Source organism: Gopherus flavomarginatus, chromosome 10, assembly GCF_025201925.1.
Source record: "Gopherus flavomarginatus isolate rGopFla2 chromosome 10, rGopFla2.mat.asm, whole genome shotgun sequence".
In the NCBI taxonomy this organism is placed as follows: domain Eukaryota; kingdom Metazoa; phylum Chordata; order Testudines; family Testudinidae; genus Gopherus; species Gopherus flavomarginatus.
Window position 1 is genome coordinate 8,070,252 of NC_066626.1, and position 142,153 is coordinate 8,212,404.

A 142,153-nucleotide genomic window follows, 5' to 3' on the forward strand; every position below is an offset into this window, starting at 1 on the left:
TCTTTTAATTGTCTTTCCTGTAAAGGCATTACAAGTCTGGCAATAGGCTAGCGGCTGGGGTTTGATGTGCCAAGGCCAAATTCCTCTCTGGTGTAACTGCACCGGCTTCCACAGAGTTACACCAGGGTTGCATTTGGCCCCCTATTTCCTGTCTATTCCCCTTACACTTTACTGCAATCTCCGAAGAGTCGCTCCTCCTGAGAAACTGACTTACGGGGGGGGGGGGGGTTGGTGGTGGTGGAGAGAGTCTTGTGCCCCCCCAAGCTCAGCGCGTCTCTGCAGCGGCAGCTCCAGCTGGTTTGCTTGGCCCATGTGATCGCTGCGCACCGATTAGGGGGTTGGTGCTGCCCAGCCCCAGGGCAGGGGACGGGAACCTAGCACTGGGAGCATGTGACAAACGCATATTTTAACCCCACCCCCTGGGACTGGATTGCCACCGAGCCGGGCAGGGAGATCAAAGCAACATCGGCTGCAGCCCTTCGCAAGGTAAAGTGCAACTGCGCCTTCTCGTGATCAGTTCGCAGGAGTTTCAGCAGGGGATCTGATCGGAAAGGGGGGAGGGCTCCTATTGCTAATCAATTCTTAAACTGAGAGTTTCCCCGCCTTGTAGCAGTCACCAGCGCTGCCCTGCTGCTGCAGCTGATATGGCAAGTGAAGGATGGTGACAGCAGCCCAGGTAAGCCTGGGGACTGGAGAAAGGAGGGGAGAGAAATCCCCCTTTTAGTTTGGGAGGGGTGGTGCTCAAAGCAGGTAGATTTCCAGAAAGAAGGAGAGCTACATTCTGGATTAACCTGTAACGAAGAGAGGCTAAAACTGTGTCCAGAAGCACAGCCCAGTTCTCCCAGCTCTGCCTTGAATGGCCCTCAAAGTCCCACGCTAGTTTAATCAGCAGGAAAGACCAGTAGAAACTGGTATATGCTCCCCTGCCATTGAACGCCCTTCGAGCCGGCCTCAGAAATTAGGTCGCTTTTCAATATGGTGGTGGATACCCAGCCTGAGGCTGCAAAATGCCAGTGTAAAGTGTGTTCATTACATTTCACATGCACTCCGTGTCATACGCATGGCTGGCGGCGCCCTGCTTTAGCTGAACTTTCCGAAGAGCCTGCTGTGGAGAACAGGGTAGATTCCTCTGTCTGCATCTCCATGCTCCCATGGGTTTAAGACCCAGGCCTGCTTACCTAGAAATCGAGGAATTGTCCACCTGCTGGCTGGCCTAGCGATTTCAGCTGAAGCTGTGTGGGTAAATCTAGTGCAATCCCTGAAAATGTAAGGATCATTACTTTGTGTGTGGTAATTTCATTTGCAATGCAGTATTAATTATGAATAGATCTTCAAGGAAGCTTATACACCATTTCTAGAATCTAGAATAAATCTAGAAGCCATTCAAGATATAATCCTGCCTACTTTTACCTGCACACTCCTGTTGACTTTAATAGAGCCACAAGGTGTACATGGGGTAGGGGATCATGCCCCAACAGGTTAATTTTTAGCATCATGTAAGCAGAATAAATGGGGCAACTCCCATTATTGTTAACAGAGTGACTATCTAATCTGCCCCATGTAGGGCTGACTCCTATAAAACCACTGTGGCAGTGGGAAGTAACTTTGCTTGAAGACTCTCAGTATCTTAGGTTTTATCATTTCAAACGAACCTTATTTATGGCCCTTGTCTAGAGGGGAGGTTAGTTTCATTTTTGGAGATCAAAAATTGTTGAATGTACAGGTGCTCTGAGCACGGGATGCCAGTTAATGGATCCTGGCATGTGCGGGGTGCCCGCAAATCCTGCTGTCTACATTGGCAACTGAGGGCACATAGAAGGCACCTCGCACCATGCCAGACTGGGCCCTTCCTTTACCTTCAATCTGTCTTTTGCTCCTGAGTCTTTAAATGGAGAACCATTCCCAACCATCCAGCTAGGGAACAAGGATGGTGCTTCCAAGCACGGATATTTTTATTGATCTTGTGGCTCTTAAATATAGCACGCCGCAGAGTGCTAATGCTTTGCAAATATTAACACATCCTAAAGAGGAGGGCGTGGATGTGAGGGAGGAGGGTGTGTGAGAGAGTAGATATTATTAAAAATAGTTCTGAGTACGTATTGTTGACATCTGCTTGACACCCTGCCAGAGTCTTGTGATCTCCAGAGAGCAATTATTCTACCTCAAAGGTCTTTAAAAGAACAATGAAGGTCTGAAGCCACTTTGCCTGTGCCATGTCTTCCTCCTTCACTTTCTATCACCCCATCAGTTATTCCCCCCTCCCACCACTGTTTATAATTTGATAAATACATGTAAGGTTAAGAAGAACTAAAATTATGTTCTGTGAGCTTTGTTCCTTATATACTTTTTAAAACAACTCTTTACATGATTCTCTCAAAATTATAAAAGGCCCCGCTCCTCGGCAAGGCTTATGAAAACAAAACAATTGTGGGGTTTTCGGGCCTTCCTATTTTAAAGCTGTGCTGAGCCAAAAAGGTACAATTACTGCTCAGATTTCAAACCACCAGATTCTGGAATAAAATGTGCAAATATGGAGTTATTCCAGAATAGCTTTTGAACTTTAAATGTACACTTGACTTTATTCTGGGTTAATTGTCATGTATGAACAAGCCCATGTGTTTGAGTTTTAAACCCATTGTAGCTGATTTTATCATGTAAATGCTAACAGACACACTACAGTATATGTTCAGCTATTACCATATAACACAACTATGATATTCTGAAGTTTTAATGATTCAAAACATTGCAGTTTTACAGTAATGCTGCTTACTTTTCTTTTTTTTTTTTAATTTAATCATTAGGTCCAATAAACATTAGTTTCTTCTCTTGTTTCACTCAAATCAACTTTAAGTCAATGATATCAGGCTTTCCTTGATTGCACCTGCTTCTTCTGGAAACTGTTGGGCACTGTCCCAAAGAGGTTTCATTTCCAGAATTGCTGACTTCCCACACTGAAGTTAATGGGAGCGCAGCACTTCTGAGAATCGGGCACCTATTATCTTATCGCTGTGCGAGTCTAATCTTAATGCATGTATTCCGGAAGACTTGAGTACGTAACTGAATTAGTTACTGTACCTTAGATCAAAGACTAGCACGTGAATGGCAAACAGACAGCTGATGAGTTGAAGTATTTATCATATCACCTGTGTGTTGATTTTCCTTAATATAATCGGAGGTTAGAAATGAAGCTATTATCGCTGCATCTTCCAAAGCCCGAATGTGTGTCAAAGACAAAAATGAAGGAAGTAAAAAAATTGCCATGTGGGACATTTAACAAATCTGAGGGATTCCTCCCTTTAGTGTAGCCAACTCTTTCTGCAGGCTCAGCTTCATAGGTCTTTATTTCTGATACAAATAATTTTCAGTAATTTGAGCAAGAGAACACCAAAATTGTGTGAAACAGAAGTAAGTTGGGGCCTAACAGTGATGCCTCCTGAAATACATTTGAGAGGTGCACTAACCATGAGAATTTCTAGCCAAAATATCTCATGGTCTAAGATCCAGTGCTCATTTCTTTAAAGGGACATTGTCAGGTTAAAAAAAAAGTTAATTGCACCCGTGCTGCTAATAATACTTTAGGATGTAAATTCAGGATCGAATTTAAGCACATGCACATGCTTATGTGCTGTCCTGGAGAGAAATGCTTTCTTGAATTAGGACCTCGATTATTAAAGGGAATGATTTTTTTTAAATCAAATTCACTGCACTACTTTAAAATATTAGAATTTACTTGTTTCATTTCTCTCAACTGAAACAATAGGGGGAGAGCTGCTACGCAATTTCACCCATCCTAGCCCCGGTTGTCGGTTTCCTAGCAGTTTCCTTTTGTTGTGGGGCTTGGGTTGCCAGTGCTGCAGGGAACCAATTGAACGTAAACACAAACTGTTTTCATGGAAATGTTTTAAAAACTGATACATTAAAAATCAGGATAAATGGAAAAGTTTTTCTTTTTAAAAAGAAGCTTAATTCATTTGTACCCCTTTGATCAGGGCTACTGTTTTCTATAGCTGAAGATTTTCTTCTCTGGCTATAAATAGCTTTTCAGTAAATATAGTCACTATTGGCCTCAACTCGAGCAGACCTGTGTCTAGTCAAGATATTTGTATGGCTCCCCATTATTGTAGCATCTGAGTGCCTTGCCGTCTTTAATATATTCACCCTCACGACACCCCTGTGAGGTAGGAGAATGTTGTTCCTACTTTACAGATGAGGAATTAGAGCACAGAGGGTGTGTTTACACAGCCCGCAGCAGTGGGCCTCCCAGCTGGGTTAGCAGACTTGGGCTCACAGGGCTGGCGCTACTGCACTAAAACTACCTGTGTAGAGAGCACTTTGAAGTTGTGCTTTGCGCTCTGAAGGCCACTTCCCTCCCCAGGCTTCAGAGACCCCTGAGCTCCAGTCCGAGCTGCAACATCTATTTTTAGTGCCTCGGCATGAGTCTGAGTGTGTTGACCCGGGCTCAGAAGCTCACTGCCTCTGAGAGGGGGAGGTTGACACAACATTCGCACCCCCATATTGTCTGTGCTTGAAGGTAAATTCACATGTTCAAGCAGGTTAGCTTAATGTTATTTCACATGCCTCCTTTGGGGCAGATCTGAGGCTCGTGTAAATCCTAGCTCTTAACCATTTGCACCAGCTAAGGATTTGCCCTACAATCTACCATTCAGCCGAGAGGGTGCATTTTCAGTTCAGTGTGTCCCACATGCTCTGATTCTGCAGAGCACTTAAGCATGAGCTGAACTTCTAAGCACTTGAGCAATCCTATTATAGGGCCATGAGATGGTCGAGTTCAGGATAGCGACAAAAGGAAGAAAGGAGAACAGCAGAATATGGACCCTGGATTCAGAAAAGCAGACTTTGACTCCCTCAGGGAACTGATGGGCTGGATCCCCTGGGAGGCTAATGGGGGAAAGCAGTCCAGGAGAGCTGGCTGTATTTTAAAGAAGCCTTATTGAGGGCGCAGGAACAAACCATCCTGATGTGCAGAAAGAATAGCAAATATGGCAGGCGACCAGCTTGGCTTAACAGAGAAATCTTCAACGAGCTTAGACACAAAAAGGAAGCTTACAAGAAGTGGAAACTTGGACAGATGACCTGAGAGGAATATAAAATAATGTTACAGCATGCAGGGGTGTAATCAGGAAGGCCAAAGCACAATTGGGGTTTCAGCTAGCAAGGGATCTGAAGGGTAACAAGAAGGGTTTCTACAGGTATGTTAGCAACAACAAGAAGGTCAGGGATAAGTGTGGGACACTTACTGAATGAGGGAGGCAACCTAGTGACAGAGGATGGGGAGAAAAGTTCAATGCTTTTTTTGCCTCGATCTTCACAGACAAGGTCAGCTCCCAGACTGCTGCACTGGACAGCACAGGGTACGTCTACACTACAGGATTATTCCGATTTTACATAAACTGGTTTTCTAAAACATTATATAAAGTCGAGTGCATGCGGCCACACTAAGCACATTAGTTTGGCGCTGTGTGTCCATGTACCGAGGCTAGCGTTGATTTCTGGAGCGTTGCACTGTGGGTAGCTATCCCATAGCTATCCCATAGTTCCCACAGTCTCCCCGTCCATTGGAATTCTGGATTGAGATCCCAATGCAAAAACAGTGTCGCGGGTGATTCTGGGTAAATGTCACTCAATCCTTCTTCCGTGAAAGCAACGGCAGGCAATCATTTCGTACCCTTTTTCCCTGAATTGCCCTGGCACACGCCATAGAATGGCAACCATGGAGCCCGTTTTTGCCTTTTGTCACTGTCATCGTATGTGTACTGGATGTTGCTGACAGATGCGGTACTGCAGTACTACACAGCAGCATTCATTTGCCTTTGCAAGGTAGCAGAGACGGTTACCATCTCTATTGCACCATCTGCCATGCCATTGTAAATTGGCGATGAGATGACGGTTATCAGTCGTTCTGTACCGTCTGCTGCTGTCATGGGTGCTCCTGGCTGGCCTCAGTGAGGTCGGCTAGGGGAGCATGGACAAAAATGGGAATAACTCCCCGGGTCATTCCCTTCTTTATGCTTTGTCTAAAAATAGAGTCAGTCCTGCCTAGAATATGGGGCAAGTGTACTAGAGAACCAGAGGGCACAGCCGCTCCGTGTCAGAGCCCCAGAGATCCCGCAGAAATGATGAGCTGCATGCCATTCTAGCGGGTGCCCCTGCAACAACCCCACTCGTTGCTTCCCTCCTCCCCCAACCCTCCTGGGCTACCGTGGCAGTGTCCTCCCATTTGTGTGAAGTAATAAAGAATGCAGGAATAAGAAACACTGACTTTTTAGTGAGATAAAATGAGGGGGAGGAAGCCTCCAGCTGCTATGATAGTCCAGGCAGGACATTAAAGGGTGGCGGTGGAGAGGAGCCCAGCCTCCCTCTGCTATGATAGTCCAGGCAGTACAGAATCTTTTCTTTAGACATGAAAGGGGGGGGCTGATGGAGCTCAGCCTCCAGTTGCTACGATGAAGATGGTTACCAGCCATTCTGTACCATCTGCCGGGAATGACCAGGAGTCATTCCCGTTTTTACCCAGGCGCCCCCAGCCGACCTCACCAAGGCCAGCCAGGAGCACTCATGGGCTGATGATGATGATGGATAGCAGTCATATTGTACTGTCTGCCACCGGGAAGGGGATGCTGGTGTTCAGTGCTGCAGCACTGCGTCTACCAGCAGCATGCAGTAGACATAGGGTGACATTGAAAAAAGGCAAAAAATGTTTTTTTTCTCTTTTCTTTCGGGGGGGAGGGTGTAAATTGACGACATATATCCTGAAACACCCGGGAAAATGTTTTTGACCCTTCAGGCATTGGGAGCTCAGCCAAGAATGCAAATGCTTTTCGGAGACTGCGGGGACTGTGGGATAGCTGGAGTCCTCAGTCCCCACTCCCTCCCTCCATGAGCGTCCATTTGATTCTTTGGCTTTCCGTTAGGCTTGTCACACAGCACTGTGCTGTGGCCTCTGTCTTTCATAGCCTATAGATTTTTTCAAATGCTTTGTCTTTTCGTCTTCTGTAACGGAGCTCTGATAGAACAGATTTGTCTCCCCATACAGCGATCAGATCTAGTATCTCCCGTACGGCCCATGCTGGAGCTCTTTTTGGATTTGGGACTGCATCGCCACCCATGCTGATCAGAGCTCCACGCTGGGCAAACAAGAAATGAAATTCAAAAGTTCTTCGGGCTTTTCCTGTCTACCTGGCCAGTGCATCTGAGTTCAGATCGCTTTCCAGAGTGGTCACAATGGTGCACTGTGGGATACCGCCTGGAGGCCAATACCGTTGATTTGTGGCGACGCTAACCCTAATCTGACATGGCAATACCGATTTCAGCGCTACTCCTCTCGTCGGGGAGGAGTACAGAAAATGGTTTAAAGAGCCCTTTATATTGATATAAAGGGCTTCGTTGTGTGGAAGGGTGCAGGGTTAAATCGGTTTAACACTGCTAAATTTGCTGTAAATGCGCAGTGTAGACCAGGCCCCACAGTATGGGGAGGAGGTGAGCAGCCCTCAGGGGTGAAAGAGCAGGTTCAGGACTATTTAGAAAAGCTGGTCATGCACAATTCCATGGGGCCGGATCTAATGCATTCAAGGGTGCTGAGGGAGTTGGCTGATGTGATTGCTGAGCTATTGGCCGTTATCTCTGAAAACTTGTGGCGATCGAGGGAGGTCCCAGATAATTGGAAAAGACAAATATAGTGCCTGTCTTTAAGAAAGGGAAGAAGGGGAATCTGGGGAACTACAGCCTCACCTCAGTCCTTGGAAAAATCATAGATCAGGTCCTCCAGGAATCCATTTTCAAGCACTTGGAGGAGAGGAAGGTGATCAGGAACAGTCAACATGGATTCACCAAGGGCAAGTCATGCCTGACCAATCTGATTGCCTTCTATGATGAGATAACTGACTGTATGGATATGGGGAAAGTGGTGGACATGATATATCTTGACTTTAGCAAAGCTTTTGATACGGTCTCCCACAGTATTCTTGCCAGCAAGTTAAAAAAGTATGGATTGGATGAATGGACTGTAAAATGGATAGAGAGCTGGCTAGATTGTCGGGCACAACTGTTAGTGATCAACGGCTCGATGTCTAGTTGGCAGCCAATATCAAGAAGATTGCTCCATGGGTCAGTCCTGGGGCCGGTTTTGTTCAACATCTTCATTAATGATGTGGCTGAGGGTGCAATCCATCCCATCATCAAGTTTGCAGGTGACACTAAGCTGGGAGGAGAGGTAGATATGCTGGAGGGTAGGGATAGGGTCCAGAATGACCTGGACAAATGGAGGATTGAGCTAAAAGAAATCTGATGAGGTTCAACAAGGACAGGTACAGAGTCCTGCACTTAGGATGGAAGAATCACATGCACCGCTACAGGCTGGAGACTGACTGGCTAAGCAGCAGTTCTGCAGAAAAGGACCTGGGAATTAGTGGATGAGAAGCTGGATATGAGTCAACAGTGTGTCCTTATTGCCAAGAAGACTAACAGCATATTAGGCTGCACTAGTAGGAGCATTACCAGCAAATGGAGGGAAATGATTATTCCCCTCTATTTGGCACTGGTGAGGCCACACCTGTAGTACTGTGTCCAGTTTTGGGCCCCTCACCACAGCACGGATGTGGACAAATTGGAGAGAATCCAGCAGAGGGCAATGAAAATGATTAGTTGGCTGGGGAATATGACTTACAAGGAGAGGCTGAGGGAACTGGGATTGTTTAGTCTGCAGAAGAGAAGAATGAGGGGGGATTTGATAGCAGCCTTCAACTACCTGAAGAGGGTTCCAAAGAGGATGGAGCTCGGCTGTTCTCAGTGGTGGCAGATGACAGAACAAGGAGCAATGGTCTCAAGCTGCAGTGAGGGAGGTCTAGGTTGGATATTAGGAAAAACTATTTCACTAGGAGGGTGATGAAGCACTGAATGGATTACCTAGGGAGGTGGTGGAATCTCCATCGTTAGAGGTTTTAAAGGCCTGGCTTGACAAAGCGCTGGCCGAGATGATTTAGTTGGGGTTGGTCCTGCTTTGAGCAGGGAGTTGGACTAGAACTTCCCGCGGTCTCTTCCAACTGTAATCTTTTATGATTCTAAGGTATTAAAAATCCCAAGGGCTTCCTCCTTAGCTCCTGAAACACCTAGCTTTCCCCCATGACAATTTCTACAGTGCAGTTATTAGAAAAACCTGCAGTAGTTGAAATCCTGAAAATGTGGGCCCAGCACAAATGGAATTGATAGCAAAAGAATAACATTGGGACTACCATAATGGACATATTATTTATTGCCATGGCTCATTTAAATGCAAGCGAGTTGAATTAAGCTGCCACAGAGTTTCGAGTTTATGGTATCAGAGAGCCACTGAGGTTGTACCATAGACCATTTGAATAGAAGTAGAATCGATGGGGTGAAATGAAGACATTATGGCTGAATATCTGGGAAAATCTTCCACCAATGAGATATCTGAGGCTGTGGAATAGTCTCCGAAGGCCAAATAACTCCTTGGCCCAATGGCTGCTTGGGTTTCTGGTGCAATCGATTTGTAAAGCTTTGGGAGTGTGCGGTAGGAAGCGCTCCTGCGCCGGCAGTAGGGAAGAGGCCTGGGTAATTTACTATTAGGTCCCATCTCTGACTTCTGTGAGTCTATGAAATGCTTTTACTCCAGACCCCACACAACGGCATTTCATGCCCAAAACTTGTTGGACTAAATTCATCCCGGATGTAACTCCACTAAGTCAGTATCGTTAAAATCAGTGATGAATTTGCCTGTTGATTCTCAGCCACGTCTCCTGGAATGTGGTTGGCATTCATGCATTGTTCCCACTGGCCAATTTATGCCAAGCCATTCAATGCTTTATGTTCCTATCCATTGCTGCTTAGCTGTAATAGGAATATTTAAGTCATTAAACACCTGTGCATGCTGTATGCTTGAACTCATGTCAGATAGGAAAGGAATTAACTTGTGTTGGTTTAGCTTCTGTTTACTTTGCATGTTACCATTAATTTTTGTTGATTTACAGTGCCGCTGGCTTCGCAAGGTATTAAACGTCTGCACAGAGGCAGGTACAATAGCGTCTTGTTTCTGTATATTTTGATTTAACCCATTCAAACAGTACCAAATAATAAAAGTATATCTCTTTACTAATGTAATTCCCAAGACAGTATATCAGATTTACGCTGTTTATAACAGATCAAAATTTAACTCCCCTTAGGTATGGTCAAGCTATGTTTCTCAAGGCAAAAGTCCTGTCTTCCTGACATAGGGCTAGATTCTACTATCCTTTCTCACACTTTTACTCCAGGGTTGCTCCCACTGATTGCAGTGGGACTGCTACCTCTGGAGTAAGCCACTACTCTACATGAGTAGTGATTCTCCTTGATTCTCAAACCGAAAAACATTTTAACTGTATTCCTGAAGGTCAGATTGTCCTCCCATGGAATAGCATCTGACTCCAGCTGAAGTCAGTGGAACTTTGTGCGAGTAGAATCTGGTCCTAGTTAAAGACACACCAAAAGCAGAGTAAGAACGTCTGAATCTTGCTCATAACAGTTTAAAAAGTGGTATGTGAATAATAAATACATGGCATGGCATCACTGCATCAATCAACAGCAATGCTCCTATGATTTTAGGGGGATTCCTAAAACCGGCTGCCTTGTATTTTGGCATCAGTCAGTTGTTTTTATGTCAAGCAGATCAGAAAATCACTGAGAGCCCACCCATAGAAGTACGGGGCTGTACCTTGGTCTACCCTCATTCAGTGGCGGATTAACAAATTTGCCACCCCTAGGCCCTCAAAAAATCCCCCCCCCCCCATGCCAGCTCACCTTCGCTCCCCTGTGGCAAGCCTGGGAGGGACGGGGGAGAAGGAGAGTTGTGGCACACTTCGGGGATGGCGGAGGTGGAGTGGAGGTGAGCTGGGGGAGGGAGCAGTTCCCTTTCTCTCCCCCACCCCCCAAGAGTTACTCCCCACACCTGCTGGCCCCAGCTCACCTCTGCCATCCCCTGAGCACGCCACTACTCGCTTCTCCTCCCTCCCTCCCAGCACTTCTGCGTGGCAAGCCTGGGAGGGAGGGGGGAGAAGGGGAGTTGAGGCGCTCTCAAGGGATGGCAGCAGTTGAGCAGAGGTGAGCTGGGGCGGGGAGCAGTTCCCGGGGCACACGCCCCCACGGGTTACTCACCGCACCCGCTGGCCCCAGCTCACCTCTGATCCGCTCTGCCTCCTCAGAGCACACCACTACTCGCTTCTCCCTCCCTCCCAGCGCTTTCGCGTGGCAAGCCTGGGAGGAAGGTGGTAGGAAGGAAACACGGCGCGCCTGGGGGAGGAGGCGGGCCGCGGATTTGGGGAAGGAGCAGAGTTGGGTAGGGGGCACAAGCAAATTTGCTGCCTCTGCAAATTTGCCGCCCTAGGCCTAGGGCTTGTTGGCCTAGGCGATAATATGCCTCTTCCCTCATTGCATGTTGTAGTATGGGCGGGAGACAACAGCCAGGCAGAGCTTTGAGTCCATTCGCCTCATCCCTGATGCGCTAGCCAGCACAGCCATGCCTACATGGAGAGGGAAGGAAGCTGCCCTAGGCATCGGGCTGTCGTGCATGGTTTACTTCTCCCATGAAGCAAGGGAGAACCATGACTGAGCCACAGTTTGGGTCCTGTTCCCTACCTGGTGCCGTGCAACAATGCACAACTTTTCCTTCCAAGCTAGCGGTAAAGCGACAGTGTAGCCCCTTAAAGAGACTAACAAGATTTTATAAAGATTGGGATTTAAAGGAGGAGGAAGACTAAAAATAATCTCACTAGTTTCCAATATAGGTTGTGTCTAGTATACCCATTATCCATCTGAATGTTTGCTGTCAATCATACACACTGCTGTCAAATCCGGAAAACACGCCTTTAGAAATTACAGCCTACGCTGCGAGTGTTAGCGGATTGTCAGTCCCCAAAGCTTCCCTTTCTAATTCCCAGCATCCGTCAATTTCTAACCCTCGTTAATGTCGTGACGATGTTTGCTCCAGCAATTGCTCAAAGACTAACGAGAGCCCTTTTTCCTTAGCATAAAGTTATAACTGTGATACGGTTTGCCTTAAACACTATCCAAAATGAGATTGGACCATTAAATAAAAGTTGCAGTAGTAATATGTAAAACTAGAATGCCTGGTGTAGATCCAATTTGAAGTTAAAGTTGTTTGAACTTGTTTTCTCCCCGCGTGCTGTGTACTGGATGTGTCGTTGCAATGTTCTGAAGGGATGCAAAATGCAAACGATAGACGCGCTGTAGAAAACTACAAACAGGTGAAGGGGAAAAATGGGATTATAGACCTGAGACATCTTATGACTCTGTGATCGTTCCAGAGAGCGAACAACAGCCAGTGAACTTGTCTTTGACATGAGTGGAGGCTTCCTTGGGGTTGGCAGGGAGGGCTTTCTGCCTGCTGTGTTTGGATACAGTGTAATCTCTCCACTCTGCAGTCAATTGGATCCTTTGTGTTAGTTTTTCTTGCCTTCTTTCAGCTCAGAGAAGGGCATGAGCTGCAAAACTCAGATCTCAATTTCAGCAGCACCGAGGACCTCTTGCTTCTCCCTGGCCACTTGCAGGGATTTGCCACGGTTCTGAGTGCACAAGCCATTAGGGAGTCTTGCACTCTGATGGCCTGGTGAGGAAACACAGACTTTCAGCACCAGGTTCACAGCTGGTATAAATCAGCATAGCTCTGTCTAAATTCCTGGAGTTGCACTGATGCACACCAGCTGAAGATCTGGCCCATAATATCGAGAAGACTTGATGGATACATCGAGTGACAGCAGATTTTTGAATTAACATTGGGGACCTGATTTTCAGAAAGTCGAGTCTGGGAAAATGTGCACGATAGAGTTGAGCAAATAATTGATTTTTCAGTTCAGGGGCCAAACCAAAACATCTTTTTTTTTTTAATTGTTCAGTTTGAACCAAAAGTTAATTATTTTGGTTTTTCTCACTTGGGGGGGAAACTGGGGAGAAAATTGTTTGTTTGTAGTTGAACAAAATGTTTTGTTTGACCCTGTGGCAGGGTGTACCAGGGCCTTTCAGGCTCCCTGCTGGAGGGCCTGTGGTCCTACCACACCCCGCTCCAGAAAAGGAGCAGTGAAGGTGAGTCCTCCAGGCCTGCCTAGAAAGGCTGCAGGGAAGCAGCCAATCAGAGTCCAGCTGGCTCTATTAAAAGACCCTGCAGGGACTGAGCAGGTCAGATGCTGGCTGGGACCAGAAGGGGGAAGCAGGACTGGAAGGCTGTGAAATTCCACAGGTAAAGAGGCCTGGGAGAGACCCTGAGGTAAGGGTGAAGAGCAAGGGGCTCTGTGGGAAGTGGCCCAGGGAATAGCAGCAGCAACTATTAAAGAGAGCAGTATGTGGTTGCTATTTGTGGGTTGGAACCCAGAGTAGTGGGGGGGGGCAGTCCCCCCCACTGGAAAAGTGGCCAAAGCCCCAAGAAGGGGACAAGTTTAATTTTGAAGCCCAAGCACAGGGCTAGAATTTAAAGGCAAAGAAAGCCCTGGAGTCACTGCTCTGTACCTGGGTAGGGACAGACTTAAAGCTAGCCCAGAAAGGGCTGACAAATGAGCCCAGAGACAGGGTTGCAGACATTAGCAAGGGTACAGGGAGTTCATGCACATTGACTGGGTGTGACTTGGCCAGAGGGCTGAGCCACTGAAGACCCACCTGATGAGGGCAACAGCTGACAGGGGACACAGCCAAGAGAGAGCAGGTTTGAATGTACCCCAAAGGGGGCACTCATGAGAGGTGAGTGGCCCCTGTCTCACACCCACAAGTGTGGTTCTGGTTTTTTTGTTTTTATGGTGGTGTGGTTTTTTTTCCTGCTAAATTCACTGTTTCAAAAGGAAAAGTTGAAACATTCCATTTGGAACTGGCCAAACTGAATCCTTGCAACTTCTTGCATTTTTTCCAGTTTATTTATTTAGCCGAAACTGTTCACTGAATTTGACCTGAATTTGCCACTTGTGTTCTGAAAAACTTCACCCAGCTGTAGTGCAAAATACATGTATACTAGGCAGGGGTTAAAGGGTGTATGTGTATATGGGGGTGGTGGTGGAATACAGCTGAACGCAGAGAGGGGCTCCCCCTTTTCTGCCTGGCTTGAGTTAGCAGCACTGTCACATACCACCTCATCCTTCATTGCTGTCACAATGAGAGCTCTCATTCCTATTTCATTCCTGTTGAACTATCTCTAAGGCTGCTTAAGTTACTACGCTGAGGACATGGAGAACTGAAAGCTCCATTGCAATGCATTAGTTTTACTGGGAGTATGAAGGCGAAACTGCTTAAATGAAGCTGCCATCAGAGGGGTAGCCATGTTAGTCTGGATCTGTAAAAGCAGCAAAGAGTCCTGTGGCACCTTATAGACTAGCAGACGTTTTGGAGCATGAGCTTTCGTGGGTGAATACCCACTTCGTCAGATGCATGTAGTGGAAATTTCCAGGGGCAGGTATATATATGCAGGCAAGCTAGAGATAATGAGATAGTTCAACCAGGGAGGATGAGGCCCTGTTCTAGCAGTTGAGGTGTGAAAACCAAGGGAGGAGAAACTGGTTTTGTAATTGGCAAGCCATTCACAGGCTTCGTTTAATCCTGAGCTGATGGTGTCAGATTTGCAGATGAACTGAAGCTCAGCAGTTTCTCTTTGAAGTCTGGTCCTGAAGTTTTTTTGCTGCAGGATGGCCACCTTAAGGTCTGCTATAGTGTGGCCAGGGAGGTTGAAGTGTTCTCCTACAGGTTTTTGTATATTGCCATTCCTAATATCGGATTTGTGTCCGTTTATCCTTTTCCGTAGCGACTGTCCAGTTTGGCCAATGTACATAGCAGAGGGGCATTGCTGGCATATGATGGCGTATATTACATTGGTGGACGTGCAAGTGAATGAACCGGTGATGGTGTGGCTGATCTGGTTAGGTCCTGTGATGGTGTTGCTGGTGTAGATATGTGGGCAGAGTTGGCATTGAGGTTTGTTGCATGGATTGGTTCCTGAGCTAGAGTTACTATGGTGCGGTGTGCAGTTACTGGTGAGAACATTTCAGGTTGGCAAGTTGCCTGTGGGCGAGGACTGGCCTGCCACCCAAGGCCTGTGAAAGTGTGGGATCATTTAAGCAGGCTTATTGGTATCTGCTGCTTTTTCCATATGTAAGTTCTGCAGCGGCGCTTGCAAGTCAGATAGTTGCACTGATACCCAGCCAGTGATGGCCTGACTTGCATGCACAAGTGTCTGATTTCTGTGTACCGTTGTGGGAACCCTTTGTGCAAAATAGGCATGCAGTTGCGCTCCTTTTGTGTGCAGCGTTGGGCTCCCGTTCTTCTGAAAATCAAGCTGTCAGTTTAGTTTGAGAAGCCTGGTGGTTCTTGGGCTTGGTCTACATGGAAAACTTGCACCGCCAGTGCAGACGTGAAGAAATCCAACCCCCTGGCCAACATAGCTATTACCTGAGATGGCTCATAAGGGAGGAGGGATGGCTCAGTGGTTTGAGCATTGGCCTGCTAAACCCAGGGTTGTGAGTTGAGTCCTTGAGGGGGCAGCTTAGGCAGCTGGGACAAAATCAGTGCTTGGTTCTGCTAGTGAAGGCAGGGGGCTGGACGTGATGACCTTTTTGAGGTCCCTTCCAGTTCTAGGAGATTGGTATATCTCCAATTATTATAATTATATTTTAAAAAAGCCTTATATAAACTGATCTTACAAGAGTGCTCTCATTCTGAAGCCTTTGGGGCCAGATCCTCAGCTGGTGTAAACCGGCTCCTCCTTCCATGGCTCTACATCGGTTTACATGAGATGGAGATCAATTCCATTTGACTCATCTACGGTCACCAGATACATAAAACATCTGCTGACTCAAGTTAATGAGTTTTGCGCATTTTATTCATACATTTGTAAGAGAGGGACGGGGATGGGGGAATCAGCTGATGGTCATGTTGATTTCATTTTCTTTCTTAAAATAGGAGGTTATGTTTGTGGCGTTCATGCTGGTGAGTGCTCTTGTGTAAAGCTGCAAAAGTCAATGAACAAACATTAAAAAAATCAACTTCAATTAGTACATGCTATTAACTAGCAGGCAATAGCTTTCCCATTTGATTTCCAAGAAAGGTTCATATTTAAAAGCGGCGGCAGCTTGTTTACCAGAACTGTATCAAGGGAAGATTTTTTTTTTTTTGCTCCTGAATTCTCGTTCAAATGTCATTTTCATGTGATGCTGCCATGTCTGACCTCTGTGTGGACACATTGCTGACAAAAATAACCCAAACACTGCAATATTGAGGCCTCACTAATAAGAACTGTAAAACCATTGCTGACTGTTAGACCAACTCTGCAGCTGTCTCAGTTCAGCAGACCACTTGAGCATATAGGTTGTTCCATTGACAAGATGTCAACATCGATTTCAGTGAGGCTACTCCAGTTCTTAAAGTTAAGCCTTGTGCTTATGTTCTTGGCTGAACTGGGGTCCCTTTGAAGTCAGTGAGAATTGTGCTGATTTCAGTGGAATGAGAATCGGGCAAATGCTGAATGCTTAGTGTTTGGCTCTTGGGCTTAATGGTACCTTCCTTCATAAGCGATCCGATTGATTTCCTTAGTGGGAGGCACCACTTGGTAAGTGGGGGTGGCAGACTCTGACCCTATGCCATTGAGACATGTTCACAGTCCTTTTCAGACGAGGCTCCACCTTGTAAAATAAGGAGTGATCCTCTTCCTCCTGAAGTTAGGAGGGAGCATTGCTGTTTATTTGAACAGCAACAAAAGTAAGACCCAGATGTCAAACTTTTCATCATTGTAGTGCAAGCAATTGGTCATAGATGCCAATTTTAAGCAAATCATTACATTTTGCTTCAAGTTAGAGTTTCTATGTAGCAAGAATTAACACTCACCATTTGGTCTCTTGCCCAGTGGGACTAAAAGTTGTGACTGTCTTGTCAACAAAATATTTCCTTCCTTGCCTGAGCAGCAGCATGTGTGCTATTGTGTTTGTGAAGGGACTAGAAACAGGCATGTCAATGCTTAGAACAGTATGAATAATTAGAATGTATTTTTTTCTTTTTCTCATTAATGAATTCAGAACAGGAGCAAAGCCATGCTTGAGAGGTCCTGGGATAACTGCAGCAAAAGCCCTTAGGCAGGCTCTTGTTGGAATGCTAATTGTCATATATTGACCTGCTGTTTGGATTCATTGGTGCAAAGCCGCTCTCAAATCTGCTGACGTAATTTGCTGATAAACTCATTGCTCACTTCTGCTAGTTAACTAATTGTTCTTATTGGGCTCCCAACTCAGCTGGACAAGCTAGAAATAGATTCACAGCTTCAAAGGGAAAAGCATGTGCTCATCTCAGAAACTGTCTTCTCCTGAAAACTCCATTTCTACACAAAATTCATTTGAATTTGGATTCAGCTCACCTAAAGTCCTTTTGAGGCCCAAATCCGGTTGATGTTAGTCCACCTCTTGCCCTGAATGAATTGCTAAACTGAATTACTCTTCCTCTTGCTTGGCAGATGAAATACAGTAGCTAACTAGCTGTGACAAGGAATTTGCAGCCTGGACTGTAGGAAACTATCTGAAATGGAGGTGACCTGGGGAGAAATCATTTTGGGTGATGGCCTATGTTGAGAGCATGGTCTCAGTAGATAGAACTTCTCATCCTGGCAGAATTTTGTACCTCTTTAGTGTGTCTTACTCTTGGCTTAAATACCTTGGTGAGGAGGGAAGAAGCATGTAAAGTAAGGTTTGCTCCTACAAAGGAAGAAAACGGTTTCCTTTGGCTACCCGGAGTACTTTCTCAAGGAGAGAGCCCCACTCATTAAGTGAATGAGAAGCCAGAGTGATAACTAGGCCTGTTTTGACAATCAGATTATTTTAGGTTTTGTCCTGCACCCTGTGACTTGTTCTTATTAACAAGAGTCCTAATACACAATACAAGAGATTTAAACCTTCTGCCTTCAGTAATCACATGCATACAACAAAACCAGACTTGTCTTAAGTTATGGAGATGACATTAGTGAATTCATGGTGACAATATTAATGGTATGATGACACTGTTAAATAAGTTGCAACCAAAATATGCTTGGCTTGTGTACAAAGCTGGGACTAAATCAGATGGGAGAGAAACAAGCCAACGAACTAGAAGAGCGGGGAAAGCTGTTCTGTGACCATTGGTTGTAGTAGGTATCTGTAGAGTGCTTACATCAGGCCAACCTGGCACCCTCTCTGAGGGGGAGCAACACCCTTGTCCACAGATGTTCAGGTCAGGCTAAAGACCGGGGAACTGTAGCTGATATCAGTTTGACAGGCAAAACCTCTCCCAGCAGGGAGACACCAGCAGGCAGGGACCACATCCGGGACCACACGGCCTGAGGTGCTCGTTGGCTCCATTCGCCCTGCAGTTTAGTGTAGAAAATAAGGAAAGGAGAAGCAAGAAGTTGACAAAAGCCACCCTGCTTCCCTTTAAGTCCATGGGGATGACATTTTTTCATCCTATAGCTGCCATGGCAAGCAGAGAAGATTCTAGAAGTCCTGTCACCCCAACCCCTCACAAACATCAGGCCTTGACTTGTTAGGAAATGTTTAAGATTTGTATAGTTCAGATGCACTTCGTAAACCGCCTGTTTAATAAGCATTTTACTCTACAAATGAAGGCCTCAGTTGCATCAGGCTCTCTCAGTAAGACTCTGAGCAAAGGGATCAAGCCTTCCCCTAATTCTAAGGAAGCTGTCCGTAGGCCTTAGACTACAGTGTGGCTCTCTGAAGGCAGGCTGTGTCAGCAAGTGACTTTCATTGCCACAACTGGCCACCCATTGTACACAACGTCACCTCACATACCAAACCATTGGAATGAAACAGCTCATACGGATGTTGACAGAGGTGGTGTAAGTTCCTTCCCTCTGTCAATATGAAATACCTCCCAGGAGATGCATGAACGTGTGCCTTATCTGACAAAGAACATGACAATGTTTCTTTGAATGTAGATTGGCTTGTGTATAACCTTATTGACTTATTTCTTATTGCTCTCGTTGTTGTTTAGCTCCCCTGACACAACTGCTTGCTAGGATGGGAAGGAAACTGGATCTTTCCAAGCTAACAGATGAAGAGGCCAAGCATGTCTGGGAGGTGGTTCAACGGGACTTTGATCTGCGGAAGAAAGAGGAAGAAAGATTGGAGTGAGTACATGCTTTACGCACACTTCAGTGCTTTAACTCACAGAAGGAAGTAGCAGCTCAGATCCCTGAGGTCTCTTTTAACATGAAAACAGACAAAGCCAGCAGTTTGAAAATCTGGGCAAGAAAAAATAGTGTGGACTTGGCTTTGCTGGCCGCAGGGTCAATAGGAGAAAGGAGTAGCCCATTGTATTAACCTAGTAGTCCACTGCATTTGGTTATAGTCTGAAGGGGAGGGTCCAGCTACTCGGCTGGTGCAAATCAACGTAGTTCCATCAGGATCAATCACTGATTTTTAAATCGGTGGAGCTACACCAAGTTTTGCCAGTTAAGTATCTGACCCGAAGTGCAGTACCCTCACCCCGGAAACGTCATGGGCCAAAATCAGGTTTCAAAGATACCCAGCTTTCAGTGTATGGAACAAAGTATGGAATTTGGCTCCATTGTTGTTAGTTTTATTGGTAGGCTTTCATAAACTTAACAGCAGAGTAAATTCAAATACCTGCATGGTTCTTGTGAGTGGGCAGTTTGCAAAATAGCTGGCTAAAAATAGGTCAACATTTATAACATTTTGATCTGTTCTTCATTAAAATTGGAACTTTGGCACCTAAATTGGATGAAATTTCTAATCTGAGAGACTTTGCCCAACTGTGTTCCATAGTATGTATTATCATTTCAGTCCTGAAATATAGGGTGGGAAAGTTCAGTGTACTAGCTTGGACAGCAGAAACGTCCCATTCTGGTTTGAACAGAAGGGTGACAAATGCTTATTTTATGTGAACTAGTTATTCCATCCTCTGTGATGCTGAACTTCTGCTGACCTTGATGGCACTGAACTGGTGAGCCAGCAGAGGAGATTGAAACTGACAAATCACTATCCTCTGACATGCTCTGGGGGTAGGAAGCTCATTGATTTCAGTCCTTTGGCTCAAAAGAATGGAATAGCGAGTGACAGTCTCATGCCTGTATGCATGAGCCACCCTGGTTTGCATGTGGTGGGTGTCCCCAGCGAAAAACGTGGGGCCAAATTCAGTCTTTGCATAATCAGCTACAACTGTGATGGCTTTAAAAAGGAATTGTATTGACTTAGGCTGAATTTGGTCCTTTGTGGCAACCTGCTGGAGTTTGTAGCTTTTTCTTTGACAAAGGGGGTGTTCTAAAACAGAAAAAATAATCCTTAACGGTAATAGGAATCTTCAGAACCAGCATCCAGACATCTTACCCGTGGCCACTGAAGGGTCCCCACTACCAGCAGCCTCCCCTGGACAGTGTCTGGAAAAACATGTGCCAAGGAATTTCCCAGAATAGACTTCAGAGCACCTGAGCACTTGCAGATCAGGAAGTAAAGTCCAGTGTTTAAGGCCCTAGCCTAGGACTTTAGAGACCTGAGTTCAATTCCCTGCACTGGCACAGACTTCCCGTGTGACCATGGGCAAGTCTGTCAGTGTGCCTCTTTCCCACCTGTACAGTGGGGATCATTGCACTGCCTGGTGTTGAGGGTAAATACATTAAAGATTGTGATGTACCAAGAGCAGACTCCCTTCTAACCCAATGCACCAACAGCAGTAAATAGCGAATGGGCAGGACCAATGTGCCCCCCACACACCTGAAATGAGCTCAGATTCACAAAACACCTGGAGTTTGAATAGGAGGCAGAGATTGTTACTCTGAATGATATTTTTTTTTTCCTTACAAGATCCTCTATGTGTTACGTGTCCCAAAGGTTGTGCTATATTAATCATGCAGCTTGGTGAGCGACGACAAGGGCATTAAAGTAACAGTTACCTGGAAAGAGACAGGAAAGACTAATTCTGTCTTGGGGAGGGAATTGTTTATGCTGTGCACTGAGGTAAGAGCAAAGTAGCTTCACCATGAATCATAACTGTGGGTGACTTCCTGGAGATTCCATTTGCATTGACTCCTTTTATACTGTCTATAACCATAAAACATGTTCCCGTGTCCCTGGTGAGCTGACTTCCCGGCAGTTCAGGAGGGCCAGGGAGGAGTGAATTTATAGTGCTCATGGCAACCGGGAACAACTAACGCCTGCTAGACGCTGACATACCTTCAAGTTTCCCCGCAGCTCTGCCAACGGGTCTCCCTCCGGACCGACAAACTCCTCGTATGCCTCTCCTGAGCAGAAATAGCCAATTACGCTGTTGGACAAACTTTATCCTGCTATGCCAGGCCCTGTAAATAGTCCCTTTAAATGCTTCGAGTTGGTGAGTTTGATTCAGTATGGCAGGGAGCAGCGTTTTTTCTTTCTGGTCACTGGTCCTGAAAACATTTTTGTACCAATTCACCAGCTAAACAAAAGTCTCTCCCATGTGATTTCAAAAGAAGGTACCTTGCCAAATACTAAGGCTAGAGAGGAATGTTTTAGATCATTTGATGGCTGGGAGCACAAGCTTGCCGGGCCTAGATACCAGTTGTTTCCATCTGACTTTTTTTCAGTTCCTCCTTTTTTTTTTTTTTTTTTTTCTTTTTCTTTCTTCCCTGTTCCACAATGTAAGTCATAAGGTTCAGCCGGTGCAATGAACCCTTCTTGCTGCCCGGTGACCAGGGGGATGAGACCAGGAGGTTGTGTGTGTTTTGAGGGCTGGTGGGCAGGGACAAGGCACCTGCCAGGGCTACAAATGAATGCTTTATACTCTAGCACACCGTTCCTTTCTCCCTCTGGTTAAGGTGGGGCCTTAAAATGAAGTTGTTGCCATTACCATCTTCACCTTGATTCCATCGTGGCCTTGAAGTGCTCACACAAATAAGCTCATTTGTCCTCCATAGTCAGCACTGAGTTGCTGGAGACTTGTCTACATGTGGTCCCTACAAAATCACCCGGCCTAGCTGTGGTTGTTCATAGTCATGGACCAGGACCTCACTGATGTAGAAGGTACCAGGCAATCCTGCAGAATGGGCATTTGGTGGGGTGTATAAATGCTATCCTGCCACAGCCATGAAGGGGTTAAAAGACACAGTAGCTATCTCCTTAGCTGTGGCTGATTGGCAGACCAGCACGAGCTGGCTTAAGAGCCTGCAGACCAGAAGGGAGTGGCCAGGAAATCTGAGGGGGAACTTTGCAACAAACGCAAGGGAGCAGGAAGCAGCTGGAACCCCCAGAGACAGCTCTGAAATAAGTAGCTCTGCAAAAGCAGCTGGAAGCCCTTGAAGGTAGGAGGTGGCCCAGGGAAGCAGCAGTGAGTCTGATGGAGCAGACCTTAGCTACTCTGTATGGGATGCCTGGACTGGAACCCTTGCCTGCCACTAGCAGAAGGGCGGTAAAAGCCCTGCAGATGCAAGGGGAGAATGACCATTGAGTCCAGGATGGGCTGCAGACCTGCCAGAAAGTCATTAGACTGTTTTGTTTGTTGAACTCGCCTACCCCCGAAGAGGTGGTGACTGTAAGTGACCTGGCCGAAGGGCTGAGTTGTGAGAAGGGGCAAGTCTCCCCAGGCTTGGAAGGCCTGTCAGTGGGGGAGACACCAGAATCAAGAGGCTGCTGCACCTTGCCTGGCCATGAGGGGAAGTACCAGCCACTGCATTACCTTTCCACAGGGGAAGAGCCCTCCAGATCTGCTCAGATGGCCCTGGAACCTTGTTTAGCCTAACCAAAAGAAGGTTGAGGGGGGGATATGATTGCTCTTTATAAATATATCAGAAGGAAAAGTATCAGGGAGGAAGAGGAATTACTTAAGCTTAGTACCAATGTGGACATAAGAACAAATGGATATAAACTGGACACTAGGAAGTTTAGACTTGAAATTAGACGAAAGTTTCTAACCATTAGAGGAGTGAAGTTCTGGAACAGCCCTCCAAGGGGAGTAGTGGGGGCAAAAGACATAACTGGCTTCAAGAGTAAGCTTGATAAGTTTATGGAGGGGATGGTATGATGAGAGAGCCTAATTCTGGCATTAATTTAGCAATTGATCTTTGATTATCAGCAGGTAAGTATGCCCAGTGGTCTGTGATGGGATGTTAGATGGGATGGGATCTGAGTTACTACAGAGAATTCTTTCCTGGGTGTCTGGCTGGTGAGTCTTGACCGCATGCTCAGGGTTTAACTGATCGCCATATTTGGGGTCAGGAAGGAATTTTCCTCCAGGGCAGATTGGCAGAGGCCCTGGAGGTTTTTTGCCTTCCTCTGCAGCGTGGGGCATGTGTCACTTGCTAGAGGATTCTCTGCAGCTTGAGTTCTTCAAACCACAATTTGAGGACTTCAATGACTCAGACATAGGTTAGGGGTTTGTTATAGAAGTGGATGGGTGAGATTGTGTGGCCTGCATTGTGCAGGAGGTCAGACTAGATGATCGTAATGGTCCCTTCTGACCTTAAAGTCTGAGTCTATGAACCTGGCTGGCTTGTATAGGTCCCTGGGGCTCCATGTTGAACTGGGGATCACAAGGGCTAGATTGTACCTTGAGGCATAGCCCTGATTGGACTGGGGCATATAAGATGCATCACCCTAGATCTAGCACGACAAGCCACTACACTTCAGAGACACCCCTCTGAGGCACAATCCCTGCTTCTCTCTTACTGGGGCTGAGGGGTTGTAATTTGCTGTTGGCCTGTACCAGCAGCAAATAAGGACAGCAATGCACTAGCCTCACCGTGCTGGCTCGCGCATGGTGTGTCTTGAGCGGGAGCCAAGGCTTTGTCCATCCCTCCCATCCACCTGCCTTGGTGGCTGCACCGTGCTGGCTGGGGAACATCCAAAGTTCCTCCCATACCCACCTAAGCAGTGGGGTGGGGTAAGTGCTTTACCCTGAGTGCCCAGATCCTAGGTCCATGCACCCTGTTCTGGGAGTACAGCAATAATTCTTCCTCCTCTGTGCAGACATGTAGCCCAAGTGACAGTCTAGCCCCTGACTATTTACAGTGTATAGAGCTGGCTTCAGCCTACAGCAGGTTCTTCACCGCTGCAGTAGAACATCTATCTGAACAGCAGAGGTGTTCAGGTGTATGGACGTGGAGCAGGGAGACAGCTCCCTCCGGCCAAGCTTGGAGGAGCAGCTAGAATGGTGCAGTATTTAAAATGTTCTGTTGGGCTCCACTGAACAGGCTGCATGTCATAAAGGTTTCACATGAACTCTGCTATGTCCATTATTACTAAGGTGGGCTGGACTGCTCTAAGCCACAGATTTGACAGGCTGTAGAAATGGGCAGTACCAAGGATGGGGTTGACTTTTGATGTTTTTCAGAACCTCCTCGCTCAGGTTTTGGTTTTGCAAAGTGAAAGCCTAACCTGAGGGGTGTTTTGGATCCAAACTAGAGCATAAGAAAAGGAGCCTGTTTTGTCTGACATGCAGGTGCTTTGGATAAATAGTGCTGGGGCATTTTGCCCATTTATAATACAGAGCTCTGCTTAAGTCAATACAGCCACCCTGGCATCAGGGTGATCAGAATCAGTTCCTAGCAGTGCAGTCAAGTGTAGGGTGAGTTATGTAAAGATCTGCACAAAAGAAGCCATTTGTAGCACACAACAAACCTGGCTGGTTCCACCAAACCCATCAGCCGAGCTACATGCTCCTGAACACAAACGTCTGTTAACTATTTACATCTGCACACATCACAGTCCTAACAAGCCAAGCTCAAATAACTACCCCTTGCCCATGTTGGAAGCCCTTGGCCTCTGCCTTACAGTGGACTTGATGCAGGCCCGTCTCATAGTATGTTGCAAACACTGGTGTGTAGGAGTTAGGGTGACCAGATGTCCCAATTGTATAGGGGCAGTCTTAATATTTGGGGCTTTTTCTTATATAAGCTCCTATTACCCCCACCCCACACACACACACACCCATCCTGATTTTTCACACTTGCTGTCTGGTCACCCTAGTCAGAACGTGCCCATGCAACTTTGTGCAGCACAACTTAGAACAATGGAGGACGTGGTGTGACAGGTGTTATTGCTGGAGTAAGTTCACCATTTTCTCTCACCATCAGTGCGTACTTCACCACAGACCTGTCTGTCTGTGGTAACCTTACATTAGCATCTTCTCCATGAACCTCCCACTCCTCTCTCTGCTAGCCTGCCTCCAGTGGGATGGCTACAGCTGTTCTTGCAGGATGGACAACCTCTTCCGTCAGTGACCACAATGCTCCTCTGCCCGATCTGTCAACATCAACCTGGCGTTTGAGAGTGGGAAACACCACAGAAAGCATGCACAAAGGATTCAAGAAACTGCTCCAGAACCGCTGCACCATCCACTATGTCTCACTATTTTTTTTTTTTATGCCCTACAGAGAGGAATCCTTGGCAGAGTGCAGGGTGGTCTTTTTTTATTAGGCAATATTCTTCTTCATAGAAGTGTTCATTTTTAGCACCATGTCGAGGCTACAAACTTCCAGTGGAGATGTTTGGGTTTAGGCCAGAACCCAGGTTCTGAGACCTACCCCTCCTTGTGGGATCTCAGAGCCCAAGCTCCAGCCTGAGCCAGACTGCACCTACAGTGCAGTTTTTATCCCCACAGCCCAAGCACCACATACCTCAGTCAGCTGACCCGGGCCAGCCATGGCTCTGCTCTGAGTCTTTTAGCAGTGTAGACATACCCACAGTCTGTGGTAGAGTTGGGAATTGAACCCACATCTTCTGAGTTGTAACTTTTAAGTTCAGTGCCTTAACTTTTAGAGCTGGGTGAAATTTTTCAATCAAAACTTTAGGCAAAAAAATGCAAAACAATGCAGATTTGGTGATGCCGAACCACTTTGCCAATGGGAATCCATTTGCCAAATAGTTTCAGTCAAAAAATTAAAAAATAAATAAACAACATTTTTGTTTGAACTTCTGATTTTTTTTTTTAATTCAAAAGGAGTTTTTATGGTGAAATTTCCTTTAATTTTATTTTTAGAAAATTAAAGAATGTTAAGGGCTTATTGAACCTGACATTTTTTCAATTTTGCTTAATTTTATTTTTAAAAAAATTAGTTTTTTCTCTTCACAATGCAACAAAAACTCCATTATTCACACAGCTTTCATACCCATCCACATATTGTAAAATCCCAATCTCCCTCACTACTGTCCTCCCCCCAGCCCCCAAATGAGCAGTTTTTCTCAGTTAAAGTCTTCTGTGTGGCTTGTTACTGGATCAGAATCTTGTCTCACCATTGCTTCAAATCCAGATAACTCTCAAGTATTCAAAAGAAACGCTTCAGATCTACAATCCAGAGGAGAATCCAGACCCTTGACTATGTTGTTTAGATTTTCAAACTGTGAGTATGAACGTTGTCGTCTTCGTCTTATGTTACCTTGAGTTGGTTGCTCAGTTCATTCATGCCCTTTCATAGTTTAATTTAACATCAGGTCCTTATACGAGAAGAAAGCTATATGACTGCAGACCTCGAGCATTAGCGACTGTGAGGGGCAGATTCTGATCTCCATTACTACCTGGGTAAATTCAGAGTAGCTCCATTGAGGTGAATGGAATTGCCCAGCTTTGTGCCGGTGTTAATGGGATTGCAACCAGGCCCATAGAATCTATCCTGCATTTTCATCTGAGAACATAAGAACGGCCGTACCGGGTCAGACCAAAGGTCCATCTAGCCCAGTATCTGTCTGTTGACCATGGCCAATCCCAGGTGCCCCAGAGGAAGTGAATCTAACAGGTAATGATCAAGTGATCTCTCTCCTGCCATCCATCTTCATCCTCTGACAAAGAGGCTAGGGACACCATTCCTTACCCATCCTGGCTTATAGCCATTTATGGACTTAACCACCATGAATTTATCCAGTTCTCTTTTAAACGCTGTTATAGTCCAGCCTTCACAACCTCCTCAGGCAAGGAGTTCCACAAGTTGACTGTGCGCTGCGTGAAGAACTACTTCCTTGTATTTATTTTAAACCTGCTGCTTATTAATTTCATTTGGTGGCCTCTAGTTCTTATATTATGGGAACAAGTAAACAAACTTTTCCTTATTCACTTTCTCCACATTGCTCATGATTTTATAGACCTCTATCATATCCCCCCTTAGTCTCCTCTTTTCCAAACTGAAGAGTCCTAGCCTCTTTAATCTCTCCTCCATATGGGACCCGTTCCAAACCTCTAATAATTTTAGTTGCCCTTCTCTGAACCTTTTCTAGTGCCAGTATATCTTTTTTTGAGATGAGACCACCACATCTGTATGCAGTATTCAAGATGTGGGCATACCATGGATTTATATAAGGGCAATAATATATTCTCCATCTTATTCTCTATCCCCTTTTTAATGATTCCTAACATCCTGTTTGCTTTTTTGACTGCCGCTGCACACTGCGTGGACGTCTTCAGAGAACTATCCTCAATGACGCCAAGATCTCTTTCCTTACTCGTTGTAGCTAAATTAGCCCCCATCATATCGTATATATCATTGGGGTTATTTTTTCCAATGTGCATTACTTTACATTTATCCACATTAAATTTCATTTGCCATTTTGTTGCCCAATCACTTAGTTTTGTGAGGTCTTTTTTGAAGTTCTTCACAGTCTGCTTTGGTCTTAACTAGCTTGAGCAGTTTAATATCCTTTGCAAACTTTGCCACCTCACTGTTTACCCCTTTCTCTAGATCATTTATGAATAAATTGAACAGGATTGGTCGTAGGACTGACCCTTGGAAACACCACTAGTTACCCCTCTCCCTTCTGAGCCTCTCTGAAAGCACAGCCTGGGAAGATGGGGGCAAAAGTGTTCTTAGGAAAGTCTGGTGACAGCAGGGAATGGTTTGCTCTTTGGCGTAGCCTAAAACAGCCCAGCTACTGTTCTCGTTTATGCCCAGGCTGGAACAGACTCAAGGGAACCATTTGCTATCCAGAATAGCTAGATCTCACCCCGCCCTCCCTGATGCCATCCCCTCGGTGTTCTTCTGTACCGGGGAGTGGTATGCCAGCCCTACACCACCCAGCAAACCATCCCTCTGCAACAGGTATTCCACCATGGAGATATCCGGCTGTTTTCTGGATTGCCGCTGTGGGTTTCAGCCTCAGTCTGCTAGAGGCTTTTCCTGGTAATTCCATAACAGCCCATGCCAGCTACACCTTCGCTTACTTGTTCTGCAGGGAATTTAGTAACAAAGGAGCTGGCTGTGATCCTGACTGTTGAAAAGAATAAATAAAGGCCATGTGGTTCCTCTGGTTTTTAAATTGGTTCAGCTGAGACCTGTTATCTTGTTGGCAGGGGTAGAGAGGAGCTGGCAGGCTTTGAAAACAGGAAAAACTGGTCTGGTGAAAGTTTCTGATGCTCGAGTACACAGTGGGAAAGTTCATCGAGCACAACACAGAGCAAACGTTATTAGTTATTAACGTTTCTATTAGGGTATTACATAGGGTGAGCCCCCTTGTGGTAGGTGCTGGGCAAACATAAAAAAAGGACAATCCCTACTCCAAAGAGCAATTCTCAGAATGCAGGAAGTGGGCCTGGGGGGCACAGTGTGTAGCTACATAGCCAAAGACTCCTATTCTGCTTAGCCTGCTGAGTTCTTTCATTCCATAACCCAAACGCCAGCACACACATACCTACTGCTCGTCGGCTAGGATTAAGAATGAGGGCTGCCTTGGGCACCGACGTCCCTGCCAAAAACTGCCTTTGGAAAGGGCTAAAAACCAGCCCTCTTTCCGAAAGCAGTTTTTAGAAAATTGTTTGTAAAGCCGGAGCCCTTGATTTGTGTCATAACCACAGGTAAATGTGCTGCTTAACGGAGACACGGTTGGGAGGTATTTGGTTTACTAAGTATAAAGGGTTGGGGCCTGAGTCACCTCTCGCGCTGATTTCACTCCAGTAAGCGCCAGCTAGCTTCAAATAGTTCCACCGAAGTCGGTGTGTAACGGAGAGCCGGGTATAGTCTCTTGACAGCAACTTCTTTATAAAAGCGTTCTGCTCCCAGAAGCAGCGAATGCCAGGGCTTTCCTGAACGAGCAAGCGACACTGGGAGTTCAATTATGTAGACAAAAGGTGGTGGCCGGGGTACTTCTATAAGTCATCCTCAGTGATGAACAACCTATTGCTACTGTAAACATCTCGTGGCCAGAAGCACCCATGGAAATGCATGGAGCAAGCTCACACTGGGCCAGATTCACAGCTGATATAAACCTTCATAGTGTCGTTCAAGTAAATGGAGCTGTGCTGATTTACACCATCAGAATCTGGCCCCAGGTGACACTCAGCCTCCTGGAAAATCTTATGCACTGGCCGCTGATGGGAGAATTCCCACAGATCCTGCCCTGCGTGCTTCCTCAGGCACAAGGCAGGCTCCAGGCATCCGCGAAGGAAGCAGGTGCTTCAGACGGCCAATGGAAAGGGGCAGCACGTCCGGGTCTTCGGTGGCAGGTCCCTCAGTCCCTCTCGGAGCGAAGGGCCCACTGCCAAATTGCCGCCAAGGAATGAAGCAGCACAGTTGAGCTGCCGCCAAAGTATCACCGATCACGGCTTTTTTTTTTCTTTTTCTTCTCCCCCGCCCTCTTTGCCGGCAAAAAAGTCTGGGTCGGCACTGCTCAGGCACAACCCTGGGATCTTCCCAGCCTTTCCACTACTGCCCAATATTGAAAAATGTTCATGAAATTAAATGTTTCTTCTTTTCTTACGAACTGGCTTTGTAGAGCTGGCATTTTAACCTTTCTGTTAGTAGGTCATATTGACACCCATTTATTAACCCCTTGATAAAAGCATTGCAATGATGTACAGCTAGTGTGGCTACTCTGGACGCAGCTAAATCTTGTGAGAACAGCTTAGCTACTGAGATTTCTAGTCCATGTGGAACAGCCGTGTTAACTGTGTTCAGGAAGGGGCGGCTTTCCAGCCCTGCCTAGATGGAAAACAAGCCTAAAAGGACCCTTCCTACAAATCAAACATTATGCTGCTTAATCATAACCCAAAAGGCAAACAAGCTGTGGTGCGTACTAGCTAACGCACTGCGCTGAGAACAAGTAGAAATCCCTTCAGGTATTGCTGCAGATCCTCCATTAGGACACTGTTCTTGCTCAGCTGATTTGGAACATGTGTTTTAGCCAACCCTGACTGCTGCTTGAAATTCAGGCTACATGGAGCACTTCCTGTGTTGAGGATTGCCAGTTGTCCAGACCGGGTAGCATATCCTAAAAGCAAATGAAATGTTTGCCTCACAATAGACTCTTTCTGCTAACAAAGTTCCAGCCAAGGTTGCTTTCAAAGCATGCTCTGTATTAGACAGCCATTCATGGGATTGTCATGAACGTCTCACATGGTTGCTTCCTTCATAACTGACACATGTTGTTCTGAGACCTTTCTACCTTCTTTTCAACTGTAGTTGTTTCATGGACTTTAGTATTGCAGGACTGTAGAATGGGCCCCAAAACTATAAGAACTGATAGTGAAATCTTTGGTTCCCTACCATGTTAATTGTAAATAGAGAACTTCCAGTGAAGACACATGTATTCAAACAGCTCCTCTTCTTCTCGGTAGCAGGTCTATACTGATGATGTCCAAAACCCCAATTCACAGCCAAACTCCTATGAAAATAACCTACTCCTAAGGGGCAGTGGGGAGAATTGAAAAGCAGAAGCAAATTATGATTATTTTATTTATTATTGTGTGTATTATTTGTATAATCGTCCTGCCTAGACTCCCTATTCATGAACCAGGACCCCATTGTCCTAGCTGCTCTACAGATAGCCAACAGAAAGTCCCCAAAGACTTACAATCTGCGTATAAGACAAGAGACCACAGATGGTACAGACAGATCTGGGAATACAAGTAAACAATGAGGCAACAGTGATCGCACATTTAGGCTGTGGTCTAGAGTTACTGGGCCAGATCCTCAGTGTCAGCTTCATTGAAGTTCTAAGCATCTGGTCCTGCGGCTTTTAATGCCACACTGGAACCTAAGCCCAACAAGTCTGTTTTGTGGTTTTGGATCCAGTCAAAATCTTGTAAGAACAGCTGATTACTGAGGTTTTTACGGTTTGCAACCAAAATCTTCCAGGGCTACCTGGCAGGATTTCAGCAAACCTAAACCATACAGCCCGTTTGGCCTTGAACCCAAGCCTTAGTCTAAACCTAATCTGGATCCAGATCCAAACACTGTCTCTTTGGCCCAGCTGTGCTGTAATACTTGTTTCATTAGTGATAACAGAGCAGAGTTTCAAGAAGCCATGGGGCTTGGAAAATGCTAGTCTAGAGTGATTTATAAATGTCTTGAAGCTTGTCATGTGGAAGGATGCAGAGCTAAATGAAATTTTATTTGGTCAAAGTCACACAGGATAAACAAGTCCATTAATGGGCCAGATTCCATGCTCAGATACACTGATGAAAATCCAGTGTGTCACCATTGCTTTCAGTGGTGTACAGTAGAGAGGCAGTATATCCTAGTGGATAGAGCACTACCCTGGGATTCTGGAGACCTGGGTTCTTTCTATGCCTGGCTCTTCCACTGGTCTGCTGGGTGACTTGGGGTAAGTCATCTCTCTCCCTGTGTGCCTCAGTTTCCCCATCTGTAAAATGAGGATAACAATTCTGACCCCCTTTGTAAAGCACTTTGAGTTCTACGGATGAAAAGTGCTGCGTGATAGCAAGGGATGATCACTCCAGATTTACAGCAACGTAATTCAGAGCAGAGCTGGGGTTGGTGTGCTTAATGATTACTGTTGAGTCAGCTGGTCTCCCAGCTGAGAGTCCTCGGGGCTGCTTCCAGACTCAACCCATGGAGCGGAGCCATGTCTGTTCCTCGTTTCCTGATGTCCGTGTCTGGCTTTTATAGGGAACTGAAATGCAAGCTTGAAAAAGAGGGCACCAAGAGGGAGCTCCTGTCCAATCAGTCCCACCTCAACGAGACCCACTGCGTCCACTGCCTTCAGCCCTTCAAGTTCCTGGTGAACAGCAAGCGCCAGTGCTTGGACTGCCACTTCTACACCTGCAAGAACTGCAGCCGCTACAACAAAAAGGAGCAAGGCTGGATCTGTGACCCTTGCCGCTTATCCAGGTAGAAGGACAGGGATCAGCAGCCCTGCAGGCAAAGGGGTTTCACAACGGCATGGGGCTGGAGATGAGAGGCAGAGTGGCTAGGGGGCGTGTCCTAAGCAAGAAACTCAGGAGATCTAGGTTCTATTTCCAACTTTGCCGCTGGCCTATTGGCTGGCCTTCATCGCTCTGTGCCTCAGTTTCCCCATTTGTACAATGGGGATCATAATACTGTGAAGTGTTTTGAAATCTACATATGAATGATGCTTCACGAGAGCTAGGCACTATTATGATGAGTAACCCCAAAGGTTAGGCAAAGTAAAGCCATGGTCAAGGATCACAAAGGATCTCATGTGCAAGTTCCCTCTCCCAAAGAGTTTTGATGTTGTAGTTGCTGGGCAGTGCCTGTTATTTTCAAGTCATTTTCCTGGGCCCTTGCTACACCTTCTGGGTGTCCAGTAGCAGAGAGCACAACCTCTCCGTGACCCACTGCCGCTCTCAGCACCTTTCCGCCTGCGGGGGAGAGAACAGGGGTAATGCTCCCTTGGGCAGCTGTGGTCCGCGTCTTGACCTATATATGGACACGGGAACTGTCACTGCTGTGTTGGCAAAGAAGAGAGGGGTGAGGAGTCATTCGAGTGCAGCACAGAGAGCTGTTAGGCCCTAAAGGCGCTGGCTGGAGTTGGACGCTGAACAGGACCTCTCTGTCCCAGGAAGAGATGGTGCCACATCCCTGTCTCTTCCCCTCCCCCTGGTCTAGAGCAATATGCCCCTCTTCTCCCAGGGTGTAGGGAGGGAATGAACCTTGCACTCCCGAGGTGTAGGGACTCAGATGGTGACGTCCTTGCCTGAGATGCACTGTACAAGCAAGCTCCTTGTAGTCTCAGCACACAATCTGAAGCCGGAGGCGCTACTGTCTGGGGATGCTGCGTAGAAGGGATTATCACCCTGGGCGTGGGCTCTCGGAAGCAGCTTCAGTGCTCTGGGCTTTATGCGGGCGTTGCCCGAGCATAGAATGGGCCCCTTTGTGATCTTGTCTTCTGGAACAGGCTGTCAGACCCTTCCGCTGTGCACAGCCAGTTTCCATCGATACCAAGTCAGAGAGAGGTTAGACAATTAGTGTTGGAGGAGCAAAGAGTGACCAAAAACCAAAACAACTCCCGCCACCCGCCACATTTGTACTGGAGGCAGGGGGCCTTTTTATTAAGATTGAAACTCCAGGTAACATACCACCCCCCTGAAAGCACGGCACCTTAACCAGTGTGAAAATCCCTTTTGTGGTTACATTTCTATGTTGTGGATGCTCCAGAGAGATGGGGACATAAAGAGACATCTGAGGCTCCAGGTCCAATACTGTTTACTGTCTCTAAGTGGAAAGAAGGATACATGTGTGTGTGGATGGTAGGACAGTAGGGAAATAAACCCGATATCTTGCCTCTCTCTGTGTGTTCCATTGGGGCCCAATCCAACACCCACTAAACTAAAGTCAGCGAGAGTTCTTCCATTGACTCAGGTGGATCGGCTCAGACACTGGCCAGTGAAAGCACGACTACTCTGGCTTGTGTCTGTAAGTTACTACCTCTCTCTTTCTCTTTGGGCAGGATTGTGAAGATTGGCTCCCTGGAGTGGTATTATGAACACGTGAGATCCCGATTCAGGCGGTTTGGAAGTGCTAAAGTGATGCGGTCTCTCTACGGCAGGCTACAGCCTGGGCAGAAAATGAATCCAACGTTGCTAGGTATGGCAAAGGGCTGCAATTCTCTTCGTCTGCCTCGCATGCTTATTTAACTAATGCTCGAGCAACTGTAACAGACACACCTTCTGGGTGTGCCGTTGTGTCTCATCTCGTGGCACTGAGACTAGAGAGAGAGATAAAATTAGTCTGGTCTGCAGCCTTAGCTGAGAGCCATATAGTACTCGGCTCGTGCATTTAGCTCCAGAGGTCCTAGGTTCAATCCCGCCCGCTGATGACCAGGGTCTGTTGGCATTACATGACCCTTTGAAGATATACAATGCAGATACATAAGAATGGCCATACTGGTCAGACCAATGGTCTATCTAGCCCAATACCCTGTCTTCCAATGCTGGCTGGGGCCAGAGGCAATGCACAGAACAGGGCAATTATTGAACATCATCTAGTCCCAACCCCTGGCAGTCAGAGGCTTACATGCTAGTAATAGTTCTTATAATAATATAATACCAATTAATGCTAAGTTATTGGTAAATTTTGCTGTTAGTAAATGAGACAAAGATTCAGTTAATTAGGACTTGCTTATCTGCTCTGCCACAGATTTCCTGAGTAACCTCTGGCAAATCTTTTAATCTTTCTGTGCTTCAGTTCACCAGCTACAAAATTTGGGTTGTCTCAAATGGGGACTCAAACTGACTAGGTAAAATGTATCCCTGGTGTAACTCCGTTGAGACCAGGGATGAATGTGGACGTGTGTGTGTCTGTGTCTGGTGTACATGTGTGTATGTATATAGATGCTGTGCATCTATATACAAAAAATATACAAATATGGTGCTTTTATATCAGTACTCGCACTGTTGTTTAAAGTATCTCTAAGCCTGTAAGTGAGGGCCAGATTCCAGCCTCTTTGCACTGCCAGAGCAGCACGCAGGGACACTAAAACTGCCCTAAAAGGGCAGCTGAGAATTTTCCTAGGTTGGAAGAGCTGCCATAGCTGTCTCCTCCATAGGCGGCGAGTTATATGGGACCATGGTGCCTGTGCGCCGCCAATATTCAGGAATGTGGGCCCAGCCTCACCAATGTTTGGGTGTATATTTTCAAAGCTGTCCTGTCCATAGGACAGACTGGGGCAACTGCTCCAGGACCCACGCTTTGGGGGGCCCTGTACTTGAGGGGGATGGCCTGGGGGGTTAGCAGGCGTCCAGCACCAGCAGCAGCGATCAACCTGGCCCCAGCCCGCCCCACTCTGCTATGCCCCAACCCACCTCTTCCTGCCCCTTCTCCTCCCCGCCCCCACTCCACCCCTTCCCCCACATCCTGCCTCTTTCTGGCTTCCTCCTACTCCCCCAAGCGACACCGGGCACTGGCAGGGAGGAGTGGGGTGGGCTGGGGCTGGGTCACTCGCTGCTGGTGGCACCAACAACCTCCCAGGCTGCCCTCGACCCCGCATCCCCCTGAAGCACAGGACCCCTCAAAGTGCAGGGCCTGAGGCGGTTCTCCCGATCCATCTTATGGACAGCACAGCTCTGCTTGGACCTGTTCTGGGCACCACCAAAAACTATACAAGCCTGGTGCCCATGTTCTCCTCTGAACCCGAGACAGAGATGTGTCGGGGGCAGGGCTGGAGTGCACTGTGATCTGGCGTAATGACCCTGAGGGGCTTATTTGAAGCCAATGGAAGCTAAAGCAGCCCTCAGGTCATTCAGACTCCATCAGACTCCCAGTTGCAGGGACGGGGTTTGACTTTGAATTCACCCCTCCCGCCCCAATCTCCTCTGTGCCATGCTCTGCTCCAGAGCAGCAGAGGAGTCAGTCCTGAACCAACATTTATGCTTCCTAATTCAAAGCAAACCAAGGAGCGCGGCTGCTTTTAAATAACTGACCACAGCCGAGCGAGGGCACTTTACACAGGTTGAAGAGCTGGCCCTTTATCACAGAGGTTTCTCCTCCGCCCTTGTTTCCTGCAGGCTGATAAGTGTTTGTATGCTGACTTGCCAGCAGGTGGCAGCGTTGGACAGTTTTAAAGACTGACATCACCATTGCTAAAGCCTTTGGAACAGGTGTTTGTTATTCTACAGAGTGGCCGGGTGGCATATAAACATACTGTCACGGAGTGTGGGGGAGTCCGGCCCTGCACCTCTCTTCCTGGGACCCACAGTGACTCTCAGCCAGCCAGTAAAACAGAAGGCTTATTGGACAACAGGAACACAGGTTACAGCAGAGCTTGCAGGCACAGTCAGGACCCCTCCACCGAGTCCTTCTGGGCTTTCAGGGTTCTTGGATCCTAGCTAGGATACCCTGAATTCCGCCCATCCAGCCCCAAGCCCAAACTCAAACTGCTTCCCTCCTGCCACTCCCTTCCTTTGTCCCCTTCCCGGGCAAAGGTGTTGACCTTTCCCCTCCCTTACGTAGCTCAGGTTACAGGCCCTGGCATCATCCATCCCCTAAAGTCCTCCCCTGCTCTCCCACTCCCCACACAGACAGTCCCTACTGCATCACACATACATCTTCAATGCGGCAGGCCAGGGATTGGATGTATCAACAAAGCTGCCATCAACATCATATGCTTAACTACAGAACTCGATAACAGTTAGCTGCTGCCAACAGGATATAGTATTACTGCTATTTCTTTGAAAACTGGTTTTGTTGTCTACGGCAGTGGTTCTCAAAGTAGGGCCGCTGCTTGTTCGCGGAACGCCCCTGGCAGGCTGGTTTGTTTACCTGCCACGTCCGCAGGTCCGGCTGATCGCGGCTCCCGCTGGCCGTGGTTCACCGCTCCAGGCCAATGGGGGCTGCAGGAAGCAGCCCGGGCCGAGGGACGTGCCGGCCGCCCTTCCCACAGCCCCCATTGGCCTGGAACAGTGAACCATGGCCAGTGGGAGCCGCGATTGGCCGAACCTGTGGACACGGCAGGTAAACAAACCAACCTGGCCTGTCAGGGGGCTACCCTGAACAAGTTTGAGAACCACTGGTCTATGGTGAGATCAGGGGTGGGGGAATTCTTTTCCCACTGTGAGGTCCCAGCAAATAGTTTGTACTAACGCCATGGGTGTACATGGCTTAAGCCTGTATATCCTTATTCTTTTCCCAAGTCCATTAGTTCATAGTAATACAATTAGAAGCCCCTGGTGTAGATAGTATTTAGTATGAAATTAAAATGATTGCTGGATCTAATTTGCGCATTTCTCCACAGTATACTGAAAGAGTGAAGAACGTTGAGGTGTTTACCTTAAAACAAACCGAAGGGAATACTGAAATAAGAATGAAGGATAATAATTTGCTTAGTCTTTTTTCATAACAGAAGGGCTAGTAATTTTTTATCAATTTAAAAAATACAGGAAAATTGGAAGGCTCCCCTCACGGAGTTAATCTTCTTATAATAATTAGCATTTACTATGGGCAATGTGATAGAATATGATTTATTATTTGTGCGGCACCCTGTCATCCACCAGACACACTGCTGAGTCCTAGATTCTGCAGGGAATTTAACTTTAAGTATGTGCGTTTAGCCCCATTGAAACTTAACGTTTGGCATTTGCTTAATTATATTGGGGAATCGGGGTCTTAACTGGTTGTTAATGTCATCCTAAAAACACCCATGCGGTGCTTGGCCATGCAGTCCGATACAACCCACCCCAATATATTTTTCTGCCCTCCTTTCCATCCCTGCATCCCTTGAAAAACATGGGGAAATGGATGAGTCTTGCAGCATGTCATGAGCTTCAGAAGCCCTCAGACCCAGTTGGGAAGTGAATTGGACAGCCGAATACTGTGCCCTAAGAGCAGGGCCGGCTTTAGGCCAATTCAACCAATTCCCCTGAATCGGGCCCCATCCCTAAGAGGGCCCTGCACCCAAGCCCCAGTACAGCGTACTGGCAAGAGCCGGTGCGCTGTACCGGGGTGGCCCGGCTTCCCCAGGGGGCAATTTAAAGGGCCTGGGGATCCCAGCAGGGACTGGAGCCCCAGGCCCTTTAAATTGCCACCAGAGCCCCACTGCTGGAGCCCTGGGGTAGGGCTGTGGGGCTCTGGGGGCTATTTAAAAAGTCCGGAGCTCCCGCTGCTTCTACTGCCCCGGCCCTTTAAATAGCTGCCAGAGCCCCATTGCTTCCCCAGGGCTCCCACGGCTATTTAAAGGGCTGGGGCGGTAGAAGCAGCAGGAGCTGCGGGCCCTTTAAATAGCCCCCAGAGCCCTGGGATAGCAGGGGGCTCCAGGGGCTATTTAAAGGGCTGGGGCTCCACCTGCCTCTGCTGCCCCCTGTCCTTTAAATAGCCGCCAGAGCCCTATCGCTTCCCCAGGCCTCCAGCAGCTATTTAAAGGGCCGGGGTGGTAGAAGCAGGGGAGTCCTGGGCCCTTTAAATAGCCCCCAAGCCCTGGGCTGCTGCTGCTACCCTGGTATGGGAGGGAGAAGGAGGGAGCACTCACCGTACAGGGTGGGCTGTACCCCCTGCACCTGCACCCCCTGCCCCCAACCAGTCCCTGCTGCACCCCCTGCCCGCACCAGCCCCGCACCCCTTGCCCTGCCTGCACCAGCTCCTGTCTCCAGACAGCTCCGCACCCCCTACCCTGTCTCCAGACAGCTCGTCTCCAGCCAACCCCTGCCGCATCCCCCCTGCCTGAAGCCAGCCAGTCCCGCACTCCTCTGTCTCCAGCCCTGCCAACCCCTGCTGCACCCCCTGTGGCCCTGCCTGAAGCCAGCCAGCCAACCCCACATCCCCGTCTCCAGCCAGCCCCGCACTCCTTGCCCTGCCTGCAGCCAGACCCCACCTCCAGTCGGCCCCTGCCCTGCCTCCAGCCAGCCCCAGGTCCACTGGTTTCCTGCAGTTCCCAGGCCAGTAACCCTGCACACCTGCTTCAATGAGGGGGCAGGGAGCAGCTGAGACCCACACATGTGCACACACTAGGGTGACCAGACAGCAAGTGTGAAAAATCGGGACAGGAGATGGGGGGTAATAGGATCCTATATATGAAAAAGACCCAAAAATCAGAACTGTCCCTACAAAATTTGGACATCCGGTCACCTTAGCACACCCCCAGGGAGTGGCGGGGACCCACACATGTGAAACGGAGCTCATTTCTAGTTCAGGCCCACCTTTTTAAAAAAGAACTTCAGGTAGGGTTAACATACATCTGTATTTTCCTAGACATGCCAGGCTTTTTGGTTCTTAAATAGCCATCCGGGAGGAAAATACGGACTTATGGTAACCCTATTGGTACAAAAAATACATTCTGTGGCACATCCCTTAAATCAGAACTTTTTATAGGGAACTGGTTGCTAAGAAATGAAAGGCTTTCTTTTTTTTTTTTACACACTTTTTTTTTTTTTTTTTTTAGTCATCCCTGCCGGGGCTCTGCCAAAAATGTTGGAATTGGACCCCGCACTTCCTAAAGCCGGCCCTGCCTAAGAGCTCTGCCACCACAAGCTAGCTGTGCCTGGCCTGGTTAGCTCTGTCTCATGCCTTGGCTCCTTGCAATTGCACACATATCACATAGTCCAGTGATCCCCAACCTTTTTGTGGCCAGTAGCACATTCATGTTTTCAGAAGAGTGTGGCGGGCGCCAACAATTTTTCAAGGCTTATTTTGTATTTGTACATTAAATAATACGAAAAACACCATATTTAATATTACATAATACATAAATCCAGAGAGAAGCTGGAGAGAAGCCCAGAGGACAGAGAACACTAGAACCCGCAGCACTCTGTCCCCAGCAGGTGCAAGGCCACAGCTTCTCTCCCCTGCTGGGCACTAGGCGGGTACACATAAATGCTCTGGTGGGCGCCAGGTGCCCGTGGGCACCGCATTGGGGACCACTGACATAGTCTTTAAGTCAAAGCCCAAACCATTCAGAGCTTCACTGGCCTCCAGCGCCTGCAGCCTCACAGTGAAATCACTTTGCAGGCAGCACTGATCAGGGCACAGGTGTCGTGGGCTCACTGCGTGGAGTGTCGCTTTACAAGCAAGGAGCCACTTTCTGCCCCAGCTGCAGTTTCTCGGTGCTGTTAGAGCAGAGCCTCATGTGGAGCGTGGTACTGTAACCCAGCCTGGAGGTGGCAAGGGCAGCAATAACTGCGGCATGGGCAGCAGCTGAAAGGAAAGGACACAATGGTATAAGAACGGCCCTACTGGGTCAGACCAAAGGTCCATCCTAGCCCAGTATCCTGTCTTCCAACAGTGGCCACTGCCAAGTGCCCCATATGGAATGAACAGAACAGGGAATCATGAAGTGATCCATCCCCTGTCGCCCATTCCCAGCTTCTGGCAAACAGAGGCTAGGAACAACTTTCCTGTCCATCCTGGCTAATAGCCATTGATGAAACTATCGCCCATGAATTTATCTATTCTTTTTTGAACTCTGTTATGGTCTTGGCCTTCACAGTATCCTCTGGCAAGGAGTTCCACAGGTTGACTGTGTGTTGTGTGAAGAAATACTTCCTTTTGTTTTAAACTTATTGCCTATTAATTTCATTTTGGTGACCCCTAGTTCATGTCTTATGAGTAAATAACACTTATTTACTTTCTCCACAGCAGTCATGATTTTATAGACCTCTGTCATATCCACACTGCTTGTCTCTTTTCCAAGCTGAACAGTCACAGTCTTACTAATCTCTCCTCATACGGAAGCTGTTCCATACCCCTAATCATTTTTCTTGCCCTTTTCTGAACCTTTTTCAATTCCGATATATCTTTTTTGAGATGGGGCGACTACATCCGCACACAGTATTCAAGATGACATTTTCTGTCCTATTTTCTATCCCCTTCTTAATTATTCCCAGCATTCTGTTCATTTTTTTGACTGCCGCTGCACATTGAGTGGATGTTTTCATTGAACTATCCACAATGACTCCAAGATCTTTCTTGAGTGGTAACAGCTAACTTAGACCCCACCATTTTATATGTATAGTTGGGATTATGCTTTCCAATGTGCACTACTTTGCATTTATCAACATTAAATTGCATCTGCCATTTTGTTGCCCAGTCACCCAGCACTCTTAGCAACCACTACTAACTGGCCAGCTGTCCAACGGCGCCCCCTAGCTGTGAGCCTAGTAATAAATGGCAAGCATACCCCGCAGTCAAGCAATATCCTCTTGGTCACTTCCATTTGTTATTTCCCTTTGGTTTAAGCATTCTTGTTCTTTTCCTGGCTGAGTCTCTGCTTGGATAGTAGGAAAAACTTTTTCACTGGGAGGGTGGTGAAGCACTGAAATGGGTTACCTAGGGAGGTGGTGGAATCTCCTTCCTTAGAGGTTTTTAAGGTCAGGCTTGACAAAGCCCTGGCTGGGATGATTTAGTTGGTGATTGGTCCTGCATTGAGCAGGGTGTTGGACTAGATGACCTCCTGAGGTCCTTCCAACCCTGATATTCTATGATTCTAGCTGTCCTTCATGTGTGCCCCACTGTGTGTTAGGTGCCGGCTAAGTCACTGAGCACCCTGAACCAGCTGGCTTAGGTGGGTGTCATGCGTATTGTAGTCCATGCCTACTTGCTCTGGCTGGCTCCATAGACAAGCTGGCCAGGAAGGGGTGATGGAATGCAGCCTGGTGCAAACATGGCATGAGCAGAAGAGCAGTGGTCCAACAATGCCCTCTCTGAGCTCTTGGGAGGAAGCAGCAGAGCCACTCAAGTGATCCCATATGTGCCCCAGGAGTATCTGCAGACGTGGTGCACATTCATGCCTGCTGTCCTGGATTGTGACCCAGATCCCATTGAAGTCAGTGAGAGTCTTTACATGGATTCCACTGGGAGGTGACTCAGTCCCGTGATGATGCCGAATGAATCCCAGTGGAATAGGACCTTTGCCTTACATTATCCTAAGGCCTGACACTGAGAAGTGCTGATCGCCCACAACTCCCTAGTCAGGATATTAAATAAGGTCACAAAACCAGCTGCATGTTTGTTGCAGGAGAGCACTGTGCACATGGTGGTGAATACATGAAGGGTGAACAAGCTGCACTAAGACTTTGTGACTCTGGCACAGCAAAATCTCATTGATTCTGAGTCCAGTTGTGACTCCACACTCATCGTCCAGTTTTTTTAATTTGCTTTACTGGTTGTGCCTTGAGAACTCTGGAGGCCAGACTCTAGCTCCTGCTCAGCTTGGTTCTGGAAGCTGCTTTGTGTAACATACCTGTAGAAAGAGTTTATTTTTCCCCTCAATTTTTCTTTGTACTTAGGTCTTCATGACAGAGTTTACAGCTTGCCAGACATCAACAGTAAGTCAGTTTTTGTTAATGCCGTTTAAAAGGAAATTGTAGCAGTGGGCTGGTCTGATCGCTCAGTGCAGTACTAGCGGAGGTCCTCAAATCTTCTGCTTTCCAGGTCCTCTTGATTCCTGTAAGCCCAGCCTGTTGCTGTACATCTCAGAACAGTGTATATCAGGAGGGGCGTTGATCCCTTTCCGCTCAAACAAGCCATGCCTCTTCTGAGACTTCTGTTTTTCAGATTTAAGCTGATTCAGCAGTGCTCTTAGTCACCTGCCTATCTTTAAGCATGAGGTGTCCTATTTAAGTCAATGGAAACTACTCGTGTGCTTAAAGTTAGTCACGTGCTTCAGTACCTTGCCGAATCTGGGCCTTCATAATGTCATAACTGGGGGGTCTTGCCAGTGATAATCAAAACGTCCCCAATTCCTATGAATGAGCATTTTGTCCATCTCGGGTCTGGCTAACGGGCTCTCTGGGAATGTTACTGGTTGGGGTTGTGAATTTCCAAAGCAGTATTGGCTCCCATTGAGATCAATGGAGCTACTCCTTACAGTAGTATCCGGTCTGGAAATCAAGGGTTGTGATCCATTAACACAGAAGGGTTAGCGCAGAAGGGTGAAGAGGTCTGGATTTTCTCTTGATTGTCCCTGCTACAAGGGGGCAGGTGAGAATCAGGAGAAAAACGCTATTGGGCTGGAGTTAGAGATAAGAATAAGCAAATCTAAACTGAACTGATGTGATTTACACTTTAGAGTCACTAGCTTAGACTCAGTGAGGTTCTCTCAGACTCAGACTCACACCAATCTCCCGTCATGTAATTTAACCATCACCTCTGAATTTGGCCGAGTGAGTCCATGTGGGTGTATCTTATACATCACAGAGCTGGAAGGTGGGTCTGCAGCAGGAAGAGTAACTAGTGAGAGGATATAAGATGATATAAGTCTTTATAAGAAGATAAAGGTTGTGAACCATGGCCACATTCACCACTGTCATCAAGACACATCACATCTGGGACGGTCAGCTCCAGGAGTGCTGGCCTATATCTCTTGAGCTAAAGGAGGCCTCCCTTTGCTGTAGTAGGGTGACATCGTGTATATTCCTTGGATCAGCCACTAGAGGGGGAGACATGATCACACACTAAGGCAGTGTGTTAAGAAAGCACAGGCCCATGAGCACCCAAAGCATGGGCCTATGAGCACCTCTTGAGGCCAATGACTCCAATAGGAGCTGGCCCCAAGAGTCATTATAAGAGGAACATCAGTATGGGCCCATCGAGTTGCCATCTCTGAGACACATTGGCTTCCCCACCCTCCAGCATCACCAACAGAAAGGGTCCCAGTGCAGACCATGGTTAACTATCACTGAACTGTACTAGAGAACCATTGTACATACACACATGCACACCATAACACGCTGAATGTATCTTTATAGTAATCTGTCCCAAGTAAAAAAAACAACCAATTAAATCTTTTCACCAGCAGCTGCGGCAGTAAAAAAAACCAGCCAGGCTGGTTAAAATCCAGCCAAGTGGCAACCCAAGGGTAACCCACAGACAGCCGCTCTGAAATCTCCCCCCGAATGGTGCTGGGCCTGCCAAGCCCTTGATGCACAACGTTTTCTTGTACTCCCTCCCAGGTGAGTGCCAGCTGCGTGCCGGCGGCAGGGTGCGCAGTGACAGCGATGAGGAAGATGACCTGGTGGATGGAGCCGAAGCTGAGCACTATACTAGGGTGAGCAGTTACCTCTATGGACATGCTATGCCTCGTTCCGTGGGCTTCGGTGTGGACTGTGCTATTCCCCGCTCTGGGCTTTCTTAGCTGCTGGGGGGGTTTCCGTTGCCTTGGTTTTCTGATACAAACCTATCTTCCCATGTCACCAATGTAAATGCTGTAAAGAAAGTGCTGGACACCTGCCCTCTGGAGATCAGGTCCCTTTGTGGTGTCAAGTTCCCAGAAATTGATGCTCTCAAAATCACTCGCCCCTTTTGACCAGGTTTCTTTCCCCCTGATTAATATGAGCATCCTGGTTCTCTCAGAGTGACACACTGTGATGGGGGGGGGCCCGTCCAGTGCTGGGTGAGTGCACCTCATCTCTCAAGCCGCCTTCTAACTCTAGGCAGTGAGGCCTAAGGATTCGAGTCTACCGACTGGTCCTTGCTATAGGGCTGTAAGGCCTAGCAGCCAGTCACTAGCAATGCCCTGACTCCCAGGGCAGTGAGGCCTAGCGGCCAGAGTCAGTAACAATACCCGGACTCCCAGAATAGTGAGGCCTAGCAGCCAGAGTCAATACCCATAGTCTAACTCCCAGAGCGGTTAAATTTAGTGGCCGGAGTCAATAGGATTGCAGCAGCCAGGGTAGGAAGACCTGGGCCCTCCCTGCTCTACCAGGTCTCAACCCAGGGCCCTAGTAGTGGCAAGTGGGCTCGCCACTTAGCAGGGATCTGCCAGAACCATGCTGACTGCTGTAGGAACAATGGCTAGTCTCTCCCTGGGCTACTTCCTATCATGACTTCTGCAGTCCTGAGCTAGACGTCTTTAGGATCTCCGGTCTCCTCGGGTTGTGCTGATCCCAGGGGCTCTGACCTCCAAGTGGTGCCCTCATCTACTTGGGTGTCTGCATGAGTCTCGGTGTCTCCGGCTCCCACAGTCTGGGGCTTCCACAGCTGCCAGGTTGGAGGCTTCAGCGTATGTCCTTCCTCTCCAGCGACTAGACCAGACTGAACTGGGCTGCTCCTTCTTATACTGGTGCTACACCGTGAGCATGCCCAGTTTGGACATGGGGGCGTGGCTTCCCCATCCCACAGTGAGGAGTTAACCCTTCCCCGTCCAGTGCAGGGTGAATGCATCCCATCACAAACACCAACCACCTTTTTCTAAATGGGAAGGAACAGTGTGGCCTAGAGGGCAGAGTGCTAGACTGAGACCTGAGTTCTAGTCCTGGGCCTGCTGGGTGACCTGCTGCAGGTCACTTTGGCCCTCTGTGCTTCATTTTCCCTCTTTGTAAAATGGGGATAATAATATTGGCCCTCCTTTCTACAACACTTTTAAGATCAAAAGCCTTACGTGTAAGCTAGGTGTTGTTACATAGAGTCTAAACATCACATTTCATTTTCTACCTTATGCTATAGGTTAATCTCTTAGCCAGCTTCGTTACCTCATCCATTTGTTACATCATTGCCATTATCTGGGGAGTAATTGTTTCTTTCAGTTGGTCTGGAAATGCAGTCACTTCATTTCAGTCTAACCTATTAAAGACACATGCTGTCCTTACCCAGAATTGTGTCTATGCTACGGCCCTTACGAGAGCACAGCTACAGCTGTGCGGTCTCCAGTGTAGCCACTCTATTTCTGCGAGAGAGAGCTCTCCCATCAGCATCATTAAACTCCCCCACCCCCACAAGCGGCAGTAGCTGTGTCAGCAGCAGAGCATCTCCCTCCAACATATCGCTGTTTACATCGGCACGTCTGTCGGTGAAACTTATGGTGGTCAAGGGTGTGTTTTTTCACACTCCGACGGACAAAAGTTTTACCAACAAAAGTGTAAACATAGTCTTAGTTTGGTAAAGGATCTCTTAAGCCGGCATAAGCATCAGACAGTGAAGTGTAAAATTCCACACAGGCCAAATAAATTAGATCTTATTGCAAAGCTGCGAGGGGCATTTTAAGAAGTGGAGGTGGCAGTGCCTCCTAGCTGTGGCTGTCTCTGAATGATCCCCTGGCTGAAAAGGGGGATGCATGTTTGAGGATTCCATGGCAGCTGTTGGAATTCTCTGTGAAATTTGAGCCGAGCTCACTTCCCTATAACTCCTCAATGAACTGCCAGTTGAGTTTCTCCTCCACAGCCCAGAATACTATGGTCTTGACTGAAAGATCACTGAGTTCAAAGGGGGTCTTTCCAGTCACTTCAGAGCACCCTGAAATAGACCTTGCTCATCTGATCCACACCAATATTGGATACCATTCCCATTCTCATTTACACACCCTTTAAATAAGAAGAAATGTGATCCACATTCTGCCCTCTACCACCCAGACAGCTCCACTGATGTGTCAGAGAGCAGCATTCGATCCATAAATACAATTAGGCAAACCAGTAATGTCAGATCTGTAGCCAGTAGAGAAGAAAAGACACAACCAGAAACATAGGTGAGATAGATAGTTATGGGCTGAAAGAGTCATAAAATCATAGAATATCAGGGTTGGAAGGGACCTCAGGAGGTCATCTAGTCCAACCCCCTGCTCAGAGCAGGACCAATTCCCAACTAAATCATCCCAGCCAGGGCTTTATCAAGCCGGGCCTTAAAAACCTCTAAGGAAGGAGATTCCACCACCTCCCTAGGGAACCCATTCCAGGGCTTCACCACTCTCTGAGTGAAAAAGTTTTTCCTAATATCCAACCTAAACCTCCCCTACTGCAACTTGAGACCATCACTCCTTGTTCTGTCATCAGGTACCACTGAGAACAGTCTAGATCTATCCTCTTTGGAACCCCCTTTCTGGTAGTTCCAGAGTCATCAGACCCCTTTTTAAAGACCAGTTGTATTTACACTGTATTTTGCTTTCTTGCACTTTCTGTGCTCTCTAAGATGCGCAAGACAAAGCGCCTGCTGTCTGTTCATCCCTTTGATTTTGATCTGGACTCAGAATATTCTGCTCAATCACGCCGTCAATCTGTGCAGCTTTCTCAAACTCCGGTCAACCAGGATGGCCACCAGGTACTGGGGAGGTGGTTGGGGACTGGTGTTCTCTCGTTCCTTCCTCCTGTCCTTTCTTCTCTTCCGCTGTTCAGCTGCTTGGCGTTTCCAAGGGTATGATGTTGATTAGCTTCCCCCCCTTGCTTTGTTTTCTGCCACATAGACCTTACTCCTGAAGACATGAATCAAAATGAGGATAGTGAATTGGGGTGAGGACTGGTGAGCTAGGATGGCAGGAGATTTGGAAAAGATCATGTTCTCTGGCCTCATTTTCTTCTGGGTTTAATTACTTGTTTTTAAATTGGCCCCTGCAGAAATCAGATACGTCTCTGTTTCTTTGCAATCCCATAGGAGCATGGGCTCAGTTCATTTCTAGCCTCAATGGTAAGGGATAAAGATGACTTCTTGTGTTTCCAGCCAGCTGCTCTCGCTGGAGATGGAGAGCAAGGCAGGCTGGGAATTGTAGCCCTTGTGCCCACAATTGTAATACTGAGTTCTGTCAAAACCAGCTGAGGAAAGGAGTGGGAAATATGAAGACCCTTCTCTCCATGTTCGGTGAGAAACCTGAAGAGAGCTGAAGTGCTTCTCTAAGCAGGAGAGGCATGTAACCAGCCCATATCTGTTTTGTCTGTAATTTTGTTCCTGTGTTTACATTGAGACAGGCCCCTCTGGGCAGGAGCTGAGGCCATCTAAAAACACTGATCCATAAAGTCATGACAGGCAAAGCTGTTCTTGTTGTTTGCAAAACTTCTTGGCCTGTCACAGCAAGCCACATGGAGACTGATCTTCTGAAAAAGAGCGGGAATTGTATGGGTAGCAGAAGATTTCCCAAAGCTGAAAAACAATACTTTTGCATAATTATTGCATAACAGTTGTGCAGAAGAGTGCAAAACCAGCTGCATAATACATCGATACTTCTTGCAGTCGTCAGTGGCTGTTACTCGCCATTGCAAACTGAGAGCCGTTAGTACCGTAGAACCTCAGAGTTACGAACACCACAGTCACAAACAGACCAGGCAACCACACACCTCATTTGGAACTGGAAGTACACATCCAGACAGCAGCAGAGACCCAAAAAAAAAGAAAATACAGTACAATACTGCCTTAAACACAAACTACTAAAAAAAAAAAGGGAAAGCAGCATTTTTCTTCTACATAGTAAAGTTTCAAAGCTGTATTAAGTCAACGTTCAGTTGTAAACTTTTTAAAGAACAACCATAATGTTTTGCTCAGAGTTACAAATGTTCCAGAATTACGAACAGCCTCCATTCCCGAGATGTCCCTAACTCTGAGGTTCTACTGTGCCTAGATTGAACAACAAACTGAATGACTGTGAAAGTCACTCCTCGACGTAGCATGTATAACATAAGAGATTCTTCTTCCTTCCCCAGACTTGAAGAAGAGCTCTGCATAGCTCTAAAGGTTTATCTCCCACCAATAGAAGTTGGTCCAATAAAAGATATTACCTCACCCACCTTGTCTCTCTCATAAAAGATTCATGTATTCTACTTGATGCACAAAAAAAAGCAGCATCTCGTGCTTGATGTCCAAAAAGCAGGGTTTTCCTGAAATGTTCCGAACTGACTTGCATATAGGCTAGTGATGTGCAAACCTCAAAAGTAAGGAGGATTGGTTCAATTTCTACAACAGCACAGATGTTTGGATGCTGATTTCAGCGTTAATTCACACCATCCAGACTTCATGGAGTTGCAGGACTGGATAATCCATTCTTGCTTCTGGTTAAGTCAGAAATACCGAGTTGCCTTTTTTATTTTTTTCCTGGTACCTCATCACTTCTCCTGGGTAGAACCAGGAAGTGCTGTGAAATGTAACAATAACATTTTATTTTAAAAGTCAAACAAACCTTGGAGTTTTCAAACTCCAAAATAAGTTTGATAAAGCTTTTGGGGCAAACATGTAGGTTGGTTCTAGCCTGTCTTTGTGAAGGACACTGTGCTTGTAGCCTATGAGAAAATGATCTCTCTTTAAGAACCATCTGCATATAACCAAGGTTTTGGGAGCCACATTATTGTTTAATCAGTAGAAGGACTTGACATTTTAAAAACATAGACACATGGGCTGAGATTTTCCAGGACGCTTAGGGGATTGTGATGCCCAATTCCAATTAAAACTAATGGCAGTGGGGTGTACAAATCCCTTAGGGAAGACTAAAAAATAACCTGCAAATATTTTGCTCGAAAGTGGGTTATGGGGAAAGGGAACACACTGCTCATTTATAGGTACTGACCCGTGTCCTCTCTTCTCAGTCATTCCCGGATTTCCCTGATGCCAGCGAGGACACATCCCGGAAGGAGACAATGATCGCTGAAGCAGACCTGGCTGCAGTGTTCCACCAGATCCTTCAGGAGCAGGGACAACATATGACCCCTCCAGAGCAGGAGTTTAGTACCGAGGTCCGGCTGACAGTGAACTCACGAAGGAAGAGCCTGGAAAGGAATCCCAAACCTGGTAAGCTACGCTGTCCAGTGTCCTTCTGTCCCATTTGAGGAAAAACAGCTGGACCAGCAGTTCTAACAGAATGGAAACGTTAATGGTTCCAGGCTCTTAAAAAACAAGTAAACTACTAAAACACAGAGGGCCTGACTTTCATAACTAGGTGCATAACCGTACATCTGATTTGCACATGCAAATCAGCTTACGCAGCTAGCTGGTCATTTGGGCTTGAGCAACTGATCATCCTGACTCCAAAGCAAGGAATGCCACCTACCGAATCATCAGCCTCACTCCCTACAGCGCTCTGGGCTGTGCTAAGAGGTCTCTCAGGCCTACTTTGCTTAGCATGTCAGATGAAATCAAAAGCCAAAGTAGCCTTGCTTCAGGCCTGAGCGCGGCCACGTTTTAACTTGCTCAGTCAGATCCCCATCTGGTGTAAATCATCCTAGTCCTAATGAAGTCAGTGGAGCACTGCTGATCTTCACCAGATGAGAATTTGGCCGCTGTGGCAAAGGAGGTGCTCAGTTGCTTATGGCATGATGACAGCTTTTGTCCTCATTTTCAAGTTGTGCACCAAATGTACTCATTTAAATTGTACTGTCATGCTTATAAATCTGTTTGGGGAGATTTCCCTGGCTCTGGAGCCCTGTGCAATCAAACCCTCTCCTGAGGGGATCAGGAGTTTATGGATACTATAAGTACTCTAGCGAATGAGATTACGGAAAACAAATTCTTCTATCACTAATATGCTTTCTCCTACTAGGGTAACAAAGCAAAATGTGCATGGTGTATAGCTTAAACATGTGTCGTCCTAAAATATAATCTCCCATGTGTTTTTAATGTGTTGGCTGGATTTATTAACACCCAGGTGACTGTGACCACTGAGATTAGCTGAGCTAGAGGTAAATAAAATGGAGGTACTATATAGAATAAAAATAACACTCTAGAACTGACTTAAAAAGCATTTAGAAAGGCTTTCATTCATTTCTCCCAGGTTTGAGGCCTGATCCAAAGCGCACTGAAATCAATGGAAAAATTCCCTTTGACTTCATTGGTTTTCGGATTAGGTTTTCTGAGCTTAGCTCCCAAGACTAGTGAAAATGTAGACTCTATGAAATCCTTGGTCCGCCCATGGCTGTGGTTATTCACCCTTCCCTGCACTGCCCCGACATCTTGTTCTGGAGAGGTCGCCTGTGGGGATAGTTTCAGTCCTGGATCTTGTTACTGAGCCTGCCAGCAGTGGTGCCAGTTAGACAAGTAGGTAGGAACATAACATAAGAACGGCCGTACCAGGTCAGACCAAAGGTCCATCTAGCCCAGTATCTGTCTACTGACAGTGGCCAATGCCAGGTGCCCCAGAAGGAGTCAAGCTAACAGGCAATGATCAAGTGATCTCTCTCCTGCCATCCATCTCCATCCTCTGATGAACAGAGACTAGGGACACCATTCTTTACCCATCCTGGCTAATAGCCATTTATGGACTTAGCCACCATGAATTTATCCAGTTCTCTTTTAAACATTGTTGTAGTCCTAGCCTTCACAACCTCCTCAGGCAAGGAGTTCCACAAATTGACTGTGCGCTGTGTGAAGAAGAACTTCCTTTTATTTGTTTTAAACCTGCTACCTATTAATTTCATTTGGTGACACCTAGTTCTTGTATTATGGGAATAGGTAAATAACTTTTCCTTATCCACTTTCTCCACATTACTCATGATTTTATATACCTCTCTCATCCCCCCTTAGTCCCCTCTTTTCCAAGCTGAAGAGTCCTAGCTTCTTTAATCTTTCCTTGTATGGGACCCTCTCCAAACCCCTAATCATTTTAGTTGCCCTTGTCTGAACCTTTTCTAGTGCTAGAATATCTTTTTTGAAGTGAGGAGACCACACCTGTACACAGTATTCGAGATGTGGGCGTACCATGGATTTATATAAGGGCAATAATATATTCTCAGTCTTATTCTCTGTCCCCTTTTTAATGATTCCTAACATCCTGTTTGCTTTTTTGACCGCCTCTGTGCACTGCATGGACATCTTCAGACAACTATCCACGATGACGCCAAGATCTTTTTCCTGACTCATTGTAGCTAAATTAGCCTCCATCATATTGTATGTACGGTTGGGGTTATTTGTTCCAAGGTGCATTACTTTACGTTTATCCACATTAAATTTCATTTGCCATTTTGTTGCCCAATCACTTAGTTTTGTGAGATCTTTTTGAAGTTCTTCGCAATCTGCTTTGGTCTTAACTTTTATCTTGAGTAGTTTAGTATCCTCTGCAAACTTTGCCACCTCACTGTTTACCCCTTTCTCCAGATCATTTATGAATAAATTGAATAGGATTGCTCCTATAACTGACCCTTGGGGAACACCACTAGTTACTCCTCTCCATTCTGAGAATTTACCATTAATTCCTACCCTTTGTTCCCTGTCTTTTAACCAGTTCTCAGTCCATGAAAGGACCTTCCCTTTTATCCCATGACAGCTTAATTTATGTAAGAGCCTTTGGTGAGGGACTTTGTCAAAGGCTTTCTGGAAATCTAAGTACACTGTGTCCACTGGATCCCCCTTGTCCACATGTTTGTTGACCCCTTCAAAGAACTCTAATAGATTAGTAAGACACGATTTCCCTTAACAGAAACCATGTTGACTTTATGAGTTTATGTTTTTCTATGTGTCTGACAATTTTATTCTTAACTATTGTTTCGACTGATTTGGCCGGTACTGATGTTAGACTTACCGGTCTGTAATTGCCGGGATCACCTCTAGAGCTCTTTTTAAATATTGACGTTACATTAGCTAACTTCCAGTCATTGGTACCGAAGCCGATTTAAAGGACAGGTTACAAACCTTAGTTAATAGTTCCGCAACTTCACATTTGAGTTCTTTCAGAACTCTTGGGTGAATGCCATCTGGTCCCAGTGACTTGTTAACGTTGAGTTTATCAATTAATTCTAAAACCTCCTCTAGTGACACTTCAATCTGTGACAGTTCATCAGATCTTGGGATGTGGACCTGTCTCCCTCAGGAACCAGGCTGAGACCGCCAATGAATGTCACATAGATGAGGGAAGTAGCTGCTAGATAGAGTTCAGTCAGCAGCCACCTGGGCTGGATTTGAACCCGTGAATATAGCAGTGAAAGGTTCCCTAGCCCATTGGCATTCCGCTAAGTATTCCAGCCTCCTCCCTCTAAGATGCTTTTCACTGTGTGATAATACTTTCCCCTATAAAGCACCTTTTCGGTGAGGGTCCCTTAATTAAGTCTTGCAAAAACCCTCAAAGGGACGATTCCTAGTTTAACTCACTGGAAGGCAGAGGTACAGAGCAGTACAGTACATATACATAGCAAGAGATGGTTCCTGTATGCTCTGATCATTAGACCACGCTCCCTCCAGAGTGGCACAGAAATTGTAATGTCAATCTTGTTTGTTCTGGGCACTCGAATTATTTTAAACTGGGTTTCAAGCCCCTCTGATGTATGTGCACTCTTAAGTATTACCTCTGGATAACAACCCCTCCTTTAGGCCTGAAGAAACAGTTGTCTTTCCACGCCTATGTGATTCAGTTCACTGAAAATAAGGGATTTCTGACACACTCCTTGAATGGGCTCAGGGGTGTTCTATCCAAGCGTTTCATAGCTTCCTCTGTGCTGGCATGAAAAGCCCTCTAACTTTGTTATCTGAAAGCTTGGCATGGTGGGTATAGGACACTATGGTTATTCTAGGACATTATGGTTATTCTAGTGGAGGATGTATTCGCTTCTGCTTTGAATAAGCTATTGCTGTTAGAGTATCCACTGCCACAGTTTGGAAAGGGAAGAGCTCGACAGCTCTTCTAATGAGGCATTATGGTGTGATTTATTTAGCAAGTGTGTGAGCGTCTGGTCTGAGGGACTGATATAAAGTCCACTGAAGTCAGTGGGAGTCTTTCCGCTGATTTCCCTGGGCCTTGCACCAGGTCCGTGGTGTTCTGTAAAGCTATTTAGTGCTTTTTCCTAATATTGTTGCTATTTCCTTTTTCACTTCTCCCCGTCCATCCTTCCACGGGCTTTTCCTGAAACCTAAGATCATAATCCCTGCCCTGAGCCTCCAGTGACTCGAACCCGTTCTGTCCCCAAAGGCAGCCCATGGAACGAGCGGCACCAACCTCAGTACTCACCAGATATGGACACCTCCGATGAGGATGTAAAGGGAGCCCAGAAGATATCTGTCTACCAGCCCTATCACGTGAAACGCCGAAACAGAGCCTCCTCCCAGGAGAATATAAACCACTCTGGAAATCAGGTAACAAAGAGATTTTAAACCATTCCCAGTAACTCGTATGATCTGTTCCGTGGCTGAGACTCTGCAACCTAAGTCACCTTTGAAACGGAATGGTTCAGGCAGATGGGTCTCATAAATGGTGGCTCCCGTACAGTGAAATACTAATCTTCTCCAGAGCTGGACCAGCTGCTCTGATGGACGGTGAGGGGGCAGAGAGAGCATGCTGTATGCAGTCAAGAAAGCAACTCCGACTGCCTGTAAAACCAAGGGATCGGGGGCACTCCAGCCACACCCACTCCTCACCCCACAAGCCCTATGCTAGGGGCCAAGAACGGTGTGGTCTGGAGTAGATATACCAGATCCACACAGAGCAGAGAGTCCACCACTGCAGAGACAATCCCCAGGAGGCTGGCTGAGTTGGTTTTGCAGCCCCTTTGCATTGCCGGAGTAGTGAAAGGAGCTGTCACTTTGGCTATGTCCACACTACCGCGGTAAGTCGACCTACGCTATGCAACACGTAGCTGGAGTCGACGTACCTTAGGTTGAGTTACCGCAGGGTCTACACCACTGGAGATCAACGGGAGAAAATCTCCCATTGACTTACCTTATTCTTCTCGTCTGGAGTAGAGTACAGAGATCAGCTGGAGAGCGATCTACAGTCTTTAGTAGACCCGCTAAATCAACCGCTGGTGAATCGATCTCAGAGCTTGGATCCTGGCTCTAGTGTAGACCTGCCCAGAGTCTAGGATCTGTCTTTTAAGGTGTTTTCCTGGTACCATTTTATGGCCGGCTGGCACCTAACTATTCCTATCCCATGCCGCATTGTGGGCCACATTCTGCTCTCAGACCCAGAAGGGCAGCGGGTTGATTCAATTGTGGGTTGCACCAGTGTAACTAGATGTGGCTCCGGAAGTGCACATTTACAGCTATCAATGCTCCTGAGTTATGTGCCTGGGCGGAGAGAGACCAGATCCTTCTGTCTCTGTCCCCGTTTTTACCCGGAACATCGCTGTGCCTATCGTCATTGCCCCACTCCATCCTCTTCACCGCCACGTTTTTTTCATTCAGCAAGAAGAGGAAATGGAGTTCTACTTCACACTCCATTTAGCTGTAATAAAAAGCCCAGCCTGTTCCATTTATTCTATAAGCTGCCTGTAGTTTCCTATGCACCTGAAAAAGGCTTTACTCACGTGAATGGATCAGTGCTTTAGGAGCAAATGAAGACTTGGAGTGGAATAGCTGCTCACCTTTGTGATCCTCTTCTTTTGTAGCTCTTGGAGTGTTCCAGTGGCAGTCGGAAATGGTCACTCTGACTTGTTACATGCCTTTGATCTGTGATACCAAGGGGGAAAGCTGCAAATGTTGCTTATTTTAGGGTGGGGGGGGAGGGAATTAGATATTCCCTCCCTCGCCCCAATTGAAGGTTTTAAACAGATTACAAAACTGCAGGTTGATTCAGCAGAAAACCTTGCTCAGCCGCTAAACAAAAGCGCGCATTGGTGTTTGAACAAGCCAACATGCAGTTAACATACAGGCCAATTTCCAAGCTACGTTTACAAGAAGTGGATGTATCTGGGTTTTTTGCACATCCTAAAGACCAGTTGCACTCAGTGGGCATCTAGGAGTGGGCAACAATTGGGCAATCTGACCCGAGGAGCGTTAAAGCTGAGGCTTACATGTTGAAAGCTAGTTTTAATCGATACTGTGCTTTCCTTCCTCTTCCTAAATTCCTTCAGTGCATATCGCCATTACTGACTGGCCTTCATTTTACATTAAATGATAAAACATGAATCAAATACATGTAGCCACATGCAATGAACATAGCACGTTACCGTGAGCAAGTAGGGCCAAATACCACGTTCATATACAGCCACGCTGGCTTATTGACTTCAAAACAATTCTTGGATCAGTGTGACAATTTATTGAAAAGGGACAGATTTAAACCTAAAACCACACATTTACTACAAAATAGCTTTTCTGGAAATAACTAGAAAATGTGAATTATAATAACCTCTAGCTCTTCTGTAGCACTTTTCCTCAGCAGATCTCAAAACAGCTTAGCAAAAAGAGGGCAGGATCCTGATCCCCATTTTATATATGGGAAACTGAGGCACAATGGGACTTGCCCAAAGGGCCACCCAGCAGGTCAGTGGCAAAGCTGGGAGTAGCACCCAGGTGTCCTGACTTACAGCCACCTGATTGATTTACTAGGCCACGCTGCTTCCCTGTAACCAAACAAATCCTAGGGTCCAACCCACAGCATCAGTTTTTAGGTAGAGCTAGCCGAGAATCTTTGACAAAACTTGCAACTTTGGCAAATATCTTCATAAAAATTACTACAAATTTCAATGGGAAAAAAGATCTGATAATTTCAACAACTGTTTTTTCAAAGAAATTGCATCTTGTTTTTCAACCATCTCTACCTGCTTGAATACACCTTTCTGTTTTTTAGAGGAAGAATTGTTCAACCAAATATTATTTTCAGGCCAAAAAGCCTCTGAGGGATAATGAGGAAAAACCAGTTTTCATACTGGAGAACAAATGGGCTAGCCTGAAAAAGCAATAAGATGGTATCACAAAGCTCACCCGGGATCACCACTGACAAAGCTCTCCAGGGCAGCCTTTAAGCCAAAGGAGTCAAACTTGTCTGCCTATAGCAGTTGGGAAATCTAGCAATATAATGCCCATCAGTAAGAGTCTTGCAATATTGTCCTAACGTTTATTCATAATGCCCTAGTCTAACTGCACTGCTGATAACATAGAGTGGCCAACTTTCTAATGTCTGAAAACTGGATGCCCCTCTTGCCCCTGAGGCCCTGTCCCCTCTCTTCCTCCAAGGCCCTGCGCCTCCCTCCTCCTCCCCCGCCCCTCGCTTGCTGCTTCCCCCCCCAACTGCAGCATGAGCAGCCCCAAGGGACTTGCAAATCCCAGCTCCAGCAGGCTGGCTGCGAGTGCAGGTCAGAAGAGCACTGCGGCCACACAGGAGCAGCCAGGCAGCCCTGCTGGCAAGATAAGACGCAGTCTCCCCCCACCTCCCTTTGCACTGCCTGCCCTGCAGCCCCCTTTTCCACCCTCTCGAATCCTCCCCGCCCTGAAGCTACCTGAGAGTGCGACATAGGGAAGCACCGGCTGGCAGGGCAGCTTGCATTCCTTCCCTCCTGGGGAATGTTCTATGCCTGCTGAGAGCCCCTTACCCCACTAGCCAGGGGTCCCTGCACTCTGTCTCCTGCCATAGCCCCGCAAGCCAGGCTCTGCAAAGGGGCCACCTGCGACCCAAGCTGGTGCATGCTGCCACGGGACCTGCCACTTCAGGGATGGGTAACAAGCTGCCACTACCCCCTCCCACCACCACCACCGCCACCCACAGTAACCAGACTTTTAGTGTCCAGTCAGTACATCTGATTGGACTCTGCCAGGTTCCCTTTTCAACCAGACTTTCTGGTCAAAAACTGGACACCTGGCAACCCTAAACCCACAGTAATGATGACTCCTTTGCAGATAATTGGGTTGATCCTACAAAGCTGATCCTACTTAGTCCTACCACGAGTGCAGGGGACTGGACTAGATGATCTCTCGAAGGTCCCTTCCAGTCCTACAATTCTATGAAACACCATCATAAAGTATTGCCAACCCCAAGTGTTCAAAAAATCATAGAATCATTGAGTGTAAGGCTAGGAGGAACCACCTCATCTCCTTTATAGCACAGGCCCAAGAATTTAATCAGTTAGTTACCCCTGTATTAAACCTCATAACTTGTTTCTAGAACAGCATCCAGTCTTAATCTGAGATCTTCAAGAGACAGAGAGTCCACAATTTTCTTTGGGTAGTTTGTTCCAGGGGTCAATCACCCTCACTGGTAAAATAAACCAAAACAGAACTGTGCCTTATTGTAGTCATAAATCGGGGCCCCAAAATCATGACAGTGGCTTAAAAATCACGAGATTCTTAATAGAAGTTGGGGTGGAGGATTCCTGCTAGGCCTCTGGTTTTTTGAGTCTTTGAGGGCAGGAACTCTCTTTCAGGCTTTTTCTGCCTCCCTGAGGACTAGAAACTTAAAATAGAGATTCTTATGTAATCACCAGAATCCAGGAGCTGGGGCTTTAAGGAAAAACATTAGCGATCATGAGATTTATGAAAAGATTATGAGAGTTGGCAACACTGGAATCATGGATGAACATAGATGGTCCCTGTTTAGGGCCCGGTCCTTCCCCCATTGAAATTGGTGCTAACACTCCCACTGGCTTCAGGAAGAATAGAAACCACCATTGTAATTTATTTTTATAACAGACTATTTACTGGTTCTCCAGTTTCCCTCCAAAAATTCTCCTAGTCCTGGTTTTCTCCTCAAATGTCTTTCTTCATATCTTTCGAATGTTAGCACAATTTAGGGCTGGTCCAAAACCCCAGGAAGTCAGTGGGTATTGAATCAGGCCGGAAGTGACAAGGATGCATAATGGATGAACCGGTCTTCTGAGATACTTGTATGTATAATACCCTTGTTGCCTGTTTCCAATACAGGGAAAAGAGCTGATACCATGTGCAAATGCCAACTGAAAGCAAAGCAAACAAGAAACTTAGGGGTCCCTGAATTAACCAAACCCCCAATTTCTGGAAGGTTTCAGATGTCTCCTGACCCTTCAGAGGATAATTGAGGATTTGGCAGCATAAATTGGTGTAAATTGTCCTCAGCTGGTGTCAAATTGTCCTAGCTCCATTGAAGTCACCAGCTGAGGAGCTGTTCTCTACTGTCTAGTTTGTGTTTTAAAAAAACTTTTGTGCTGAGCACTTGTCTGCCAGCCCTCGTCATGCAGCCAATACAGCAACATTACAGCTCCAAATGGAGATTTATGGCGGACACACCAGCCTGATTCTAACTGGTGCTGCATATACTAGGTTCTAATAAATTGGGCAAAGCCTAAGGACTAATCTGATTGTACCTTCAACTTGCCTGTCTGAGTCGTTGCAGTTTTACAGTGTGGTTCTGTGTAACCGTATTACTACTGAAATTGCTCAGTAGACCCACTATAGCGCTTGGGGCTGAAATGTGCTTTGTTACACTCCTGTAACCTCAATGCCCTGCGTGGGGTGGGGTGGCTGTAACTGGGGGCACAATCTGGGCCCTTGGGAGGGTTTTGCTCTCGGGGAGAGAGTGCATCAGCGTAGAGGCTAACCCAGGGCAGATCTACACTACCCGCTGGATCGGCGGGTAACGATTGCTCTGTCAGGGTTGATTTATCGCGTCTAATCTAGATGCGATAAATCAATCCCCGAGCACTTTCCCGTTGACTCCAGTACCCCACCACGGTGAGAGGCGCAAGCAGAGTCAACGGGGGAGCGGCAGCAGTTGACAGCGCCATGAAGATGCCACGGTAAGTCGACCTACATATGTCGACTTCTGCTATGCTATTCTCGTAGCTGAAGTTGCGTATCTTAGGTCGATTCGCCCCCGCTCCTCCAATGTAGATGAGGGCCTAGTCTCACTTCATGTTGTGGCTAGCTTGTACTAAAACTTTCAGAGCTTGGACAAACAGCCTCTGGTATCTCCAAGGATCCCTTTCATTGGCATTATAAATTTATATATGGGTTCTTTTGTGATCTGACCTTTCTAACCCAATGTATTGCCTCATCAGAGCAGCACCACCACTTGGATTGTTAACATAAGGACGTGCGGCTTTGCCTTCTCTTCTGGACTCCCTTCTCAAAGCAGATGGTCAAGCTGTAGCCTTATGTAGAGTAATGAGTTACTTTAATTACACACCCCAAGGTGAGGGCTTACACCTACTTTAACCTGTGAGAGTTCAGCCGCCAGATCGACTACAGTACAGAGGTTATCAATGGAAGGGGAACCCAATGACGCATAACCGAGATTAATGGGTACTCTTCCTTTAATTATTGCTATTCTTAACCAACCAAACAACAATACACATGAGTCTGGCAAAGGAGAGAGAGTACAATACAGAATGTCTAGCATTTGCCCAGCACATACCATCCTTTGCGAAAAAAATGAGATTTAGTCGTCATCCTCGGCATCATCCTCACCACCACCACCATCATGGTATCTCCCAAGGCAGGCAGGCCAGGATACAGCTTTTACAATGACGCCTATTGACATTCACATGTATTTATGAAAGTTTTAACCCCTTATTTTGAACTTCCACACCCCAGTACTTTTGGGGTGTCCCATTTCCAAAAGGCGAGCTTGTTAGTTTCCCTTGACGTCACTTTATCACAATAATCACAGGCAAGTCACCTTAGAGACGTTTTTAACATTTCATCCCAGCTACTAAGAGTCATCTTGTGACGTCTACTGAGCTCTCATAGATGTTTTTATCCAAACTCAGGAGTTATTTTCAAAACATCAGCATATCACAGACCTTGACACAAGCTTAGTGGGTTTACTATTAATTTACTTAATGCTAACTTATCTTTATAATTTAGCAAATATCTCCTAAGGCCTAATTTGTCTAAGCTAAATATCTTAGCCTGTAGGTTTCTTGCATTTCAGCTTTAAACCTTAAGCTATCTTCTACCTATTACCTATCAGGTACATCTCTTATATCCATCTCTTTTAATGGATTAATTTGCTACAAGCCTGCTTATTGCCCCTGGTGTGATGTAAGCGCTGGTCACATCAGACCCAACAGTGTTTACTGAGACTTTAGAAATTATTGGATTACTGCCTCTCTGTGAGTTTATTGCTACTAAAGGGGCTTTCTAAAAGGATGATAATTACAGTACTCTGCTCTGAAGTACCCGTTTTTTTACAATCATCTACTGAGCTTACTTTATTCTTTTAAACAGACGCAGCCACTCCAAGTTCTTGTGAGGATCTAATTAATCATCTATTAACAAATACAAAAGCAACATGAAAAGGAAAGAAGGAAGTGGTACAAACATGCACACGTTTCTCTTTCTTGTTTCATGTTCTGGCCATTCATCTTTGAATAGGATGCATCTGATGAGAACAGGTTATGATGTGGAGAAGATGTTCTAAATGGAAATGACAAAGTTTTCATCATTTTTTTCCTACCTAAGGCTTTTAGAAGGAAATGTAATTATTTAATGAAAGCATTGGTTTCCTTTGAAATGTTCCAATTTTTTTATTATTATTATTAAATGAACATTTTAATTTTGGCCTTTGAAAATCAAAAAGTATTTGTCTTTGATTTTCAATTTTTGAGTTTTCTGTCCTCTCTTCTCCACTGGACAGACCAGCTAAAACTAAATACATAAAACTGGAAAACGTTTGGGTTTTGAAAACCAAAAATGAACATTTTTCATTTAATTGAAAAATCAGAAAATTTCAAAGGAAGCACTTCTTTGTGTGGTTTTCCATTCAAAAATGTCACGGCGAATAGTTACCTTCTTTCAAGCATTTCCATTGGTGTATTAGAGAGAGGCTGATGTGGTGCTAGCCGGCTGAAAGGTTTATCAATGGGAAATGGAACCTAGGCCAGACTTTAACCTGACCCAGTGGGTTAATGACCATGAAATGATTTTCTTTCTGACACCGTTCACTGGCCCAGGGGCAGTAATAATGGAAAGGCTCAGGGAACACTGGCAACACAACGGAGCACCCAATGTCCTGACTGACAATAGGCAAACCCTGCCTCAGGCAAGCTGCCCTCCCACCCTATCCTCTCTCTGATATTGGCATTTCCAATCCAAGTTTGCTGTGAAGACTCAATGGAACAAATCCAAGGGCATTTGAAAGGTGTATTATTTTTCCGACCTCATTCTACACTAAGCCTCTTGACTTGTACTCTTGAGTAGATAGATCTATGCCAATAACTGGGGTTTTGGTTCACTGGCAATTTTCTGGAAACTCAAGGGGAGACAATGGTTTAGGCCAACCCGAAAACAACTTTTAAAAAAAAATTGTCAAAATGAGAAGTTGAAAGAAGAATTCGTTTCAAAACGTTGAGTTCAACCTAAAATGAAAAGTTGGGGTTTGGTTTGAAGCGGGGTTTTGGTTTTTTAACAGTTTAAATCGTTTAGATAAAATGGAAATTTGGAACTGGAAATCATTTCAAACTGAAAAATCAAACCGAGCATCTCAAAACAAAACTTTTCCATTTTTGCCACAATATTTTTTCTAGTTGACCAAAACAAGATGATGAAATTGACATGAATTTGTGAAATGTTTCAGTCAACCCAAATCTGCATTTTTCTTTGCAAAAAAAAGTTGTGGCTGAAAAATGTGGCCAGCTCTATTCTGGATTCCCTTAGGCCCTTTGGAAAAACGCACCCATTGTCTTTCTATTAGTGATCTGTTCTGTATTTCCTGCTTAGCCAGGGGTCACCGGTGGTGGGCTCTGTTCTCTGCCGTATTCTCCATTCTGTTGATTTGATCTGCCCTGGACTGTATTCTGGTACTGGTGGCGGGGCCTGTTCTATACTGTATCCCTTTCTCCTCTCCCGTAGATATTTGAACTCAACAAACGCATGTCAGCTATTGAACGCATGCTGAACCGTCTGGAAGAAAGAATCTTGGTGCACTCAGAAGAGGTAACAGTGCCGAGGTGGGGGGGCTATGCACAACAGGCGAAAGTGTTTCCTTTTGCAGTCTCCTCAAACTCCTTTGAAGCAGCTTGCGTTGCATCGTCAGGAGACGTGGCTCCCAGTTACACAGGCAGTAGACAAGAAATCTGCTGTACAACACAGCATTGGGGAGAAGAGGTGCTTCTATTGACAGAAGGTGTATCTAGGAGGTGGATAGCGCTGCTGGCTGCATCAGTGAGTATGTGTGCACTGCAATCAGGAGTTCCAGGCAGGTTGATAGGGAGGTGGCTTTGCCACCAGCCATTCTTCTACACCCGTTCTAGCTTGATTAAAGCTAACGCTGTATGCCTGCTGTGCTGGCATCTCCCGATTGCAGTGTAGACACACCCAGTAAGTCACGGAGCCCTGCATGCCACAGAAGTGGTGGCTAAAAGACAGGGATGAAGTAGTTTGTTTAAATACTCGGATTTTGTTTGCACCAATAGACAGACTAACATATAACCCAACTCCCAAGGTGCTTAGTTCTGTCCCTCCCTAAATGTACACCGGGACCCAGCACCTGCCACAAGCTTCAGTCTCTCTGGAGCTTCCTGAAAGAGGAACAGAACTTTCTGCCCAGGAGGGCACAGCACTGGTTGGTGAGTGTGCATCTTTCGATTGATAGAAAGGTCCTGGAGCTGCGTGAAAGCTAATCTGATTTTCAAATGGCAGATGATTCCTCTTTTTAACCATTTATTTTAACCTTTTAGACCCTTGTCATTTTCCAGCTTGTGAGCCTCATCGGAAAACTGAATGTAATGGAAAATGAATGGTTATCTAGCGTGCCGGGGTGTTCTGACAGGTGCTCAAATTAGCTCCTTCAGTCCTTTCTCTGCACGAACAAGACTGTTTGTTTTATTTATACTGGTCTAAGCAATGTTCCTATATGTTTGTAAATGCTTCCTGAATGGATGAGAATTCTGGGGTTACGACACAGGAATCAATAGCTACATTAAATGTAATAATCAGTGTGTTGTGAGTAGCAGTTTCTAATTGAGAAGGACATTTGTCTTTTCCATTATTATTGTCCTTGTTTTGATGGCCATCAAGGAAGATCAATTTAATTTTAAATTCTATTGTGACATTGAATCAGCTGGTATATCGGTAGGTCACTTAATGCTAATTTGAGTTTCCAATTGTAGAATATTTACGCATTTTGCTTCCTTTACATGGGATCGTGCAGTTAATTGATATGACATTTGATAGCTCAGTAGAAGGGACAAAAACAATTTTGAAGATTCATGCAGGTCTGGCTTAAATGGAGGGTAATTTTTCCCTGGTTAAAATTAAAGATGGGTTCAAGCTGAAAAGTTTGATGCTTGCTCCAGATCCAAATGTCATCAAAATTTAGAGGTATTAGGATCCAAGATTTAAATGCAGTGCCTCTCTGGAGCAAAGAAAATTACTTACCATTGTTCAACTAGCTCTGCTGGGTTGATCTTTTGATTTTTGTTTTTCCTTGGTTGAAAATTTTGATTTTTTTTTTTCAGCACAAATTTGAATACCAAAATATTTTGGTAAAAAACTGAAATATTTTGATTCAGTTGGAAATGCTGCCAGAAGACATCATGGGAGTTGTAGCTTGTGTTCCTCATGCTCCTATGCTCTTCGATAGGCCAGGCTCCCCGGCCAGACTAATCTTCCATGATGCACCACACTCTTCCCTCTTGCAGAAGGGAAGCAGTGCATCATGGGAGCCTGTGGCCATGCTGCATCTAGTGACAGCATCGTATTTCAGAATTTGGGTTTCGGCAAAAATAATCAGTTTTTTTACAAAAAAATCAGAATCTTCTGCAGGAGATTAGTCAAAAACTCAATTTCTGTCAAAAGTTTTGATGGAAAATTTTCAACCAGAAAATTTTGTTCAGAGGTCAGTTCTTTAGGACAGGCTGCTCCAAGTGACTAGGCTGGTGACTGCCCAGCTCAGGATCTCATAGCACTATGTGCTTCTCAGTCTGGATTCTCAGATCAAGCTAACTTATTGTGGGATACAACCTGCCGCTTGTGTGCTCCAGCTTGTATTTGTTATGTGGCTTTAAACTGCATGAAGATAGTTTGCCCCTGAGTCATCCATCCTACACGTGAAATCTGACATGGAGTCATACCACACATGGAATCTCATGCAGGTCCGTGGGCTGAAAGACTCCAGGGTCCAGATGTTTGAGAAGATGAGTGGTAGCTCCTAAGTGGTGATTACATAACCCACCTCCACGGAGTGTGGCTCTCTCTCCCACCCTAGTGGTTGGATCCCATGGATATTTGAGTCTGTACAGCCAACTCAGGTAGAAGTTTATTGTTTTAGATCCAGAGGTCCTGGGTTTGAATTCTGCTACCGACAATCCACCCAAGAGCATTGCATTACATTTGACCTAATAGATGACCAAATAAACCCTCTCTTTTATCTTTTTGCTAGCATAGGCATGTCCCGGGAAGCCTTAAGATACCAACAACATTCCAATTGCACGAACACCAACAGACTGAGAATTGCTTGCTTTTCTACCTCTAGTCTCCGGCCCCTGAGTCCCACACTGATCCTGATGTGGAAGAGGAGGAACTGAAGAGGAAGCTGGAGGAGTTAGCCAGCAACATCAGCGACAAAGGAGTTTCTTCTGAGGAAGAGGAGGAAAAGAAAAAGGATGAACCAAAACCCAAATTGAGCTCCTCCAGCAGTGACCCACCCAGTGATGCTCAGAAGGTAGCATGCGTCCTACCCTCTAAACTCAGTACCGTTCTCACGCCATTCTCAATGTTTCCATTTATGTTCCTACTCCTCCCTCTGCTCTTAACATCCTGTAACTGCACCACAGTCAAGTACCTATTGGCTTTTCCTACACCCCATCCTGGGCACTCGATGTTAGTACCTAAGATCTTTGCCTTTTCACCCTGACTGGATGCTTACACTGGGGACTAGAGCAATTGTTCTCAATCTCTACCATACTGGAACGAACACACACACACACACACACACACACGCGCGTGCGCTTCCCTCTCCCATTTAGCAATAAGGGAAGTGCAAGGTGGTCCCAATCCGTCCATGGGCCCCAAGTTGAGAACCCATGACTGAGGGTGGTTCATAAACCAACCCACAAATCCCCTAGCCTGCATTTCAGGGAAACCATTCTCACAACTGAAGCCAGGAAACTACCTGCATTTTTCCCCTCCCTAAGTCTAATAGGACACCAAAGAGTGTGCACACTTTCTACTCAACAGAGACATTTGTCTGGGCTGCTGGGAACAGCAAACGCTTTGCTAAAGTGCTAGTGCAGAGAGTACAAAGCCCTCCCCACTTCTTTGGGGGCAGGGGAATGTATAATGGTGAAATCCTGCCCCTTGCCTTTAATGCAGAAGACGGGTGAAAATATGGAAGATTTGCTCACCGTTTTGTGTGCGTGCACAGTGGAGAACCTCAGTTCATTGGAGGCCTCTCCCTATGATGTTCATTTAGATTTCTGCAGCATCAGGGATCGTGGCTTGGGAAGAGGGAGCTGCTCTCCCCAGCAGCAGCCACTCCTGCAAACCCAGAGGGGTTTCCCTGTGTAAGATAATGCCAGCACTCTGCCCTGGCCAGGGGGCTGGGCGTCAGTGAGGTGCTGTTGCAGTAAGGGCTGGGGCGGGGGTCTGGTCTGAGGTCTGGCTCAGTAATAGCTGTCAGGCGCTCTGTAAGCAGGCAGGGCTACGTCAGGGAAGTGCCGGAGGGGCTAGAACTCAGGAACTTCTGTCAGCTGGGCCTGTGCTAACCCGCTGGGCTCGGGGTACGTCTGCACAGGAAACAAAGAAAACAACCCACAGCAGCGAGTCTCAGAGCCCGAGTCAACTGACTTGGGCTCCCGCTGTGGGACTACAAAGAGCAGTGTAGGTATCCCACTCGGGCTGGAGCCCGGGCACTGAAAACTGGTGATGGGAGAGGGTCTCGGAGCCCAGATTCCAGCTTGCACAGGGACGTGTTCGCTGCTCTGGTTAGCCCACAGTGCGAGTCTGAATCGTTGACCCGGGCTCTGAGACTTGCTGCTGTGGGGTGGTTTTTTGAAGTGTAAATGTCTCCTGAGCAGCCTCCGGGGACATAGCCCCACTTCTCCCATCCCCTCCTCCTGTAGCAGCCCTTCCCAGAGTCCCAAGCAGATTCTGCCATCAGACTGAAAAAGGGAGCAGGGTTACCCGCACATTTGGCGTCTCTTGCTGTGTTGTGTCCTGCACTGCAAGTGAAAGAACTGGAGCCCCAGACACGGTTGGTGCCATCTCAGTAGGGACACTCAGTGTTACTGAGAGCAAATCCAGGCCCCTCCATGGTGGTGCAGATGCTCCTAAAGCAGAGGTTCCGCTGGGCAATCGAGCTGGATGCAGGGATCCTGTGTGCAACAGCCCTGCTCCATCTCTGCTTCCTGAAGAGCAGGTGAAGGGCTGGTGGCTGGGCAGAGCCTGAGGACCTGCTGCTGAGTAGATCCTCCAGTCTTCAGGAAGGCCTGCCTAGACTAGCTAGGAGCCCTCATAGGGAATTACCCAGTGTCCAGCCCACCCTGCGCTGGGCTCAGGCCCCCGTGTTGGCCTGGCAGTGTACGTGGTACAGGGGTACCTCAGTGATGAAAAGCCCCAGACTGGTTTTGCAATAAATCCTTCCTTGTCCTGTGTGGTGTATTGAACTTTCGTGGACTGGAATCACGTTTTTACACCTAGGAAGTAGCTGTTCCATTCAGCACTGGAGCCAGGGCAGTGCAGAGACGCTTACTGGTTTAACCCACCAGATACAGAGGTCTCCAGGCCTACTCTGCAGGAGGAGGGTCATTCACTTGGTGTTCTTATTAAGCTGAAAAGCCCCGGCAGACAGAGGCGTTCTGCGCTGTTAATACACTAGAACCTCTGCTCTCAGTCCCTTTTCAAAGAGATGAGCTCACAGGTCTTTTTTATCCCTAAATTGTATGACTCAGTTGGTCTGTATCGACAGCTCTGGTGATGAGTAGTTGATGACAACCCATAAAGGATGGAAGTGAGTCAAATATTAATTAAAGGAAGAAAGAGCTTGTGCCTTGTGTATTCTGCAGGCCTTGCACAAGTTGTTCTTCCCTTCTGAGGTGTTCCATTAGAACAAAGCAGAGAGGTCAGAATTCCTTTGGGTTTTAATGGTTCCTTTGTCTGGCTGTCTGTGTTGTTGTTGTGCACTTTGACACTTCTCCTTTTAATGAGCAGCTTCACTCTCAAAGGAGCGAGGCTGGGCTGTGTTGCACGTAACTGCTTGTGCAAAGCAGCTTTCATCTGCGTGATCGGAGAGTCTTTTATTTCTCCATGAGGCCTTTTTCTCTTTGTTCATCTGAATCCGGCAAGAAGACCCTTGGCTGCGGAGATGTAAATGACTCAGAGCCGTGGCGAGCGGCCGTACGGGGCGCCTGGGCTGAGTTTGTGTGTGTGTGCTAGGGGAAGATCTGTCTCCCAGCCCAGAGCTGAAGTTAAATTCTAGGGACATGTCACATGATTACTGCATGCACTCCTTGGGGTACAGCTTGCTGTTCTCTTCTTCACAATCCCCCAGCAATATGCTGTACCCTCGCTGAACGGCTCTTTGCCAGAAAACTACTTAACAGAGTCCCACATTCTCTCTTCAGGGATCAGGTTGCACCTCCCAGATTCTCGTGGTGCATCTGCACTGGCCTGGGTCCATTTGTATAAATAAGAGCAACTTTGGGTCTGCTCTAACTTTATGTCAGCTGGCTACGATCTCATAAGACCAAACCCCAGTCATGAATTGGCAAACACAAGCGCATCCCAGCCCCAACATACGCTCTGCACTTGGGAGTAAGGGGGGGTCCGTTGGCATAGAAGCTACCTGAGAGCTCCCCTTTGCAAAGGAATTCTCAGGTGGCTCAGTCAGACCAGATCCAGGAGCACAAAGTGGCTAGACAGAGAGAATCTGGCTGTAGAGTAGAATTTGGCTGCATGCTTAGAGTCCAGGTATCCCAGGAAGCTTTGCAGTTCTGCTTGGTCGACAAACAGGGCAGTAGCAGATACAGAGCCTGTGCTTTTTATTGCCCCGACGGTCATTACAGATATTCAGAAAATGCTTCTTGTTAGAAAACTCTGTGTCCAAGAACAAACTTGATCTCAAGCTGCACCATTTAGATCTGGACTCAAAACACCCCAAAATCTTGATGAGTCTCCATCACGGTTTTGATTCAATCCATGCTAAAGACAATGGGGCCACTTGCAAAATTCTGATCCAGATTTGCATTTCCAATACTCCTAAAGATTGGATCTGGGTTTTTTAGTCGACTCCATGTCTGCTCAGGGAAAGCCTCACAAAAGGAAGGAACTGTCATAAAAACAGATTCCTTTTTCTGTGAAAAGCAACTTGGAAAAGACAGATTTCTGTTTCTGCCCACAGGTACACCACAAAATATCAAATGGACAGAGTTAGCCACCTCCTTACTAAATACTGTGCCAGGAAACATGTTTGTCTAGGGTGTTACCTTGTAAACACACTTGTTTGTCTCTGCCCATGGTGTTCATATTGCGTCTATCACCATGGTATCTAGGAAGTTATCAATAGGGAGTAGAATGGTGTCTTTCTTTTTACTGTTTTTAAATGTATCAAAATACAGGGCTGACTAGCTTGATCCAGAAACAGGTGGGCATGGTACAAGCTTTATCATACAGCTCTGATAATACTCCTGAGAAGGGTTGCTCCTAGGTTTTGGCGGTGCTGAAATAATATGCCTTTTCCTATCCCCACAGAATCTGGACAATATTGATATCCAGGATCAGACCCATGGTACCATGAAGCCGTATGTTGCAATTAGATGCTAAGCACTCTCTCTCTGCAGCATTAGAACAGACCAGTTAGTAAGATCAGCACTACCCTAGGATACAGCCAAGACGACGCAGGGAAAGAGGCAGAAAAAGAAACATTTTCTGCAGCTTGTCAAGGCTGCCCACCAAGAGCAGCTGTGGCCTGATAAATCAGGGGTGTGTAGCATTAAGGAACACAGCTGGGCTAGAGGACGGGAAGGGAGCATTCAGCCCCGGGAATCCGTCCCGGAAATAACAGCCGCCCACTTCTCTGGGCTGCCTGTTGAGAAGCAGATATCTCAAATGGAAAGTAGAGGCAAGATAAGTAAACAGCCTGATACAAGTGTCAGCTTCCTGGGGTGGCTGGGAAGGGGCCGCAGCAGAAGCACGTTTGCATGAATTTCATGGGTTATGCAAGTAATGAAGACTTTTCTTCTTAGGCCACACAAGGAGGAGAGGCAAAGCATTGGGACTGGCCTCTAAAGCTGGGCCACAGCCATCTCTGTTATGAATGATTTGTGTTCCAGTAGCGCCCAGAGGCCCTGCCTGAGATCGGGGCCCCGTTGCGCTAGGTGCTGGACATGCACATAGTGAGAGAACATCCCAGCCTCAAAGAATCTACAGTCTGAACAGATCAGCCAGCAAGCAAGGATCATCCCCATTTTACAGATGGGGAAACTGAAGCAGAGAGAGTGATGAGCAGGATTTTCAAAAGCACTTTGGATGGGCCTAACTCTGCTCCCTTCAAATCCTGCCCTAAACACTTCACCCAGGGAGTCTATGGCAGAGCTCGCCACTGACCTCAGCTCTCCTGAATCCCAGCCCACCACCTTATCCAAATGCCCATCCTTCCTCTTTGCCATTGTCTGGTTTAGCGACAGGCCTGCCCACCAAAATACACAAGGCCCAGCCGTTAATCCAACCCAGCGTTTTCCAAACCGGTGCCGGACAGCTGGCAGTGCCAACTCAACTATTTGGAATGAAGCTCCACCCAGGACCCAGCCCTGTGTTTACCAGGCTTCAAGGCACTGCACTTGCTGCAGGGAGGTGTGGGTGACACCTGCCTGTGCCAGGGAGGATGCTTACGCTAGAGTGGGGAGTATAGACAATATTGTTGCCACGTGCCCTTCCTCAGGGGGAGGGGGAGAGCTTTAAAATCCACTGGGGCACCATAGGAGACCTGCCATTGAAGGCGGCTGGGTGAATGTGCTGATAGCCACTTGGCCGCGCCCCCTTCCTAGCCAGCACCACCCACTTCTTGGGGCTGTGCTGGGAGAGCAGGTTTTCTGCCCGCTTTGTGTGGTCGCTCACAGCCACCTCCATTGGCCGGCCTCCCGCTGCGTGCGGTGTCTCTGCACAGGGGTATGTCTGATCCAGAGCACCTCCCATGCAAAAACAAAGCCCCTCTAGCCAGAGAACAGAGTAGCCAGACGCATTGTAGTCAGGTTAAAGACTTCCCAGTGATGATTGTCAAGGTCCTCCCAGTCACCGCTCGCCCCAAAGCACTGTGCGCATTTATGTGCAACCTGCACGTCCACTACGAGGCTGGGGCACAGCAGCTGTTCAATGCTGCATGGCACTGAAAAACATCAGCCATACCTACAAGGTGAGTCCGTAGAGGCAGGAGGTAGGCAGGACATCTGGGTTACATGCCTGAGAGCTGGATTCCTCCTGACATCTCCAACACTGTTCTGAGTTCAGTGCCAACTCAGAGAGAGGCACAGCACGCCCTGCAGTACCTTTGCTGCCTTTGAAGCTCTCCTGTCCATGCACTGGCCCACGCTAAGCCTGCGGTAGTTAGAGGGAAGCATGGTATATTGCAGATATAAACCGCTATAACTTTCCTCCCTCTCCTTCCCACTCTGCCAGGGTTCATATCCTCACACACAGGCACTGTGAACTAGGCAAAAGGAACTCTCTCTCTCTAACTGTCCTGCCTAGAGATGTGCAGCGTCTGGGGGGTGTTTGGGTCTTGGGGTGGTGGAGGGTTGGTTTGATCCCTTACGTATACAAGGGTCAGCTTGACGTTTCCAACCTGCAGAGTTCAGGGCTGGGCTTTCGCTCAGATACACCACAGAGTTTTGTTTATGAATTTGCCCTGTATTGATTTAACCCTAGCCAGCCCGGGAGGTCACTTTCCTCCTCTTGAGTGGAATCTGGGAACATCCTTAGACGGATCTTTACAGTGCGGGACAACGTGCTGCCAGTAACAATTTGAAACGGGCTTCTCGGATTCGACGACTTCTTCATGTAGCATCCCCAGAGTTTAAAGAAGCCTTACTGTTCTCGTTGTGCATTGCTCTGTCAGCGCCTAACACAAACAGGCCCCCATTTGTGACTGGGACTCCTAAATGCAATAATAGTAATAACCCCTTGTGAGGGGAGACGGTGAAAGAAAGGGAATGGCAAGCCTGCTTCTCTCTCTCTCTCTCTCTCTCTCTCTCTCTCTTTTTTTATTTTCACAACCACAGTTCTATGGAACTCCCCCAAAACCATTTGCAAAGTCCTGTTTCCCTTGCTACCAGAGCTATGTTAGCAGCAGTGCGCCCCACTGGCACCTGGGTGGATGAGGACTTCCCTGTTTCACAACCCTAACTCAGCTGCTGCATTTACCGCCGTTAACCTCTCGTGTAAGTGTTTGTAGACTGGGTGGCTGAGCTAGGCTGGCCCCAGTGGAGTGAGCAGCTCCCAGCAGTTGTTTCTGCCTTTCCAAAATGAGGGAGTGGTGTGAGGAAGTGAAAACCACGAGGGAAGGGCTGTGGCTGTGATCAGAAAGCTGGTTCAACGGCTTCCCTTTGGTTCAACAGCCACCAAAGCCCTGAACCAAATTCTGCTTGGTTGCATTTGTCTAACTGGGCTGAATGGCTTTGAGTGTTTCCAGCTGCAGTGGTGGGAGGGATTGCAGTAAGATTGAGTAGATTAAGTACCACAGCAAGCAAAACAAATAGCCTGATTATTTGCAGTATGCAACTCCTAGAAATCCCAGCTCAGATTGAAGGCCTTTTATGCTAGGTGCTGTACAAATAATCTGTAAGGGCACGAGCTGCCCTCTTGAAGCATGCTCCTGGAGCCTGTAGTTATGTGCAGGCTGCCGGCTAATGGCGTTCTGAGATGGTTCTTTGTCTCAGCTGTACTCGACGAAGTCTGATCTGAGATCAAAGCGCTCCATAAGAGCCACTTCTATCTCCGGCTGAGAGCCCTCAAGGAACAATGGGAGCCCTTTAATTACAGCTCCTCGTCCTCTGTCACCCCCTCTCCCCCGTTTGGGCTGTTGTGTGTGCGCATATGTGCTAACGTACATTTTTTCATTGGCTGCGTGTGGCGTTCACAGAGGTCGTTGGCTCTGGTTTTGTGTGACATCACAGCCACAGTGCTGAGAGCTGGGCAGGAGTCCTTGAGTGGAGAGGGCCAGGGTGAGGCTGCTTCTCTGCTCCCTGCAGGGCGGAGAGATGGGAAGGAGGTGAGCGAAGCCTGTCGAAAACTTGAAGAAATCATAAGGCTCCCTGCTGTTCATCGGCAGGGCTTACGGGGCATAGCATAATGCCCAGGGAGGCTACAGCCCCTTGCTCTGGAGTCATAAGAGTTAAAGATTTTAAACCGAGAGTCCTGACCCCAGAGGCCTTGAGAATCAGATGTCAGAGGAGTCGCTCCCCCACCCGCCCGGCTGTCCCCAGGCTGTGCACAATATGAGAGGGAGGGGGAGAGCACCCCTCTAGACTGGTGCGAGAAAGGCAGAGGAGATGAACTCTCAACTCTTTGTCGTCTCCAAGCGCCGTGTTTCTAATAGACTACAACCAACGCCCCTTCCCCCTGAGACTTTCCATTCCTCACTGGTACAGCTAGATCTTTCTGTGACAGCCCCAGGGCGCAATCCAGGCTAATGAGTAGCTGTGTCATGCCTGCCCTCTAACCTGGGGTGCCCTTTGCATGGCTTTGCTGCTGTAGCCTCTCTCTGGACTGTTCACAAACAGCCTCCAGCATGCAAGTCACTCCCAGTAACGTTTGGGTGTGTGCTGCAGCCAGCCAGGCACACTCTGGCTCTTGGTTGTGCTGCAGGGTGACCCTAGCACGCTCCAAGTCTTAGATTTCCCTCCAGAACTGAGTGTCCTGTACTGCCCAGCCCTCTCCTGGACAGTACAAATTCGTATCAAGTCCATTATTGCTTTCATAGAAATAATACCACTCCAAATGGAGTTTTCCAGACACTTCAGTTCAAACACACTGGATTTGATAAAACAATAAGAAAATGTTTATTAACTGCAAAGATAGGGATGCTAAGTGAGTACAAGTCATGAGGCATAACAGTCAGAAATGGTTACATGAAAAATAAAGGTTAAACACAGCTGGTGCCTAACTTAACAAACTATCTTAAATTCAAAGAAAGGTTTTCTCACCATGTGCCTTCAGCAGTCTTACTGACCAAACTGCTTAGGTCAGGGCCCCTTCTCCAGTTCAGTGCTGCTCCCTTTGTCCCTTCTGGTGCAGTGAATTGATGGAGAGAGAGAGAGAGAGGAGGGGATGCCTTGGGGTGTTTTTCCTTCCTTTTTAAAGTGTCAGGCCTCCTCTTGGAAAACATTTCCAGCTGAGATTCAGGAGACAAAGTCTATAGGGAAAGATGTCCCCTGCTGCTTTTTCCTCACCCGTTGGAGCATCTTTTGTTTCCCTTCCTGCTTGATATGACTGTTTACTGCTTACATACAAATTAAGCAGGGCACACATTCCTTTGTTTGAGACAGGTCTGTTTGTCAGCCTCAGTTTGGAAGATGTGTTAAGAACACCATACAGTGGAATCTTCTAACTTCACATACAGTGTTGTCACATGTATTTTATCAGGACAATATTGACCAGCAAATTACGAGTTTTCAAATAGTATCTCAGAAGGCACAGTTTGTACAAAGATTATTCCACTAGCGTGTAGGATGTATTCTGTCACACTGGCCCACTGCCTCCAACCAATATTGAACCCCCTTGTGCATGTTTTACTAAGTTGTCCACTCTCACACTGGGAGGAGGGGAGCTCTGGGAAAGGTGGGAGGAGGGGTTCCTTCAGGAGAATGACAGGTTGATGAGGAGTGATGATTGTACAGGAGGCTGGGGCCATTGAGACAGGGCATAGAGGTCAGAGAAAGGCAGCCTGTTATCCACTTTAATATGTTATAAGTGATCAATGACACATTTAAAAGGTCTTAAAGCATGTGCAGCATCAGCTTCTCTGGTGTGTCAGCAGCACTGTATGGCTTCCTGAGCTACCCTCAGGAGGATAACCCAGCGTAGCAGGCTCCTGGGCTGGGATGGAACCACCATAGCTGTTCCTACACTCCCCTCCAACCAGTGCTGGGGGAAAAAGCACATTGACCCGGGCAATCCCCAGCTGTCAGAACAGCTCTTAAGCCATCTTTGCTCCACTACCCCTAAGCTGGCCCAAGCACTTCTCATCTGCAAATGAGGATCTGACCCACCATTTTAGACAGGGAAAATCTCCCTGTCATAGGCCTCAACCATCTACTACTTCATATCCCACCAGGTGTAACTAACATACACACACACCCCTCCGCTGGGTGTGCCCAAGCCCTCAGGAGAGGAGCCTAGCTTTGATGGTTTGACACAAGTCTCCTATCCAGTGGCCATTTTACACCACCTCTGTTTAACTATTAGTCCCTTGATCGATTCTGTGGTAGGGGAAAGTCTGAATTAAAATGTCATTCCTTCACCCCTTACCAAGGGTGCTGTTGGGTGGATATCACTGACGTTATACTTGTAAGGGCCTGATCCAAAGCCCTTTGGAGTCAACTTGAGTCTTTCCGTTAAAACGACAGTGGGGTTTGGATCGATGTGTAGTAAAGCTTGAAGAGGGCTCATGGAGTACGTTCTGTTCGGGTTCTATGCAATTTATAGTGCGGTGTGGCAGTGGGGTGGGAGAATGTTTTTATGAACAGGAATGGAGTGATTGGTCTGTTGCTAATATGATTGTGTAGGTTTATGCAAGTGAGCTGGTAAGTTTGGCTGGTCACTCTTGCATAGTGTCTCCCATGCAGTGTTTTGTTGTAAGTAATGCTGTATAGTATTGTTGTAGTGTATTGGAAATGGATCACTTGACTGGGGGTGGAACTGTTAAACCTCCAAGTCATTTCTTTTGACCTTGGTAGATAGTGTTGTAAGCTTTAGTGGGCAAAGTGAGGTCTGGGCTGGTGGATTTTGCTTTTGAGTTTGGGAATAGTTTTTATACTGTGTGTTTCGTTCATTCATCAGAGAGTTTGATCATAAAAATACAGCTACAAAAGGCAAAACTTTCTCCGAAATACCACGGTGCTGCTTGTTTCTGAATGAAATGCTACATCCCAGTGACAATGGGACCCTTCACATCAGCTTCCATCTTTGAATTCTTCCCCACAAAGAGAGAATCCAGCCATGGACCTTCGGTGCCGTCTAAAACCATCGGGGGCTCGTACTCACCCTCAATGAGGTTGTTCACAGGCAACAGGAAGAGGGTGCGAGCCAGATTGCAGAGGTGGGAGCTGCCCACTCCCGAGTAATACTGCCACTCTGGGCAAGTCATTTCCCCTCTCCCATCTCCGGCCCCCGGACGTTCCAAGCATTAATTAGTGTTTGTAAAGTAACTTCTCTGAGCGGTTTTTAATTGTCCACCAACAGATTGTGATGGTCAGTGACACACTGAAACGATTTACCGAATCGCTGGGGTGGGTAATTGCAGTTAGTTAGAAATACACAACACTCGGATTTTTCACACCTCGAGCACATGGCAGGTTTCTAGTCCCTGGTTGGATTCTTAGTACTTGAATTTATTTTACCCTGTACTAGGCGCCTTCCAGTGCAAGGCTTCCTGCCTTGGAGAGCGTTCTCTCTAACTTCACACATTACACAGTACAGGGACAGCAAGACGGAGCCGTGGATACGGGAGGAGAGACTGTTTGCAGTAATAAGATGATGGGATCATTCAGCAAAGCATGGAGGCCAGGGCCGGCTCCAGGGTTTTTGCTGCCCCAAGCAGCAAAAAAAAAAAAAAAAAGCTGCGATCGCAATCAGGGACAGCTCGACGGCACCACTTTCTTCTTCAGCGGCAATTCGGCGGCAAGTCCTTCCCTCCCAAAGGGACCGAGGGACCCACTGCCGAATTGCCGCTGAAGAGCCTGATGAGCCGCCTCTTCTCCTTGGCTTCCCCAAGCACCTGCTTGCTGAGTTGGTGCCTGGAGCCGGCCCTGATGGGAGCAGTATGCTGGCACTCTTACTTTAACAGGGCTATTTTGTGTATTAGTTATTAATGTCTCGTTCAATCAAATGTCTAAGTTGACTCAGTCCTTGTGGGTATGAAGGTAGTCGTGGTACTTCTGGTTAACGTAACACTTAGAATCAGGTGTTCGATGTGTGTATTCATTGGTACAAACATGCTATGTTCTTATGTTTTTACGTTCTCATGACGCTAGGCACTGTACTTTATTTATTAGGTGTCTAGTAACCCCAGGCATGGTTACAGTTTTGTCATGGAAATTGTGAATTTGAATAAAATCATTGACATCTTGGAAACAGCTATAAAAACACATTTGATGAGGCTCCCCAACCAAGTGGCATTGCATCCTAGCGCAGGGGGTCACAGCACCACTCAGCTTTGGCCCAGCAGCACCTCCATAAATGGAGACTGAGGAGCAGCTGGGCCAAACCTAAGTGGCGGTGCAACCCCATGTGCTAGGTTGAAACACCCAGGGCGGGAAGCAGGGCCCAGCCCTCCAGCACAGAAACTGCCACTATGGGGTAAGTGTCCAAGTAGGTTTGCCCTCCAACCCATCCCCCCAACGGGCCTTACCTTCCAAACCCCCCCCCCCCCACAAACACACTATACTCGTGTGTATGTGGATGTAGAGAAAACCACATTATTCGGTGACTTTCCCTGATTGTTTCCAGCACCTCTGCTGTGAAATTTACCAACAATTTTCCATGCCAAAAATCATAGCCTTAAGCAGGACCCCACTGTGCCGGGCACTGTCCTGTATTTATTAGGTGTATTACAATAGTGCCGAGCAGCCCTAGTCAGGGACCGGGATGTCATTGTGCCAGGCACTGTACAACCACAGACCAAAAAGACAGTGTCTGCCCCAAGGAACTTAGACCAAAAAACAAAAACAAAAAAGGCTTGGAATACAACTATTTTGTAAGTTGGTTGTACTGGTTCTATAACAACACCAAAAGCTACAGCAATGAAATGATGCACATTTTCATGAAAATCTCTCTCAAAATCAAGTAAACCAATCTTTTTTTTTTAGAATTTGATGGGAATCATCAAGAAATAAGCGTTATTCAATAAACCGGAAACATAGTGGTAATCAAATGGTGTATTAGGATGGGTAATAATGTTTCTTTAACCCTCTCATTCAGAAAGAAATGTTTACACATATTTTCAAATAGACCTCAGTCGACATGTGAATGCAACACCTTGTTGACAGGCACATGGAGGAATCCCTACGCAAAAATGTATTTTCAGAACATAAGGATGCTACAGATAGGGACTGGTGAGTTAATTACACCCCAGCTCCCAAAGTGTAGCATCTCTACACCGCACCGAGCTCTTCAGCAGATCCAGACACAGCTAGAGAAGACAGGAGGCGTTCACAGCCTGGCAGTGCTGTTCTCTCTCCCCTCGCCTTGCAAGTGTGCTAGAGTAGGACACAGCAGCCTGGCCTTGTTTCTGAGTGCCTACCTCCTAGTCTCAATGCACGACATGACGATCCTTGCGCATTCAGGTCGTGCCGTTTTGTCCTAGTATTTCACAGGGAGCTTTTCCCGCATCGCCAGAGTGATCACTGCTTTTGAAAAATAGCAAAGGGGAGGAAATAGCCCAGTCACTTAGAGGAAGGAAGCCCTGCGGGAGTCCAAAGGTACAGACTGTTCAGCGAAACAGAAGTTTGCAGTTATACGGCTCTGATCTCTCCAGTCCATCTGGGGCTGAGTCCATGGTAACCTGAGGACTGTCTAACTAGGCCTGAGAGAGCAGCCTGTGTCAACGCAGCAGGGGTTAGAATGAGAAGACAGCAGAGCAGACGATGCCTGACTGCGAGGTGAGTCACACAAGGGCTTTTTTTTTCAGGTCTGCACAACTGCTGGAAAGACATCCGGGCTGGATCAAACCCCAAGGGACCTAGAGGAACGTGCGCGGCACAGCGGGACCACAGACTCCGAGCTGTCAGAGCTGGAGGACAAAGTGGCATCGGCAGCCGTGCAGATGCAGCGTGCCGAGAGCGAGGTAATAGCTCAGCTATACAAAGTGTGTGATCCAGCGAGGTCAGGCTGGTTCTTGCATTGTTATTTATTAGTGCCTAGGGGCTGTCGTCTCAGACCAGACCCCCAGCTGTGCTCAGCACTGTACAAACACAGCGCTGGGCCAGCCACTGAATGCTTCATCATTTACTCAGTAAGAAAGTAAACTTGGAATGAGAGTTTCCTTTACACTGCCACATTGATAGTGATGTTCACAGCCGTACACACATTACGCACTGTGTATATCACTGCCAGCAGGGCAATTTGCCGAGGGCCCCCAAACGGAGTGGTAGCGCAACCTGCACGTGGGGGATACAATGCCATTCAGGTTTGGCCTGACTGGCGCCGGGACCCCATTCTCTAGGTCACAACACCAGTCAAATTTGGCCCATCCGCCCTTCTGTCTCCAACTATGGAGGGGCAGCTGGGCCAAACCTGAATGGTGCCGCAGTCCCGCACACCAGGTTGCAACACCCAAAGCAGTGCCACTGCTGCAGAATGGGTGCAGGGCTGGCTCATCCCCAACCTGGCAGGGGCTGAGCGTGGCACGGACCTTCCAGGCGAGGCACTGGGGCCAGTGGCTGCAGCAGAGGTGACGCCAGAGGGATTGGTGGTGATTGGGCTCTGCCCAGCTCCCGGCGTCATTTCTGGGGGCGCACCTGTGGAAAGTTATGTGCATTTTTTCTCTTAGGTTTCCGATATAGAGTCTCGAATCGCAGCGCTGAGTGCTGCTGGGCTGACAGTGAAACCAGTGGAAAAACCAAAGAAGAAATACAGCACGCAGGTGAGTGTGTCTGCCTGCAGAGGGTGTACCCAGCAGTCAGATGTGCATGGGACACAGTGATGTTAAAGCCAGAAGGGACGGTTATGACCACCTTATCTGACCGCCTGAATAGTCCAGGACTAAAAGCCTCCCCTGCCGGTTCCTGCATCAGGCCCTTAACCCAAGTGCTATTCTACATATGGTATAAACAAAACAGCTGTGGGATAAGTCCCTAACTCTTTTACAGCACTTGCCATTGGTATATATCAAAGTGCTTTGCAGAGGAGGGCAGTAGCATTATCCCCCTCTTACACATGGGGAAACTGAGGCACAGTGAGGGGAGTGACTTGCCCAAGGTTACCCAGCAGGCCAGTGGCAGGGCTGGGAATAGAAGCCAGGTCTCCTGAGTCCCACTCCAGTGCTCTAGACACTGCACATATATTCGTTTACTGCACGCTGTCTCCTTTATCAGAAAGAAATCCCACTCATCTGTGACAGGAAGTCTTCAGTTTTCCCCATTCATTTTAGACATGAGATCCTCATCTGCAGCAACCGCTGCCATGTCAGCATACTACCCTTTAAAATGGGGACACAAGAACTTTCCCACCTTCTTAAGATCAGTCAGCCACGGGCAGCTGAGATCAGTATTGTAAAAGGGGATTTTATCTCCTGGCTGTTGTTACTGGAATTGTGGTAGTGCTTAGAGGTCCCAGGACACCACGGGGCTAGGCATTGTACACACCCACAGTAGGAGACCAGCCCTGCCCCTAAAACCACACTGTGACATTCCCCACAGTAGCCAGGGTTGGGAGGTACCACGTGCCCTTAGTGGGACGCAGTCTTGTCTGTGCCTGCTGTGGATCACCTCTCTGAAACCACTTGTCTCTGACAAGACAAGCACTGCCTGCCAGGACTTTGCAGGCCTCGCTGTCTCTGTGCAGGTGAGCAATGGGCACACACCAACCCCTCTGTAGTGCCTCACCTCTGCTCCACTGAATTCTCACAACACTCCCAAAGGAACAGCACATACCCGCGTGCAGGATGGAACTGGGCATCACCACAGCCGTTAGCTCTCTCACTTTCTCTGTCTTTGTATCTAGTGAAAACAAGGATCTGTTTAGTATCAAAGAACAGAGATTCAAGTAAGGGTGAGAAGGAATATTGAAAAAAGTGGTTACATATAAAACAAAATTATAATGAGCTTTCTGGAGCCAAATGTAACTAACGAGGTACTCCCCTACCTCCTCCAAGAAAGCAAACTTACCCCAAGTCATTTCCCTAGTGTTTTCTGCTGGTTTGAGATCCCTTCTCATAGGATCAAGCCTGCTGATAAGTTGTCCTCACAAACTGAAGGAATGCACAGAATTGTACCTCAGGGCTGGTCTACACTATGGGGGGAAATCGATCTTAGATACACAACTTCAGCTATGTGAATAACGTAGCTGAAATCGAAGTATCTAAGATCGGATTACTCACCCATCCTCACCGCGCGGGATCGATGTCCGCGGCTCCCCCTGTCGATTCCGCAGCTCCGTTGGGGTTGATGGAGTTCCGGAATCGATATAAGCGCGCTCGGGGATCGATATATCGCGTCTAGATGAGACGCGATATATCGATCCCCGAGCAATCGATTTTAACCCGCCGATACGGCAGGTAGTCTGGACGTAGCCTCAGATATGGTTTCCAAACTTCAGTGTATTGCCCCTAGACAGAAAAACTCTTGCTGTTTTTCCTATTCCTGTGAATTTCCTTTCTGTGAAGATTCCACAATCTTCATTAGCATTCAGCTCAAGCTTGTGAGTGGAGGCCCAGTGTGAACCAAGCAAGACTTAATTTACATGTAAACAAACCAATAAATGTTTCTTGTCTGAAAGAAAACCTGCTTTTCACCTGTCCTTAGACCTTAAAAACATAATTTTCAGTTTAAGTACATAACTCTTTCCACAACACACACACACACACATTTCACAACGACACTGATGACTAGTGTGATCCCGGCTTTCTGTAGACACCTCACATCACACTCTTTGATGAACCAGAATGTTAATGCCAGCCCCCGGCGATCCCTGTAACCCTTATGCACTCTGCCAGTTGGCATCAAGAGCTCATGGGACACACTTACAATCTAAACAGACAAGACAGTCAAACGTTGGGAAGGGAAACAAAGAGGTGAAGTGACTTGCCCAAAGTTATCTCGCTTAGTAGCAGGGCTGGGATTAGAACCCAGTGCTCTGCCCACGGGATTAGCTATTCGCTCAATGCCACTCTTTGAGCCGTCAGTTAATGTAACTCATAGGTCCCTCAGTATCACCATGGAGGATGAGTTGGCATGGAGGACCAGTGCTGCAAATGTCCCAGTTGCTCTGGTCAGCCCACTGGACAGCTGTGCCTCTCGCTTGTCTTTTGGCACTGAAGAAGTCATAGCAATCTTTTACATTTCTTCTGTCCCAAGCTGTTTATGCTCCAGCCTCCCAGGAACGTAGGTAGCGGCCAAGGAGATCAAAGTACGGACTCTTCAGAGATGGCATCGCCAAATGACTTCAAAGTGAGTACACAGATGGCTCCTGGCTGTCAGCGACGTGATTAAAACAAACCAGAGAAAACTTGGGTAGTCTGGAGCGATTGTGGCCACTACCCTTTGAAGAGACATCAAGTGGTCTGCGTGAAATGGGTTTGGGAAACTCAGCCAATTCCTAACGGACACGTGTCCCCATCACATATGTATAATTGGTAGCTGCTGTTGGCAGACTTGGCAGAAAGGCCAGTAACAGGCATGGGAACTGCACTGTCCTCTTCACTGTAGCAGGGTGGCTTGCCTTGGGCTGGAGAGCCTGGGGCCAAGCCAACCCTGATAGAGGGATGAGCCCTGCCTGAAGGGAACCAGGGAATTTCCTGCAGAAGATGGCTGCAGTGAGGCGGAAGCTCGGGGGGCTGTGGTGAGACTACAGATCCTGAGACCAGGGGAATGGCTGCAGCTAGGAAGGGCAGGGCCTAGCTTGTCAAAGCCCTTCCTGCCTTGGCCAGACCGGGGCAGTTGGGCTGTACCCTGCTGAAGGGTGTTTAGTTCTGAGCTTTGATTTAATAAATCAGACCCCAAGGAGGGCTGTTGTGGTTTGACTGGGAAAACCCTGCATGGAGTTTATTTGGGGATCTAAGAGGGGAAACAGAGAGGAGGGGCTGCATGCAGGGCTGTTCTGAGGTCACTAGGGGGCATTATAAAGTAGCCACTGGTCCACAGACTCAAATTATCCCTAGTCAGCAAAACATGGCTGAATAGGAGAAGTCTTAAGCAGATGCTTAAATGCTTAGTTGGCCAAAGCGATTACTCCGGCTCAGGGCTGAGACATGACGGCATAGCCACTTAGGAAAGTTTGCACTGGTGCAAGAGCTAAAGAGGGTCCCACTGTCTGTCGGGCCTCAAATCTGGTACCTGTTACAAATGCTGCATTATTTTCATTCTGAATGTGCAATAGTCTCTCTTAACCCTCTGGAGAATGCAGACTTCTGTATGGTACCCGGCCTCCTAACCATTCGCCTTAAGGTTAACAAAGTGCTGTTAGTTAGAATTAGTTCCAAGAGGGCTGTCAGGATTTCTCGTGTCAAATAGAGTTTTGCCTTTGGGAAGAATTAAACAATGATCTTTGCTTTGCTTTTCCCCTTATGTATCTCCTGCCTGCCATGTATTCTGGGTACAGTCGGCTAGTAAACGCAACATTCCCACCGGTACATGCTCAGCTGGCTGATTGTGACTGGGATGGACATGTGAAGGCGTGTTGGAGATTGGTATCTTTCCTAAACACAGAAGGAAAGCCTACCTGCTGGCCCCCTCAGACAGTGCTTTGAGAGAAAGGGCACAGTCCCAGAGATTAACCACAACTCCTCTCCTTTCTCTTTTAGGTAATGTCTATGCCACAGGTGTTAAGGAGAAAATTCAACAGTTCCCTTGAAATTGCCGGTAAGACTTGTGTTCTCCGCTTGTGTCTGAGGAAAGGGTGGGGGTAATGTTGGACCCTGTGAGAACTCGTGTCCCACACTGTGGGGGCAGGAACTCACATCTGTCCGGCTTCCGGCCATGTTTTTCAACCGGGGAGCCGGCATGGCAAGTGCAGGGGAGTGGGATTTTAGAAATAGGCCTGCGGGATCCGAGAAAAGAAGTAGAGTTCAGTGGCCAGATTGAAGCAAAAGGCTAAAAGTCTTCCTGGCCCATCCCAGTGGAAAACAGGATTCTGTACTGTCCACTCCCCTAAGGAAATAAAGATCGTCAGCATTCCCCCTCTCCCTCACGTCTGCGGTATTTGCCTCTCCCCTAGTGGGTTTTCCCTTGATGTGAGTGTCTTTGCAGTCCCTGGATCGTCATCATTCCGACCTCTCCTCTGGGAGCAGGAGCCATTGCCGCACTACAGCTGCTAGAAGTGTCTCAAAGAAGACGAAGACCTGAAAGCTAGCCACCGTGGCCGTGCGAAGGGAAGGGCTCTGGATATGTTATGCCCTGGCCGCTGTCGGCAAGAGCCCTTAGGAAATGATTTTTCCACTTCTCTCTTATCTTGAATTGTAAGCTTGCAGGAGGGATTGAAGAAAGAGCGGCTCTCCTTCTAGATAAGTGCTGAGCAGGGGAAGGAGTGGCGAGGAAAGGGAAAAGTAATCATTTCATACAGAGAATGAATTTAGCATCCTCCCCTCCCTCTGCCCCCATTAAAAGTGAATTGCAAGGCACGTTTCCTGGTCTGAATCTCACAGGGAGCGAGGTCCCTTCTCTTTGTTGGTGAGGAGGGTCATCGGCTCTTTCGCTGAAAGGGCAGCTAGATAACCGAGGTGCTGCACTCCTGGCATGCAGATAGAGTGATGGGGTGATCAGCCGACGTCAGAGCAGGAGTCTAATCCCTCAGGCGCCCCCACAGGGAAGCAGAATGACTCAGTATCTCCTTGCGACTTTCCCCCCAGGTCATTGACATACAAGGTTGTGCAGGGAAGGCTGCAGATAGGGGAAATTGGAACTAGGCGAGAGCGAATGGGAGATTGTGTAGAGGTTCAAAAAGCTGCCTCATTAAGCCTGGCGTTCCCGGGTTCGTAGGGATGTCGGGAGGTCAGAGGGGGACTTGCTTGTGCTAAGGAAGTTTCCATAACAGTGTGCCATGCAGTCCCCCTCAATGCAGCCAGGGGCGACTCTAGGCATTTTGCCACCCCAAGCACAGCAGGCAGGCTGCCTTCAGCGGCTTGCCTGTGGAGGGTCCGCTGGTCCTGCAGTGGGTCCGCCGAAGCCACGGGACCAGCGGACCCTCTGCAGGCACGCTTGTGGGAGGACCGCCGAAGCTGCGGGACCAGCGGACCCACCACAGGCAAACTGCCGAAGGCAGCCTGCCTGCCGCCCTCGTGGCGACCTGCAGAGCGCCCCCAGTGGCAGGCCGCCGCAAGCATGCGCTTGGCTTTCTGGGGCCTGGAGCCGCCCCTGAATGCAGCGGGCTAACTAACGGGAGTTTATACTTTGCTCCCGTATGCCTCAGTGGAGACCAATAGGCTGGTCTATGCCTCGCTGCGGAAAGAACCCCTGTAGCTGGGGTTTCGAATGCAGCCATATACCACAAAAATGGGACGCTCAGCCTGGCTGGAAGTGGGCCCAACTCTTTGGAAATCAGCAAAGTGTCATCTTCTTACTCCAAGGGGGATTTTGACCCATTGTGTCCCTTTATCTAGGAATTGAAGTAATTAACCTGCTATTGTGAGCCTCTGTGCCCAGCAGGGGGCCAGATCCTAGCCCATGCGAAGGCTTCAGTGGTGCAGAGAGTCGCTGAAGGTGACCGAACTGTGCAGCAGAGGATTCCTCCCAGCTCCTCCAGTGTAGATAGGCACAACAGGTCTGGATTGGGGACATGCCTGGAATGCACCGTGATCTCCAGGCCATGTAACAGCAGAGACAGGCTGAGCTGTTCCCAGAACTGGGCCGGGGAGACAAAAAGCTCTTGTAAGGTTCCCTTTGCCCCTCCTGCCCACAGCTCCAGCATACCCAAGGGCTTTCCGACCACAGAGGTGTTTGCAAAGTCTTCCAAGAGCAGAACCATGCGAGAACCAGAGCCCACCCGCTGCTCTGCTCTGAGTGCAGAAAGGGAGAATTGCAGATGATACCCTGGCTTTGTCTGATGCTTTTAGCGTAGGAACCTGAGTCCGTGTTTCAGTGGTACTGTGGTTTTTAGGCAGAATGTTGTGTTTTGTCTTTCTCGGTCGCTAAGAACCTCCGGCAAATAGATTTTAAAAGAAAAACCCTTGATGGCTTAAAATTGAGAATGCGGTGAGGATCAGAACAGTGGTTCCTGAACAGCTGCGTTTCCCTTTTGACTCCTGTCTTAGTTTGACAGAAACAAGCCTCTATCCCCGGCCCCGCTCCAGCGCCCGTCTCGCTGCCAAAGAACAGGCTGCATTCCATTCCACTCCTGCATCCGCTACATCCTCAGCTACTTTCTAGTTCCAGCAGCTTTCCTGGTAACGATGAGGCATGAGGCCGAGGAGCCGTGGCTCGATATTTAGCCAGCAGGTTGAGCTGGCAGTGCCTGATCTTGTGAATGGAGTGGATTTGCTGTGGGATCATTGCAGAAGAGTAAACGCAGCCCTATTTTCAAGGAGCAGCCATTGCTCTGACCAGAGTGATCCCGTCAGTGCTTTGTGTAAGCAGAACCCAGCTGTAGCTTGTACGTGAGCCTTTGTTCTTTTGAGCAGAGGGCTCCTGGAAGCACAGTGCAAAAGATGCACCCCAGGGAGTGGATGGGCAAAGCTGGCGCACAAGGGGCTTAAAACCAGCTTATTTCTGGGCTGCTGCAGGGGTCTGCTCTAAGCTCCAGCAGCCTTCCAATGTTCTCAGCCCAGAATGGCCATAGCAGCTAATCTCCTCCCCATCCAGCCCAATACCTCTCCTCCAGCCCCAGCAAGCACCTACGCAGGGCCTCTGAGGGAGGGCAGTGGAGAGGCACTCACAGCGTCCCGGTGCTGTTCCTCTGCCAGGCGAATTCTCCTTCCCCATCTGCAGTGCTCTGATGGCCAGTATGTGCACCTCCCGCTGGTGCTGGTGGAGGACGGCTTCCAGAACCACAGCCCTGCCTCAGCACAACCCCATATGCCGGAGCAGCCGTGCCAGCTGAGGATCCCTCAGCTAGGAGAATCCCCAGCTGCTGCCTTACAACAGTCCCTTCTGGGCTGCAGGGGGCATGGGAGGGACAGAGGATCTGTCCCCTTATGTTTCTAATGCACCTGCCATGGTGCCTAGGTGCCCTGGTGTCTACTCTGAACAGCAGAATTGCAGGTGACTGGATTAATTTGAGCACAAGTCAAGAGTTGCTGTTATTTCTCTGACTATCTCACTGAGTTTGACCTGGTCCCACCGCAGTCATGGGACCAGGTCAAAAGAGAAGCCACTGGTGTAAAGGCTCCACGGAAGCAAAGCCAAGGAGAACCAGGCCTTTAACTGGGAGTTATATTTCCACATGCAGACAGTACAATCCCACTGTAAGACAGCCACAGGTGCTCTCACCTGCACCCTGAACACCCCGAGTTGCCTCTTGTCTATGCTGGCCAAGAACCTGTTCTGAGAAATTATCAAGCCGCTTCCAGGGTCACTGTACACGCTACTGTAATAGATTCTATGAAGCTGCCTCTCAGAGCATCTCCAAGGTGGATTCCTACTGTTCTCCTGGATGGGAAGAGGGGGGACGTATAAATACAAATCAGGAGTCACCGATAGAATAATGAGCACGCTGAGGCGAGCGGCTGGCTGAATAACCAGGAGGTTGTTGGTTGAATTGTTCAGGCTCATTCATGAACTGTAGATACTGAATTATGAATGGAAATCACACCAGTGGCTCAGTGAGAAACTGACACCTCTGACTGATGTGGAATATGACCTGGCTCACGCCCTGTGTGCCTCGAATATGAAGAGTCTAATTCTCTTCTGGTTTACAGTGGTGTAAATCGGGAGTAACTCATTGATTACACACCCGTGTAAAACTGCTGTGAGTCAGAGGAGACTCAGGCCCAGAGCAGGGTGAGGAAGCTATTTCAAAGATCCAGGTGCATTTCTTGTCACCCACACGTGATCTTAGCTCTGCATCACCAACGTAAGCTATTTTATCTTTTGTTTTTGTAAAGTCGGCGACGAATCCTTTGATCGAAACTCCATTTACCGAGGCTCTTTGACACAAAGGAACCCCAACGGGAAGAACAGGAAAGCAGATCGCATCTTCGCGGTAACCTTCCAGACTCTCACTTCTTAGCCCGACACATGATTGGAGGTGTTTCAATCTGCAGAGCCAGGAAGCCGATTAGGGCTGCCGGTCTCTGGTCTGGCTCAGCTCAGTGCAGCAACTGAGTGTGGGGGGCAGGGGTGTGCAAAGAGGTCATTTCTGCAGCTGGGGGTCCTGTCCTGCACTTTAGGAGTGGAGAATTGCTTAGAGTTCTTGCTAATTGGCCATATAGGGTCTGGGCATTTCGCTACATCAATAAATTAGCACATAAGTCTTAGCAAACTGTATTTCACCCCTATCTTGACCAACATTAGATGCATGGTGCCTCCATGGTGCTCCACTGCTGAAACCTATGAGACACCAATGGTGCCCAGACACCAGCAACTACTCCTCTGTGGTGTGGTTCAGCCTGCCCGCCCTTAGCCAGTGTGCAGTCACTGGAGCCCAGAAAGGCAAGAAATGGAGCTGTTGAGTGCAGAGCCGATCTCAAGGCATGTGACTAGGTCAGCAGCATGCATGAGACCATGACATGGGCATGATGAAAGGAGGCAGTTGTATCTTCCAGGGGTACGTCTCCCCCGGAAGCCATGCTAGTGGCTTTATCTCCTGCTCTGGAAGGGGCAGCGAGGGCAGCCCACAGCGAGTGGAGATTGCAGGAGGAGAGACACGCAGCTTGGGAGAAGGGAAATGGAAAGCAAACTCTGCGAGTCCTGGGGCAAATGAGATTTGTGTGTTTGATACTGTAGCCCTGAGGTTTTCAGTTCAATTTCTTGGTGCCTTGCAGAAGCCTGTGATGACCCATCGACCCTGAAGAAGATGGAGCCTTACGACACTGCAATTTTACTAACAATGCCCGGCCTCAGCTCAGAGCTTCACCTTTATTTCCCTCAACACATTCCCCGAAGGGGTGGACAGAGAGGAGGAGGCAGTCCCATGGGACAGGGAAATCCTGCCGAGTTGTGCTTACAGAGCTCCGGCTCCACCTCGCTACCCAAGCAACCATGTCCCAGTAAGAAACTTGCTGCCTGTTCCTGACAGGATTTCCAGCCCACAGTGTCTGGCAAAGCAGCCCCAGCTGTTACACCACACACCCACTCTGTCTCTTCCACAAGTCTCCATAGTTGTCAAACCAGGGTGTGTGTCAGCATTTGAAAGCAGCGTTGTCAAGGCTGGGAGCTGCGCTCATTTGGGCCAGATACATGCTGGGTGTAATTCTAGTGGCTTCAGTGGAGTGAGTTGCTTTCCTCTTGGGTTGGTGCAGAGAAGTCAGTGATTGGACCCAGCAGTATTCAAGAGTTTGCAGTGGATTTAAAGTGCCCAATCCCCACTGCCTCGAATGGCGTCACATGGCTAAAACCCAGCCCAACACTTTTAAACTGTGCTGCTAGACATTTGCAAAGGTCACTTTGCAGTTCTCCAAGTTCTGTCCATTCACCCCTCTCCCCCCTGGGCCGGAGCGACAGAAGCTTCCTAAAAGAGGGTTGGAGGCCACCTCAGTATTTTAAAATGGAAACATTTAGTTTAAGAATGATCCATGTGATTCCTCGTGTGAGTAATATGTCATTGCATTAGGCTTTGGTCACGAGCGGAAGCACCGAACCTCTGCAGATACGTCCTGCAGTCACTTCATTGCACTGTCAGTGAGCAGGACCCAGAGCTACCACATCACAGAAAATTCTGTGCTTTTGGGCATTTTTACCATTCTGAAATGGAACAAAACAAAATATTTTATCTCCAGCAGAACCAAATTCCAAAAAAAGGTTGGGGGTCAATCAAAACGTTTCATTTCAATAAAACTGAAACCTTTAATTCCCATTTCGATCTCAAAACTTTCAAATGTTTTTAGATAAAAAAGGGGTTTTTTGAAAAAGTCATCTTGAACTGAAAAATGAAAATGTTCTAGTCCCAATGTGTCAAAATTGGATGTTTCAACATTTTTAAAATGCTTCTTGGGATGTGGAGAAAATTCATCAAAATCGACATGTTTTTCAAAACATTCTGATTTGACAAAATTTGCATTTTGGGGGTAAAAAAAACAAATTTTGATGAAAATTTTCCAACTAGCTGTAGTTGTGACCGACTAATAGTATTTGTATCCTCAGCCTACTGTTCTTATTCTCTTGGACATGAGAGCTGAAATGAACCAATGTGACTTCTCCGCAGCTGCTGCCTCATTTTTAGTAGAATTCATGTAGAAGCTACTTAAACGCTCAGATTCCCTTCATGATCCTTTAGAAGTCATTTCCATTCTCACTGCTATAGTCCAAGCTGAGATCCTGAGCTCTCTTTAAATTGGCATATGGCTAGGTTGTTCCAAGAAATAAGTATAATTATCTCTGTTAGAAACCAACTTCTAGCCACAACCATGTCATCACAGCACCCTGCAAATAAATTAAATGACCAGTTGTATATATCTCGCCACTGAGCTGACATCAAGCATAACCCAGTGACCCAGATCCTCAGCTGGTGTAAGGCAACTCAGCTGAAGTCAATGCAATGATGCAGATTTATACCAGCTGAGGACCTGGCCTGGTGATTTTTTAAAGCCACAGTACAGTACCACCTTGACTATAAACACATCCTCTGCTATGCGCAGTGTGATGGGTTGGATCACAGAAACCCCCTTGGGAGCTGCCACCTGATGTGCCAAGACTACTTCTGCCCCTGTTTTCCCTGCCAGCCTGGGACTCCAGCATCTTGTCTTGTTGAGCCAGACACACCGGTCTGCTCCAACACAGACCCAGGGTCTGAAGCACGTGCCCCAAAGCTGCAGAGTTAATTGAAAGCAGCTTACAAAAGTGTTCCTGTCTTGAACACTCAGATGCCCAATTCCCAGTGGGGTTCAAACCCCAAATAAATCCATTTTACCCTGTATAAAACGTATATCGGGTAAACTCACAAATTGTTCGCCCTCTATAACACTGATAGAGAGAGATGCACAGCTGTTTGCCTCTTCCCCCCACCTCCCCTGGTATTAATACATACTCTGGGTTAATTAAGTAAAAAAAGTGATTTTATTAAATACAGAAAGTAGGATTTAAGTGGTTCCAAGTAGTAACAGACAGAACAAAGTGAATTACCAAGGAAAATAAAATAGAACACGCAAGTCTATGTCTAAGAAAACTGAGTACAGATAAAACCTCACCAGTTCCAGTAAACTTCCTTTTACAGACTAGTCTCCTTCTGGTCTGGGTCCAGCAATCACTCACACCCCCTGTAGTTGCTTTCCTTTGTTCCAGTCTCTTTCGGGTATCCTTGGGTGTGGAGAGGCTCTCTCTTTAGCCAGTTGAAGACAAAATGGAGGGGTCTCCCAGGGGTTTAAGTAGACTGTCTCTTGTGGGTGGACACCGCCTCCTCTCTCCTATGCAAAGTCCAGCTCTAAGATGGAATTTTGGAGTCATATGGGCAAGTCACACGTCCCTGCATGACTCCATTTTTACAGGCAGCAGCCATGGCTTACCTGCTACCTTGAACGTCCTCGTGTAGACTTCTTATGTGGATTGGAGCCTCCCAAGATCCATTGTCTCTTAAGTGCTTCTTGATTGGGCACTTAACTTGCACAGTCCTTTCTCAAGAAGCTGCTCAAACGCTTTACAGAGGCTACTTAGAAATCAAGCAAGTATACAGCCAGTATTCCTAACTTCAAGTACAAAAATGCTACATGCATACCAATAGGAGGAGTGTATTCAGTAGATCACAACCTTTACATAGATATGTTACATGGCATGTGTAGCATAAAACATATTCCAGTTCTATCATATATACAGTCATGAGCATATTCCCACGAAGCATGGGGTTCACCGTCATCCGCAGTTCCACCTTTAGTTCAGTACCAGTCTGTCAGAATCTCATGACAAACCTCGGCAATGTAAAATAAGACTCTAGCTTTCAGGCCATTTTATTTATCTGCTTTCATCCGCCTCTGTCTCTATATATCTGTACATATGTTAAGTCTTACAATAAAGCCAATTTTGTGGTAGGAGATCCTAGCACCCCATTTTGCATCTACTTTTTGGCAGAATTGTTTGTCTCTCTGCTGACTTTCCTCACTTAACCAGGCAGTGCAACTGCATCATATTTGCAAAATGCAATTGTTAAAGTACAGGAAATGAAGCTATGGCGTTGAAACAGAGGATTTGGGCGCAGGGCGGCAGAGAAATACATTCATGAACCTGGCATGGATCACATGCCTGTGTTTTCACACTCATTCAGGAGCTACAGAGGAGACGTATCGAACAATGCCCCATACTGTACGTGCCCTATTGGCTGCAATTTGTTATCTGGGTCCTGTGCCATTATGTTGTAAGCACAGGAGCTACCAGAACATCCATGGATTAACAAATGGGATTGATACATAAAAGGAAGTAGGAACAGGAGAAATTCTTTAGAACAACCCTGCACCCACCCAACAAAAAGTTTTGATTTATTGACGCATTAAGCTTTGCTTATTTGAATGGCCACACCTCTGCAAAGACCAAACAAATCACATTCCGATGCTGTGATCTAATTAGGGCTCGTGCAGTTTGCAAGCAGGCAGGTTTCATCGTGAATCCCATCAGCTGAGCTGGTGAGCTGTTCAAAACGGCAAGCTGTAAAGTTGAAAACCATGAAAGGATTCCTGGATACCCAAACCAGAAGGGCTGTGGTTTATTTTTTCTTTAACGACTGCCTTACAAATTGCAGGACACAGCGGCTGATTTATGTAGCTTAACTACAGTTACACAGTAATTTCCATGAGAAATATCCTCGCCTCTAACGCTGCAGTGTACTTTCAATTCTGGAACGGGACAAGCGCTTCCATAAAGTAACATTCCCTCGTCGAGGCTCCATTGGCGGAAATATCCCACCCGCTATGACTAGTTTAGCAGTATCTGTGTCTATTGCCACTGTAGCCAAGACCTTTAGAATCCAGCTTTTCCAGCTGAGCAAAGCATATACTGAGATTTTGCCCTGATTCCAGTCTTCAGTGTAGCTGGTCTAATACAGTCCCGTTGTAGACAAGGTCAATGGTGTCTTGAACTGGTGTAGCTTATCTCTGCATGAAACCAGGGTAAGCTACACTGGTGACAATTAGCAGCATTACCTTGTTTACACTGGGGTTTTGCAATGGGGCCTGGAAACAAGCCAGATCTCTCAGGGTAGAGCAGTGGTTCTTAATCCACGGCCCAATCAGCACACAGCTGCAGCCCAAGTGACATCCTCAGAGCCAGTCAGGTAGTATATATGTCGTGTGGATGCGGCCCACATAACACAGAGAGCTGCATGTGCAGCTCACAATGGTACATATGTTGAAAACTACTGGTGTAGAGGGAGCTATTGAGAGGATGGTGGGATATAATTGGTTAAATAAGCATGTTACAGTATGTTAGGATTGGTTAGTTCAAATTTCAGTAAAATGACTGGTTAAGGTATAGCTAAGCAGAACTCAAGTTTTTCTATGTAGTCTGCAGTCAATCCGGAAGTAAAGGGGGATGGGACCAGGGACTTGGGGTGGGGGAATTGGGATCATGTTTTGCTGAGGGGAGAATGAGAACAGGGAATAGGAACAGGGACACAGGCAAGGCCCTGTGGTGTCAGAGCTGGGAAGGGGGACACTAAGGAAGGAAACTGGAATCATGCTTGCTGGAAGTTCACCCCAATAAACATCAAATTGTTTGCACCTTCAGACATCGGGTATTGTTGCTCTCTGTTCATGTGAGAAGGACCAGGGAAGTGAGAGAGTGAAGGAATAGGCCCCCTAACATCTCTCAAGGACTAATTCTTGAAAATAAATATCAGTGAACTGCAACGCAATATAAAATCACTGCCGCTAACATCGGTGGGTGATAAAATACTAGCAGAGTGATAATTAATGCTGAGGACAGGGCAGTGACACAGAGCAATCGGATCCCTTGATAAGCTGGACCCATTCAAAGAAAACAAGTTTGAAAAGAACCAAATGAAAGGTCCTATACCTAGCACAAAAGCATGCAGGCCACACCTACAGGATGGGGAAGTGTATCCAGGAAAGCACTAACTGTGAAGAGGATGGAGAGGCCATGCTGGGCGAGCCACTCAACATGAGCACCCAGTGTGATGCTGTGGTGAACAGGGCTAAGACCATCATTGGATGTATGAAAAGAGCAGTGAGTAGCATAGGAAGGGGACACACCATCAGTAAGACTGATCCTGGAATAGTGCATCCAGTTTTGGAGTCCGCCTTTGAAAAAGATTTTGAAATATAGGAGATGTGGCAGCAAAAAGCAATGAAACATTTTGAGGGCCGAAGAAAAATGCCTGCTAGTGAACTACTAAAAGAGCTCAGCTTGTTTAGATTATCTAAAAGATCAGGAGGTGATGTCATTGAAGTGTTGAAGTGACTTCATGGAGAGAAACTATCTGATATTAAAGGGCTCATTAACCTGGCAGAGAAAAGCATAACAAGTCCCAGTGGCTGGAAACTCAAAAGAGACCAATTCATATTAGAAATAGGGCACAAATATTCAACAGTGAGGATGACTCACCAAAGGAACAAACTAGAAAGGGAAGTGGTGGGAATTCCCCATTTCTTGATGTCTTCTAATGAAGACTAGATGTCTTTCTGGAACATGTTTAGTCAAAAACTAGCTACTATGCTATACAGAAAGCATATGATATGCAAGGTGTCAGATTACATGCTCTAATTGTCTCTTCTGTCCATAAAGTCTACTGATTTATGAACAACTGAGCGTAGCATGGGGAAGAGCGTCTCCTGTTCCACTGTGTAGTCGGTGTCATCCCACAATGAAGTCATTGAGTGGGGTGATCCAGGGGAAGCAGCTCAAACATCCCATGTGGCTGGACAAGGGCAGGACATGAGCACTGCAGGGGAGGGGTGAGGGTGGCAGGGACATCACAAGGGCCTTTGGCAGGACCTCAGCCTATTGGACAAAGGTGGTGGGGAGGCGATGATCTCACAGAGAGATCTTGACATCTGCCAGGCAGGACAGGGGCAACCTTGGAGATCCCTGTGTCTTTGCTTCAGCACTTCTCCGTCTCGAGGTCTCTCCTTGAGGACCGAGAGATTTCACTTTCACCTACGTGAGCGCAAGGAGGACCCTCTTCGGTGTTGTCTCCTTTTCGTATATTGATTTTACCAGAAAACAGACGTCCCTGTATAGAAGGTAAGAGCCTCCAAAAGGTTTGGAACCTCTTCAGTCTGATCCATCGGGTGCCAGCTGATTTTTAGGAAAGAAAAACACTAGATTGTGAGGGCAGCATTTTATTTCCGACCTAGGACTTTGTCCCTTAGAATCACTGGGAACATTGGGATTTCTCCTTTTTGTTTTCCCTTTTCCTCTGTCCCTCCTACCTTTCTCTTCTTGCTTTCTTTGTCCATTTCTTCTGCTCTCCTCCCACCCCCAGGAGCTCTGTGTGTGCAGCGGGAGCCGGGGGGAGTTGTGGGAGGCCCTCACAGAGAGGTGAGACTGGATTAGTGCTCCGAGAGTGATCCCCTCGGTGGTGACCTGTGCCATTTTTGGCCTATTTGATGAGAACCCTTAGCCTCCCACCCCTCAAAATCTCAACCTTGATGGCTGAGGAGGGGGCTATTGACAGGGAGGAAACTCTGGTCTTTGTTGTTCTCTTTTATGACCAAGCAAATAAGTCACAACCAGTTATATGTTTCACCAATGTTGATGCCGCTCTCCATTCATTGTCTCGGAGCAGTTCATGATCCTCTCTAACATTCCAGTTCTTCTAAAATAGTTGCTGAATAATTCCTATGAACAATTGTTGGTGTGCAGCTTGTTTGAGAGCAACTCTGCTACTGACTGGCTGCATCAGCTAAGACAAGTCACTGCTCCTTTCTCAGCCTTAGTTTCTCCTTCTGTCAAGTACGAATAACAATCTTCTCCCACCTACCTCGTGATGGGTGGATGATGGGGATCCACTGAAGAGTGTCACTAGTAGCAGTGCAGAACAGGAGGTGTCCTATCACATTGAGCCATATCAGATTATGACATACAGTGAAACCCCGCTATAACGTGATGTTTGGGGTCCATAAACGTCCATTGCGCTAAATGCGGGATCGTGGTATAGTGAGGTATGTCAGTGCTCCCCAACGCAGTGCATTGATGTGTGCCGCCTAGAGCCCCTAGTGCCCAGCAGGGGAGAGGAGCTGAGGCTCCCTGCCTGCAGGGGACAGAGAACTCGGGGGCTACGGCTGCCGGTGCTCTCTGTCCCCGGCAGGTGAGGAGCCGCAGCTCCTCTTGAAGCCGGAGAGAAGCCGTGGCCCCGAGCCTGCCGGGACAGAGAGCACCGGCGCCCGCAGCCCCGGATTTCTCCGTCCCCGGCAGGTGTGGGGCTGCAGCTTCTCTCCCCTGCCATGGTGTTGGGGACCATTGGTACAGAATCGTATTGTATTATACCTTAAAGGGGAGCCAACCTGTGATCGTATTATATGCGATTTCGTGTTATGGCGGGACGCGTTATTGCCAGGTGTGACTGTAATATTCTATTTTATTTATATTTTCTTCTTTTGAAATTCTTAAGAGCAGCAACTACTTAGCTCAGACTGAAGCATCTTATCTAATTTTCTAGATCACAGTGTCTCCTCTGTGTGTACGACGAGACAGTTTAATGCTCTGTGACAAACAGGAGATGCTCTTGTTTTGCAGACAAATATTTGTTTGCAAAGAATTTTCATCCTACTTGTTATGATTTCAAGAAGGAAAGTGATTTAGTCTGAATGGATTTTCTGACAGAAAACGGTTTCCATGAAAATGTTCACCCCTTATTTCCTGAGCTCTGTCCCTGCCTCTGTGGGGGTTGTTCTCTGTTAGTTAGAACAAGAGTCAGAACTGTTGGCTTCTCTTTCTGGCGCTGTCTCCACTTTGCTGTGGGACTCCTTGGCTAGGGCCGATGGGAATAGGGTCGATTCTCTAACTCCTGGCAGCAGTGAGCCTGGGGTAGGAGGGAGGCTCAAGGTGTCTGCGAAGGAGAAAAGGATGTTTCCAGGTGTCAAGAATTCTAAACTTTGCTAAAATAGCTGGTGGAGAGAAAGAAGAAAGAGTTGGGGCCAGACTTTAACCATTGTCATTTTTAAAGCCCATTCGCGGATGTGAGGCCCAGAGAGCCATAGAGAGGGGGAGCAACTTGCCCAGTCCCACAGACCAATAAGCAGCAATGGAGCCAGGAGTGACACTGCCTCTCAAAGGCAGGGGGACTGGAGATTAGGGCCTGGTTGCAATTGCCAGCTGTGTGAGGGAGTGTGCAGTGGAGAGTGAGGAGGAGGGCAAGGGACATCTGCTGACCCTGAACATCCGCCATCCATCGTACCATCACCTAGAGCAAGTGAGTGGCATTAGGGTTCCTCGGTGGCTTCCCCTGTCTGTCTGAAGAGAGGCAGAAAGAAGAGGAGAGAACATCTCCAAAGGGGGATTTCATTTGCAAACAGCCCCCAAGAGCCCCTCACTCTCCGATTGGGCAGGGACTTCTCCAGAGCCGTCTCCAGTGTGTTTGGAAAGGTCCCAGCAATGGGGCTCTCAGCCCTTCCCTTGTGGGACACTGTTCCCCAGGCTGGGAGTCTCTGAGCTGGGCCAGACCCTATGAGCTGCAGAGCATGAAAATCAATGGGGAATGAGGAGGGCCCTGGGCTTCCTGTGCCTAGGGTCTTTGTGATTTTGACGTGGGGAATGGCTCCCAGGAGCAGTCCGGACTCCTGGGTTCTGTTCCTTCTCTAGCCTGGGTGGGGAACTGTGGCCTGGGAGGACAGGAGGGGGCTGCTTGTCCAGGGTAACCGATGGGCATTGGGGCTGGCCCCATTGCTCTAAAAGGATGAGACTTCCTGGATATTGCTGCAGCAGCAGCAGCAAGGATGATGAGGGAGAACGTTGAGGGGGAGCAGATCATGCAATGAACTCCTGCCAGTGTGTGTAGTTTGCACTCCCTGCGCTCCTATGGGGGGAGAAGGGGCTGCTCTGGTTGGAGCAGGGCTGAGGAGGGACCAAAAAGGCCCGTGAGTGACCCCAGACTCACACCTGCTCCCCGCTCGTTTCCAGGATGGCCAAGCTCCTGCGAAGGTTCAGGAGGAAGGCTCTGCAGGTGGCCCCAGAGCCTTCGGAAAACAGCGGCCATCTTCCCAACGGGCAGAGCCACCTCTCCGTCCCCGCTGGCGGGGAAGCAGCTTCCATCCAGGCCAGAAGGCGGAAATTCCCAGCCTTCTGGAGAAGAAAGCCAGCTCCCGGTGCAGGCGCCGAGCTGGGAGAGGCTCCGATCAAGCCCAGGTGGAGCTGGTTCATAGAGAGGTTTGGCAGACAAGACCCAGCCCAGGAGGGGTGCCTGGCAGGGAGGCTCTGGGGTCTGTTATGTGGGCATCAGCGGCCCCAGGAGCCCAGCCCTCATTCCCAGAAGGGGGCATTGCCCTGCCCGGGCACTGAGGATCTTTCAGCCCCCTCAGACCAGGAGCTGGAAGATCCCAGCCCCAGCCCCAGCAGGTCAGCACAGGACAGCAGCAGTGCCTGGGGCTCTAGCAGCAGCGAGGCCGATGGACGCTGCTGCTTTGTTCCAGGTGAGGAGCCAGGCTGGGCTCAGGGAGGCGTGTGGACGGGGATATGAACACCCTGGGCCCAGACACTCTCCCAGTGATATGGCTGGGGGGGGGAAGGTCCCCAGCCCAGGTGTCTGGCCTGAGCCACGTGAACCCCACTGACACCAGCAGCAGTTACACAGCTGCCCCTGCAGCAAGGGGAACTGGGGGTGGGGGCATCAAGAGCTGCTGCCACTTTGTCCCTTGATGCTCCGGGGCTGGGGGAGTTGGCACCTCCCACGGAGTCCTGGACAGTGGAGGGCGGAGGGGTCTCTGCTATGGGCTTCTGAAGCTGTTGGGGGCTGAAGGCATCCCTGAGAGGGAGGTGTGGGGCCCGATCTGCCCTGGGTGCCTGCAGTGGGAAGGGAGGTCTTTAATCCTCCTCTCCCCACCACGCCCCTGTCCTTCCCCCAAGGGGCAGCAGACATCATCCTGCTCCCTTCTCTCCCTGGTGCAGGGACCCCCACGGATTCAGCGCAGGAGGAATGGCTGGAGATGACCACAGAGGAAGCTGCTCTCAAGGTCATCAGAGAGCAGCTCCAGTGCAGAGAACAGGTACAAATGTTCCCCACCTGGGCTGGAACCAAGATTGTCCTGTCCCTTCTCAGCATCCCCACCCCCTGCCCGAGGGTCTTGTCCCTGATGATCCACCATCCCTAAGGGGGACCTTTTATTTACATCCCTGATGTGGGTCCCCCAAGATGGGAATGTTTGTCCCACAACAGCCGAGATCTCCTCCCCCCACAGGCACTGTCCTAGTTCCCAATCCTGCTTGTGTAGGAGTCGTGGGGGATTTGGAGATTAGGCGGCTCCCCACAATCCCCCACTGGGGCCTGAGCCCTGGAGCTGGTGTGGGTGGGGCAGGAAGGTCCCTAGCTAACAGGTTCTCTCTCGCTATCCCCCACTCCTGGTGGGTACAGGATGAGAGGCAGCAGCTCAGGTTCCTGAGGGCCATCTACCCCGCGTGTCTTGCTGCACAGGACGGAGGGCAGGACACGCTGGAGCCGCACTGCTGCAAGGTGGCTGTGGTGGAGAGGATTGTGGTGAGTGGGACACGTCATCTGGCAGCTGGAGGGAGCAGAGAGACATGGGATTGGCAGGGCTATCGCCGGGCTAATGGGTGGGGGCTGGGTGGTGGTGGAGGTTGGCAGCAGAGGGCAGGGATTGCTGAGGCTGAAGGCTGGGGAGAAGAGAAGGGAGAAGTTGTGAGATTGGGCAGTGGGGGAATTGTGGGGCTGGAGGACACCTGTGACTGGGAGACAAGGAATCCCATGGTCCCAGCTCGGTAGTCAGGTTGGTGCTGAATGGGGGCAGGTTTGACAGGGAGGAAGAAAGAAGGGGATTGGGACTGAGCTGGGCAGGAATCCTGGAAGGGGGACAAGTCTGATGGGCAGGAAGAAATGGGTGGAGCAGGAGGTAGTGGGGGATCCTGCTGGCCATGTGGGGCACTGGCTGTGTAATCTCCTCACTGGGAGGTGTCAGTAGGACCCGAATCTCTCACGTTCCTTTATCTCCTTCATGTCTCACAGGAGCTCATTGAGGAGCTTCCGAAAGACTCTCCACCCAGCGCCATCCTCGCCAGCTGCCTGGCTGCTGTGGGCAACCTCAGGTACCGAGACAGCCCCCTCTTCCCCCCCCCACCCCCGCTGGCTCCCCTAACCCCAGTGCTGCTCAGGCCCAAGCTGGGAGTCACTGACCCTCCCACTCCCAGGTCGGTCACCTCCCAGGAGTGGCTTCTCTGGCAGAGCTGGTGGGACCGGAAGGTTCACTCTCTCCTGGCTGGGCTCGTCTTTTCACTCCACTAACATTCCAGGGGCCTTGGGGAGGGGCTCACTCCCGAGCTCAGATACAGGAGGGGCAGCAGGCTCCAGGGAACAGACGCTATTCCTGTCCTGCCACTGTCTGTCTGTGACGCCTTGGCCTTGTCATTCCCTAGCTCAGTGCCTCACTTTCCATTCTCATCAGCCTGTGCCTATATCCCTGTGGTTTCGTGTCCGTGTTGGTGACAGTCCCACCCCGTACTGCGCAGTCTAATACCAGCTCCTCTCTCTTGCCAGCACCATGAAACCAGCCCTTCAGCCTGACCTAGCGTCCCGCCTCTTGAAAGCTGCCCTTGGCTCGGTCTTCACCCTGGGCACGGAGATGGACACCATTGACATCCAGGTACATCCTTTGCCTCAATCCTCCTCCTCTTCCAGAGTGGTCCTTGTCCCTGCTCCCTTGGTTCGCTGGAGCTCCAGATTTAGGGTGGGGTAAGCAGAGATGGAACAAGCTGCAGGGTTGGATCCTTCCCTCTAGAGGATTACCCTCTTCTTTCTTTCCTTCTTTCTTTCTTTCTTCCATATGCCATATTTTGCCCAGCTTCCATCCATAGCAACTTGGCTGTTTCCTACTATTCTGCCTACAAGACCTTCTGTATACACCTGCTAAGCTCATGGTTCGAAGATCCAGGTGTCATCAAGACTTGCTAATTGCCTGCAGTGGGATGTGAATGAGAGAGGCCAGGATATGTGTTTGGGAGTCTCACCAGTGCTTCCCAGAGACCCCTCTTCCCATCCTGTGGCAGGTGTAGGCCCAGTTTCCCTAACTCTGACCCATGATTTTCAGGCTCTGCACAAAGTCATACCAGAGCTCCTGGATGCCATGCTGGGGAACCTGCTGGCAGAGTCCCCAGATGCAGACAGGCTCCACTTCATCTTGGAGGTGAGTCCCATAAGGAGGAGTGGGATCCAATTTTACCTTAACTCTTTGGGGGCTGGTAAGGAGAGACTGGCAGATCCATTTTCTATTCTCTCCTCCTAACTGGGACCCCAGTGGGGTGTCCTTGGCTGGGGAGCTCAGTGCAATTCAGTGTCAGGTCCTGCTTTCTTGAGGGACAGAGGAAGGAGCTGGGACTTCTCAACAGAACCAGGCAGAGCTCTGGCTTGAACTAACCACAGGGCCCCTGGTTGTCTTGGGGAGTAAGAATATGAAACCCCCTCTTCTCCCGCCCCCCCCCCCAAACACACACACACCATGAGATTCCAGAGATAGTTCTCAGAGAAGAGGCACACACTCCTTCCTAGAGAAACAGGAGGACCCCAGGGAATCAGCCCTTCTCTCTGATATGCTTTGAAATTCCTGGGGGGATTGTGCTCTCACTGACTCCTGACATCCCACCAAGGATTTTAGTGGCAGGGAAGGGGGAGGATTCAGTCTCTTTTCTGGTGAACTGTTCAGAAATCAGGAGTTCTGGGAGGATGGGTACAGCCCCGATACCGAACCATGTCCCAATCTAGAGAGACCCTGACAAGTTGTGACCTGCAGGATACAAGCTGCATCCTGGGGGAAAGAATCCCCTTCTAAAGCTCTGTGATCAATGACTCAGCTATTCTCCCTGCACATAATGTCTCCGGCCCCTGGGGCTAGTCGGGTGGGGCTCATTTGCAAAGCACCACCTGCCCATTGATCCTGACCTGCCTCCTTTCCCCACAGCATGTCAGCCCCTGGATTGTGTCCAGGGTGCCCCAGGAGAGAGCCAGGGCCATTAAGAGCAGCACAGCCCTGCTGAGATACACAGTCACCCTCCCCGAGTTTGACGTAAGTGACCTCTGACCCCAGCTTTCTGACTCCAGGTATAGGCGGGCTGGCTCCATGGGCTGTAGGATCTGCTGCTGCAGGGGCTGTGGGTTCGGAGTGTTCCTCTTGGGAAGGCAGAGTCAGAGCAGGGAATGAGATAGGCTTGAGTCAAGTTCTTCTTCTCCTGGTCAAGTGTTGTCCCTGGGCCTTGAAGGAGATTGTCATAATTATAAAGGGAAGGGAACAGCCCTCCTGTGTACAATACTATCAAATCCCTCCTGGCCACAGACACCAGAATTCTTTTACATGTAAAGGGTTAAGAAGCTCAGGTAACCTGGCTGACAGCTGACCCAAAGGACCAATAAGGGGACAGGATACTTTCAAATCTTGGTAGGGGGAAGTCTTTTGTTTGTGCTCTTTGTTTTGGGGGTTGTTCGCTCTTGGGAATAAGAGGGACCAGACATCAACCCAGGCTCTCCAAATCTTTCTGAACCGGTCTCTCATATTTCAAACTTGTAAATACCAGCCAGGCAAGGCGTGTTAGGTTTATCTTTGTTTTCTCAACTTGTAAATGTTCCTTTTTGCTAAGAGGATTTACCTCTGTTTGCTGTGACTTTGAACCTAAGGCTAGAGGGGGTTCCTCTGGGCTCCTTGAATCTGATTACCCTGTAAAGTTATTTTCCATCCTGATTTTACAGAGATGATTTTTCCCTTTCTTTCCTTATTGAAAAGCCTTCTTTTTAAGAACCTGATTGATTTTTCCTTGTTTTAAGATCCAAAGGGGTTGGCTCTGCATTCACCAGGAATTGGTGGGGGGAAAGGAGGGAGAATGGTTAATTTCTCCTTGTTTGAAGATCCAAGGGTTTGGATCAGTGTTCACCAGGAAATTGGTGGAGGAGTCTCTCAAGGCTTCTCAGGGAAGGGTTCTAGTGTTTGGGAGGGAGATATTCTAGCAGGGAGGTTGACAGAGTTTCCCAAATAACTCTGAAATGATTTGGGTGGTGGCAGAAAAACCAGATCTAAGCTGGTAATTCAGCTTAGAGGTTCTCATGCAGGTCGCCACATCTGTACCCTAGAGTTCAGAGTGGGGAAGAAACCTTGACAGGGAGCATGCTCCAGCCCCTGCTTGGCATCCCAAAGCAGCTCCTGGCTCCCTTGGCAGCAGAGCAAATGAAGGGTCTGTCTCAGGCTCCTCTCCCCCAACATCTCCTGCAGAGCGACTAAGGGGAAGGAGCCTTCTGGCCCAGGGGGGACAGGGAGCTGACAGGAAAATGGTGATGGAGTCTCCTCTCCTCTCCCTTCCATTAGATCTCTGCAGAGTTCCCTAGCCTGGGTCACCACGTGGCCCAGCTGGCTCTCTTTGTGAGTGACCCAGACCAGGACATCAGCCGGCAGGCCAGGGAGGGGACTTACCGGCTGTACCAGCTGCTGCTCGAACAGAGGGGTAAGGAACCCACTGAGACACGGAACCCAAGAGGGGACTGAGATTGACCACAGGTGGCTAATGGGACCCCAGACAATTTCTGTCAGCCTGACCCCAGCTGGAGAACAAATCTCTCTTTGCCTCTCTTCTTCTCCACTCCGCTGGGCAGCCACCAATGGGATTAGAAGGAGACAGAAACTGCAACCAGAATGATCAGAGTGTCTCTCTCTCTCTTCCAGGGCTGACAATACACGAGGCAGAAGATCTGTGGTGCTGCGACTGGCATCAGGACAGCAGGCTCCTGGGCTATAAAAACACAGCCAGGGTGGGGGAGATAAGGACACTGTGGCAGGATATGACACAGCTCTGGGAGTGGGGCTGGCTGGGGTCCCTGCAGTGGATGCCTCCTGGAGACAGGAAAAGAGCCCACTCCTTATTTCCAGCTCAGAGTTCCTCATCCAGCGCCCAGTGGGACAGGCTGGTGCTAAAGGCCCCACATTGGAACCTCGCTAGTTGCTGTCATTTGAGTGTCTTACACGGAGCCATTGCTACGTGGCATAAGGAGAATCCCCGGGTGGGTGAGTTAATAGAGGATTATGGCTCTGGGTGTCTCTCTGCTCCTTGTCCCCCTGGCTGATCCCCAAGTGTCTGAGAGGAAAGCACTGGGTCAGTCAGTCACTATTGCTCGATCAGACCCTTGTTTAATTCCCTGCACCCTGTAGAAGCAGAGAACGGAGATGGGGTTTGCCCAATTCCATTGCCAGTCAGGAAGCAGAATGCCCCAACCTGGGAACTGGGTAGTGGACACAGTGAGCTCCTGAGCCAATATGCACCACATGCGCCCTCCTCGTGTCTCCAGACCCGGCCAGGGAAGGGCAGAGTATCTGGACCTCAGCCACTGTGCCAAAGAAGCACATTGTCACTGACCCAACTTGCGACTACTTGCTGCACAAGTAGAAAATCAAAGACCCCCCCGCCCCCGTCTCACAACTGTGCTGAGAACGTCCAAATCTTGGAACACACCATAACCCAGTGCCCCCAGATTGAAGTCAAAGGTGAAATGAGTGATTTCCACAACATCAAAGAGAAGGCCTTGGAATGGCTCCTGGATCTACAAGTGCATCTACACAATGCTGCTCTATAGATGCCACGTGAGAGAGACTATGTGAGCTTGTCCTGCCTCCCACAAGCTGAATTGCTGCAGCAGAAGAAAAGTTTCCTAGGAGTGTCTGTGATGGGGACTGGGACATGAGTCTTCTTATCCTGTTCAGGTTGCAGATTGGATTCCCTTTGGCAGAAACCAAGGAGCTGCCAAGGCCATACCCAGCTACTAGAGAAATCACTAATTTTGGGGGAATAGACCTTTGGTCTGTCAGCTCCAACCCTCTCCCCTACCCGCACACTCCTCTAGCCACTGAGGAGCAGGAGATCTCTCTGCTGGAAGCAATACAGGGTCCCGTATCATCTCTGTGCGCTGCACAGCAGAGTAGGCCCTGCTCACCTACATTAGAGATCTATTTCCAACCCATCATGGCCCCTGCGATCAATTGCCCTCCAGGAAGAGCCACTGCAGGCTATGTTCCCTAAGCATCTGCCACCTTTTCATAAAGGGGCTTCCCTGAGCCATGGGACCCTGAGAGCCTCCTGGGGAATGAACAGCCTTGGCTACAGCAGCTCTCTTACCCTCTCTTTGGGGCACCAGACGCTCAGGCCATTCTATCTCCAGGACTTGGAGGCTGGCTCTGGGCAGTGTGCTACAGCCTCGTGTCCTGTTGGTCTTAGGTCTTTGGAAAATTCTTCTCTGCGGGGCAGAGAAAAGACTTCCTTGAGACAGCAATGCCAACGATCCACCACCCCCTGCTGTGTATTAGCCAGGCTGGGCTTCTCCTCACATATGCCATCCTGGGGGAAGCCGAGCAACTGCTGGGGTACAAGGTAAGCAGCTGCATTCGACCTAGGAGATTGGGGCGGGCCCAGGCCTCATTCCCATCCAATCACCATTTGCTGGCCTGGGAGCAAGGAGCCTAGTGGGGACTTCTGAACTTCATGGACTTGTGTTCTTAGGATGTGATGCTTTGCTCTCACTCCTGGGAAGGGCAGGAGAGTCCCCTAAGTGCCCTCTGTGAACCTTTCCTGACCCACAGAGCTGCACCCATTTCCCCATGGCCTAGTGTCCATGTCACCCGAATCACCACCTAGAGTTGCTCCCATCACTGGCAGCCTGGGAGGCCAAGGACTGATGGGTGATGACGACTGGCCAGGCAGTTCTGAGTGTGGGGGAAGCTTGTCCTGCTGCTGGCAGGGCTGGACCCACTCCAGAGAGAATGGGAGGATTCAGTCAGCAGGGGCTGCTGACCTGCCCCGTTCACAGGGCTGCCATCCTGTGGCATCAGCATTTGTCACTGGGGTGACTTGGGGTAAGGTCTCAACCTCCCCGCATGCCACTTCACTGCTGTCAGAATCCCTCCTGCCCTACCCGGATGGGGATGGAGGTGGGGGTGGAGGAGAGGGTTCTACCAACTTGAGCGGTGTCCCCAGGTGGGTTGGAGGTGGAACAGCTGTCAGGGGCACTGAGCGGGAGGTGGCAGGAGCTAACCCTACAAGGAGGGGAATTGGCACTGGAGGTCACTAGAGAGGACAAGAAGCCTCCATCCTGGGGATCAGGAGGGTGAATCCACCACTCAGACATGAGCAGCTTCTGGGTGGAAATGGTGCTGGTTCCAGGTGCCCTTAATCCTCCCTGATTCCTGGGCAGTGTCTCAGTCTCTGACATGTTCTCCTTCCCCTGCAGGGGGAGGATGTCACCGCCAAGCTGATGGGTCAGCTCCGCAGCATCCGGCAGTTGCACCAGGTGCCTGAGCTGCTGCAAGGGCTGAGCCTCAACTGATGCCCTTAAAGGTTCCCCTCCCACGTTCAGCAACTCCCGCTCCATGCTGCGGGTACTGCTCTGTCTCACTGTAAATGGGGGGCTAGTGGAAGGGGAAATGGAGGCCCCTGTCACTGACAGAACTCTCTCCCCTCTCTGTGGACCAGGGTCCTTCCCTCTCACCCCAAACTTCCTTCATCTGGGGTATGAGCTCTTCCTCTCACTCCCATACCCCTCCCCTCTTTCCTTGCTCTGACCCCCATCCCATTCCCTGTGCTCCCAGGCAGAGATCTCCCTGCCCCATATGGCGCAGAAGGACCTTTGTGCCGGAGCTACAGACTGTCTGCCCAAGTGAAGCTCAGGAAGCTCCACATTTCAGGAGGGGAGGATGGGACAGAGGCTCAGCGCCTGCTTCACCTCTTGCCCTTTATTCTTCCTTCGTCCCTTCTATGGGCTCTCAGAGACTGACATGAATAGGAACCTCCTCCCCACCTGTCTTCTAGGCCCTGGGGTGTGTGACAGCCTCCCAGATGGGGGTAGTTAGAAGCTGGGCCACCTCAGGGAGCAGTGGGGACAGGTAACCTTGTCCTAGGAGACCAAGCAGTGCTCGTTCTCAAAGAGGCTGAGAGGGAAGACCCCGCTCCCTCACTGAGGTAAGAGCCATTGACTTCTTTGGGCAGATGGCAGTGATGAGCTGGAGCTGATTCGCAGGAACCGGTTGTTAAATTTAGAAACCCTTTTAGAACTGGTTGTTCCAAGGCAACCGGTTCTAAAAAAGCTTTTACATTTAACAAAACCTCGGGCAGCTGTCCACCCCGTCTCTGTGCCAGCTAACCTCCCCCTCCTCCCCTGATCGCTCCGCCTTCCTCCCCCTCCCTCTCCCGTGCTTCCCGCGAACTTCTGATTCGCGGGAATCCTGAAACAAGCAGCAGGTAGGTAAACTGGGGCTGGAGGCCGCGAGGAGGGCTCCAGGGAGGCACAACGTGGCCCTCTCTGGCTCCAGCTGAGCGGCTTCCCCTAGCCCTGGCCTAGCCCCAGCCGAACGCCCCAGCCCGGTCCTAGCGAAGCACCCCTGGCTGTGGCCCCAGTGGCTCCGGCCCAGCTCGGGCCCCGCGGCGCCAGTCCCAGTCCCAGCCGAGCGGACCCGGCCCCAGCCCCAGGCAGTGCGGTAAGGTGGCAGGCAGTAAGGAGAGGGTGTTGGAAGAGGGCAGGGGAGTTCGGTGGGTTATGGGGGGTTGGATATGGGTCGAGGTGGTCAGAGGGCCGCGAACAGGGGGATTGAATGGGGGCAAGGGTCCCGGGGGGGCTGTCGGGAAGGAGCAGGGGTTGGATGAGACGGTGGCGGGCAGTCAGGGACAGAGAGAAGGCATGGCAGGATGGGGCAGGGGTCCTGGGGGGCCATCTGGAATGAGAGGAGGGGTTAGATGGGGTGGCAGGGGGCAGTCAGGGGACAGGGAAGGGGGGTGGATGGGTCAGGGGTGCCGGGGGGGGGCACAGCCCCCTCGTGGGGTGAGGAGGAGGGACACCCTTTGAACGGATAGGCTTGGACTTAGTGGGGCCTTTGGAGAAGAGTAGCTCTGGCCACAAGTATATCCTAGTCGTGGTTGACTATGCAACACAGTATCCAGAGGCGATACCACTACAGTCCGCCACGGCTCCAGTTATCGCCAATGAACTCTTGCAGATCTTCACACGGGTCGACTTGCTGCGGGAGATACTGACGGACATCATCGTCTACAGTGCCAACTGGAAGGAACACCTCCAGCATCTCACGAAGGTGCTGCGGGCACTGAGCAAAGCAGGGCTGACCGCAAACCCAGCCAAATGTCACCTGGGCCAGGAAGAAGTGACCTACCTGGGCTATATGGTGCTCCCTGCGAGAACGGCTGACGTGGGATCCAGTACTGATCCAACCTGACTTCACAAGGCCCTTTATCCTCCAGACAGATGCCACGGAGGCAGGATTGGGGGCTGTACTGTCGTAAGAGGTGGGGGGAGAACACCACCCCATTTTGTACCTGAGTAACATGTCCCTCCAACCCTATTCCGTCTGAGTGTTACACTGGCCAGGAAAGGCTCATGTGAATGCAGATTTCTTTTCCCAAGTTGTGGGGGGGGAAGGGGAGGAGATGACCAAGGGTCTGCCGGCCCAGGCAGCTGTCTTAAGGGGGAGGGTGTGTGATGGGGCAGAGCAGCCCCGCACTGGTATAGCAGGGGTTAACCCTTCCTTCCTGACAGAGGAAGCCCTGCCCCGGAAGTTCTGCTGGCCATGCTCCAACTGGAGCTCAGATATAAAAGCCTGCAGATCAGCTCAGTCTGGACTGACCCCCGGAGGGGAAGGACGCATGCTGCTAGCTCCTGCACAGAGAGGGCCTGCGAGCCAGGATCCAGGCATCAGCCCTGCCTAGGCACCACCGGAGACCCTGACGGAGGACAACCCAGAGGAGGAACAGACCGGAGGATCCCTCACCGCAGAAGCACTGCCATTCCCAGGGGAAAGTAGAGATAAATGGCGTTAAAGCTGTATCACCTCTCGGCGTCTTGCAGGCGGATCCCCGCCGAGCGAGCGGCAAGTAGAGCTTGCCGCTACCAGGGCCCTGGCTTGGGGCTCGTTGGAGAGGGTGAGCCTGAGTCCTCCTACCCGCTCACCCTGAACCGTACAGGATTATATGGACTCTGGCCATTAGACCGCGCTACACCGCGGGCAAAGGGGGATTATATAGACTTTGGCCGCTAGGCTGCGCTACCCCACTTGCGAAGGGGGATTAAATGGACTTTGGGTGCAGGGGAGGGGCGCAGGGGAGGAGGAGAGCAGGGGAGGGGTTCTGGCTACTGGAGGCCTGGATGTGAGTATCTCAATCCGACCTCGCCGCCATGTCAGCTGAGTCGCGCTGTGCATTGGGCGGAGCTGCTCAGAGGATTCAGGGGGCCCGGGGTCTTTGGCGGTGAGTCCCAGGGCGGAAGGACCCCCTGCCACTGAAGAGCAGGAGCGGAAGAAGCTCCGGGGGCCCGGGCCCCGCGACAGTTTTCTGCAGCCCCCGGAGCATTGGGAGGGAAATTCTGGACATTTTTAGATTTTTACAAATTCCTCCCAGACGGCTATTTGAAAACCAAAAAGCTGGACATGTCCAGGAAAATCCGGATGCACGATAACCCTTCCATGGGGACCCCAGGATCTGCAGCTGCTGCCAGCTATATGGTAAATCCTCCAACTCAGCACCAAACAGCTCTTCCACATGCTGCAAACTGGCCTCACTGGCTGACTATGTAGGAGAACAGAAACTCTTTGTTACAGCAGGAGAGTCTCTTCAATGCTGCACTCTTTGCATGGCTTTCAGAGGTCACCGTGACACACGACTACCCTGCCCCAGGAGTCTCTGAAGGAGCTGCCTGCGCACTCACTTGGCACCCACCAGTAATGGGCTCTGACAGTGGCATTGCAGAGGGAGCTGAGCAGACCGTCCCTTCTATGACTTCCTGAATTGCTGCCAGGACTGATTCTAAGAGAAGAGCGGATTTCTCCTCTGCGCTAGGGAGATTCCCATAGGAAAAGCAGCTGTGGTGCGGGAGGGGGCAATACAAGCAATACCCCTGAGCCCTTGAATAGCAGCAACTAGGACTTTGGGAGCCAGGGGATTGGTGTGTCTTGCTGGGAGAGCAGAGCTGGAGAGCAGAAAAGGGCATTGGAGGAATTGTAGAAAAGTCAGTGTCACATCCGGGTCATGGGCAGCCAGACCTAGTGCTCAGAAGCAGAGTCTACACTCAGAAGACAGGAGTCGAGAGTCAGCTGGGTCAGGATACTGGAAGAGCAGAAGCAAAAGACCAAATTGTGTTCAGACCCTCAAATCAGATGAGTCACAGCGAGTCACATGCTGCAGAAGACAAAGGAGCCTCGGGTGTTCAGACAGCTTCTTGTTCCTGCTGTTGGTTTAAGGAGGTCCCGGGGGCCGATTAGCTGCTCTGAGACGCTGCCAATAGGCCTCAGGGATGGAGCTTCAAACTGGATCTGGACTTTGAAAGTCCTAGGTAAGCAGTTTTTCGTAGGCTTCCAGGTGGCCTGCTGGAGTGTGGCTGCTCCCATGAACCCTGCAGACCCGGGTTAATGACCCATGGGTCATGACTCTGAGTGATCTCTCCCCACTCAAACCTCCTGCAGAAACAGTCTCCAGGATCCCGGACACGTCCTCTGAGAAGAAAAAAACAAAGTCATGATGACAACTAGGCTATGGAACAGGAGCCCCCTCTTTTTTGCAACAGCCCCAAGTGCCCAGAAGAGTGAACGGTTCTTACCTCCAGGAGATACATGGGATCTTCCATCTCAGCTTCAATGGGACTCATGTTGCTTGTTTTGACAGGATGAGATCATCTGTCCCCACTGCTCTCTGAGCTGGGCTGGCTGCAGCATACATCTGTGGAAGAGGCTGGGCCAGAGACTGGAAGAGAGATGTTACAGTCAGGGTCCAAGCACCCAGACGGAGAACAGAGGGTCTGAAACCGAAAGGCTAAGCAATCAAATCAGCAAATTGGACAGAAATTTTGTACCGTACAGGGACATCAAATAAGATCTGTTAGGAAAGCGGAGATGTTAGTCTGGGAACTGCTAAGGCCACGATTGTGACTCTTAAGATTCAGTTGGATTCACTACAAAGTGTGTTGTGTTTTGCTTTCTTTTGTTTTGTCTGTTTGAAATTTGTCTCTTTCTCTTGCTTAGTATCGCTTAAATCTCTTCTTTGTTACTATGCTTCCCAAAGCACCTCAGTGTTGTGTGTGTGTGAGTGAAGTGTGAGTCTCCAGCCTACCTAACAGGCTGAGCTGTGCCCTGTTTCTCTGAAGGTAGTGAATAATTTCGGAGTGGTGCTGGGCACAGAGTCCACAGGCAGTTCACCAGACATCTCCTGTGAAGCCCAAAGAGAACAAAGGAGCAGGAGAGATTCAGGCGCCACTGACCCATGGGAACTTCCCATAGAAGAGGCTACACAGTGCTCCAAACACAGCCAGCAGAATCCCTCCCACAAGCTGGGCCATGTCCTTCCCCTCCCAGCCCCACAGCTTCTACCCCACTCCAGCCTCAGTAACCCCTCCCATCTCCCTTGTCTCCTCACCCAGTCTCCAGTACCAGGCTATTTCCATAATGGAAGCAGGTTTGTACCAGAATTCACTCACCACTAGATCCTGGCCACTAGATCTGAGGCTGCTCTTTTTGTCCATGGGCATAGCAGGTTGTTTTCCCTTTGCAGGATCTCTGACAGGTCTTGCTGCTGCTCCCTCAAGATTACCAGCTGCATCTGTAGCTCTGCCTGCACTTCCTTCTGCTTCTGTGAGTTGCCGGAGAAACCTCGAGCCCTGCTTTGGCTGCTTAACCAGTCCCTGGAACTCAAATGGGAAATCTCATTTAGGGGGGACGGACCTTCCTTCAGTAACCAAGACTTCCATGAGCCCTCATGGATGACAGGGGAAATTCAGTCCTGCTGACTGCCAATAATCAATGAATCTACTCATTGTTAGGTGCCCTCTGGTCCTCCATTGATAGTCACTCCAGCACCATGGCAGTCTCTCTGCCTGGTAATTCGGCCCTCTGGCTGGCTCACTACCATTAGTCCACTCCTTCCTGGGTCACGCTTCTTCCAAACAAAGTCCAAAAATGTCTTGAACAGAAACAAGGCCTTCCACCCTCGTGGGGAGCTCTTGGTCTGCCCTTCTTGGGTTTCTATGGTCTTCTATGTCCCTTCCTTAGAGACGGTGGGAGAACCCAGTCCTACCCTGGACTCCAGGTTTTGGCCAAGGCCATATACTGAACAGCTAGGTCTGCTTCTGCACTTTTGCTGTTGTTTCCCCTTGTTTCCTCTCAGGTGGGCCTCACTTGGTCATCAATTTGGTCTAGCTCCAGGCTTTGCACCCACAGGTCAAGCTACCCTGGTATATACCCTCCTCAAAATCCAGCCCATCCTGGGAGCAGGTTCTATCTTGTCCAGTATTCATCCCTCACCATCTCATCACTATCACCGGCTATGCACTCGTAAAGTCTGGGTGCGCGGCATCTCCAGCTCCCCAGCCAGCTTCCTCACCAGAACTCAGAGGCCATCCTTCTCTTCTGGAGTATCCCAATGCTCTTCCTGCAGCCACTCATTCTCATTAACACTGCTTGCAGAGCCTTCTTCTGAAGCCACTAGCTTCTTCTGTAGCCTTTTTTCTACTGCCGCTGCATCCCCCAAAACCTTTTCCATCAGGTCTCAGCACGCACCACTGCTCAACTCTTGTGCCTGATTCATCTCTGTGCCAACCATTTCATCCTTCACTTCCCTGCAGCACCCGACAGGGTGTGTTGGAGGAGGGTCTGCAAGGTCCATGGCCATCCCTGCCATCTCCACCTAGCCTGCCTCATGTGTGTTGTCCAAGAGGACATCTCCTTTCTTTCTACCTTCTTGTGGCCCTGGCCCCTCCTTTTGCCACTCAGGGTCTTTCGCTATGGCCTGCTTCTCTGCACCCAAACAAAGAACTTTTGTTCCCATAGTGGCATTAGGCTATGCTTGTACACTTTCTCATGCCCTGCTTTCCTGGGCTAACCTTCTCAGCAAAGCCCCAGCATGCTCTCCGAGTCTGCTCTTTTTGTCCATGGGCGTAGCAGATTGATTTCCCTTTGCAGGATCTCTCACAGGTATTACTCCTGCTCCCTTACTGGATCTGTTGCTCTGCCTGCACTTCCTTCTCCTTCTGTTGGGTTTCTAGGAGCTGCTGGAGAAACCCCAAGCCCTGCTTTGGCTGCTTAACCAGTCCCTGGAACTCAAATGGGAAATCCCACTTGGGGGGACGGACCTTCCTTCAGTAACCAAGACTTCCATGAGCCCTCACGAATGACAGGGAGAATTCAGTCCTGCTGACTATGCCAATAATCAGTGAATCTACTCATTTTTAGGTGTCCTCTGGTCCTCCATCGATGGTCATCCCAGCACCATGGCAGTCTCTCTGCCTGGTAATTCGGCCCTCTAGCCGGTTCACCACCTTTAGTCCACACTTCTGGGGCTCAGTTTGTCACACACTAAAAGTCCAAAGAGGTCTTCCCAGAGAAAAAAGTTCTTCTGCTCTCGCTGGGGCTCTGGCTCAGCCTGCAGCCCCCTTGCTGGGCTTGGTAACCTCTCTGGGTGCATTTATGCCTCCTTCTTTGGGGCCAGTAGAGGAACCCAGTCCCACTCTGAAACTGGTAGCAGCCCAGGGCTCTGTACTCAACAGCTAGGTCTGCTCTTTTCTCTTTGCTGCAGGTTTCCCTGGGCACATCCTACCTCTCTTCTCAACTTCCCTTCTAGGCTTTTCCTGCTGCTTTCAACTTCCTACCTAGTTCTCATTCCAGTGCATAGCCCAGCTAGGCTTTATTGCCGCTGAAGTCTGGTTCTTTCGGGGCCAATACATGATCCCTCTGAGGTAGGACTCGTTCTATAATCAGTTTGGCTAAGCCTCAGGCTCTGCAGCCCAGGGGAAAGCACTCTCCTTTCCCTGTTACAGACCTGCTCTGCCCGGTCCTGCTCTTATTGGGCTGAGGTGAGTCTTGCCCACATGCTCAGGGTTTAGCTGATCGCCATATTTGGGCTTTTCACCTTCCTCTACAGTATAAGGTATGGTTCACTTACTGGAGGATTCTCTGCACCTTAAAGTCTTGAAACCATTATTTGAAGACTTCAGTACTTCAGACATAGGTCAGAGGTTTCTTACAAGAGTGAGTGGGTGAGTTTCTGTGGCCTGTATTGTGCAAGAGGTCAGACTAGATGATCCTAAATGGTCCCCTCTGACCTTAAAGTCTAGGAGTCTGTAGCAGGCCTGGCACCACAGCGTCCTTTGTGGCAGGTGCCGGATGGGTGCCGGGGCCTCGCCTCGCCTCTCTCTAGTCTCGGTGTTTGCCTCTCTACGGGCCGTCTGTTACTGTCACTCGGTCATACGCTCTTCTCTCCCCCAGTAGGCGCGGTAGCGTGCCCTGGTGAGCGGAGTCTATATAACCCATCTTAGGGGTGGGGTAGCATGACCTAGTGGCCAAAGTCCATATAATCCCCCTTTGCAGCAGGGTAGAACTGCCTAGCAGCCAGTGTTCATATAAGCCCCCCTTGCAGGTGGGGTAGCGCTGCCTAATGGCCAGAGTCCACATAATCCTTCATGGTTCAGGGTGAGGGGGTAGGGGAACTCGGGCCCACCCTCTCCTCTGAGCCCCAAACCAGGGCCCTGGTAGCGGCATCCTCTACTTGCCACTCGCATGGCAGGGATCTGCCCGCAACATGCTGAGCGGTAATACAGCTTTAACGCTGTTTATCTCTACTTTCCCGCTGGGAATGGCAGTGCTTCTGTGTCAAGGGGTCCTCCAGTCTGTTCCTCCCCTGGGTCATCCTCCGTCAGGGTCTCTGGTGGTGCCTCGGCAGGGCTGACGCCTGGATCCTGGCTCGCAGGCCCTCTCTGTGCAGGAGCTAGCAGCATGCGTCCTTCCCCTCCGGCAGTCAGCCCAGACTGAGCTGATCTGCAGGTTTTTATATCTGAGCTCCAGCTGGAGCATGGCCAGCAGAACTTCTGGGGCAGGGCTTCCTCTGTCAGGAAGGAAGGGTTAACCCCTGCTATGCCAGTGCGGGGCCGCTCTGCCCTGTCACACACCCTCCACCTTAAGACAGCCACCGGGGCCGACTGACCCTTGGTTGTCTCTTCCCCTTCCCCCGTCACCCAACTCGGGAAAATAAAACTGCATTCGCATGAGCCTTTCCCGGCCGGTGTAACACTCGGAAGGAATAGGGTTGGAGGGACATGTACCACCGCATAATCCGTGTGTTTTGAGTCCTTCATACTGTTAATCCACCTGAGGGGTGTGTGGTCTGTTACCAAGGAGAAGGGGTTCTCTAACAAATAGTACCTCAGCGCCTCGACTGCCCATTTCACTGCCAGGACCTCCCGCTCTATGGTGGAATACCGGGGCTCTCTGGGGAACAGCTTGTGACTCAGGTACAAAATGGGGTGTTCTTCTCCCCCCACCTCTTGCGACAGTACCGCCCCCAACCCTACCTCCGAAGCGTCCATCTGGAGGATTAAAACCGCTCCCCTGCCCATGGAGTGTCCTCTTTTTTGAAAGTTCAAATATGGTAACCCTACCCTATGGGCCAAGCCTCCATTCCTGACAGTTCAGGGTAACCTCTCCCGGCTGCTTGGCCTGCCTGCCAAGACAGAGGACTCAGGGATTTCCATCAGGCTGCTCGGTTGCAAATGCAGCCACCCAAAGAAGTGAAGAATGGAAGTGAAAGAGCAAAGCTGGACCATCCGCTGAGCTGCTGCAATCAAGCGAGCAGAGCCTGGGAGAGAAGAGGGAAAGCTCGAAGGTGGCTGGTGGCTGTAGGGAGCCAGGGGAGGAGAAATAAATAGTTAATGAGGAATCCTACGAGCTTTGTCTTCTGTGGTGAAGGGTTTAAAATGGGTCTATGTACTAGCACATTCCACTTTAAAATAGCTGGGTATGGCTGAAGGGCGGGTCTATAAAGGTAAGAGGTCACTCTAGGAGCGTCAAGTCTCAGATTCTGTCCCTACTGCCTGCTTCGACCAGCTGCTCTCAACCCGACACATCCCTCAGGTGGGAGCAGGGATGAGCTCTTTTTCTGGAGTGGCCGCCAGAATCGGGACAGGATACATGTGGCCAAGGAACTAGAGAGGCCTGGGGGTCACTTGCAGAGTTGCCTGTTAATGCAGCTCTTATGGGGGAGCACGGTAGGGGACTGTGCACTCAGGGGTGGTGGCGGGGAGGGTAATTTAACCATGATTCCAGGGGCTACTTTGGCATTTGAGAACTCTAGTGTTTTGGCAGGTAAGTTAGCAATTAGCTGGCAGGAGCCCTGTATCTAATTCCTTTATAAAAGAGAGAAAATTCAATCAATATTAGACCCACTGAGCTCTAATACTAACGTGGTCTGACATCTTGTGGAAAATCACTTTAGGGACTCAGGTTAAAATGTGAATGTATATTCTTACTTTGTTACTAACTCTGTAGGGAGAGACCCTGTCAGGACTCCTGGGTTCTATCCCAGCTCTAGGAGGGGACTGGGGTCTAGTGGGTTTCAGTGGGGGGCAGATACAGCTCTGATAATTATAGGAATATCAGAATGGTCAGATCAATGGTCCATATAGTCCAGTATCCTGTCTTCAAGCAGTCCCAATAAGTCTCTGTTTCCTGGCCTGGGAGTTGAGGCTGCATTAGGGGAGGGAGCTTCCCTCTGGGTTTAAAGCTGGTACCTGCCTTTTCTGATCCCTCCTCACCAAGAGCGTCTGGCACCTTCATTGCTGAGTCTCTGCCGCTGGAGATGGAGCGGCCCAAGCAGCAGGGCTAGTGCAAGGATATTTTGCGCACTAGGCAAAACTTCCACCTTGCACCCCCCACCCCTGTAACATCGGTTCATTGAGGGGCAAATCCCAAAGAGTCTTTATAAACCCCAGGGGCCAGCCTGCCAGGGGCCAGCCATGCCCAAGGGCTGCTCCTCAGACCAGGTTCCCCCCTCCCCGCCCCCTGAACGCCCCTGGAGGTTGCACAGCCCCCCCAATGAGTCCTCCCCTCCCCACCCCATCCTGAGTCCACTCACTGGCTTTGCCAGGCTTGGGCCACTGCAGCAGCTCAGCATGGAGGAGCTGCCTTCTGGAGGCACCGGAGAGCCAGAGCGTCCCGCTTCCTGGGGCAGTGAGACCCAGCCATGGAGGAGGCTGCGCGGCGCAGGGGGCAACAGCCCTGCAAAGGCGGCGAGGGCACCACTAGCGGGGAGCAGCCACACCCCCGCCCTTCCTGCCTAGGCTGCGGCCCGGTGCCCTCCCTCCTGGGGGCTCCTGCAGCAGATACATGCGGGCAGAGGCCCCCGTGCAGCCCCCCAGGTCCCGCCTCATCACACTCGGGCTCTGCTGTGCCTGGGAGTGTGAGCCACCACCACCGCTGGCCCTCCTGGAGCAGGCTCAGGGCACCACACCCCGGTGGTGGCTCCCATGCCTGGGAGCCGCAGAGCCCGAGTGCAGCAAGTGGGGAGCTGGGAGGCACATAGGGGCTGGTGCCCACATGCATCTGCTGCAGCCTGCAGGAGACCCCGGGTGGGGGGCGCCAGGCTGCAGCCTGGGCAGGAGGGGCAGGGAGGCGTGGCTGTTCCCCGCTAGCGATGCTGCCACCTTTGCAGGGCTCCTGCACCCCTGCTCCGGGCCGGCTCCTCCATGGCTGGAGCTCACCGCCCCCGCAAGCCGACACTCTCGCTCTCCAGTGCTTCTGGAAGGCGGCTCCTCCCTGATGAGCCAGGGCACTGATTTTTGGCGCCCCCCAGGGCCATCCTTAGGATTTATGGGGCCCTATGCAGTATTATTAAACTGGTGCCCCTAAGCCCCATGGCAGCCTGAGTTTGCAGCCTGGCAGGAGGCTGGGGGGTGGAGGGACAAGGCAGAAAGAATAATAAGACGCCCGGCCCGCCTCACGGTGGCAGAGAGTCACAGTTCCCCGCAGAGACCCCTGTACCTTCTCCCTCTCGCAGAATGGTCGTGCAGAAGGTACCTAATTAAAAGCACTAAACTTGAGAATAAAAAAGGTCAGTGACAGGTTTTTTGATATGCCCCGAAGTTTGTCAGACATTTATTTGCAAAAATTTTGTAGTAAGGGTGAGTCAGCTGTCTTGCTGAATACAACATTCAATATTATGGAATACATGATGCAGCTCTTCTCTGTTTTACATTTTCTTAATCAGTATTTCCAAGCTGATTTTATTTTTTCTAAATGTACTCTTAAGCCTTCATAAAGGAATCATTCTAGATTACTACATATTTATCTCACTGAAACAGACATTATTTTAAATTAATCAGTCACAGAGCTTTAGTGTGTTCATAACAATCATAGAAACAGAGAATATCAGGGTTGGAAGGAACCTCAGCAGGTCATCTAGTCCAACCCCCTGCTCAAAGTAGGACCAATCCCCAACTAAATCATCCCAGCCAGGGCTTTGTCAAGCCTGACCTTAAAAATCTCTCAGGAGATTCCACCACCCCCCTAGGGTAACCCATTCCGGTGCTTCACCACTCTCTGAGTGAAAAAGTTTTTCCTAATATCCAACCTAAACCTCCCCCACTGCAACTTGAGATCATTACTCCTTGTTCTGTCATCTGCTACCACTGAGAACAGTCTAGATCCATCCTGTTTGGAACCCCCTTTCAGGTAGTTGAAAGCAGCTATCAAATCCCCCCTCATTCTTCTCTTCTGCAGACTAAACAATCCCAGTTCCCTCAGCCGCTCCTCATATGTCATGTGCTCCAGCCCCCTAATCATTTTTGTTGCCTCTACTGGACTCTTTCTAATTTTTCCACATCCTTCTTGTAGTGTGAGGCCCAAAACTGGACACAGTACTCCAGATGAGGCCTTACCAATGTCGAATAGAGGGGAATGATCACATCCCTCCGTCTGCTTGCAATGCCCCTACTTATACAGCACAAAATGCTGTTAGCCTTCTTGGCAACAAGGGCACACTGTTGACTCATATCCAGCTTCTCGTCCACTGTAACCCCTGGGTCCTTTTCTGTAGAAGTGCTGCCTAGCCACTCGGTCCCTAGTCTGTAGCAGTGAATGGGATTCTTCCGTCCTAAGTGCAGGACTCTGCACTTATCCTTGTTGAACCTCATCAGGTTTCTTCTGGCCCAGTCCTCTAATTTGTCTAGGTCCCTCTCTATCCTATCCTTACCTTCCAGCGTATCTACCACTCCTCCCAATTTAGTGTCATCTGCAAACTTGCTGACAGTGCAGTCCACGCCATCCTGCAGATCATTAATGAAGATATTGAACAAAACTGGACCGAGGACCGACCCTTGGGGCACTCCACTTCAAACCAGCTGCCAACTAGACATGGAGCCATTGATCACTACCCGCTGAGCCTGACAATCTAGCCAGCTTTCTATCCACCTTATAGTCCAATCATCCAGCCCATACGTCTTTAACTTGCTGGCAAGAATACTGTGGGAGACCGTATCAAAAGCTTTGCTAAAGTCAAGGAATAACAACACATCCACTGCTTTCCCCTCGTCCACAGACCCAGTTATTTCCTCATAGAAGGCAATTAGGTTAGTCAGGCATGACTTGCCCTTGGTGAATCCGTGCTGATTGTTCCTGATCACTTGCCTCTCCTCTAAGTGCTTCAGAATTGATTCCAATGTTCATTGCTTTCAGAAAAAGGGAACACTAATTTACTGTGTGTGATCTCCACAACAATACACATTTATAAAATTCTACCAACTTTAAAAAATATGTTTCCAAAGATTTTAGGCCTAACAAATGATTTTATATCTTACTAAGGTACTGATTTGGCTTAAAACTAGTTTATTAGATAGTCAGAAGGAAAGAAAGGGAAACTCTTTGTCCAGCTATCTAAGGGCTCTCTTTGGGAGTGAGGAGGGGAAAGGTGGGCGGTGAAGGGAGAAACTGATCGACAGAAAGGACAGGAAGATTTTGGAAGTAAGTTATTTTACTATAGTAATTAAAAACGGTATTTTAGATAAGGGTGGTCTTTTGAAGACTTTATTTAGAAAACCATATGTCTGAAAATCCAAGCATTTAAAGCTAAAGATGATTGTGTATCTAAAAATCTATGCAATGATTTTTTAGAGATGTGATTTTATAATCATCACCAACTCACTAATGAAATATTTTTAAAGCAAATTTTAAACCAGGGGTAGGCAACCTATGGCACGGGTGCCACAGGCGGCACGCGAGCTGATTTTCAGTGGCACTCACACTGCCTGGGTCCTGACCACTGGTCCGGGGGGCTCTGCATTTTATTTAATTTTAAATGAAGCTTCTTAAACATTTTAAAAACCTTATTTACTTTACATACAACAAGAGTTTAGTTATATATTATAGACTTACAGAAAGAGACCTTCTAAGAATGTTAAAATGTATTAGTGGCACACGAAACCTTAAATTACAGTGAATGAATGAAGACTCGGCACAGCACTTCTGAAAGGTTGCCGACCCCTGTTTTAAACTAAGGTCCTGTAGACTGACATGTTCTAAGTAAATAATGTTTTCACCTCTTAGCCGGAAGTATTACAGTCATGCAGGACTGTTTTTGTTAGTACATTCAGAAACTGACAGTAGATACCTGGAGTTTGGCAAATGCCTGTAAAAATGTCTTCATTACCCCTTGAATGGCTCTTTAACAGTTTCAGTGTTGTGCTAAGAGATCTGGCAGGCTGGAGGCTTTTTCTCTTTTAACTACTAGATCCCTTTCCCAGGAGCCTGCAGGAAGGGTCAGAACAGGGATAGGAAAAGCAGGCGGCTGGACACTAAGACCCAGTGGTGCCCCAAATTTCCAGGTGTCCTACCCAGCTGCCTATGCCTCAGGTCAGCCCTGGGCGCCCCCAACCACTTGGTGCCCTGGGTGACCGCCCAGTTTGCCTAGTGGTTGCACCGTCCCTGCCAAGCAGGAGGAACTGAAGCTTCTACAAACAAATGAAAAACCAGTGAAGTGATTCCTATTAAACAGTGAGGAACTGCAGTGACATCTCTGCTCAGTCTCAGGTGCCCAGAACAGAGGCAGCTCCCTGGGATCCAGGCCTGTCCCAGCCAGAACAGGGCTGCTGGAAAGTGAGAGAAATGGATCCAGCCTCCCCCGGATTTGAGCTCTGCCTTCAACGCTCTGATTCGCTCCGTCCCCAGTGAATGTGACTCTGGATCCGGACACAGCTCGTCCCCACCTCGTCCTGCCTGAGGATTGCAAAAGTGTGAGATGGGGAGACACATGGCAGGATCTGCCCGACACTGAGCTCCTTGTGCTGGGCTGTGAGGGATTGACCTCGGGGAGTCATTGCTGGGAGGTGGAGGGGAGAGAGGCTGGGCTGTGGGGGTGGCCGGAGAGTCTGTAAGGAGGAAGGGACAGATCAGCCCTGAGGATGGGATCTGGGCTGTGGGGGATGTGTTGGATCAGTTCTGGGCTCTCCCCTCCCCTGTGACCCCCCTGCCCCTGAGCCGGCCCCCAGCAGGACCCGGGTCTGTCTGGACTGTGACCGGGGGCAGGGGACATTTATCGATGCTGCTGACGAGGCCCCGATCTTCACTTTCCCGCCGGGCTCCGTCGCTGGGGAGAGAATCCGACCCTGGCTCCGGGTGCTGGGGGTAGGATCCCGGCTCCGCCTGTGTCCCTGAGACCATCGTTGGGGGGGGGGGTGAGAGAGGAGCCTGACATCGGCCCTTCTAGCCTCACACAGTGTGGTCTCTAGGACCTGCCCCTGGGACTGTCTATCAGGAAGTCTCTGCGCCCCAGGCAGGTGCACCCGGGCTCAGCTCTGGGCAGTCTCTGGTGTCACACCATAGAGAGCATTAGGGCGGGGAGGCAGAGAAGCCGATCTCGGCACTGCCCAGGGATGGTGCAGCCCGTTTGCTGCTCTCCTCTATGGTACAGGAGGACTCTGGGGATCCCTGGTCAGTGTCACTCACATGTGGGGGAAGAGCCCCTGGGAATGAAGAAATGGGCTTCTCTAGCCACAGTCATCCTAGTCTCTATGACCTGGAGGTCCCCTGTCTACCCAACCCCCATAGCTCATCTCTATGGCCCCTGAAAGCTCTTCCCCCTCCCTGCACCCCAGGGATGGGAGGGGGAGGGGGCAGATCCCCTGGGGCTGCAGGAGGAGCAGAGGGGCCCTGAGGGCAGACGTGGGGCTGCAGGGGCAGAACTGAGGGCAGGGCTGGGGGCAGAAGTGATGTGAGGGTTGAAGAGTAGAATTAACAGCTGGGCTGGGGACAGGCAGACGTGGGGGTGGCAGGGACACAGAAGTAATTAGGATTTGGGGTTTGGGGGAGAAGCTGGAGGCTCCCCAGGAGCAGGGAGCCTGGGAGAGGGAGACCCAGAAACTGGAGAGTGTGACCTACAAGTCATGAGAGAAGGGAGGCTCTAGTGGGAAGCGCTTAGAGGGTGTGGAGGGTCAAGTCCAGGGTAGGTTTAACCAAACCGGGGGAAAGAAATGAAAGAATAAAAGAGAAAAAATAAAGTAAAACCGGTGTAAGGACAGAAGCCTGGAGAAAGTGGCGGGAAACTCAACAGAAGAGTGAAAGCCAAATTGTCCTGAGAGGGGAAATGCTCTGGGGCAGGCAGCAAGAGCGGAAGGGATCTCAAGCTGCAGTGGGGATTCAGGATCCGGATGCCTAGCAACGTTAATAGCTATTAGGCATGGATGTTAGTCATGTCCATATTGACTGTTACCAGACCAGAACATCCATGGTTGTTATGAACGAAAAGGAATTGCTCCTTGGAAATTGATACTCTCACCACTGGAGCCTATTCAGTTGCACTTCGTATTGGCAAATAACTGACTTTTTGGTTCGCTGGCAGTTTTGCACACACACACAAAAACCCAGCAAACCAAAGAGAAAAATCATTATTTCGGACGGCAGGACTGGCCTCGTTGGCAGGAGCAATTTTAACTACTTGGACGCACTTTAATGCTAAGTAGGACTTGCTGTTTATGTTTATAACATGTCTCCATCTCTTATTAATTACCCAAACGTTTTCTCATTGTCTCTCTTGCTGAAGACAGATTTCCAAAGGTGGTCAATATCTCAGCCATGTCATTTGTCCCTCCGCTTCATACACTAACAGGCCTCCTTCTCCAGCATTTTTTCCCCTTGTTGGATAGAGAGATTCACTTACTCAGCCACTAGGTCTAACAGATCCTGATAACAGCAAAACACGCAGAAAGCAGTGATCAGTTACTCACAAGTGGGCAGCTCATCAAGATGATTTCGTCACACTTGCCCCCAGTGCCGGACAATGCAGCTTCAGCTTCCGTTGGTTTCACAAATGTATTGATCCCTTTGTGTTAGCTTTTCTTAGATTTCTCATTTCCATGCAGGGTGACCTGACAGCAAGTGTGGAAAATTGGGACAGGGGGTAGGGGGTAATTAGCGCCTATATAAGACAAAGCCCCAAATATTGGGACTGTCTCTATAATATCACGACATCTGGTCTCCCTATTTCCATGTTAACTCCCCTCCCAGGTTTGGGGTTAGTTCAAATCAGCTGCTTCTAACTTTGTAGCTACTTTATCTTTTATTGGCCTCACAAAGGAGATTACTCTGTAGCACTAAGCATCACTACTCTGCCATTCCTTATACATGCATCATTCTCCTAAAGATTAGGCTGTGAAATGCTATCAAAACAGATTCTTAAAAGTCTCAGCAGGCTGTATCAGGGCTAAATGAGCTTCCTCCCCTGTACCAGCTGTTCTTATTCCATGTTACTCTTTTGGCTTTTGTCAACCCATGCTGATTTGCGGAGGAGGAAGGGGAAAACACTTTTCACGGTGATGGGTTCTACGTGCCCCTCACTGATCCAGCGTTGGACTGGGGGTGCCCTGCCCCTCAACAGGTACATAGCCTGCTCCCAGCGGAGGAAGAATTTAAAAGGACACCGATAGCCGAGGGGAAGGGGGAATGAACTGCATGTGGCACCAGGCAACAAGGCTGGCGCTGAGAGCTTTGCCAGGAGCGGCAACAGCTTTGTGAGAGTTTCTCCAACAGCAGGGACTTGGATTCCTCAACACCCCCGCCCCTTTGGGAGATGAACCCTGAGAGCGATGGACTGACTGAATTGGACACAGAGGGAATTCTGCTACGCCAGCTACGGTGCCCCAAACTGAGGAGCTCCAGATGGATAGGAGGTGACAAAATTTGGGGCTGGTCAGTAACTGAACATTTTGAGAGACCCTCAGGGCACTGCGCTGACCCCCAATGGACTGGAAGGGCCTGGGCCTAGGTTTGGGACGTATGAACTGTACAGGCTTGTCAGCAGTAAAGAAACTGACACTGCTACAAACTCCTAACATAGAAGCACCAAGTGGGATTTCCACCGCTGTAGCTTAAGTCAGCAACCACATGCAGATACTTACCAGTGTGCGCCTTCTGGAATGAGTCTGCACAACATACATTCCCTGATGAGGACCAGCTCCGTACGTAGGAAATAATGGCCGACGTGGGGGAAAGATTAGCGTATTTCCAAGCTATCTGATTTGTCCAAATATTAGAATCCCAAGATAAATTAAGCGCCCTCATGAGTCATGAAAATCCCTTTCTTGATTTGATAAAAATTAACATAATGGGTTATGGGGAGGGGAGCTGACATGAACATGCCCTGGTTTTGTCCAGGGCTGGCTTTGTCTGTGACATCAGCATTAAGGCAAGGCATAAAACAGGCAAACGGGCTCTTTGGCTCACAGAGTCCAATCATCGGAGGAAGGAAGCAGCATCGCACTCCAGAACTCCTGCTTGACATACAGTAAGTACTTTAGCATGTCTGTGTGCCAGCCACACACTCGCGGCTGAGGCGAAGGCATCGTGCTGAAAGCAGAGGGAGAGCAAAATAAGCCAGAGGTAAACTGGAAGGGGTTTGAACTGCACCTTATTTGAATCCACTGGTTTTTTCCCTCCACTCTTTGTTTGCTTGTGTGATGTGTTATCTTGGGAACGCAGCTAGGTGTTTTCATGCAGTGACCCTTGTGTGCTGTGGCCATGTGCTTGTTACCATGCTTGAAGTTTTTGGTGTGGGTTTTTCTGCACATGAATGTCTGTGTGCTATCCATCCATGTGAGCAGTGTTACACATTCAGCAAACAGTATTTCTCATAAACTGCTCTTTGCTGAAAGTACATGAAGTGTGCAAAGAAAGGCAAGTGTCTATACACAGTCAGAGCCTTTGAGCTTATATCCAAATGGCTTCTAATTCTGTTTTCCCATGACTGAACTATAACCGCTACTACAATGTTGTTTGCATGACAAAACAGGTATTTTCTGTCAATTCAGTTCAGAGCTTTAGAATTTTCAAAAGGCCTGCAAAGTAAAACTGACTTTGTCTGAGTCTGCAGCCGATGCTAAGAACTTCTTAAACAATCCCTCTCATCCCTTGTAGGTTGTACATGCTCAGTTAGCTCCTGGCTTCCAGGTGGTGGAAGAAAACAACACTGGACATGTTGGGCGTCTAGCCTGTTCATTGATACTCAGATAGTAACCTCATTGTTTAAGACCCATTTAACCTCTTGTAAAGCCCAATTGGAAAAAAAAGTGGGGAAGGCAGAAAAGAGTAAAATGATGTGTTCAGTTGGGATCGTACCATCACCCACAAGGGTGGTGATTGTGCATGAAATTATGCATCCGTGGCTGGGTGCACTCGGTTTTAAAAACTGTGCCCTATATGTCTTAGGTCACACCTGCTTCCTTCCCTGACCCGGTTTTTGCATGAAGTTCCCACTGCAGATTGAGCCAGCTCTGGAAAAGCAAAGTGGAGTCTCTTCTGTCTGTTGCATCAGCGGCAGAATTGCCAAATTCTGGACGTCCTGATGGCAGAATCTTTATTGCTAATGTAAAAAACCGTTTGATTTTCAGAGCCTGGTGGGGATTTTCAGGTCTCGCACTTTTCAGGGGGAAATGGCCTTTTGATTGAACTGAGCACTCTGCTCAAGCTTTAACAGCCACAGGTGGCATCACTGTCATTGAGAGGTCGATTATATGACACTTGAGCATCCCAGGAGCCGTAGGATCTAGAAATGGGCTGGGTGGCAATCCTGTTCTTCCACTGATACTCAGAGTTACCAGCTAAACATCTGCACGTTGACTGGTGTCCCCAGGCCATGTCCTGCAGCAGTGGGGTGTTGGACTGCCCAAAATCTGTCTTTGTACTGAATGGGGCAAAGGACAAATGCAGCAGAACCTGCAGCCAGATCCCACTCTCATTCCTAGTGCATCGGCTCCAGGGGCCGTCCTTTAAATGTCCAGACTCCACTTGAATGCTGAGGGCGATGCAGTGAGAGTGTGCCAGTTGCAAGGGGAAGCACTGGTGAGGAATTTTGACTCCCATGCCCGGTATGTTCGGCTGCATGATTGCCATCAATTTAAACGACAACGTAAGAAGCACGGTGTAAATTGTGCCATAGGGGGTGTGAAGAAGCCTCAGTGCTCAGAGTCCGTCTCTCCCAAGGTGCCAGAATGTATCTGTTATGAGTAGCCCAGAATTTCACATTTTAAAATGGAGTGCACACAGCGGCGGGTGCATAACTTCCTGTACAATTATCGCTGCATGCAGGAGAGAAACCCTGAGGACTAAAAAGGAGGCGATCAATGGTGATACAGCCCAGGGGAAAAGAGCAGATGTGGATGGACAGAAGGTTCTATAAAGATTAGCACATTTCCTTCCATTGGATATTTGCTGCTCTAAAGTTCAAACTTAGCAGCCTGCTGGCAGCACTATAACTGCAATCAGCTGGCCTTTCTGGTAAGAGATTGTCTAACAGAGTCACTTTGTTTCTACCTGGAGTCCCAGGGTGATTCCCGGCAAGGGGAAGGGCTATGTGACTGTCAGTGTAAATCATGCTGACAAATTGAAACCACACACCAGCTCGGTGGTGGGAGGCATGGGAGTAAATGCAAATCCAGCCTAGGGCTGCCATCCACTGATGGCTCTGCCAGTTACAGGTATGAGACTCAGGGCGTATGCGGCTCTGTCACGGGACTCATCCTGCTCTCCCAAAGGGGTGCTCCTGCATTTCATAGGAATTAATGGTTCGTGATTCAGAGAAACAAGGAGGTGGCAACTAAGGGCTAGTCTAAACTAGAAAATTAGCTCAACCGAGCTCACGTTGCCCAGGGCTGTGAAAAGTGCAGACCCTTCCGCGGGTAGTTAAGCTGACCTAAGTTCCTGTGTAGCCAGTGCTGGGTTGCTGAAACCATCAACCTAGCTACCACCTCTCAGGGAGGTGGATTAACTCCTGTCAGCATAGGGAGTGTCTACACCAAAGCGCTACAGCAGTGCAACAACTGTGCTGCTGTAGCATTTCAGATGCAGACAAGTCCTAAAGCACCTGACTTCCAGCCCTTCACTAAGGCACCTGAAACCCTTCTTAGGATGCCCACTAAGGGCCTGCTGACAGGGCCGGTGCAACCATTTAGATAACTTACGTCGGCACTGACATTTGAGGGGTGCCATTTTCTTCGGCAGCGACCGTGGCAGCCAGATCTTTAGCCGCCCTGGTCGCCGCCGGCATTTAGGCGGAGGGAGCTGGGGCAGGGGAGTGTGGGGAGGGCCGCCTGCAGCAAGTGTATGTGGGAAGCTGCAGGCGGCCCAGGAGGGGAACTCCCCGCCCCAGCTCACCCCTGCCCTGCCTCCTCCCCGAGCACACTGTGGCTGCTTCACTTCTCCCACCGCCCAGGATTGCAGGGCCAGAGAAGTGAAGCAGGCATGGCGTGCTCGGGGTACTCGTGCTCGGAGCAGGGGTGAGCTGGGTGGGGGCTGCCACAAGGGAGGCACCTCAGGGCGGAGGATGGGGAGCTGCCACAAGGGGGGCGCCTCAGGGCGGGGGGAGCTGCCACAAGGGGGGCGCCTCAGGGTGGGGGGGAGCTGCTGTGGGGGGGGGGGGCCTCAGGGCTGGGGTACGGAGCAGGGAGGGCGCAAGGTGGAAGTTTCGCCTAAGGCGCGAAACAGCCTTGCACTGGTCCTGCCTTCTGACATCCATGGATGGGCTGGGCCCCAGAGCTCCAGTGTCTGCAGTGTCAGACCCAGGGGTGCAGGAGGAGTCAGTCTGACAGTTGCCTTCGGTGTCACTGGGAACTTTCATTTTATTCTTTTATTATTATTACTATTTTTAACTGTGTGGCTCCTTCCCCATGCACAGCTATCAACAGGTAGCCATCCCCACCGAACACCTTAATGGCATAATCCAATTACATGGATTTCATAGCATAATTCAGAACAATAGTTTGCGGGTGTGCAGCCCCTCCCATCCTCCAAGGATCTCAGCCTGCTTAACAAACATTCATTAGGCCTCAGAACATGCTGTCGGGAAGTGTTGTTGTGCCTGTTTGACAGACAGGAAAGTGACGACTAAAGAGAGTCAGGGCCTGGCAAGGGTCAGTGATAGAACCAGAACCAGAAATCTACCAGTTCTGGGCCCCAGCACAATGGTCTCACCACTAACCCACCCAGCTTCAGGTTCTGCTCCCCTTAGTCATGCACGTAGGCTCACTGGGCCAGAGCTTGGATCCCCTACAGCTTCCCCTATATTTTTCTACCCATTGCTTCATTAAATGACAGCCTGCCTTTCCCCACCACTCCCCAGCCCGAGTTTCCTTTTTATTCACATCAATAAGAAATGGCTTCTAAAACACCCTCTCTGATGTGCTAGGGAAAGAATTCACAAGGTAGTAGGACTTGCCACTGAGACTGTAGGTTACAATGAACACTTATACTTGTGTGGACTCCTCACGCAGACAGATGACTTGGTCATTTATTTCCTAGGATGAAGACATCTATCTATTTCTGAACCACTTCAGTGTTTTAAGCAGGTCAATAACTTGGATAGAAAATAACAATGAACAGAAGTAACAGACCAGGAAGCTTTTCAAAGCAATTCTTTTCTTGCAATGTCTTATTGTCATTCACCAAGGACTATACAAAAAGGAAGAGCAATCAGAGCTGGTCAGGAATGGTTTTTACTCAGTGTTTGTCATCAGAACAATCTGATTTCTCAAAAACCAAAATTTATCATGCAAAAGGGTCAGTTTTGATTCATTTCTTGACTTGACTTTTTTTGAAAATGTTCAGAATGTTTCATTTTGGCATTTCTTGAAATGCCAAAGTTCTGATTCCTAAATAATTTTTCATTTCAAAATTTCAGCCAGCGATAGTTAAAAAATTAAGGGTCAAAACTGAAATAAAACATTTTGAAATGATCAAAATGAAACATTTTGATTGACCTAAACTGATTTTTCTTTTTTTTAATTTTCAGTTCAGGAAATTTTTGAGATTTTGACTTCTTATGCTGAGTCAGGATGGGAAAAAAATGTAAATATTGAAATACTTTTATGGAATGGGGAAAACATTTTGTTCTCACTTCCAATAACCGTGACCAGAGCGAGGGGCAGGAGTTCACCCCTTGCTCCTAGAGAGGAAGGTAGAAAAATAAACAGCAGAGGGGGGAGGGGGAAGATGACAGTAGTATTTTATTTATAGGCAAAGCACTTTGTTGGTGCTTCATAAATATTACAGGAGTTGGGTGGGTGAGGTTGTGGGGCCTGCAGTGTGCAGGAGGTCCGATTAGATGATCCTGATGGTTCCTTTTGGCCTTAAAGTCTATGAGCCTACACACATTGGGAATTGACAGTCAGCCTAGGACAGTATAGTGGCTGCGGTTGTTCCCTGACTTCAAGCTTTTCCAGGTAGCACATTAGGAGATGGACAGAGGGGGAGAGTTGTGCTATGATCCTTAAGATCTTGAGATGCCTCTAGCTGTACTCAGGTTGCAGGATCGAGGCCAGAGATGATGGGGGCTCAGAGAGCTTTTATGGTCCTTGGTGCCTTCAAAATATGTAGCTTTTGGTGCAGGGCTCAATCATCTCCAGGGCAGAGTATTCTCAAAACTCTGGGCCTAGGGCATTTACTCCTACCAACACCCCTGCTGGAGGGAGCAAATGCCATGGATCTCCCCAGAGGCCCCACTGCCAGGACTTCCAAAGCCAACAGCTATCAGCAGCTTTACGGATGGATGGGCAGCAGAAACGTATTAGCCCTGGCTGTGTTCCATCTCTGCCATGAGCAATGCAAATGGATGGGACAATGCTGGCCTGCCCACTGCACCCCCCCCCACTGCCTGCCTCTACCCCAGCCAGCTCCTTGGACCCATGTCACAAATGCAGTGACCAGCTCAAGGCATCGGTGCATGTGTCACTCTGGTGGTCGGGCTTGCAGCCCTTTCACTGCCCTTTTCTGCCCTATAGTGTTGCTGCTGCGCAAGCGCCCCCTTGTGGCCAGGGATGCCTCTGCAGTGTCTTGCCTCTAGCAGCCCCTTAAGCACTCCAGAGAGTCTTGTACCCAAAGCCGCCAGGTCTCAGGCCGCTGGCTCCTTTGCTTGCCCTCCTGCTCCTTCCTCCCTCTCAACCAGCCACACACCTATCACATCCTGCTGCCTCTTATATTAAATCACCTGCATCCGCTCAGGTGAGGCTCCTCTTGTACTCTGGCCTGGCTTAGCCTAGACTCCAGAACCCAGGCAAGCCGCCCTGTTACATACCCACAGAGGAGGAGGACTCACGTGTGCACCTGTGTGTGGTTTCACAGGTAAGTTTAGGTCTCAGGTTTAGTTGCAGCTCCAAAAAGGCAACTACTCACTCACTGCTTAGAGTGATGCCAACTCTCGAGATTGTTTATCCAGTTTTGGAATCCAGAAATCGCACGAGAGTCTTGGCTTTCATCAAAAATGGTTTTTCGCTCTGCTGGCTGAGGAGAAAAGCTTGAAAATAGAACCCAAGTGCACTGTAACAGCTCAGAAACCAGACTGGCAAATAAAAAGAAACTTTTTTTATAGATAGATAGATAGATAGATCATGATCTCATGATTTGGGGAGACCTGACTCATGACTTTGGAATGACTAAGGTGTGGTTGACAATGCTGATCATGCATCCCATTCCCACTGGTGCTGGTCAAAACACTTTCAGGGGAACCTTTTTTCCATTGAAAAATGCAGTTTTGTCAAAGTCCAGCTGTTTTGCGGGAATGTGTCAATTCTGACAACATATTGGATGCATAAAAACCATAATGAACTGTTTTGACTTTCTGGTTTTGTTTCAATAGTGTTGAAGTATTTCATTTTCATAGAGTCAAAACACAACGTTTTGAATCTCCTCATTTTGATTTGTTTAGTTTTGACTTTTATGGTAAACCATTCATTTTAATGTGCTTAAGATTGATGATTTAATAGTGTGTATTGTTTTGCCATTAACTAACCAAAACATTTTAATGGTTCCAAATTTAAAAAAAACGCATTTCTGTTTCCCCCACATTCCCAGGAACAGCTGTAATTCCTGTTATTCAGTGGGTGTCTCTCCGGAGAGTGGATTCATTTGCCCACCCCACCCCCACCCAAGATGACCATCTGATTAACTCTCCTGGCCTCTGTTTCTGCAGGCTGGACTCACACCTTGCTAATTTCCGGCATCAGCCACAAGCCTTGGGCGAGCTGAAGGGAATGAAACTGCTGGCTGCCTGCTTCATGTACCTGCTGCTCATCGGTCTGGCCCTGCCCAAAGCCGAATGCCGACTCCACGAGCGATCCATGGAAATCAGGAGTAAGTCCCTGGAACTGCAGCAGCCAGGCCAGCTCCTCAGCTGGCGCAGACTGGCGCAGAGCCACCCCAAATGGCTATGCTGTGCCCCCCCTCCCCCGTTATCTCTGCCCTCCCCTAGATAATTGGCTCCAGCACAGAAGAACCTAGGAGATCGGTGACGGTATCAGTGGGTGACATGGCAGGGTCAGTGTTTAATAGAGATGCTTCTCCTGTCTCTCACCCGTGGTAGCCTATGTTCAGAGCCTGGTTTAGTCACAGGGTGGAGAGTCTCCAAAGCGTCCAGGCGTTGAACAGGGTGTAATGCCGAGGTGCAGGAGCAGCACTGTGTGCGTATGAAGCCTGCCCGCAGGCAGAGCAGCTCAAGCCGCTCTGCCTCCCCCCTGTACCTCCCCGTGCACACTGACCGCAGCTGGGCATGGGCCTGGCATGGCAGAAGTGGGGTCCCCTTGCACACACGTACGCACGTGTGTAAGGACCTGTCCCAGCCTGACCCCAAACACGTGGAGTTGTTCAAATGCAGCAAAAGTTTTTGAAAAGGCCTCTGAGTTAAGGCTGTCACTGCTGGCCAGTGTGCGCTCGGGCCTGTGTAGTAGCGCCCTCTGCCGGTAAACGTGCAACATTACGGGTTACTACAAGGCTAGAAGGCTGCAGTGTGAGATGGCTGAGCTTTCTGTCCTTGTATTATCTAGGCTTTGTTCTTGTCCCTCCAATATCCCCCTCTTGCTCCCCATAGCTGCCCCCTCCTGCCTCTGCATTTTCCCTCTCATCTTCTGCAACCCAATCCATCCCCCACACCCAGCCACTCCGCTCTGGCTCAGTCCAGGAGCTGGACTTCAAAACCGTCCTTTAGAGGGACTTTAGACACTCTAAAACAATTCCTTACATCTTTTAACCCCCTTCCTCCCAACCACCCTGAGGGCCGTTCTCCCCAGCAAAGCCTACAAAGGGCCTGAAGATGGCGTTTCCTGGCCCAGCCTTGTTGCAGGTTCAATGAGCTAGGAAAAGGCTAAAGGAACGTTCCAGACAGCAGAACTTCAAAACTTGCAGTTTTTAATCAGCCTGTCCAGCAAATCTCTTCCTCCAACGTGTGTCACGGCAGCACCCAGTGGCACCCGACGCGATCAGGCCAGCTCTGTGCTAAGCGCCAGGCACAGCCCTTGCAGTAACAGCCCTTCCTTATAAAGTCATAGATTCATAGATTCTAGGACTGGAAGGGACCTCGAGAGGTCATTGAGTCCAGTCCCCTGCCCTCATGGCAGGACCAAATACTGTCTAGACCATCCCTGATAGACATTTATCTAACCTACTCTTAAATATCTCCAGAGATCGAGATTCCACAACCTCCCTAGGCAATTTATTCCAGTGTTTAACAACCCTGACAGTTAGGAACTTTTTTGTAGTGTCCAACCTAAATCTCCCTTGCTGCAGTTTAAGCCCATTGCTTCTTGTTCTATCATTAGAAGGGAAGGTACACAAGTTTTCTTCCTCCTCCTGATGACACCCTTTTAGATATCTGAAAACTGCTATCATGTCCCCTCTGTCTTCTCTTTTCCAAACTAAACAAACCCAATTCTTTCAGCCTTCTTTCATAGGTCATGTTCTCAAGACCTTTAATCATTCTTGTTGCTCTTCTCTGGACCCTCTCCAATTTCTCCACATCTTTCTTGAAATGTGCTGCCCAGATCTGGACACAATACTCCAGTTGAGACCTAACCAGTGCAGAGTAGAGCGGAAGAATGACTTCTCATGTCTTGCTCACAACACATCTCTTAATGCATCCCAGAATCACGTTTGCCTTTTTTGCAACAGCATCACACTGTTGATGCATATTTAGCTTGTGGTCCACTATAACCCCTAGATCCCTTTCTGCCGTACTCCTTCCTAGACAGTCTCTTCCCATTCTGTATGTGTGAAACTGATTATTCCTTCCTAAGTGGAGCACTTTGCATTTGTCTTAATTAAACTTCATCCGGCTTACCCCAGACCTGTTCTCCAATTTGTCCAGATCATTTTGAATTATGACCCTGTCCTCCAAAGCAGTTGCAGTCCTTCCCAGTTTGGTATCATCTGCAAACTTAATAAGCGTACTTTCTATGCCAACATCTAAGTTGTTGATGAAGATATTGAACAGAGCCGGTTCCAAAACAGACCCCTGCGAAACCCCACTTGTTATACCTTCCCAGCAGGATTGGGAACCATTAATAACTACTCTCTGAGTATGGTTATCCAGCCAGTTATGCACCCACCTTATAGTAGCCCCATCTAAATTGTATTTGCCTAGTTTATCAATAAGAATATCATGCGAGACCGTATCAAATGACTTACTAAAGTCTAGGTATACCACATCCACCACTTCTCCCTTATCCACAAAACTTGTTATCCTATCAAAGAAAGCTATCAAATTGGTTTGACACGATTTGTTCTTTACAAATCCATGCTGGCTATTCCCTATCACATTACCACCTTCCAAGTGCTTGCAGATGATTTCCTTAATTACTTGCTCCATTATCTTCACTGGCACAGAAGTTAAAACTTACTGGTCTGTAGTTTCCTGGGTTGTTTTTATTTCCCTTTTTATAGATGGGCACTATATTTGCCCTTTTCCAGTCTTCCGGATTCCCATGATTTTCCAAAGATAATAGCTAGAGGCTCAGATACCTCCTCTGTTAGCTCCTTGAGTGTTCTAGGATGCATGTCATCAGGCCCTGGTGACTTGCAGGCATCTAACTTTTCTAAGTGATTTTTAACTTGTTCTTTTTTTATTTTATCTTCTAAGAACAAGTTAAGAGTTTGCAATATAAACACACAAGACACAGGAGCGGTGACTTTCTCGAGGTCACAGGCAGGGTTAGAACCCAGCTCTCCTGACTCCCCAGCTCACCTGAATTAGCTTGGGCCAATGCAATTGCCTGGTGCTCTGGTGGTGGGGCAGCCTATAAACACACCATGCTGTCGGCATTCTCAGGATGACAGAGCCCCATGTGCTCATAGTCTGTAGTAGCACAAAAGCCCATGTTCTAACTGCCGCGAGGACACACAGGTCCCATGTCAGCAAGTGAGTCATTGCAGAGCAAGAGAATTAAGCACATGGGCCAGATCGTCAGCAGCTGTGAATCAGTGGAGCCCCACTGATTTCAAAGAATCTGCTCCTTCGTTCGCGTCACCCCAGAGGGGCCCTGATTGCTCTGCAGGGCTCAGGGTGCCTGCTATTGGTTTTTAGCTGTGGTTGTGAAAGGGGCTAGACAGCAGTCCCTGGAGAATCGAGTCCTGTGCTTCTCCATAGGCCCGGCACAACGGGAACCAGACAGGGGAAGAAAGTTGCACCCCATTCCCAGTGCCCTGAGTCACCCAGTCCCTCCTCTGTATGGCTACCCCCTTCCCTCCTTCATTATTGTGCAAAAGACATTGTCATTTTAGAATAAGCGAAGGCCACACCACCAGGTGGCTGTGACACGTGCTCAGGAGAATTAGTCCTCACCCTCACGTTCTAAATACTTCCTGGCCTTTGCCTTCTAGACCCTGATATCGACCCTTCCTGGTACACGGGGCGTGGGATCAGACCCGTGGGACGGTTTGGCCGGAGGAGAACTGTTGTGGAGAGCTCCCGGAAGTCGGGCTATGGACATAGGCAAGCTTGCTTCCCTCTAGAAGAAAGCAGTGAATCCATTCAAGATGAATGAAATGGCTAAGACAAAGAATGAATTTGAATGATGATAAGAAAAGACCCTTCTCCTCTCTTCCTTCCACATCCCAGCCTCTCTTCTAGGCAAATGAAAATGTTTGGTGTCATTTCAATGTACAATATCTTTGTGGTTATAAATGATAGAAACCAAAGAGCAGTTGATAACTCCAGTATTTTTGCAGACAATTTCCCTCTTGCCCGTTTTTTCTTTTTCTCTCCTCTGTTCCCCATTTGTCCTCCATCTCTGGCTTTTGCTCTCAAGCTAAGATGGTTTATGCTAGAAAATTGCTGGGGGCAAGAAATACAAATTCCCATGTTAATTATCTTCCTAGAACATGGGCTTTTTTATACAAACCAAAATAATAATAAAAAAAATTGAGAAACCAAGCCCAGCATGGGTCTGCTGTGACTTGAAACGAATCAGACTTGTCTCAACTCTGCTGGGCAGTAGGATCTTTAGAACCGAGTGGCGTCACTTTCCCCTGAGACTGCGTCTCTTTTCCTGAACAATTTCTCTTCCACACAATAAAGTCTTTTGATGTGATCACCGGGCAGAGGAGCCAGCTTTTTAGTCTGAATTCTGAATCCATCTGAAAGCAGGTGGAATATAACTGGTCCGACTCCCCTGACCAATGTATCATGCCAGCAGGAGTAATACGCTGGCGAATCAAGATGAACATTTCAGCAGGCCCCACACAGCTGGCGATTGTGCAGTCCAGATGGCAGACATCTTGCCATTGCACATCTGTGCAGTTGCACCCACCTCCTAGGACAACAAACACTTACTGCTCTGCTGAGGCCTGAGCTGGCGTCTCTAATTCCCAGCTCTGTTAGTCACTCTTTGCGGGCCACCCATGCCACTCTGCATGAGATTTGCCCATTAGTCAGGTCAGACCAGATGATCTAATGGTCCCTTCTGGTTTCAAGTTAGAAGATCCTGAACTAGGGTGACCAGACAGCAAGTGTGAACAATCGGGACGGGGTGAGGGGTAATAGAAGCCTATATAAGAAAAAGCCCCAAATATTGGGACTGTCCTTATAAAATCAGGACATCTGGTCACCCTGTGCTGAATCCATGTAGGCCTTACTTCCCACTTCCACCAAGGTGCCATGTACAATGTTCCTGCTCTCCTTTTAAACAATGCATGTCTGCTGCCCCACATTGAGCCGGCTGGGCTGAGCTCCCCGCTGCTATTCTGCCTTCTGCGGCTGTCAAGGTTCCTTTCCCACTCTGAACTTTAGGTACAAATGTGGGGACCTGCATGGACTCTTCTAAGCCTAATTATTAGCTCTGATCTGGTAACTCTGCCACCATCCAGAAATGTCAGTGTCTGAAGCACTTCTTGTCCCCCCCAAAACCTTCCCCTCCCTTGGCAGCCTTGAGAGGCTTCACCAATTCCCTGGTGAACACAGATCCAAACCCCTTGGATCTTAAAAGAAGGAGAAATTAACCATCCCCCCTCCTTTCCCCCACCAATCACTGGTGAGTCTGGATCCAATCCCCTTGGATCTTAAAACAAGAAAAAATCAATCAGCTTCTTAAAAAGAAAGCTTTTAATTAAAGAAGAAAGGTCAAAATTATCTCTGTAAAATCAGGATGGAAAATACTTTACAGGGTAATCAAATTCATATAGCCCAGTGGAACCCCCTCTAGTCTTAGGTTCAAAGTTACAGCAAACAGAGGTAAAATCCTCTCAAGTTGAGAAAACAGAAATAAAACTAATCTGCCTTGCCTGGCTGTTACTTACAATTTTGAAACATGAGAGACTGGTTTAGAAAGATTTGGAGAGCCTGGATAGACGTCTGGTCCCTCTTAGTCCCAATAGCGAACAACACCCAAAACAAAGAGCACACACAAAGACTTCCCTCCACCATGATTTGAAAGTATCTTGTCCCCTTATTGGTCCTCTGGTCAGGCATCAGCCAGGTTTACTGAGCTTCTTAACCCTTTACAGGTAAAAGAGGCATTAACTCTTAACTGTCTGTTTATGACAGCGGCCCACCAGCAGCCAGCCCTGAGTGCCAGGCTGTGCTACGTTACTTGAGAAACACTGCAAAGTAGACCAGATCCACCGCTGGTGAAAATCGGCATAGTGCCATTGGCTTCAGTGGGGCTACAAGCGCCTCTGGAAAAGGGGGATACAAGTCGCGCACCATATTTGGCAGTTGGAGCAATACGCAGCCACTAGCACAGAATCAGAAATTAGGGTTGCCAGGTGTCCGGTTTTTGACCGGAAAGTCCAGTTGAGAAGGGAACCTGGCGTGTTCAGTCAGATGTACTGACCGGACACTAAAAGCCTGGTTACTGCGGGGGCGGGGGGGGAGGGTAGTGGCAGCCTGTTACCCAGCCCAGAAGTGATGGCTCCTACAGCAGCACGAAAGCACCAGCTTGGGCTGCAGGCAGCCCCTTTGCAGAGCCTGGCTTGCGGAGCTGTGGCAGGAGACAGAGTGCGGGACCCCTGGCGAGTGGGGGAAGGGGCTCTAAGCAGGCATAGAACGTTCCCCAGGCGGGAAGGAACACGAGCTGCCCCGCCGGCTGGCGCTTCCCCTGGCTGCGCTCTCAGGCAGCTCTGGAGCAGAAAGGGCTGGAGCGGGCGAGGAAGGGGGCTGCTGGGCAGGCAGCACAGGGGGCAGGAGGCTGCTCTGTCCTCTGGGAGAGCAACTTGGGTGCTGATAGCTGTGCACAGGCCTCTGCTTCTAATGACCATGGAGAGCCTCACCACGCAGCCTGCGAGGAAACAGAAACCCAGGGAGAAAGCACAGCCCTGAGCTCCTGCAGCATGAACAGCCGCTGCTGGGGAAACAGCAATTGCTACATAATCAGGGATGGTCTGATTCTCTTCTTTACACCAATGTAACTCTACTCGCTTTAGTGTTGCAACTGTGGAAGCTTGAGGAGAATCAGGCCCTGGTTTATTTCTTGATTAAATCTCTACTACTGCAGTATTGCCAATCCCAGGTACTCCAATGAGAAATCTGCCCCCATCTGCCCCCAAAAATTCATGAGACTTTAAATAATGTTCAGGGTCTCCTTATTTACAATCTGGTCTCTGGACCTTCAGGGTGTGCTTGTTTCATGTTCTCGGTTTTCTCCACAACCATGAGAGCAGAAAGTGTTCTTTTTGGAGTTGTTGTTGGTTGTTTAAAGCTTCCCAAGTGATCATTTGACTCCAGCAGCTGGGGCTTTAAGAAACGCCCCAAAAATCACAAGACTCGTGACAAAATCGTGAGTTCTTATGGCAATATTAAGCTTGAGCTGATTGTTCTGGCTATTCCATGCCTTGCATTTAATGATTGGGTGACCTTAATGTTAACAGCCTCTGTAAAAGTTTTATAGAATTTGCAAAGGTGAAAGGCGGGGGAGAGAGAGACTACTCCTCCTTTTTGCTGTTTTTATTTGTGAAGCTACTTTGCACTGTATTCTTGTATAATGATAACACTGAACAAACAAGCGAGAGGAGACTTGCAGTGCTTTTCAGGTTCCTGGCATTCGGCAATATCTCCTCTCGTACAGTTCTTCAATCAAACACTGACAATAATGAATAATAAAAGCCATAATCAGTTTGACACACCAGCTGCCCCCTAGAGCCATGCTGCCTGCATACAATACATAGGGCCAGCATCCCTTTCCGCCGCCCTCGCCCTCCCCAAAATAAAAACGCACTTGATGGTAACCTTAGGTCAGTCTGCCATTTCCTTTAGTTCATGCAACACTTCTTAGTCTGATTGGTTGGCTCTCGCAGATCCACGCGTGACTTCTTCCAGGGCTGAGGCTGAAGGGCTGGTTCCTTCTGTTGTTCCTGTTTCAGTAGCTCAGGAGCTGTGAAGAAACTCAGAATAAGAAATTCTCGGTTCTTCTCTGCTGAACTATTGTCACATTTTCTGCTACATACTCGGACCCTGCTCTGACTTTGTTAGGGCAACTAATGGAGCAGCTAGGGGTTCCCCTGCTGTGTCCCCCTCCCATCAGCAGTGGGCTGGGGTGTGGCCAGAGCGCCCCGATCCCCAACCAGCACAATGGTTCCTGGTGGTGAAACTTAGAGCAGCCCCAGGGCTGTTTCAATTTATGCCAAGGACTGACCCACAACAAGCAAGAGAGAGAGGAAAAGGAGCCTTAGGGGCCACTTTCTCCTTCCCTCATGTGCTATTTGGCTAGGCCTGGGGATCTGTCCCTCTAAATTGATTAAGATTTAAAATATCTAAATATGAGCAACAGGGGATGGATCACTTGATGATTACCTGTTCTGTTCATTCCCTCTGGGATGCCTGGCAGTGGCCACTGTCAGAAGACTGGATAGTGGGATAGATGGACTTTTGGTCTGACCTGGTATGTTCTTATTTATAATGTTGATTTAAGTTAGGTTTACATTTTAACTTTATTAACTTCCTATTTTTTTTTAACCTTCAGACCCATATGTTTCTTGGCCTAGAACTCCTGCACTTACTATTTAACAAACTTCCATTCACAATTTTCCTCATGCTCCTTCGTTCTTTCTGGAAAATGGTCCCTCCCTCAGGACTCTCCCATACACCTCTTCATTCCCCGTCCTAGAACATCTACAGATTCCACTGCACCTGCATCATGGACATCCCCCTAAAAACATCTCAGGACAGCAAATGTTGTCCGTAGGAAATTCCATTATCAAATAGAATGGTGGTGATAATGTGCAAATCACATCTCTATAAGCTTTAGTGAAATTCTTTTAAAAAGGAACTAGAGGTAAGAGACCCTAACCTGAAACTGGCATAAGATGGGTGCTAAGTGTCTCATGAATTGCCACTCTCAAACTGCTAGCATTCTTAAGGACCAAGAATATCTATGGGGTAGTAAATACTTATTATTGGTTCATGATATGAGCTAGCTGGGATCTGTTGCTGCAGTTGTATCCTATTATTCTAGAGCAGGAGTAGGCAACCTATGGCATATGTGCCAAAGGTGGCGCACAAGCTGATTTTCAGTGGCTCTCACAGTGTCCGGGTTAAAATGTATTACTGGCACATAAAGCCTCAAATTAGTGAATAACTGAAGACTTGGCACAGCACTTCTGAAAGGTTGCCGACCCCTGTGCTAGAGCTTTCTCCAAGCGGTTTCATTAATAGGAATAAACATGAGAAGACTCTAGTGCCATCTCACGGGCTGCCAAGGTAATGGCAGCGGTTTGCCATTTGTGCACTAGTGCAGGGTCAAGCAGGAGGCATACCCAAAGTTTGAATCCCCATATGGCAATACAGGGTCAGCTGACTAACATCTGTGGGGTAAGCTACGTATCAGAGGCCCAGGAGGCTAAGTGGGATAGGTGGGACAGAGCCCCAGGGTTCCAGGCCTGCACGTGGGGAAGAAACGGCTCGCCAGAAGAGTCTCCAAACTGCTGGCTCTGGTTAGCCTCCCATGAAAGCAGTGTCGTTGGTGGCTTGGCAGTCATCGGCATTCGTGTGAATGGAGGACTTGGATCTCGGGATTGTCTCTGGGCATAACTGGTTCTTGGGAGGGGGCTGGATGTGTCTGTCCTCTGAAGAAAGAAGAAACCTCAAAGACTCTCTGGGCCAGTCCCATCGAGCGAGGCTGACTCAGTCTAGCTGAGCCTCTGGCTCTGTTGCCTAGCCCCGTGGTTCTCAACCAGGGATGTGCAGAGGTCTTCCAGGGGGTACCTCAGCTCATCTAGAGATTTGCCTAGGTTTACAACAGGCTACATTAAAAAGCAGTAGCTAAGTCAGTACAAACTCAAATTTTATACAGACAAAGACTTGGTTATGCTGCTCTGTGTACTATACACTGAAATGTAAGTACAATATTTATATTCTAATTTAATGATGGTAAAAGAGAAAGTAAGCAATTTTTTAGTAATCGTGTGCTGCGACACATCTGTAGATTTGATTTTGCAAGCAAGTAGTTTTTAAGCGAGGTGAAACTTGGGGTACGCAAGACAAATCAGGCTCCTGAAAGGGAGACAGTAATCTGGAAAGGTTGAGAGCCACTGTCCTAGCTGATTGGAGGGCTTTATTCTACCCTTTAAGGAAGAAGGATGCAGGGATCTTGTTTTCCAGCCTGGGTGAGGCCTCTGATCTCTGGCCTGAGGGATGAAAGAAACATGGCTTAGTTTGTCCGGGGATCAGAACTGGGGCCAAGGGGAATGGGTCTCGGAGAGACGAGATCCTCTGGGAGTGACAGTGAGGAATCTGGGGAGTGGGGAGAAATTCCCACTTTCCCATTGCTAGGGCCAGTGACTGGTGTTCCAAAGGGTGGGTGAACCTCCTCCCCATTCAGCGCTCAGCAGGTTCCACCCTCACCCCGGCGGCAAAGGCAGAATCACTCCAGAAGTTTGCTTGTCTCAGAAGTTGGGGTGGGGGGCAGTAGGGAGGCAGCTTGTCTGTGTTTGGAATGGGGAAGCCACTGCTCTGGATCTGTCTCACTCACTCTTGGCAGCTGTGAGGCTTGACAGGCCAGAGTGTACCTGTTACCTCTTGTCTAGGCCTAGAGGCAATGCACTGCTGCAGTCACAGTAAAGACTTTCCAGTTCCTGGACCTCTTCAGGTCAAGTGACTCAACCCTAATTGCCCCTGAGCAACTGGAAGGAGACAAGCGGTGCAGTGCTGTAGCTCACAAGGCAAAGAGCTGGCACAGACCTCAGCATCTCTCTAGTGCTGTTACCTGTCCAGCGGCTTCTCACTTGGAACTTACCTGTGGCCATAAACACCTCGGTCACTTGGTGGTTGGATTTTGCGAATGTTTCGATGTAAATTAAGCTTTTGCTCTTTGCAAACTCCTCTGCCTCCTAGTTGGATGGGGAAGGTACGAAAACAGGGTTATTTCAAAGTAGACTTAGGTATGTTCTGCCCGGTAATCACATCCAGCTTGGTAAATGTCCTGGAAAGTAGTGGAAATAAGGGCTCCATTTAGAAGGTATTGGATCTTGTCCTTGGGCCTGGCAGGGAGGCACAGCTCCTCCCTGTACGATTAGACCCCTCAGGTGTGACAGAGCCCTGCCCAGTGTGGACAGGGCTGCATGGTGCCAACCTGGAGAAGCAAGCTCGGAACGGATGCAGGAGGAGTATAGCAGGAGTACCGCAGGAGTACTGCAACTCGCCCAGTCTGACTAGTGGCTGAGAAGTAGGAAGAGGAGCACACAGAAATCTCCAGCTATTTGCAAGGGTGGCTCTGGGAGAAATCTCCAAGCTGGATGCTGCAAACTGCCTTAGGGCCTTGTACCCCCGTCGTTAGCTCCAGCACTTGCACTGTCAGACTAATGATGTACAAGGGAGCCTGAAGGCTCAGAACTCATCTGCATGGTGCATTAGTCTGCACTGGAGTGGGACACATTCCAGGGTGTTGTGCACTAACAGGCCTCTGGTGCTTCAGTGACGCGCACTAGGGAACTCTCCGTGCATGCCAGCAGGTCCTTATGGGCCAGTTATTGCACAACACACAAGTGCACTCTAGACCTTGCCCCCCACTCGTGCAGACAAGCTCTTAGTTTGCACTGAGTTTAGTTCCTCACCTTTCTGAAGAGCAGCATGTCCGGTGATAGAGCCACCGTTGCATTCCAGCAGATTCTGTTGCAAAGCTTAAAGCTTCTTATTTCCCCAGCTCATGCTCCTTCTGTTCCAGTCACACGGTTGCAGCCGAACTGTTTAGGCCACGCTTGTTTTCTCTGTTGCACAGCTCAAGGCATTGCAGCCGCTCTCTGACTGGACCACGTTAAAACTCACTGGAGACACGAATCCAAGAGTTAAACCCTCAAGCTTTTTTTGTCCCATGCAGTTCTCATTCATTCAACTTGGTGGTCAGTGATGCAGCATCAGCTTCTAGTGAGGTTGCTGAATTTTTTTAATGTGATTCAAAGCATTTATCTATTTTTCTCTGCATCAACTCATCGATGGCAAATTTTGAAGCAACATCTGGGAACATCCTCTCTGACATTGAAACCTACCAATGCACACTCTGAACTCTCTGAACAAACCCACCATAGCTCAAGAAAGTCTCGAAGATCCAAGAAAGTTAGCAGCTGAAACAGAGGGCAAAATGGGATTTATGACCGCTAACATCCCT

At 48.7% G+C, this 142,153-nt stretch overlaps 4 protein-coding genes across 16 annotated transcripts in view; 3 read left to right on the forward strand and 1 right to left on the reverse strand.

The window, feature by feature from the left end:
- Window positions 1-321: 321 nt before the first annotated feature.
- Window positions 322-90,921, forward strand: MLPH (melanophilin). Of its 12 annotated transcripts, none has more exons than XM_050916522.1 (17): window positions 323-486; window positions 19,024-19,159; window positions 31,850-32,071; window positions 33,651-33,787; window positions 41,914-41,952; window positions 43,579-43,673; window positions 46,526-46,654; window positions 48,901-49,102; window positions 53,151-53,368; window positions 61,772-61,855; window positions 64,395-64,583; window positions 77,760-77,915; window positions 78,621-78,713; window positions 81,145-81,237; window positions 82,590-82,647; window positions 86,823-86,920; window positions 87,702-90,921. In XM_050916522.1, exons 2-17 carry the CDS (start codon window positions 19,050-19,052, stop codon window positions 87,726-87,728), a joined length of 1,950 nt encoding a protein of 649 aa, XP_050772479.1. In that variant the 5' UTR covers window positions 323-486; window positions 19,024-19,049; the 3' UTR covers window positions 87,729-90,921. The 12 variants fall into 12 exon arrangements, with proteins under 12 accessions (XP_050772484.1, XP_050772483.1, XP_050772485.1 ...); XM_050916525.1 differs by having other exon boundaries at window positions 325-486; window positions 53,205-53,368; XM_050916524.1 differs by lacking the exon at window positions 323-486 and adding an exon at window positions 10,028-10,047.
- An 8,540-nt stretch (window positions 90,922-99,461) lies between these two features.
- Window positions 99,462-142,153, forward strand: part of LOC127030066 (maestro heat-like repeat-containing protein family member 7) — a 67,967-nt gene continuing 25,275 nt past the window's right edge. Inside the window, exons 1-4 of the mRNA XM_050915973.1 lie at window positions 99,462-99,626; window positions 100,071-100,166; window positions 100,938-101,042; window positions 102,330-102,465. Coding sequence (XP_050771930.1) covers window positions 99,525-99,626; window positions 100,071-100,166; window positions 100,938-101,042; window positions 102,330-102,465 — 439 coding nt within the window. The 5' untranslated portion in view covers window positions 99,462-99,524. The remainder of the gene's footprint in view (window positions 99,627-100,070; window positions 100,167-100,937; window positions 101,043-102,329; window positions 102,466-142,153) is intronic.
- PRLH (prolactin releasing hormone) lies at window positions 123,551-134,488 on the forward strand. 2 transcript variants are annotated; one of them, XM_050916603.1, is made up of 3 exons: window positions 123,551-123,591; window positions 130,264-130,424; window positions 133,941-134,488. In XM_050916603.1, exons 2-3 carry the CDS (start codon window positions 130,325-130,327, stop codon window positions 134,102-134,104), a joined length of 264 nt encoding a protein of 87 aa, XP_050772560.1. In that variant the 5' UTR covers window positions 123,551-123,591; window positions 130,264-130,324; the 3' UTR covers window positions 134,105-134,488. The 2 variants fall into 2 exon arrangements, with proteins under 2 accessions (XP_050772560.1, XP_050772559.1); XM_050916602.1 differs by lacking the exon at window positions 123,551-123,591 and adding an exon at window positions 123,611-123,686.
- The window catches only part of RAB17 (RAB17, member RAS oncogene family), a 10,548-nt gene continuing 6,199 nt past the window's right edge, over window positions 137,805-142,153 (reverse strand). Inside the window, exons 5-6 of the mRNA XM_050915954.1 lie at window positions 140,786-140,879; window positions 137,805-137,926 (exon numbers count right to left, since the gene is read on the reverse strand). Of these exons, the coding sequence (XP_050771911.1) occupies window positions 137,805-137,926; window positions 140,786-140,879 (216 nt within the window). The remainder of the gene's footprint in view (window positions 137,927-140,785; window positions 140,880-142,153) is intronic.

Excerpts from the sequence above, each read along its gene's own strand:
- MLPH (XM_050916522.1), top strand. The coding sequence starts at position 19,050 with ATGGGAAGGAAACTGGATCTTTCCAAGCTAACAGATGAAGAGGCCAAG. Across the intron at positions 53,369-61,771 it reads TAAACCACTCTGGAAATCAG|ATATTTGAACTCAACAAACG; the intron begins GTAACAAAGAGA and ends CCTCTCCCGTAG. Across the intron at positions 82,648-86,822 it reads CAGTTCCCTTGAAATTGCCG|TCGGCGACGAATCCTTTGAT; the intron begins GTAAGACTTGTG and ends GTTTTTGTAAAG.
- PRLH (XM_050916603.1), top strand. The coding sequence starts at position 130,325 with ATGAAACTGCTGGCTGCCTGCTTCATGTACCTGCTGCTCATCGGTCTG. Across the intron at positions 130,425-133,940 it reads GCGATCCATGGAAATCAGGA|ACCCTGATATCGACCCTTCC; the intron begins GTAAGTCCCTGG and ends TTTGCCTTCTAG.